The sequence below is a fragment of the Lepisma saccharinum genome, chromosome 3 (assembly GCF_977018435.1).
Source record: "Lepisma saccharinum chromosome 3, izLepSacc3.1, whole genome shotgun sequence".
Taxonomy (NCBI): Eukaryota; Metazoa; Arthropoda; class Insecta; order Zygentoma; family Lepismatidae; genus Lepisma; species Lepisma saccharinum.
Window position 1 is genome coordinate 90024814 of NC_139231.1, and position 144179 is coordinate 90168992.

Below are 144179 nucleotides of genomic sequence, written 5' to 3' on the forward strand. Positions count from 1 at the left end.
TCACAGAATGTATCCTGCAGCTTCTCGGGGAGGTCAAGGTCCACCTCGGCAAAAAACCCAAACTCGTCGCACTCTTTTTCGATGTCGTGGTATAAAGGATCAACCCACTCAAACTGTCCTGTTGGGAGTGGCTGCATCATGGAGTGCCCGTAAAGATTATTCACGTCAGTGTACATGATGTAGCTTGATGGTTGGGAGGGGTCGTAACCAGTGGCCATGTGGTGATTGTTGGCGTGTGCGAAGCGTTGCGACACTTGGACCATGCCGCCCCGGATAGCTCTCTCGATGAAAAGCATGATATCAATATCGGAGATAAGTGAAAGTTTAACTTTAGTCAGCAGGAGCATGGCCGACCATGCCAGTCCAGGAAGGCTGTAAAAATATACAGGGTCCAGGTTGTAAATGTTTATCGCAGTCGCCCGAAACGCCTGGAACACATCGGCAAGAAGCGTCACATCAAGCTTCAGGTATGCATCGTGGTAATCACCGAAAGTTCGGCAACCCAACTTGACCCACATAAACTGAGCATGCTTGTACTCCTCGTCGGTAATACCTGAACCTCTCAGCTGGCTGTAGAACTTATCCTGGGGAGGCAGCAACTCTTCTTCGAACTTGGAAGGGTCGGTGACGTATTCGTAGGGGTAGACCCCTTTACGCCTGATGAGTGCGACATCTAATTTCGGGAAACTTGATGTGGTAATGGCTAGTTGGTCGTCTCTGAGCTTCCCAGCAAGAGCATCGAGGCTTGCCTGGAGGAACCTCAGAGAGTCGAGGAACCGAAGCTCGATGCTGCTGCTTGAGTCGGGGATTGGTACCCACTTGCTGATGCTAATATAACGTTCCTCGTTCTGTGCCAGGACATTGATTCTCGCATTGTCGTACCCTAGATGTGTGACCAAGTGATGGAAATCATATCCCGAGCCATTGTGAAAAAAGACCGGTATGAAGCGCGGGTCCCTGCCTCTCAAGTTACATCTGTTGCACCACGGGCCAATGTAGCTTCCGGTCCCATAATGGTCATGGTGGTGGACCTTTTTGTTATCGTCAGTGAAGACCGAGTTGCAAACAGGACAATTTAGAGCTATTTCGTGCTGATGCTTGTCTTCCGGAGACAGAGGCAGCATGGGCTTGGGGGCCAACAGCACCTTCCCTATCTTGATGCCTTCCTGTTGCATTCTCACCAGGAAGTGTTTGACCGGGTCGGGACCGCGATACACATAGGGCTCGGAGGCAATATGTTGGTCTCGCCACACCACAACATAGGAGTAACTCGAGGCCTCGTGGATTTGGAAAGGAATGGTAGAGGATGTTTCGGGGTTGGGCTCGCAGTTAGACAGAGGTTGAAGAAAGGCCTCGAAGTCTGCTACAATATAGGCAGGATGCTTCACCATAGCACTGTGCATGCGAAAACACTCTACTGCACCAGGTTCGGGCAGGATAGTTCGTGCAGGCTTGTTGGTACTACAGTAGAACATGTGGCGAGCTAGCTTCTCAGCAGCAATGTTGCGTCCTCGAGAGTGTTTGAATTTATAATGGTTTTGGTTGTCGAAAGTGGACAGGCACCTGCGACACACCACGATGTGACCATTATGTCTATTTTTTTTGATTTGAAACAAGCCGAGAGAGGGAACGGATAAGGGTGTAATGGTGATGGGTCTCGTCCTTGATGAGCAGGAGGTTGATTTCTCGTACCTCGTTGTTGTTGCTCACGTTGCTCACCCGGATGGGGTGGACGATGTTTGCCTCGGTGAGACCGTAAACATTGATGGCTAATTGCAGGCCCAACAAGTCACGAGCACAAACCTCAAACTTGCGAATATGCGAGACTTCTACAGGGTAGGCAATCCCGGCCATTGCAACCTCCAGTTCCGACTCATACTGCTTGTAGTGGTTAACACGGTACGAGTGGTTTTTCCAGTGAACAGGGTGCAATGCTGCCAGCACCGACCAGAGGAAGCATTTGGTGTCTTTGTTCTGAATATTGAGAACAGCTTTCCTTGCTTCAACCTCGGGTGGCAGGGCAATATAGTTAGACCCTGCCAGTGGCAGGAATTTGTTAAGTTTCAGACGAAGTTCGTGGGGGTCGCCGCACAGCGAACCGCCCGAGCCTTCAGCCTGATGCTCCTCGTGCTTTGCCACATACTCCTCGACAAACTTGTCGTAGATGCTGTCGAGGTCAGTGACATCTGCCTGATCCAGTGTTTTTGCTTTTGTCGCATGGAAGAATTTATATATTTCATCAGACGGTTTCTTATACTTGCAGCATAGCACAGCATAGAATTTAGTGGAGTATGTAGCCAATGCATCGTTGAGGATGGATATTATCTTAGCTCGCTCGCTCTCCAGAAAACTACGCACATCGCAGAAGCTGTCTGATGTTATGTTAAAGTCTTCTAATAAATGCTCAAACGCAAATCGGTCTGCTTTCTTCGCCAGCTTGACGCGTTTGGCAGGTGGCGATGCATCGAGGGAGGTTACTTCTACCTTTCGCTTGGAAGGTTGCGGTAGAGATGTTCCAGTGCTCTTGCAAGTAAGCTGGTGTCGCTTGAAGTTGGCAATAGAAATATTTTTTCCACACTTAGAGCACAGTTTGGTTGCACATATTCGCTTTCCCGGCACACAAGTACGACAGTGCCTTTGAAAATGTTGACTTGACACAGCAATTTGGCACGTAGGGCAATTTTTTACAGAACGCATAATGCAGAGATTTTTTGGGGTATGTTATTTAATACCTAATGCTGTGCAATGCAAAATATAATTGTTCACTTTTTTTTAACTATTTTCTATGACCTTATTTGGGTTTTTCCGCCAAATTATATGCTTCTAGTCTCCTAAACAATACAATATACGTACAATATTGTCAACAGTATCATATTTGAGCAGGTCGCTTGTCACCTAAACACTACAGCTCACAGGTTGGTAAAATCTGACATGAAAGCAGATAATACGCTTAAGTCTTATTTATATATAATTTTCACGGGCGTACAATATTGTCAACAGTATCATATTTGAGCAGGTCGCTTGTCACCTAAACACTACAGCTCACAGGTTGGTAAAATCTGACATGAAAGCAGATAATACGCTTAAGTCTTATTTATATATAATTTTCACGGGCGTACAATATTGTCAACAGTATCATATTTGAGCAGGTCGCTTGTCACCTAAACACTACAGCTCACAGGTTGGTAAAATCTGACATGAAAGCAGATAATACGCTTAAGTCTTATTTATATATAATTTTCACGGACGTACAATATTGTCAACAGTATCATATTTGAGCAGGTCGCTTGTCACCTAAACACTACAGCTCACAGGTTGGTAAAATCTGACATGAAAGCAGATAATACGCTTAAGTCTTATTTATATATAATTTTCACGGGCGTACAATATTGTCAACAGTATCATATTTGAGCAGGTCGCTTGTCACCTAAACACTACAGCTCACAGGTTGGTAAAATCTGACATGAAAGCAGATAATACGCTTAAGTCTTATTTATATATAATTTTCACGGGCGTACAATATTGTCAACAGTATCATATTTGAGCAGGTCGCTTGTCACCTAAACACTACAGCTCACAGGTTGGCAAAATCTGACATGAAAGCAGATAATACGCTTAAGTCTTATTTATATATAATTTTCACGGGCGTACAATATTGTCAACAGTATCATATTTGAGCAGGTCGCTTGTCACCTAAACACTACAGCTCACAGGTTGGTAAAATCTGACATGAAAGCAGATAATACGCTTAAGTCTTATTTATATATAATTTTCACGAACGTACAATATTGTCAACAGTATCATATTTGAGCAGGTCGCTTGTCACCTAAACACTACAGCTCACAGGTTGGTAAAATCTGACATGAAAGCAGATAATACGCTTAAGTCTTATTTACATATAATTTTCACGGGCGTACAATATTGTTAAGAGCGTCAGTTTTTGTAGAGCTCTCTTTTTCCATCTTTCCTCTATACAGTGAAGCTGTAGAAGACACAATTAGCTAACCTAGCATACAACATACTTTCCTAATTAATATGGATATTGTCACACATTCCTCTTATTTTATACTGTTGTAAATGGAAAAGATTATGTACGGTAAATGTTTTGTACATTATAGGGAAAAAATGCAAAATATCCCCCAACTTTAATTCGATCCACCTCTGAATCGAATTTTTTACATATTTTCACGCCGCCATATGTTGTTCTATTTTGCTTCTTTTACTTGCCTTGCTTAATTAACTCTCGCTAATTAGCATTTTTTTGGAAGAAGTCAAATAGAACAACATATGGCGGTATGAGAAATATGCAAATTAAAGAATATTTTAGTAATATAAGGGCCCTAGCAATTAGCTTCGTCGACTAAGAGTACTCTTTTAAACGTCTTCAGCTAGATCGTATTACTAAGCGAGGACGTTTAAAATATTTGGGTGTTGAAAAAGTTTGACTTACTTTTTATTTCTATTGTTTGCTAATAGATGGCGCTAATAGTACCCCCTCCCTCCCTCTCCCCTCTTCTCCTCTGCTGTATGACAAATAGCACAAACATAAAATCAAGATTTTGGAGAGCAAAACATAAAATTTGCATGCATCTGATGTCGAACTAGGAACTTTTATCTTTCGGGGAGTCAACATTATTTTTTACTCAGTCGTCATATAACATGAACACACGCAAACATTCACATGTGCTTTTATTATTTTGTGTCTGGTAAGTACAAGTATATTCTTACATAAATTATTGTTTAATTTAATAAATTGTAAACTCGGAGCCTGCTATACTAACATTCCTTCTGTCTATTGAAAGCGAAAGTTGCGTGCATACGGAAATAACACAGAAAAAAAAAGCGGATGGAAGCAATTTAAAATCAGTGGAGCAAGGTTAGTATTACGAGAACGTAAAAACATGTGCTTTCATTCAACTTCGAAAAATAAGAATAAATGTGTGCATACAGAACACATATGCTTTCTTTTCACAGTTGTAAAATCATATAAATTGTACATGAAGTAAGTTACGGGAAGACTCTTTCTTTTATGTCTGTGTATATGTTGTACAATTAGGTACAAGTATTGTACAATTAGGTACAAATTGTTGTACAATTATTTTCCCCAGTTGTCCAGTTGGAGTTGGGGGCATAACACTGGTACTATTTGTAATCACAGTGTTTACTCATGTATTTTGTTTAATATTTTATTTCAAATTCACTGTCAGAAACTAGTGTTGCCAGTTCCTGGATGTAGGTTTACCTACTCTGTTGGTTGTCACTGTCAAGCTCCCAGTATTCGTACAGCATAAAAAGCCATAACCCCCCTCTCAAAATATATACATTGTATACGCCAAGATGCCCAATAGCCTAGCAACACATCATGAAAAAACATGCCAAGAGGACCCAGTGGGTTTATAAGTCAGTGCTGCCAACTCCTATTTGTAGGTTAGCTTAGCCTGTAAAATATCATATAGTGGAATTTTTGTAGAGTGGGTAGGCAACACCGACGAGCATCAAATAATGATTTCAAGCCTCAAATAATAATTTCGAGCCTCAAACAAAAAACATCCAATAGAGTTGCCAAATATAAAAAGGGGACAATAGGCCCCCCTCATAAAAGGCTACAGTAAAAACCCACAGTGTCGCCAACACTAGGCCCCCAACAGTATTGCCAAACATAAAAAATACATGGACCCCTCAGGTCCTTTAATAAAAATTTACAGTGAAAAACCCAGTAGGTTAACAACACTGTCAAAAAATCTACGGCAGTATTGCCAGATGTAAACAGAGGGCAATAGACCCCCCCCCCTCATAAAAGGCTACAGTGGGCCCACAGTGTTGCCAACTCTGCCCTCAAAATATACATCATAAAAGGCTACGACTAGCTCCACATGATGATTCGAGCTCCAAATGAGGGCTTTGAACTCTCTAATTGTCTCTACTTTTGTGCTACTTTTGGCTAATCGCGAAGATGGGGATGAGTGATGATATGATGAAATTGATGAATGGACCTTTACAAACACCCATACCGGAATTCGAACCTGGGACCTCTGGCGTTGTAGCGCGATGTGCTAACCACTCCACCACCGGGGCCGGCGCTTTACTGTGTGACCACTTAGCAATGAGGTGTAAGCTTGATTTTAAGTCCACTTTATGGCCAGATAAGGTAAATGGCACTGGACCATGCTTACACTCTTGTCACAAGGGAGAGATTAAGAAGACCTTTTTCCGGTAATGCAGGGAATTTAAAAATCGGAAAGAAAATCTTGGGCAAAAGGGGATTTGCAGACTGAACCAGGAACAGCCAGAAGTGTAAGTGGAAGGATCGCAGGTGGGCTTTGAATCCAAGGATAAAATCTGTTTGGCACAAGTTACACGAGTTCCAAATGTTTGCAAATTCTAGTCCCATTTCTGCAAGATAGTGTTCTCATTGCCGTCTCCCTGTTGTATATTTATGAGACTTGGAGAAAGGTATTTGGAAATTTATTTCCGACGTTTGTTTTGGAATTTGTACTAAACCACATGCCAGACATTTTGGGGAGGGAATTGAGTGTTGAACTCCAAACAATCCTTTAAGCACGACCAGTAGCATACGCAGGATTTCATCAAGGGGAGGTTATTTCTAAAACTTTCTCCAAATTCACATTACCATTGTTTTATTATACTTTAATTAAATAATTATGCTCATAATTAATTAATAATGCTTATAATTTATTAGTTGAATTACAACTACTAATAGTCCCCGCATAAATGTCCCCGATAATTAACATCTGGATTGTCTTGTTGTTCTTACCAACAAGGCATTTTTAAATAGTTAAAGCTTATTGTAGTTTGAATTCAGAAATTTAAACGTGCAGTGCCGCGGTAAACAATGGGAAGGCGGACAGGTGTCGATTCTTGAAGACCTAGCCTTTGTCTATACATTTGCCGCTTACAACGAACCAAGAACTTTATTTAGTTAATGCTCATTGTTCACACACAAAAATACATGTTCATTGGACATTGAACATTGTTGCAGCTGAGATACAAGACAACTTTTTTTCTTCTTAAAATCATAGTTGCTCTTATATTTTATTTTCAAGAATTCGTGCTTATTTTCAAGGCATTCACTCTGAAAGACGCGTGTGTTTGGAATGCTGTGATGTTCTCCGTGCTGCATGGGAATAATAATTCAAATTATTATTATTATTATTATTATTATTATTATTTGTAGTAGTAGTATTGTCGCAGATCTTTGACTGTGATAAATTGGCCATTTTTAATTTTTTGCACAGCATTTTTCATATTTCAAAAGCTCAAGGGGGGGGGGGGTTAAATCCCGTAACCCTCCCCTTGCGTACGGCACTGAGCACGACCAAGGGTACACCTGTGATTTAATATTCAAAAACTAAAATTTCTTTACAATTTTTGCATGTATCAGTTCGAGATACGAGGCAAGACGAGACCGAGACTTTCCCTTTGAGTATTAGACAAGACCGAGACTGAAACCTAAATCTCAAAACTAAAAACGCATTTGCAAAGTCAGAACGCATCGTTCACGAAGCTTAGCAGCCTCATCTCGTCTTATATTAGAGCTCGGCCATCGAAGCCTTTTCTTAATTTTCTCACATTTCGAAAAACCGCTATGATATTCCGAAATCTGAAAAATTACATCATCTTAGAATTCTTTCTAGAGCATTGTCGTGAATCCTCGTGTGGTTTGCTTTTGTATTCGCAATAGTTTAATAGGCTTATGTAGTCACGAAACTATTGCAAATATCTTAACAACAGCGAAAGCAAACTACACGAAGTTTCACGCGAATTCTCTGGAAGGAGTTCTAAGCAGATGTAATTTTTTAGTAATGTAGTTTTTTGAAAGGTGAGGAAATTCGAAACCGGCTTCGATGGCGTCGACCAAAGGTCCAATCGAGTCTTAACGGCCATTGCATAGTTAATCTAATTAATGTAATTTAATCATGTAGTTTTTGACATATGTAAGTGCACGTAATTACTACAGAACTCAAAATGCACGCAAGCATAAACGTGCAATTTTGGTTTCTTTCAACTGATCATGTCTGATCTTTGCAATTAATGCATTTTTCGTGCATCAAACGGAACAGAGTAGATGGTAAAAGTGCCGTTGGTGCATTACTGTGTGTTATTTGATGCACCAAGAAGTGCATCATTTGCAGTCCATGCAATTTAATGTGCAACAGGCAGGCCCGTAGCCAGAATTTTATTTCGGAGGGTGGGGGGTCATGTCTTACCAACACGGACGTTGCCAGAAATATTTGTAGGGGGGGTCAGGCCATAGATAAAATTTGATTAGTACAAATAAAAATGTAACCGGGTTCCTCTATTATATACTAAACTTTTTTCAATGTAAAGCAGTTTGTACTGTGGTTATATCTTTATTTCTGTTATTAACAATAAAAGTAACATTTAAATTAGATATTTGTAGGATTTCAGGGGGGGGGTTTCAGCCCCCTTAGACCTTCCCCTGGCTACATGCCTGGTTACAGCAGTAAACATTTGGCACATTTTGGGTTCTGTTTGTATTTATAGTCATTATCTATCTTTAAGTATTACAAAATACTGAGAATGAAATAAATAAAGCTTGGGTCCCGTTTTGCAAATTAACAGAATGTTAAAGTTTAAGGGTAAAATATTGTAAATGTTAGGGTAAATTGTAACACTGTAGAGGACTACCTTTCAGCGACCATGTTCTCAAATCCCTTAGCAGATTGCGTGTTTCAGCCATCTAATACACACACATACTTATTTCTGGATATCTAGCTGCACGCACAAGCTTCCGGCATCAGATGTATTTCTTCCTTTCCTGGAGAATATACATCAACGAGCCAACAAACTGGCTTGAAATCTTCCGTGGTGAGGCATGAGCTTATCAGAACGCATGCTAAAATCCCTTTGCAAGATGCAGATGTGATATACCTTTTGCTAAATATTAATATAATTAGGAATGCATTTATTCGACCTTGCAGACGGGAGTAGCCAAGATGGTAGAGTAGTAAGTGAAGAAGTAACATAATTTGGTAGATAGTGTATTACTTTGAAATACAAAAATAATTGTTCAGTACTCCTCAACAGAAACTCAACGAAATACCCGTTATGCGGGTAGTATGTTCGATTAGCGAGATATGAAAAACACACACACAGGCAGACAGATATTTATGTGGTTCAGCACAGTGTAGTGTCGTATATTCTCAAAGTTACTTTACTTCCTCTTTACAGGTTCCCGGCCTTCCTTGTGTAGGGGCTAGCGCAACTAAGGTAAGCTATGGATTTTTGTTTCTAATATTATACATTCTCTAATCTACTCCATCAATTTATATATGTGTCTATTGTAATTATAAGGAAACTGTACAGTCGCCTGCAATATAAATTGGACACACAGCTCCTGAAATACTCGCATCCCTGCAAGGCGTTGTGTGTGTTGCCTAACTCAACGGCGGTGGTGGAAGTTGCCATCGAAAGTTAGCTATTAAAATCCATTTGTATTGCCGGTGACTGTACATTCCTGCCTATAATTGCGCACTAATTTGTACCTAAAACAATAATTTGCATTTGATTGTCAAGTTTCCCAAACATGTACAATAACGGGCAGAGGGGCGCACCCACACAACAATATAATTTTCAAGTATCACTTGTCATGTGTGACTTGCAACTTGTCGGTTGTCATTGAAAGCTTCCGGAGTCTTACATAAATCCCTAAGTAAATATATGACTTCGCTTTTAGTCAGGAGACCATCAATGGATGGTACCGCCACCTCCCTCTCTCAAAACTAAAAGTTTAACTTTCACACTGTCCACACGTCTGTAACCCAGCCAATACATTTCGGCCATAGTGTGGTAGCATTTTCACTGCATAATATGTGCAGCTACAACTATGCTATTCATGTGGGATCGTCATTATGACCAAATCCCAAAGTGATCATAATGCTTGCAAATAATTACATCATGCATCACGTCAAAGGCAAGAGCGCTTCGGAGGCATAACATTTGAGCAGTAATGCACACTGCAAACCTTTCATCTCTGGTTTCTTTGGTTTCAAAGTTGTCACTTTTTTTTTGGTGCGTGGGGGAAGGGAGCGAGGGTTGTTGAGTTGGGCGGACATCACACGTTTAAAAGCAAGAATCCCTTGCTCGCACTTTGATATTCAATTATATCGCAGCTGCAACTGCTGTGGTGCATTATGAAACATAGACGGATGCTCCTTTTCATCTTTGTAGGGACAACTCTAGAGAGAGGGGGTTGAGGGTTGAACTCTATCAGCATGCAACTAAACAACCTGCTACTCATCAGACGAAAGTAACTTTGAAACGTGTCTAGATTTCCAGAGATAACAGAGAGAGAGAGAGAGAGAGAAAGAGAGAGAGATGAAAAATAACTAAAACTTCTAATTTGCAATATTGTGCACCTCAGGAAGTTAAGTTTGAAGGAAAAGCAGTACAAATCAGTGTTGCCATATGTACTTTTGCAAAAATCCGAAAGATTAAAGGACGAAAGGCATACAAGTTCATAGTTTTTATGTTATCGAGGAAACCATTTATTGTGATGGTGATGACGATAATGTGTATCTGAAAATCGAATCATCAGTGTTTTAGCAAGAAAACGAACATAGTATCACTCTTAAATTGTATAGGCATTTTTTAAAACAACGTTAAAAAGTAAATTCTTATAACTTTCAAACACCGTGTTTTGAACTTTTTAAAATATTTAAAAATATTTTAACTGGGTATTTTCAAATGAAATAGTTCTTTAACTATTTTTCAAGATACGATTGTGCTATTTAATTGCATTTTCCAAAAAAAAACGCTTTAGAGATTTGTTTGGTAGTGTTATTTAACAATGAAAGAAACTTTTTAAACGTTTCTACATCATATTTTGAAGGTTTAAAATGCTCTGTCCACTCAGCAGAAATAGTTTGGCAGAAAGAGACAGAGCCTCATAAAAACGTTATGGCGGAGAAAATCATCGCCAAAGTAGCGTGATTTTGGTGAACAGCTGTGCATCAAAAAATAATTTCTAATGTTTTCCAAAACATACGTAGGGTTTCAAAGATTACATACGTCGCTATTTTTTTCCAACTTTTCGCCACTCTAAGAAATATTCCAACATACCCGTTGAATTTGCCTGGTTCTTTATTTATTTAAAATGTCCAAGATTTTCTCTTATACATTATAGTAATCCTACACCGAACAAGCAAGCTGTTCAAAATATGGCGGTCTCCCAGATGGTGTAATGGTATTGTCGTCGCTTTATAATCAAAGGGTCCTGGCCTCGATACCCAGTGGATCCCACTTTAAACTGTTGGTCCAGCTACGATCAGCCCTTCCGCATAAAGTGGACTTAAAAACCAAATCAAACTAACAAAATAGGGGAATTTTCGTTAAATCATTGCACTGGCAACATTGACGCGAGTGGATATTATTGTGTTGATAGAAGAAAACATGTCAAAGGTGACATAACGTTGTGAAGAATTATTTACACAGATTCACACACACACACCTACACGTACGTACGTTCATTTTAACTTTGGAAACAGACAGAGCTAGACACAAACAGCGCCAGAGAGGGGTGGGAGATGGGTGTATGGGAGAAGTTGCTTGTAACAACACTTAGCGCCGTGCTGCGAAACTAGAGTTCTGTGGCTTTCATAACGAGGCAACAAGCAGTTCTCCTGCTATTGAAGTTGCAACGTAAAAGCACCGTACAAAGGACAAGCTTGCACACGGAGTTGTCCATAAGAAAGCCAATTTGCTCTTTGCGATCGTTTGAAGCTAAGCATCGTTCGTTGACGTCGCTTCAAAGGAATTCAAATCTCATTTGTACCGTTCAAGTTGTGGAAGCGCGCGTTACAAATATCAATACGACCCGTATGTATTTCGACAGTGTCAAGGACGATGTCATTATTAATATATTTTGTCTTAATCACCCCACTCTCTCACAAATTAATTTTGGCGACGCAAGACATTTAATGCACGGTGGACGTATTTTACGTGAAATTTTCTGGTAAATTACTTGGTGTCAATCTTTTTACCTTAATTTATTTCAAACTCAAATTATTCGATATCATTCAGTGACCTTCTGATACTGTATAAACGTAAAGTCGCTTAAATTACTTTCCGTTTACTTTACATTAAGGGGAGGAGGTACAGTTACGCACCAATTGTGCATTTATTTCAATATCGCCCAAATGAGCACTGCTACTAAAATAAAAACCCTGGGTGTATCAAGAGTATGAATTTCTCTCCATGTTGCAAGTCGAAGCATTTCTTTTTGTGTTGATTATTAAGCTGGATACGATGTTTGAAAAGTATGATGAATAGGAATTTTCGGAATCCCATGTATTCCTTATGGGGAATCAACTTCAACATCAAGTGACGGCTAATCAAATGGAAGTTTCGACTTTTCCGCTTGTCAAACACATCTTCAAACCACCCTCTTTCCGTTGATATCATTTTCTTTTCCATCGGAAGTTTGATATTCCCAAGAGAACAAATCAGATAATACTCCCCATAAGCCCAATGCATTTCTCCTTGCCTCCTACGGCCATCCTGGCAGTGTTGCCAAACCTGATGCGCACAAAAGAGCTAAATTTCACCTTAAATGTAGTTAAAACTGACTCTCAAGGAGCTAGATTTAAGAAGTGTTTCCTGGAGTAATGTTAGTTTGTCAAAATACTGGGGCGCTGCTATTGCCGTTAACTCTAAATTGATGACAATTTTATTCTTAGTTTTCACCATCTAGATCCGGCGAAATCACCCATCTCATGGTCGTATGAAATCGAAAGTAAAGGATTCCCTGATAACAATATTATGCCAATTTCACGTCAACACGACGCTATAAAAAAAAGTAGCTGGGAATATAAGAGGGGTGGGGCGACGCAGCCAATATAACAATATCACATCACGTGCAAAATGTACAATCATGGCAAAAGTTGGTCTATGTGGGCCGGAACCAGTGATGGCATCATAGTTGAGCACGGGGGCAGGCGTCCCAGTTCGCAGCCAAACGAGTGCACGAAAGAGCCAGACCTGGATCCAAGAGAGTTAAGTTGACAACACTGCCACGGGGAAGAGCTTGGGAATATCCCCGTGGAGACTTTCCTGCATCTCCATAACTTTCACCTTTGCTTTTTCTGTGTGTGTGCTCCTGTTTCTAAGTAAAACTGATAATGCAGGAGTGACAAAAAATATTAGGTATGATAAGGCCTGAGATTTCTGGAAAGAGTTAATGTAATGTAATTAAATTGTAGATATATTTTACAAGAAAAAATATTGTTTTTTGTGACTTACATCAAGTAAGTAAGTTACATCAACAATTATTATTATTATTATTATTATTATTATTATTATTATTATTGAAGTAGGGTTACATTTAAGCTTTCAGTCTAATATCTAACTATAAAAAGAAGCTTCTTGTACTACATGAATTAATATGTTAAGTAAACAGTTATGCAAATATGTATAGATATGCAGAATATGAAAATTATAAATGTATGTATTTTTAAAAAATATATATAATAAGTAGTGGTAATAATAATAGCAATAATAATAGCTGTGAATAATAATAATAATAATAATAATAAATTCTATGACTGCCCCCTCAAAAAATCCTGCGGGCGTCCTTGATAAGACTTCTATGCTTAATTTAGCCAAAGAATGCACACTTCACCATGACTCATGCATACTTTACATTAATCACTCGAATCCTGTATAAAGTGACGAATGTCTTGGAACCTCAAAATATTTAATTGACATGTCTTAAGAATGTGAATTCATACACTAAAATACTAAAATAAAATATAAGCCTTGTGGAGTTCCAAATTAGGCAAGGTTATTCATTTCCTGTTCTTACGTAATATTTTACACTGTTTTACGCACGCTACGTGTTTTTGACGTGTATTTTACTGTCAATAAGAAAAAAAACCTTGTTTGCGCATAAATACCCATCCCTGACTTAGAGCAAAAGTGACGCATAGGTCTACAGGCAAGGAATATTGGGCGTCCTTGGCGGAGTTGTCATCGAAGTGTGCTACGGGGGTCTCAAGTTGAAATCCTGGGTAAGACATGGATGTTGTCCGTAATGAAAACTCAGTGGAAAGTAAGAAATTAGAAAAAAAATACGATTGATGACGTTATCTGAAATATTGTTTCGAGACCACTTTATTCTCAGATAGGCTAACCGAGACTGGGCCTATAGTTTAAAGTAAAGCTGCATTGGGAATCGAACTCAGGATCCTTTGATTTCATGGCGACAACGTTACCACAACGCCAACGGGGTTGCCTCCGGTTTAAAGTGGGATCCTACCACTGTGCAATGTGGCTTCAACTTAAAATCGTCAAATATACATACTGCAAGTTATTTAAAAAAAAAATGACACTTCTCGCTTCCCTTCAGTCACACACCTTTACACAATTCATATGCACAGCACTGAATAATACAGTGCATTAATGACGTAAAAGACTAATACATTGACCTTTTTTGGAATGCAGAGAACATACTAATGTACTTAAGTAGGAGATCACGCAAAACGCACCGAAACTGAGAAGAATCAGGTTAAGAAAACAGTGAAATTCGCAACCGTCAAGTCTAGCGTACTTCTCTTGCCCTACAGTACCCCATCCTTCCCTGTGCTCAATCTGCATATGCCCTTCTGGTAAGCCAGGACCTCGGCTTTACTTGGTACGCCATTGAGGTTCTTGAAAGTGGGAACCAATCATGCAAATAAACCAATATGGCGAATCGAGAAGACAAGAAGGGTGGGAGAGCTTCATCTTTCACAAAATTTTACGACGTTTTCAATCTTGACAAAGTGGCGTCGATCGCGGAGCTATCTGCGGGACCGTGCCAGCCGCGTTACCCCCAAAAAAGTAGTGCTCCCAAGAACATCCAATTCCGGCAGGAACCGGAAAGGACGTTTCTCGCACTCCCAAAGCGGTTCCTGTCTCGCCTATTCCACCCTCGTTCCATAGAATGAAACAACCAGAGGCTACGTGCTCTCCATTTTATGCCTCAACAAACATTTCCCTATCGCCCCCTCCCGAAGTGCGCAGTGCCGGGGACCGCAACGTTTCCAACCGACCGACGCCGTGCTTACGCAGTAGGGGGCGCGGGTGGGTCGAGTATCCGCAAAAACCGCCAATAATATCTATAACTTCTCTTGTTAATGAACATCAGAGGCATTCATGTTAAAACACATGACGGATTCCGAAAGAGGAAAAGAGGGGTGGAGGGTGGGGTTATCCTGATTACCGGTGCACCGGATTACAGACATGTGCTGTCAAATGCATAATCACAAGGGGTAAAGCTTTCTCTCCCAACCCCTGCAATTTTGAGGCTCACCGTGATGATTGGAAGAGCAAAATATGACGTTGATCCTTTTTTTATCTTTGAAATGAATTATTAGAACTGGAGGCTGGTTAATCCGTCGGTTGATGCATCCGATGAAAGGAGTTTAGATTGTGATTAATGGTAATTAATCCTTTGCTAATGAACCCCGCCTTTTTGATGAGGAAATGAGAGTTGATATCTGAGTTAAATGTTAAAGAGAAGATAACGTTAATATCAGTAATTCTTATAGCTTCCTTTGCTCTCAATATTTAGTCGAAATGAGTGCTAGGACAAAAACAAATCTTCCTTCTTGATTAGAACTTACTATATACTATTATCTGTAAAATCGAATTCAATATCATACCCTTTTCACCTGAAAGACTCGAGTAGAATAATCTGGACAAATTCCCTCAAGTTACATAATATTCAGACAATGGTTTGAATAATAATACTAATAAGAATATCCTTCTTCTCTATCTTCTTCTTATTAAAAACAGGCCTTTGATAATTGAGGAGCTTATATCCAAAACGTATCGTGCTTATGAAGCAAATTTAAGCGGAAGAACATGTAAATGTCTTAAAATGTACACCATCCGAAAAAGAAATAACAGCAGGCAAATCGTCCACCGCTATTTTCGATCATTTTAATTCCATTATATGTTAATTTAAGAAATGAAATTTTGCTGATTCTGAAGTACATATTGTTCTCTGCATATTGACGTTTTTGTTTCAGAAAACCGAAGGAATGAACATGGGGGTGGACAATTCGCCTAGTATTAACTTTGCCGTCGGCTGTAGGACGTTTAGAGAAACAATATCCTTTTTCCTCAGAGGCGTGGATCTGGCTGTCGTCACTGTAGCAACACACGCTAGAAACTGAATTATGGAATCAGGAGCTAGGACTAACAGCCATTGATAGACTAGGGCCCGACAAGCGGCTTTTCATTGGTTGACACCTGGTCAGGCTATCGAGCCCCATTGCCGCTATTTGTTCGCCTATCAATTGAAATTAGAAGCTGCTAAATTCTGAGTGGTTCTCAGTTAGCGGTTGACCTCTGTATTAGAAATACGAAACTCGTAAAGTAAAGATAGGCAAAGTTCACCGTACTCACGTTGCCAGATAATTTATTTTGTGCGGGCTGAAGTGTGGACGAAATTATTTCAGATAGGATCTACTTGGGTGATCACTTCTTCCACTCTTTCTCACGCTTTCTTTAACTCTCTCCCTCTCTCTCTCTCTCTTTCATTTATCTCTCTCTTACTCCATTGTCTCTGTTTCTTTGTTTGTTTTCCTCATTTTCTCTATCCTTATGTTTTTTTTAATCCCCTCCTCTATCCCTATCTTATCTCTTTTCTTTTGAATTTGTATCCTTGTTCCTCTCCTTCTAAATTTATGCTTCTCTCTCTTTTCTAGCTTTGTTTCTTTGCCTCTGTCTTTCAATATTTATTTATCTTTTTATCCTATCTGTATTTACATCCTTCATTATTTATGTCTTTCCATTCTGTATTTCTCTGCACCAATCTTTCTTTCTGTCTTTCTCTTCTTTGTCACTTTTCTGCCTCTCTCTCTCTCTCTCTCTCTCTCTCTCTCTCTCTTTCTTTCTTTGCGTTTGTAGTTTTTTGTGTACGCTGAATTATAAATGTATCATGAATGTTTCGGGAGATTGGGCTGATATTATATCACGCTGGGCTAGAGCCCACCTAATAGTGACGGCTGTGTTTCACCTGATTCTATCTGTCTAACCTGGTTCGTATCGTTGGAGCTCCCACGTTTCAAAATGGTTATCGCACTCGCCTTTAGTGCGAGCGGTCTTGGGTTCGATTCCCGATGGAAGTTCCAAAATTCCGGTGTTGACCCTGCATCGTGAAGAAAATTGTGGAGCTACTTGAAATTTATTATGGCGGGATACGGTCTCGAAAGCCAGAAAACATCGGCGATGGGACACGATGCACTGGCCTTTATCAGACCTTACCCCTCCCTCATCGGACAGTTAACACTACGGAACTTAGTTGGGTGCCTCTATATTTTCACCTTTAACCACCAAACGCAACAAAAGCGACAAGTAACTTGCATATCCCACCAGCATATAAAACATCTCAGCTTACACAGTGAAACAGCATTCGGAACAATGTTAATAGCCACCCAATCGAATTACCTTCATTTATTTCCCCGGGTGTCCCATTCGAACGGAACAAGACATGGTAAATATCCGATAGGCATGCCGGAATGGGCACGCTTGTAATAGGACGAGAAACAGTACAATGTTCCTCCAAGGTTTACTGTTGTCCGCAACAATGGCCATCCAACGATCATACAACAATGAACATTACGTTGCACGAGTCTCTGGTTCCCCATAGTTACAATGCGTTTAACGACCTGTTACATTGTAATTCCAGACCTTGGATATCCCCCTAATCAAACATTTGTCATAGTATGTTTCTGAGCCTCTCCGTATGTTATAGGCGGATTGCATTTTATTTGTCATTTAAAATTTTAATTGCAGCAGTGCTGCAAACTATTAATCACTGAAGGACGGTTTACGTGCGTTTTTCCCTACTTTTGCCAAGGCGACAAGTAACCGACGGATTATGGAGTGATAATTGCCCTCCTTCAGTGTTGCCAAATCAGATTACTGCAAAAGAGCTAAATGCCACATTCAAAGAGCTAGATTTCTAAAGCTGAACAATGTTTCCATGCTTTTTTATTTTTTTTATTTTTTTTTTTATTTTTTTTTTATAATACATCATTCAGTATAGATCTTACTTCCCACCTGCCTGTCCCCTCTAACAGTCATTGCGCCATACTCGGAAATAATTTCGGGGACTCCGCGATGGCGCAGTGGTAGCGTCCTCGCCTTGTAATCAAGGGGTCCCGGGTTCGATACTCGGTGGAAGCACAAGTGGTTCGGATCCCACTTTAAACTGTAGGTCCAGTCCCGATTAGCCTTATTGTGCACAAAGTGGCCTTAAAACACCAAATCAATCAATCGGAAATAATTTCAAAACGCCCATGGACATTCCGAACTTTTGCTACTCTGTGCAACAGCGGGGATTATGTCATGTTCATAGAGCATGGAAGATAGGTTCGAACACTGTTTTTTCTAAGTTCTTTCATAAATACATAGATAACCGATTTTGCAGCAAGTCCAGTATCTTTCTCAACCACAGAGTAGTGCGTACAGATATACGCAGCAGATTGACTATTGTAAATCTTGAGGGGGGGGGGGAAGTTGAATATTGATGAAAGAATTTTCAGTAATTAGGGTAGACCGGAGGAAATCGGGTCACGGGAGAATTCGGAGGTTACGCTCTAATAACTAGAAGACAGAAAATAAAGAATTCGTTCCAGTTTCAATTTATGCTGCCATGTGCAGAGAGAAATGAACTTCATGTTACGAACCACGGAAGAGCGTCAATTGAAGATGATCTGCCTTCTTTGCAGGTGGCATTCTCTAACAGCTTCTGAAAAATAGTCAATATAACTACGTTTTAAACGTTCAATGTTAAGATTTTTAATGTATTTGTTACAGTAATACGTAAAGTTCAATGAATTGTCATATTTTATTTGCTTAAGTAAATAGGTACGATTATTGTACAGATCTGTCTATTTTGTATGATATATGTATGCACTGACTGCATTTGTTAAGCAATGTAATTTGGGCAATTCGGGTTTATTTTAGATTGGGTCATTAATTTTTTTTTCACTTCAGAATTAATTTCTTCATATTTTTCGTTCTGCATATATAAGTAGGCTATATTACTTGTCTACAGGAAGTATGGAGTATATATTAGTTCTGACCAATGGCAAGAGGGATGTGTTCACCCGATTGTTTTGTCAGTCTACTTTTAACACAAAATATTGTTTTAAATGAAAATATTTTATTAATATCTGGAGTGTTTTCGAATTAACTCCAATATCTCGCCGTTAATGTAGAGACAGTATACCTACCTTTAATGTTGCAAACATGAAAAATTCTTTGTGATGAAAAGTGTAAAATAAATAATTCGTGAATTGCAAAATGTGTAAGAATTATGTATTTTTCCAAGTAATTTTATTTTACGTTCAAAAGGGACGAAACAGAGTAATAAACAGAGAACCTTATCGATTCCAGTGAAGCAGAAGAAGAAGAGACAGAAGAGCAGGAGGAAGAAGAATAATCACTTTGTAACTTCTGCAAAAATGTCACACAGTGATAAAAGGAGTGACTTCATTCGCAGATTGCGGTATCACAAATGTTGCGTTAAAGCCTTTGGACGCAAATAGTTTGTATGTGGAATATATATGTGCAAACAATAAAATAACTGTGTGACTTTATTTACCCCAGCACTGATTCACCGGGGAAGATCGGGTTACAACAGATTTTTGTTCAAAATTTGCTTAATCGTTAGAAATTGAATTGAATTGATTTGAAGTTTTAACTCCACTTTATGCACAGAAAGCCTAATCGGGAATCGCCATACAGCTTAAAGTGGGATGCTACCACTACGCCATCGGGAAGGTTCTCGTTAGAAATTAATTAATTAAAGTTCTGTATTACATGATTGGATGCTTAAAAGTCTACTTTTTGTTTTCCTATAGTTCATACAAGAAAATATGATTTTCACCAAGATAAACAAAATGTTTTGAAAAAATGACTCGATTTTACCCGGTCTATACCATACGGATAACATTACATATTGCGTATTGTTTGTACAGCAGTTTTACTTTTTCCTCGTATTCTGTAAGAAAACAGTAAACCTGTTTTCGTAATTACTATTCACGTTTATATTTGCTAGGTTTCTGTGATATACTGTATTTGCATGGAAATTTTGCTAGTGTTTAGTACACATAAATCCTTAGTCGGGTAATGGTGCAAGAACTGCCTGCCTGCATTAAAAGTAGCTAGATTTGGAACTAGACTGGCTCCGAAAGATCTTAGTTGGCAACATTGCTCTCCATATGCAAGTAATTAATGAAGCGACGCTTGCAAGGGAAAATAATTAACGAAGATAAATATTTGTAATATCCCTGTTGTGATTGCAATGGTTCGGATTTTTAGGATTTCTGCATGTCGTACGATTACATTGCGTAAATCCTTTGCGCTCATGAAATTAAATCATTGAATTAGTGCTTCTTTTTTCGTTTTAACAACGATATGATGTTAATTGAAGTAGTATTATTTATATCTGCATCTAGCGACTGTGTTGACTTGCCACGAGTTTCGTCCAAATATCTTGTAATTAAACACAATGCCATCAGTGTCTTACGTCATTCTGGCTCTGGGTCAATCTATAATCCACCAGGTATCTAACTCGGGACCCTTTGCTTACAAGGCAACGACGTTACCACTGCTCCTTCGGGGAGACCTTAACAAATAGCCTACTCTGAGAACACATCAGAATTGGGATAAAGTACACAACAATGATCCAAGTATTCTTACTAGAGTACACAATTTCTAACTCTAATATTCGTTCTTGTGCTTTACAAGAAACATTGAAGAAAATAATAAATAATATTAATCCTGAACAACCTTTCTGCAGTTACAGTTGTGAAAATTTCAATAACCAAATAATACAACGTTGCTTCGGAATATACGCACTCGTATCTCTTCTCAACGTTCAGGCAAATATTCCTTTAGTAAGAAAGAATCTATAGGTTTGTCCATAATCACTAATTGCGTCACATGCTAGAATTGACGTTACAACACAAGTAGAGTATTATATTTCCATTCCTTTTCAATATGCGGAGGCGTAGCGTCAAAATCTTCCTGGTCAAATTAGTCTCTTAAATCTCCCATGACTCACACTCCTCACTTTGGAAACCCAGCTCCCTTTCTCCAAGCGACACTTGCTGAAAATGAAACACCATATTGCCATTGTGTTCAGTCCCGATTCCATTTTTCTGGAACTTGTGATTAATATTGAATACAACTGTCCAAACTTGATAATCATTGCATGTTCAGGCTTCGCCAGGAGAGACAAGAAGATACTGTGCGCCACAAACTCGGGGCCAATTTTCATTTAATAATAATAGTAGTAAAATCTGAAAACATGTTTATTTTAGTGTACAGTCACTGACAATAAAAATGGGACACCTAGAACCTCCAAGGAGTTATGTGTGTTGTCTAATTCTACGGCGATAAGTGGATTTTAATAGCAAATTTCAATGGCAACTTATTCCACTGACTTAGAGTTAGGCAACACACATAACGCCTTGCAGGGAAAAGAGTGTTTCAGGATCTATGTGTTCCATTTTTTTTGCCGGTAACTGTACATTGTAATCAAGCGACCTGCGTTGATATCCAGATTGAAGAGACATGCCACTTATACTTGAAACAATAGGTTTACTCCCAATTAACTCCTGTGGGGGGAAAGAGAGAGAGAGAGAGAGAGAGAGAGAGAGAGAGAGAGAGAGAGAGAGAGAGAGAGAGAGAGAGAGATGAGTCAGGTTGAGAGCTACAACAATGAGAGAAGGAGAGAGGCGGTTCAATAAGAGTAACGTACGTATGCACGTGTTCAAAATTAATATTTACTACATTACAGATCTCACCCCTCGTATGCAAGTTCCACACACCCACGTCTCCCCTCCTAGATACAAGGTTCTATCTAGCCTATGGATCGCATATTTACACGTACGGACGTAGGCAGGAAAAAATATTTGTGGGGGGGCACTCATAATTGTTCCCATGTGCGTCGCAAGAAATTTGAATAATAGAAATAATATCAATAATAACTATTAAAATTCCATAATAAACTAATTTATTCCAAGTGTATTATTATTATTATTATTATTGCTGTACTTATATCCTTGAGGATACTTTTCTACTCTATATATCAGAAGTGTGAATATGCAGCACAACTTTTTTTATTATTATTTTTGTACGTTTCATGCAGTGTGTACTGAAGTTCACAGTTATTATATTTTGTTATTAAATTTTAGATACCTTCAGGAAAAAGCTTTAAAAGTTAGAGAAATTCTGGTCATATAATGTATGCTGTTTGACCATTCACAAAACTTAATTTTTGGAATTTTGTAAACTGTGGAAACCAGTTATTCTTTGGATTAAATGGTAAAACATAACCTGGTGCCTGTATTGTAACATCAATTTTTCGATCTAACGCTGTTTTTCTTTGGTTATTCTCTTCGAATACTAACTAACTGGACTTTATTTCCGTTATTAACAATAAAACTAACAACTGTTCTGCAATTTTGTAACTTGCAATAATCGATATCAATTCGGGGGTAGGGGAGGAGATTCTATGGACCAGTTCGATCCCACTTTCCGACGCTCATATTGTTCCTATGCTTACCAAACAGCATTATATGAAACCACTATGGAATATACAAGTATGTGTATGTACAAATACTATATCGACCGCTGGGTGAAGGATAGTGAACGTAACGCGCTACGAAGCTTGATATCTTAGGTTTGAACTCTTATCAAGGGGGATTTAAACACATACCGAACAGGGAATTAAAAAGTTGGAACTGGAATTTTGTTAAAAAATAAAACATTCAAATGCAGATTTATTGTATAAAAAAATTACACGAATAACGAAACGTTTCCACCGTCTAACAGGGTGTTCTTCAGACAAAGATTCACAATAAATTGAAAAGGATCTTTGTTTAGCTTATATTTTTGTCTATACAATAAATTTGCCTTGGTCAGCATCTGAATGTTTTATTAACATGGAAACAAGTCTTAACAGTGTTATCACTGGGAAATTTTGGGGCAATCTGAAGGAAATTTTCAGTCTGATCCAGAAACAGCACTGGATAGAGGATAGCAGGAGTGAAAATGAAATGGTTGCAGGTGAGCTGCAAAAATTAAACCTGTTTCCTTCAAATTTCAGAATTCAAATTGTTTGAAAATTCTAGCTCGATCATTTCAGCATTGTCTCCCTGTTGTATTTTTGTGAAACTGCGAATACATTTTTGAAAATGTGTTACAAATTTTGGTTTCTGAACTTCTATTAATCCCACATGCCAGAAGTTTCGGGGGGTTTGAACCCTAAAAGACCCTCCCCCCTAAATACGGCAATGTTCAGACGTGCACTTACTCGACAAACACCTCGATCATCGCAAGTGAATCACGGCCTTCTGCAAATCGAGGAACTATGGCGAGAGCAAGTAATCACGAGAATGGACCACAGAACAGGAGGGGACTCGGGAAGACGTTCCCGGAGACCACGTGATCGCCTTTCCCTTTGCCGGAACCGATTGCATCCAGTTAATTAACTAATTGAGCATGCTTCATCCTAAGTGGCCGGCTGCGGGCCCTTGAGTAGCGACGTCGCAAGGCACAATTCGATTCTTCCAGTTCGTGTCTGTCAGGAGGGTGGCTTGGGCATGTCTTTCGGATTAATATGGGAGGGTTTCAGCTTAATACATCCATCATATCTGTGTCTAGTATCTTTGAAAGGGGATGAAGGAGACGGTGGTTTGTGAATGCGACCCCGTACGGTATCTGTTCTAAAGCCATGAAATGTATGATACTCAAGATGAACGAGCCAAAATCTGCATTTCAACCAGACATTAACCATAGATTGACTGCTTATTGTAACCTGGTATTCTTTGTTAGATTTGTGGACACTCACACACACATTGTGTATTGGTAGTTTTCATATTTCACGTCGTTTTTTGCCACTTTTACTTGATCATGATGAATTAAGGGATCATCACAAACCTATGCCAAGGACAAGCCTCGAATCGGTGCTTAACCACCGAGGTGGCTTTTCTCTATACAGATGCAATGAAGCAGATGTTTTTGCAGATAAAGCAATTTATTCTTTTAGCCTTTGAAGCACGGTGCGAATTAAAATATGTGACTGTAAGAGAAAGTAAAATAAAGTGTTCCCTGTGCTTTGCACCACGCCATGACTCTAACCTCCCTAAGTCGATGATAGAGTACACCCTGGACTGCATTTTGCAGACTAGCGAGGCCTTGGCGTCTGGACTCGCAGCCAGTATAATCCTCTGGGGCTCGTGTTGTGTCGTCCCTATATGTTTGCGACTGTCTGTTATACTCTATAACATGCATTATTATGCATGGTGAACTGGCAGCTATGGCCAATGTAATAGTCTGTGCATAGCAACTATGATGCACCTTATTTATGAATCTTCATGTATGATTTTATGTGTTAACATGTAAATCCACCTTGCTAAAGTTTAAATATACTTATTTATGAAGTTCCGCTCTTGACATGTGTGTATTTATGTCTATGTCTGGAAGATTAAGATATAACACTGACCTTTCATCCATTTAATTCCTCCACAATTCATCCTCATATTCGCGATTAGCCAAAACTGGCAGAAAAGCTAAGTAAAATAAACAAAATCAATCAATCAATCGATGAATGAAGTATGTCTGACAAGTATAATTTTTGCATCCCCTACTGCCCTTTCATAACTTTTTTGTAAGAGAAACATCCAAGATATGGAGATATATTTCATGCTTTGAGCTTTGTGCAGTGAGATATAAGAAAAAAGTGTTGGCGACCTAAGACGATAGACACAAAAGTTCGTGTAGGAATGCGTGGACGGTAGTAACGAAAGCGCATGTAGCCGAAACTAAATGAATGTGCGTCCAATTGTTGTTAACAGCGTGCTCCTGTATTACATTCCCACGAGAGCGTGAGAATTCGAGGTAGATCCTGGTAAGGAATCTTCCTTCGCAGCTGGAGATGAAGGAAATTGTTGATCTCAACCTTCTGAGCCACTTCCTTTAATATTCCATTTCTAGGACAAGAATGGACAAGTTTCCCTAGGTTTTGAATGGAATCTTTTCTAGTTCTATCATGACTGAAGTTCAAAAATGGATACATCCATTCTCGAACTAAAGTCCGTGTAAAGCTTACGGAGCATGTTTTGGTCACTATTATATCGATAACAAGTAGAAACGTTTCTATTTCTACCTAAACGCTGATAAAGGAATATTCTCGCGACCTATTGTTTAAATTTTTCAGATACTACATTCAATTCTCGGAAAATAAAAACATTAATTTTGAAATTTAAATTGTTTTCCACGTTTTCAGACATGACAACCCAGCTGTCAAACAGCGAGCCAGCAAGCTGAATTAGTAGCTCAGATCCTACTATATATCAGCTCCATAGGTATTCTTTGTGAGTATCCCTTTATCAATTTCATCTAATCATTACTCATTCCCATTGTCGCGATGAGCCAAATGCGACAGAAAAGCAACGCTAAATAATAATAACAATAAATCACACAAATATATACAAGTTTAAGAACGAGACATGATAATGATCTCTGCATCATCATCTCGTTTTTGGGGGACCATTCTATTGCGAGTTGTGGTGGTCACTTTCGTTCAACTTATCTCACCCCTCACCCTAACGGGTCAGTCGCGCTCCCTCATTCTCACGACTTCATGTGTTCGCAATTAGAACATGGACGTATTTCTCGCTTTTGTGTGCTCGCAATTAGGACAATTTAGGCGTTGATCGCAATGAAGACTGTTTGCAATTAGGACACAACCATTTGTTCGGTGCCTTCTTTTAAAACAGTTCCACATCTCTTTTGGCAGTAAGGGGTTTTCGAGACACTAAACAGACCATTGAGAGTCTGATTACGTCGATATACTGAAAGGGTGAAATGACCTTGGAGGGATTTCCAAAGTAGAAGACCACGATGAGTCAGTCACATTGGCTATTGTTGCAAGTCAAGCCAGCTGTCTCTCTTGACCACTACCCACCCGTATTTGGTTCTGAGACAGGTTTTACAGTTCCATGTGTTCGCAATTAGGACATGTAATTATTTCTCTTTCATGTGTTCCCAATTAGGACGATATCGAGACGCACAATATTTAGCTACCCCCCCCCACCCAGTTTAAATCAATTTTTACCGCAAATATCCTGCCTTCCCATTTTTAGTCATTCGACATAGGCTATATATCAGTGTAGTAGTTTCTCGAAACCAAAACAGAATAATCTGAATCTCGGATCAATAACTGGAAGAAGAAATTAGAAATATTTTCTCTTGCTTCATCGCAGTGGCACAAACAGGATTACTTTTTGGAGGGGAGAGGCTTCACACAGCCAAATATTTTGTTCGTGATTATTTGTATTTTTTACTCGAAACATTTTTTTTTAAAATTAGGTTATTTATGATACACATGTATAAATACTGTTTGGGGAAATTGATTAAAGGGAAGTAAGCAGTTGATGTGCCTTCAGCCCCCAAAGCCTGGCGCACGTAAGAGCCTCTGACATTACGCTTCTTTACTAATAGTGAGTTATATATTCAAGCAAACTCATCATTCCAGTTTTGGGAGTTGAACCGGACCTCTAGATTATCGATGGTGACCTAGCGTCACAAGGTCAATTGCAGTCTGCTGCGAGAAAATAGCAAAGGACTCCAGTCTTGAGAGAGAGATAATAAAACGGCGATGGGACTTCATTCACTGAAAATTTGTCACTAATGAAATGTCGATTGTAAGGACTGGAATCCCACCCAAGAGGTTGTTGCCGCACGGGCACGGTGTTTAATTTTGATGTTAATGGACCTGGATATAATTATTCATAGTATTAACGATGCCATTTCTTTTCGATTGACCACTCATATTTCTTTGAGACTTTTTCATGAAACAAGAACCATTTTGTTAATAGATCATCAGTGCTCGAAGAGCGTGTGTAAAGGGGGGGGGGGAGTGTAAACAACGCAGGGGGTGCTATCCCCAAGCTCAGAAAAAAATCTTATAGCATCCTCCTTAGCTAGGATAATTTGCATAAGCATCCTCCTCCACCTTTTGCATTGTCTTCACATTCATCCATGTAAAGATTCTTCCTTCTATCCCCTAACTCGAACAAGCAAACTCGCAGCTAGGAATTTTCACTTCGAGGACTGTATACGCCCGTGGCGGAACAAGGGCAACTGGGCCTAAGGACAAAAGGGATAAGATAATTGCTCCTGCATTCCACCTCCTGAGTTTTTGGGCTCTTTTGAAGTAAAACATAAGAGGTGTGGACAATGTGAGATATTTATCTCTGATCTTATTTCAATTTCATATTGAGGCTACGTTTACGATAAACTGCGTAGCTATAAAGGTACGATATGAGAGAATTTTCTTATCGATGACCATCTGTGAGTAAGTTAATTCTGTACTTCGGAGGAGACCCATAATGTCAAGTTCTCCTGGCCCCTCTGGTTGAGACAATACGTTACTGCTTATTATCGCAGGCTTTGTCATATGATATGTTACTGGGAACCAGATTTCTGTTTCGTAAATCCATTCTTTAAATAAGCGACACTATCTGTTGAATTTCTAGGATTATATAAAATTTCAGAAGTACAGAGAGAGAACATAGCAAGGCCCTTCCGCATTGCGGGGGATTCCGGGGCGGCCACTACGCCACTGGGTCGACCTCACTTTCACACACCCTCATCTCAGATGCTTTGCTGAGGATGAGGGTGAGGTTTGCTCTCGTGAGCAGTAGCGTATGCAGGATTTTATCAAGGTTTTTTTTTAAAAAAACTTTCTCCAAATTCACATTACCATTGCTTTATTATACTTTAATTAAATAATAATAATCACAATTAATAAATAATACTTATAATTAATTAATTAGCTGAATTAGTACTAATAATACTACTAATACCACTACTACTATTAAGTAGTAGAGATCTACATAAATATAGTATTTACGAAAGCAATAGAACAATATCACTTTCTAGTCATTCGATTTTTATCAAATTCTGGGAGCATTTTTTCGTTTCTCTGTTACGAAATAATTGTCTGGTCAACGAGGTGAGACATTTTAAGTGTGAAGAAAATCCATAAAAGCAAGAAAATATATTAAAATAAATTGAAATAATCAAAGTATGGAACTCATTCAAGGAGCTGCGGTGGTCTGGTCGGTAGACATCATCTGACAATCACGCGGTAGATCCGGGTTCGATTCCATGAATTGGTTGGAATTTTTCCGACTTCTTCCCCTCATAAATGTCCCCGATAATTCACATCTGGATTGTCTCTCTGTTCTTGTCAACAAAACATTTTACAATAGTTAAGCTTATTGTCGTAACGTTTGAATAATTGTCTAGTCAACAAGGTGAGACATTTTAAAAGAGAGACATTCAAACATGCTGCGGTAAACAATGGGAAGGAGGACTGGTGACTGTTCTTGTCCGCCTAGCCTTTGTCTATACATTAGCCGCTTACAACGAACCATTGTTCACACAAAAAAATACATGTTCATTGAACACTGGCGTACGTAGAAGGGTGGCTGATGGGGTTACAGCCCCTACCGAAATTTTGAGAAAATCAGAATTTTCAAATAAAAATGCGTTAAGATCTTTAAAAAATCAAAATGTGTAAATGCGAAACCTCTTTTAAAGTGAGTCCCGATTACCATTTTTCTCTTTGAATACAATTTTAATAGATTGAAAAGCTCCAAAAATACGAAATATTTTATTATGCATCCTGCCCTCCAAAACGAAGGCATGTGCTATCCACATTTACTATTCCGGCCCCTCCCCCCCAAAAAAAAATCCTGCGTACGCCAGTGTATTGAACATTGTTGTAACTGAGATACAAAACAAGTTTTCTCTCATAAATCATAGTTGCCCTCATATTTTATTTTCAAGAATACTTGCTAATTATTAAGGCTTTCTGTCTGAAAGACGCATGTGTTTGGAATGCTGTGCTTTTCTCCGTGCTGCATGGAAATAATAATTCAAATTATTATTATTATTATTATTATTATTAGTAGTAGTAGTAGTAGTAGTAGTAGTAATAGTATTGTCCCAGATCTTTGACTGTGGTAAATTGGGCATTTAATTTTTTTCCACAGCATTTTTCATAACATTTCACAAGCTCAAGGGGGAGGGTTTAAACCCCGTAACCTCCCCCCTTGCGTACGCCACTGCTCGTGAGGGTCTCCTCTGCAAGGTAACGACCACACCTCGGGTTGTCTCAGTACATTCCACTGCTTGGATATTCACTCAAAATTGCACAACATATCTCCAAACAACAGCAAATACCTCCCGGAATTTGCACAACTACCCCTAAATTGTTCAGAGAAACCAACTTATGGTAATTTTGAAGCTAACCTTTGCTCTCCTAAAACGACAATAGTTCTTGAGCGGGTATCTTGATGAACAGTGCAGAAGAAGAATGTTGGTCTCAAATATACTCGTTTCAAAAGTCGTGCTAGGGAAGAATCCAGTAGATGCTGACACAAAGAGGGGGTACAGGACATCTGTCACGTGTTATGACGTCATGCAGAATAAGATAGGGCCATTAGCGCTGTGTAAAGGAAATGTGATACGTCTTGATAGCTCGGCTTCCACCTTGGACCAGAAGTTTTTTTTTTGGGGGGGGGGGGTGCGGGGGGAGGAGGGATTACTTGCTTGTTGCACTAAATAGTCTCGTCAGCTCCCTTGGACCAGATAATGTTTCACCCCGGCTCAGGTTCCAAGGTGATAATTATGGCGTAGAAAACCAGAAAAGCCTGTTCGGAGACAAGGATGGCCAACCTACCACAGGCCGAGGAGTTAAAGATTCTCAACTTTTCCTTCCTTTTATCCTTTTCTGTAGGGAGCGGAGATAGCTAAAAGATTACAGCTGGAAACCCACTAGGCACTCATCACTGACATCTGATCACCTATCAGCTTACGAAATCTACGTATTGTATATTCTCTTTCTTTCATACTTAATGCAATGAGCGATTGTTATTTGGAATTATTGTCTCATTCCATATCTTCACAACCATACGAACTTTGCACCAAAGAAAGAGAAGGGACGGACAAATGCAAATCAGTATGGTGTTGTCACTCTGGTTGAACGAATAGAAATTCGACCAGAATTATTTTAATCTTTTAAGTGTTTCACCCTGACGTTTGTTTGCTGAATCTCTTTTTTCCCACCCGAAAACATTGCTCCTCCCCTGTAATTGTATATGTGTGTGTGTGTGTGCGCGCGTATTGTTGAATACAACATTACATTTGATTATGTATCTTTTCCCGATCAATTAAGGTATTAATTATGGATATGCATTTTCATGTTAAAATTTGTCGCATGCGTGTATGTGTTTGTGCCTGGGTGTACAGTATGGTGACCAACTTTCTGCCATGAATTTAAGGTAGATTTCCAATTTTTGACATTGAATTTACAGGAGATTTAGTCGCGACAAATTTTTCGCATTTTTAACAGCGAGGGGTCACTCCAGCAAATGATCATTGAATGGATAATATTAAACAAAGGAATTAACTTTCTTTATGTATAACTAGCTGATTGCCCGGCGTTGCCTGGGTATTTATTTATCCCAATCTTCTATTAGACAGGAAAATAATGAATTCTAACTATAGTGTAAAATGAACTTGGAGTGTCACTATTCCACTTAGCGACCCCGAAAACTATGGATTCCACACTAATATCGGTCGTTTTCGATTATTTTTACATGTCACCCCCTTCCCACTCCACCCCTAGGGGTGCCAGGGGTGTCTTGGAGTTGAACGGCATTTGAAGTGTCACTATTCATATTAGCGACCCCGAAAACTATGGATTGCACACTAATATCGGTTGTTTTACATGTCACCTCCTTCCCACCTCCTTCCCACCCCCATCCCTAGGGGTGCCAGAGGTGTCTTGGAATTGAACGGTATTGGGAGTATCACTATTCATCCTAGCGACCCCGAAAAGTATGGATTCCACACTAATATCGGTCGTTTTCGATTATTTCCGCATGTCATCCCCAATCCCCACCCCTAGGGGTGCCAGGGATGTCCCACACCCACATTATTTCTTTCAAGATTGCAAGTGATATGTGTACCAAGTTTGGTTGAAATCGCTCCAGGCGTTCGAGAGTTATGTCGGAACAAACACACACACAAACACATATATACACACATGCATCCATTTTAGAAGATACACGCGTCACAATATATTAAAACTTAACAAATTTGCATGTTTATTAGTCCTAACGTATATGTATTAAACATTAACCATGTTTATTAGTCCTAACCTATATGTATTTGTCCACTGATGCTGCAGAACCAAGCATCTAGCATCAATCAACTCATGAATGATAAGCCTTCATATTTTCCGACGAAGGAAGGCTAAACGTGCAAGATCTTGCAGTCGACTTGAAATTTTGTATGTCTCGCAAAACTCGTATTATATCACAATGAATTGAAATTTCATAATCTTGATTATTAATGAAATAATGCGGGAGAAATAGAATGCCATTACGGGAGTCGGGAAGATAAAAAAAAAATAGCTTTAATACGGAAGTTCCAGGGAAATATGCAAGAGTTATACTGAACGCAACTCCAACTGGCGGCTGGGAAACAGCGAATCAGCGATCAGTTGAATTTTCTTCGACTGAAATCGGGCATTTTCGAGTCACAAGGTACCGAACGTTGTTCGCGGGACGGAACAAATGAGCGTTTGGTCCACCACATGTTGCCAAACATACTGTAAAGCGCGCCAGAAATCAGCGGGGTGTTAATGGTACACCCAACGGCGAATTGTCCACCACCGTTTTCATTCAGTCTGAATTACACAATGTGATGATAATGAATTGAAATAAAGACGTCAATAAGCAAAGAACAATGCCTGCTTTGAAGCAACATAGTTTCATTTCTTAAAACAACGCAGGATGTAAAATAAAAAAGGAATGAAAATAGCGGTGGACAAATTGCCTACCAGTATCTTTGCCGTTAACTGTACAACGGCACACGTGGTCCTATACGAGGGAGTTTCACACGCAAACACACTACAAATACGCAAATAGACAACTGGCAAACACATAAGTACGTTTGGCAACGTTGCTTCGGGATAGCGATGTGACCCCTTCAGCTTTTACTTCGCAACTGAGTTTGTTGACGCCCATCGAGCCACACATCCCCGAAGACGATTGAGGGCCAGAAAGGGCCAGAAATAGCCGTCAAGGGCAGCCGCCAGTTGAGTTCCGTTCAGATTAGTCACCTTAGTGTTCAGAACGTGTGTCAATTCACACAAATATGTTGACTCCAGTTCATATTATTCCTAATGAAGTACTTTAGGAGCATCAAAATGCACACAGAAATGGATCAATGTGAACTTTTAGGAGTAGCTGTTCCATTTGACACCCCTAAAAATGGGATCAATTGGGAAAATCAGACAAGTTAATTTTGAATAAACTAAAATTACATGTTTAACTGTCTCATTGATTCTCAAAAAGTACAAGCCTTCGTGAAGTAAAGCTTTACAATGTATATGGTTCCAGTTGTTGCGAACCCTGAGCATGGCATGATTGCGTTTGACCTATCATAAACTATATAAGTTCCTCATAGTCGTGAATAACCCAAGAGGTAGAAAAGCAACTTAAAACACCCGAAATAGAAATACACAACGTGTGGAAAAATATGTACACACATAACTCGAAATGCATCAGCTCAAGGTTGATGCACTATTGGTGTATCAGTTCACAAAGTTAAACGTAATTTTGGTTTCTTGGAAATCATCGTGCCTCATCTCAATTCATGCATTTTTAGTTCATCGTACGGAACAGAAGTTGATAAAAGTAACGTTTGATGTATTTGCGTGTATTTTATTCCACTAAAAGCCGCCCCCCTTGGCGGAGTGGTTAGCACATCGCGCTACGACGCCAGCGGTCCCGGGTTCGAATTCCGGCCTGGGTGTGAATGTTTGTGAGTGTCCATTCATCAATTTCATCATTTTCGCAAATTAGACAAAAATTCGCACAAAAGTGTAGTAAAATAAAGTATATCAATAAACAATAGTCCACTAAAAGTGAAGCCCTTAAAATTATACTGGAGTCAACATATTCGTGTTAATTGACATATGTTGGTTTCTGCCTGCCAGAAAACATTGCAGCTACAATTTTTATTAAAATTATGGAAAAACATATCTTTTCATCTGAAATTTTGTATGACCTGGGCGCAACCGCTAAAATTTGCCCTTTGAGAACCCTTTGAAAATACAGCATCTCCTCCAATCGGTCCTTGCCAACTTAGAAGCCACCAGCCAGAGAAATTAATCCTTATTAAACATTGAAGGAGGAAGGAAGCAAGGTGGGGGAGCTTTTCCTTTCCCAACAACCCAAATGTTCTCTTTTAAACCTCCACTCTTTTGCTGTTTGTTTAGGTAGACCCCGAAGGACTTGGAAAGTCTTGGGTGTTTGGAAGCGTGGCCTTCGGGAACATCCCGAATTCTCCTTGTGATAATCCCCTTGTGGGTTCCAAACTTCCAGACTTTTGGGTCTTTGAATAGGGGTGGGAATGTAAACTCCGATTAGGAGCAATTCACTGGAAAAGTATATTGAAGTTTTTAGGCGAGAAAACACGTTTGAATAATAATAATGACAATCCTCGGGAAAGACTGTAAATGATGTTTCTTTTGCTATTTTTGAAGGATGCTAATCAGCAAAGAATGTACAAGGTACACTTGATTGATTGAATTGCTTTATTTTACTTCGCTTTTTGTGCCACTTTTGGCTAATTTGCGAAGATGGGGATAAGTGATGACATGATGAAATTGATGAATTGACACACAAACATCCATGCCCAGGCCGGGATTCGAACTCTGGACCCCTGGCGTCGTACCAGAACCAATAAAAGCTGCATGTACTACGTAAACTCCATGACTACTGATCAGTACATTGGTTACATACAAATTTCTAACGAATTGCTAACGAGAATCGTCTTTGTCATAATTAATTAGCATTTTAATCCGAACTCATTAACAAAACTTTATCTGTAGATATTGAATGTCTCAATTGGTGACAGGAACAGAAAAATGGGCAGACCAAAAGGGAAAATTTTCTATAATGAAGTTCATACTTTATGTATTTCTTGGTACACTAAAATACATGTTATTAACTATATTTAGTTCTGAGATATCTTAGGTTAAACATATGTCGATTGTTGACTGCCATTGACAGACAGAACATCAGATCAAGTTTCTTTATGTCACGATCGTTTTTATGCTTCTATCTTCATTAGCATCTAAGACTTATTTGACTTGAGAATTTATTTTTCTTCACTTCACTTTTCTTCCACTTTTGTCTTATCGCGAAGATAAAGATTAATAGTGATAAGATAAAATATATGAAAGGACAATCATAAACGTTCGAGGACAGCACACAAGACGAGCCCCACGGAGGACTATAATGGCCGGGAGTCCACACGCCAGAGCCTCGCTAGTCTGTAAAGAAATCGATAAGTATAAGTATAGATTTATTTCGATTGTTAACGAGAACAGGCAAAATGTAACGACCAATTTAGAAAATGTAGAACATTCACGGTTATTTCAATCCATCAAATTATAGTTTGAATGGTTTCGTAGATATCGAAGTAATAAAAATTTGTCGATTTTGACTTTTAGTACCTTGGCCGTCACAAACAGACAGAGACAGACGTTCCAATCAAAATAACTTACTAGTAGTACGTATTTCCTAAGACTTCAATCGCAAAAGATTTTAGATCTTCACATATGCTAGTTACAGCGATTGTTGCCTCTCATGGACAGATGGACCGACCGAGTCGGTTGATATTTATTGCATTGAGCTCTCATTTGGTAAATCTACGTATGAGTCCATTTTACCACCTTTTCGTGAATCAGATTGTCTATTTTTAACCTGGCGGGGAGTTGTAACCTCCCAAAACCTGTCCTAATGGGGATTTCTCTTAAGGTAGGTGAGTCAAAGGTGGCCATAGTTCCCAAGGTGGCCCACTTCATATTAGTATTTAACAAAGTTAACAAATGGCACTACATCAATGTACCCAATTCCCCTCTGGTGCACTATGCAGAATACAAACTGTCTTGGGATGCCAGCAGCCATTTTATGTAAGTTATTGTGTCAGGGATCGAGTAGATTAGTTGTTATTTTAAGGTAAGTAAGAAATATGTGTGTGTACGTCCTTGAAATTAACGATTGTTAATATTTTATACATATTTTCAAAGCTCGTTTAATTATCTTTTTGATCACATAGTTATATTATAAAAATGTCTTTTGTGTCAAAGGAACGATACCTATTTTTGTTGAAAAATAGTCAAGAGGCGAGTTCCTAACGAGGCCCATGGCGGGCTACCTTGGGAACAGGTTACACTCGCCTCTGGAATTTACACTTTTTCCACATTGAAATACGTTTTATTGTTAAAGATGACCTAATAATGTTAAATTTGTACAGATTTTCATGAATCACTAAATGTTATTAATATGTTGCGTTTATATGTTAAATACTTCAGTGATAAATTCTTTGCTGAAGTGCTTCTTTTAGTTATTACGAAGACAATTAGTAGGGTGGAAATAGCTAAACTTTTGCTCCAACCCGGAATTAAATACTACCGAAAATATTTTTCCAGGAATGTTCTCCAATGTTAGGACAACTCAAATCCAAAATTCCAAGAGATGGAAGCTTGGGAAAATTATTCTCGTACATGCGAGTGTCGGTCAATAAGTATCTGCACTTTTGTTGTAATTTTCTTTCGGTTTACGGGCATGTCAATGGAGTGTGTATTTATCATTGATTGAGTGTATATCACTCTGAAGAGAAGTTGAAGAATTTCACTCTTGGGTAACCGCGAAGATGAAGATGAGTGATATGATGAAATTGATGAAGAGACAAAGAATACCCATGCAGGATTCGAACCTGGGATCACATGGGCTGTGCTAATCCTCCGCCACGGAGGTCGGTTATGCATCGTTACTGTATATAATGCATGTCACCAATCACAAGTTTGAGACTAACAATTTCTCTAATAATTGTAAAAAAAATGAATAATCATGAATAAATATGTTTTCTTGAGCACAAGCAACATTTTCTACGAAACTATAAGCGGTGGGCCACCTTTGATACCCATGGACCACCTTGGGAACAGATGTGACGGTTTTGTAATTATTATATTTTTTTTTAAAAAAAAGAAAGAAGTTAGAAGCAATTTTGTACATGTTGTTAATTAGTTATAAGAGTTATTTCTTAAAATGTCATAAATTTATCACTTATTGGAGATTTGTAAATTGCCCTAGAAGCTTAACTATGGTCATCTTTGCCTCACCTACCTTATACAGCTCTCGGGAGTAAACGTGAAAAATTAGGCTAAGTGAAATTGTTATAAATATGTAAGGAACCCTGCATTTCTCTTATTTGTGGCCGCCTTTGTGTCCCTTATGATACTCGTGACGGGAAGTAATACCCGTGTCCAGTAAGGTCAGGACTCGAACCTTCGATAATTCACCGAGATCTCTACATCGTTGTTTAATCCAGTCAACCTATCATTCAGATATGGTATGTGATTATTGCACATCACTCCTGTTTAGGAGAAATAACGGAATCCACAGCCAGTTCGTACTTTGTATTTTTGTTATTTACCTTGCTTTTCTACCACTTTTGGCTGATGAAGAGTGACCATTAGATAAAAATGTTGTAGGGACACTCACTAAGAGCACCCACGACCAGCGTGGGACTCGAACTCTGGAAGTTCGGTGGAGAGATCTAAAGTAAACACATGCAGTTGGAAAAGTCAAGATTCTAACTCGTTATCCAGAAAACGACCTGACTTTACCACTATGAAAGCCGCATTGAGGAATGAGCATCGGAAATAAACACTCGATACACAGTTAGTGGGGGTCATCACCCCTCATTCTCATTGGCCTAAATGTCCTTTAAAAAAGCTCGAAATATTGAAAATAAGGTAAAATTTAGAACTGAACAACTGCTAAAAAAAAATAAGATTCCGGGACAATCCAGTAGTAACCAACCAATACTTGCTTTATCGCGTGTGCGCCAACCTCCCGCAAGAGCCTAAAGGAAGACACAAGATTGAAGCTGTTTGTTTTAGGCCGTCAGCTCATTCAAGATTCAACATGCAAATCGTATGAATAAATTAGATCAAGTCAGAAAAGGTTTACGTACCGAGGGGATGTGGGCGAAAGGGGTGAAGAAAATGGAATGCGTCTCAATCTCGGACAAAGTACACACGCTGGCAATCCCTCCATAGCAGAGCAAAGTGATTTGATTTGTTTTGACTTCTAGGCAGAAAGAGTATACCCGAGGCAACCCTAATGGTCAACAGAGGACACAGAAAGAATGGAACAGGGTACGGGCGTGTATTTGCCTTCCCTCTTAGCTTTCGTTCCGCCCTCCCCTGGTTTTCCACGTCGTGTAATTATTCTTGGGCTTCGTTTAACGTTGTTAATTACGCCGACAAATGAGCTATCTTTGAATGGCAGAGGTTTTAACAAAGAGGAAGTGGTTGTGAGTGTACAAATCGTTCATTGACGCCAAATTCTTGAGGCTTGTGAACGTGCGTATGGACAAATTACATCAAAGCCTCTGTTTTGGTTATTATCAGTTAGCAACTGATTAGTTTTTATTTGTGCTAACTGAAACCTCTTGAATGGAGAAATCATGTTCTAAGACCGTCAGTTTCCGAGACAAGAAACTTTCGCGTAGCCTCGTCTCTTTTAGTAAATTACGAACTTGTCCTCGGTTCTTCATTTATATCTACAGTCCGTCTGCCGTATTCGTGTGAATCTTTAGAAGTGAGCATGATTTGGCTGGACGAGTCCAGTGGTAAAGTAGGGGTAAAACGCATAAGGGAAGCAGATTACGTGAGAATTATCTGCTGCTGAGACAACATTGAAATTTCACACGTGGTAACGTCACCGGCAAAACACAAGAGTTGTAAAAGCCATCACAAACACTGAACAAACAACCGAGCACAAAAACCACCGAAATATCGATCTGAAACCTACAGCGTTGTTTCGCGCATGTTTCTGCCTACCTCCCCTGTCGCGCGTGGATTCGCCCATTTAGTCTAGTCTTCCGAGGTCGAACAATCCTCATTCTCACCTCGAAGCAATTCAAATACTGAAAAAAGTACCTAGTACAACAACATAGGTTTTTGCATAATAATCCATCTACATAAACATGAAAACCACCACCGCAGAAACTTATCGATTTAGACATGCGAGACGATAGTTTCTGTCAATAAGTCGGTCTCATCTCGACATGCCTAAAAGGGTCTGGTATTGTTCTCGCTCTCATAGGCGTCGCCAGAAATTTTTGTAGGGGGAGTCAGGCCATTGATGAAACTTGATTAGCAGAAATAACAGTAATAATGCCACGGTTATAATTGTTATTTTAAAATAATTATTATAAAGTAATAAAAATAAATTTGATTCAAAATTATTATTATTACTATTATTATTGTTGTTGTTATAAAAATTGTGAAACTTTGCTACTCGATCCATCACATCCAGCACAACTATTTTCCATTATTTTATAAATTCATACAGTTACTGTGCTGAAGTTCATAGTTACTGTTATTAACTTTTACACACCTCGTTCAAGAATTTAAATGTTATGGGCAAATTATATTCATAAAGTTTATTTTGTGTGATCTCTCATATAAAACTATATATTTTTTGAATTTTGGACATGTGAAACCATTCATTATTATGGTTTTGTTTACATTAACTTTGTTCTTACATTGAATGGAGAATATGTACACTCCTACTCAGATAAAAGTGGCAGCCATTTTATGTGAACAGGAGTGTGTAACACTGTAACTGATGAAATGTGTTATCAAACCTGGAAACTTTTTGATTACAAGGCGGCGCAAGAATCCGGAGTGCTGACGACGTTGTTGCACTCTGATTTGGGAAATACCTTGAACATCTCCCATCCCAGCTTCATCACTCAACATTCCTGCTGGACCACAACCTTTCTCCAAACCCCCGGAGCAAGCCTAACCGTCTCTCAACATCTCCAGTCTACGTCATCGCCTGGAGGCTTTCGAAAATTCCACCTTCTCTGTCTCCCGTCTTGATGAAGTCATTATCTTGCCAAGCTTTTCTCGATGGACGAGAGGGAAGTGGGGGAAAATGGGGGGTTCCGCCCCCCCTGAACTCCGCCCTTCCCCGTGAGGTGACGACAGGTGCTCGATGGAAACACTGTTTGGCAGACAGAGACAATGGGGGAACCTGCAATCTTGGGCATTAGAAACGGCTATTCGTATTTTTCTTCAACTTCTCAAACCTGCGCCTATCGCACGACGCCCGGCCTTGACTGCACGTTCTTCTATCTTTCACAGGGAGCGCAAGGGTTGCCAGGATATATATTTTTATCTGAATTCCTGAAAAAAATATTTTGCCTTATTTTTTAGGCAGATTATGGTCGGTTCAAAGGCAGGAGCTACCTACCAGACTACTATAATGTTCCAAAATGTAGTACATTAAGTAGGACGTAGTAAATAATACACATTACTATAATATGTTAGCAAATCATATAAAACTGACACATTTTCAGTTTTAAAAAAATGATTTTTAATGATTTCTAAAATACAAAATTACCAAACTTGTAATCAGTACTAAGCAATACACTTCTTATTACACGTGTTTTCAGTCCTTCTCAGAGGAGCCAATTTTGTGACTGTTTACGGCTTAAAACAAGATTGAGTAAAGGTAAGGGGATGGATGCACATTCAAATTACTGAATTTTTAGAAAAAAATAATTTGTGAAATATTTTCTTACACACATTACGCAGTGAAAAGTAGAGAAATGGTGCAAATATATACTGCGAATGGAAAATATGTAATATCTATTTCAAAACATATAAAAAAATGTGTAATAATACGAAAATAATTTATATCGTTCCTAACGTCGTACTTTGCCAACATTTATCGTTTTTACTTGGCTATATGCAAAGTTAAAAATGTGTATTTACATAAAAATGCGGGCCCTAGTGATATGCATCGCTCTTGAGGTGTAGAACGCGAGTAAACATGACGTACGAAATATCCTCATAACGATCTATATATTTTTGCCTGTTGTTGACATTTGCACAACTCTCTGTAGATACTACATTAAAGGGAAAAACGAGCTTTCAAGCATCATGCACTATAAATTTCAAGTAAAGCCTAGTGCATGACTTATGAGAAAGGTTGGATCGAAAGGGAAGGGGGAGACCAGTGGAGGCGCCAGAGGAGGGGCAGGAATATTTTCTGTAGGATGGAATTTAAAATTAATACCAGTCTCAGTACCATACAAAAATATACATTTTGGATAAAATAAGATGTTTAGTTTCATGGGGGCGGTAAGGGCGAGGGCTGGATAACTGAAAGGACCTTCGCCTCTGCCCCCCCCCCTCACTGCTGGAAAGAGCATCCACTTTTGTAATAGCGACAACTTCCACGTATTTAGAACTCCTAATCAAATGTTTTTTTTTAGAAAATAGATCGAGGTACGATCTGATTCTGCATTTGAGCGAGTAGTTGTATTTACGGTGGAACCAGCGCCGGAAAGGAAGAGCTCCTCTCATGCAGATTTGCTACACTTAAAACTTGCTCAACATGTTCATATGAGTTTTTTGCTCCAGTGTGGAACTCTGTCTAATCCAAGATTTTTGTGAAAATGCCCTCAAATATTTTTCGGAAAGGAAGAGCTTTTTCGGAAAGGAAGAGCTCCCTGAGAAAGGAAAATGTGCCCCTCTTGTTGCCCACACTTAAAACTAGGCCACCCACACCCATACATACCCACCCACACCCATACACACCTACACCCACCCACACCCACCCACACATATTCACTTCCGGTCCACTTCCGGTCCACTTCCGGTATACTTCCGGTCTACTTCCGGTCCACTTCCGGTCCACTTCCGGTCTACTTCCGGTCTACTTCCGGTCTACTTCCGGTCCACTTCCGGTCCACTTCCGGTCCACTTCCGGTTTAAGTTCAATTGGACACCAGGCCCATCTTGCATATCTAGTACTAAGACAATGCAATATGCAGAGACCCTCTAGAACTGCTCTGTGACCCTCTCATTTCTTACATCATAAACATATGATTTTTCCCCTATGAGAATAACACTACAAATAGTGTCATCAGGTAATGCCTCGTGGAATTCACAGATAATTTTAATGTTTGTCCTGTCATTCACCACAACCTGTTTTCTTTTTGAAGTGTTGATGACAAACATGGGTCTCTGTGCCTTGAATTCATCTGGTGTGTAATACATGTCAGTATTGCCAGTAGTGACCCTTTTGAAAGCCGAAAATGCCTCATATAATTTGAGGAAATCATTCTTGGACATGTCTAAATTGTAATTTTCTCTAGGAAAGACCTCATTTCTGCCATTTTTAAGATATATGTTCTTAATGTTGCAGTTATCGAATCTACTTGAATTTTTTTCCTGATTATTGTGTCTTCCAGTCTGAAACAATACCACCACAAAATCAGGCATGTCATATTGAATACTGGAGAATGAATTTGTAGCATCAAACTCATAATATGTACCAGTTGCGGGCTTCTGTACACATTGATATGTATAAAATTGTAAAGGTACTTGTGGATTTTTTATTATATCAGCTTTGTATTTAAGAGCATAACTGGCCTCATATTCAACAACCGGGATTCTTGACTCCATAGTCTGAATAATGCACTTGCCTTCATCAGGTAGGGTATTAGGCAGAGCTTCTCCTGTAGGGTTTAATGCACTGTACCTCATCAAAGCATTATTATCATTGGCAGCTCTTCTAAATGTAATTCTTAAACCACCCTTCCACATAATATCTTTGTAATCCGAGAAGAATCCTGGAAACAGGCGCATGGGGAACAGCACTGTGTGGTTCTTAGATAATATTTTATCACCAGCCTCAAATCCACCGATTCTGTAGTATGGAGCCTCGGTTTTGGATAATTTTAGTGTGGCCAAAGCCGTGGAGGTAATGCCGGGATAATCTATTCTGTTTATAACAACACCATGCTTTCTGATCTCAATTTCAGAGAACAGATGCGGCACAAAATTGTCTACCAATCTTATATTAGAATTTGCCGGGTAATCTGTACCATCGAGCTTTACAACATCAAATTTGATGTATAGATCTGCTCTGTGGGGGTGTATAAAGCCGTCCCCTACATCAAGATCAACCTCAATCTGTGTGTTGGGTTGATTTAAATTTGCAAATGTCCTCCTGTTTGGGGGGAATGATTGTAGCTCATAACTCTCAATATTTTCCATTGTATGTATTTTTATTTAAATGTTAATCTCTATGATAGCAGTTGTTGTGGCTCCAGCAAAATCAACTAATTCTTCTTTTTCATTAGTGACCATCAATTCAATATTATCTATTCTATTATGGCACACAGGAAAATATAATGTTGGGGATGGATTGTAGATGATGGGCTCCATGAATTCAGAATTAGGTTTGAATGTTGCAATGATGCCAGTTTGTTTGTGAGTGCCTATGCCATCTGATTTGGTGATCATACCCTCAGCCACATTACAGTGAATATTCAGAGTCTCTATGGCCAAGAATTTAGGTATATTCATAGCAGTGTGTTTGATGCCTGCTTCAAGTTTTGTGTTGTTCTCAAAGCCTAACAGCTCTCCTATAGTACCCAGTTCCACTGTTTCTGTGGCAGATACAATCTCTACTCTGTGAGTGACAGAATTTTGACTTAACACTACACCTCTGGGTAATTGAGCATTTAGAGTGGATAGATTATATTGCCCTGGAGTGATGACAATTTTTTGATCCCCAACTGCAATTTTGTTGTTGTGGCGTGTAATATTAGGGATCAGGTACATGCCGTAAAATGCTCTGAGAGCTATTGTTTTGGGATACACTATATCATCATGTAATTTGAGTTTCAATATTGAATTTTGGCTGGTGAGATGGAATACCCCCATGATGTTTTAAATACCACAAGACTTTTTGAAAATTTTCAATTGATGGTTTATTTATTTGAGACATGTATCTAAGAACAGATAAACACAAATGTCCGCAATTAACATCTTTGAAGTTTTGAACACGGGCATTATTGTAATAAAGATTGGGTGATTTTAAATATTTTATTAAATTTTCAGGTGGAACACCTCCAAATGAATCAAACACAAATGCCTCATTTTTTAAATATTTAAGATAACAAATCCAGTGAGTGCCCTGATTTTTGTACTCATCCAAATTAACAATGCCACACTCTTTGTTGAGTGGTTGTTCCGGTAAAGAATCAGACATGTACACACCTCTAAAATGTTTGATGCCCAGTGGCTTGATTAAAGCTTCAATATCTTGGTTTGTAAGCGGCTCTTGTTTTTTTTAAACTTATTCATGGCTCTCTTAACACCTTTGCCTTGTTTCTCAATGGCCAGGTTATGGCGCCTCTGCTCATCTAATTCTGCCTTATTTTTCTTGGCATCTATTACTGTTTTTGCTATGGCGGCTGATCCGCCGGCCAAGCTCCCAACTGCCCCGAGAGCAGCTAAGATGGCAGGGATGGTAAATATGAAACCCCCCACATGTGATTTTTTTCTTGATTGCTGTAATTTTTTTAATTGGGGGGTACTAAGTAACAATTTCATACCATGCCCCTTTGCAAGACAAGAGCTTTTTTTCTTGCGCTGCTTTTTGGTCAAGAGACTGTCAATAGTTTTAAGAGATTTGAGACCTGCATAAGGTATTTGATACATAACACCCTTGGCCTTCATTGTAGGTTTATTATATACATGTTCACAGCCCCCACCCCAGTTTTTGTTTGGTGCTCATAGCTATGGTGGTTCCCAATGCTGCTATTTTTTCACTCAAAGAAGCATCTTTGCTTACAAATCTGCCAAATGCAGCCTCTTCTAATTTCTTGTCTGCAACATGTCTCTTGTCAAGATCAGAATGTGTGTTGTATGCTATGTCATGGTCTCTACAAGCAGCATCTAGGGGATTAACACCAGGATCACCTCTGTTTAATCTATGCTCTAATTTTGTGCCTGGACCACAATACTGATAACCTGGAATGTGTAGTTCAAATGGCAGCTTGTTTATAATGTCATTAACCAACCCCCTACCCTCAGAAATATTCCAAAATTTAGGTGGTAGAGTATTAATAATTTTTATGAGATATCCAATCCCCTTAGTGTCATTCACTATAAAATTAGACAATTTGGTGCTTATCATGTCCATAATTCCAACCTTTTCATTGTAAAAATTGTGGTTCCCAGCATTTTCCTCCCCAGCTATTACCAGCAACCTATCTACAAGTTTCCTGACATCATCAACCCACACAAATTCTTTAGGCAGGGTGTTGTATTGTTTGATTCCACTGCCAGTCTTGATCTGTGACCATATGGGCTTGATTAAGTTGTTGTATTTTGCCCCACTGCTCGACTTGACTCTTTTTTGTGTGGGATCATTGTTCTGGTACAGAGCATCTGATTTTATTAATATTTCTTTGTAATCCTCATAATCCTGATCTGTATAGCTGCCAGGCCTTTTCCTAGTCATCAGTTCCCACAAACCAGGTGTTCCGGGGTACTTAACAAAAGCACCTTTTTCTCCGAGACGAGATTCTGAATATACAATTATATCATCTCCCATAAATGTTACTCTGAAATTGCCAATTCTATGTATGATGCTGCCATCAAGCTCCGTGTCGGCATATAAGCCAAACACCTCATCTTTATTGTCTTTAGGTGTGGTTAAATATTTTTGAGCAAGAAGACCCAATTCAATAGGATCCTGAGTAGCTTCAATTCTTCTAGGAGCAACAGGACTAGGTGTATGAATACTGGAAAGTGGGGTGAATGGATAATCTAATATGTTCCTGGCAGCTACAGGTACAAGCTCTGTGATCAAATCTTGATTCTGCTCTGTAACAGTTTTGATATTCTTACCTAAATTATTAATAGCATCAATTACAGGCTGTTCTGTTTGTTTGTGTTTTTCATAAATTCCTCGGTTCTCTGATTTCCATCCCTTAAATCTTTTTACAAGATAATCTCTTAACTTAAGATCATCAATGATTGGCCTTTTCATGGTTATTTATATATGTCTCAACGTCTAGAAAATCGTTGATTTTATTTCTGTATTTTCCAGTATTAGGTGTTCTTGTCATATCAATTGTGACAAACCCATAACTGTCCTGGTTCCAGCACCTGCTGCAAAATTTAGAAAAATCATTGTAGCTCAAGTCCCCACCTACATATTCATCATGTATGTGTTTGAGGTTGGTATGATCTTGATGAAACACACATATAAAATTGCTGTTGTCTCGGATCAGCTGCTTCGGTATTTTAGAAAAAGTCTGTGCCAGGTAGAAGCAATCAATGTTTTTGTGTCGGCCCTGTGTAAAGAAATTTCTAACCTCGTTTTGATTATCCAGTATAATGTCATCAAACACAACAACAGAATTATCGAGACATTCATGAAGTGGCTTAACATCTGGTTCAAAAGTGGCAATATCCAATCCATCATATAGCTTCATCAGCTGCTGATATTTTAATTGTTCCAAGCTCTTAGAAAAGACATACAAGTGCCTGTTTTTCCAGTCTAACCAGTTGGGTGCCAATAAAAAATTATCAACCATTAGTGTAGTTTTACCACAAGCAGATGGCCCAACAATAAGACACCTAATATTTTCAGGCAGCAACTTGCCATTTCTCTTAATCTGCTGTTCAGGTTCTGGCAGCCTTTTTATAACATCCCAGGTGCTCATATTATCACTTTGTCTGCATCGATCCAGCTGTGTTCTGGAAGTCCTAGCCATTTGACAAGTAACTTTTTGCCTTTTCTGCGGATGATTTTTTCTATGAGATATGTGTCAGGCTGTTTAGTTTTGCTGAGCTCTTGTTCATAGAACCTGCCTTTGAGAATTTCTCCTCGCTGATCTTTTATTATATATGTGTTAAGGGTCCCAGGTTTAACTTGAACCACTGTAAATAATTCTGTACTCCAGTTTCTTGTAAAGCCTCTTTTGAATAAGTGCTTATATTTGCTGATTCTTACTTGATCACCCACCCTGTATTTGGCTTTTCTTGTTGTTGGCTGGTATCTAGGATAATAAACAGTGCTGATCAATTTTTGCTCATCAGATGGAGTTACTTCAGAGGGTTTCATGTTGATTGTGGAATGGACCGAGTTGTTATATTTATGTAGAAGTTCTGGAAGAATATTAATCCATTTATAATTACCTTGGAGGGTAAATTGTTTATACATAAGATTTTTTAAGGTTCTGTTGAATCTCTCTACAATTGAGGCTTTGAGATCACTGTAACTCGAATAATGTTTTATTGCCTGGCTTTTAATAAATTGTTGGAACACAGAATTTTGCCATTATCTGTTTGCAAATAGCGCGGGGATCTTCCACTCTGATTGATGATTGTCCTGAAGGCTTCTGTAACACATTTTCCAGTCTTGGATTTGAGTGGCACAGCCCAGGCAAATTTTGAAAATGTGTCTATCACAGTGAGTAGATACTTGTAGCCCTTGTTTCAACTGTCCACTTGACAACTCAATCAAGTCGCTCTGCCATAAATCATCTATGCCCTTTGTGACTACTGGGAGTCTCTTAAAATTATGTCTGGCTTGTCTGTGTAATTCATGAACAATAATTTGTCTAGACATAATAAGTAAACAAGAATATTGCAACTATAGGGTGTTCAGCAGCTGATACTGCAGGATTTTCTAAATATAATTTATCCCCTATTTGTATTTTAAATTCCAGAGAGCCATCATCTTCAACATAAGATGTTTCTAATGTATTGGGATCTGTAAAATCCTCTAACTCTACACTGGTGATTTTCACTTTGTTATCAGCATTTGTTATTGATAATGTGGGGTAATGATGTGCCTGTGGTTGATGCCAATATTTGATCTTGATTGGTCTCAATGTGCCCCCAACAAAAAATTGGTAATAAAATTGTGCAGGGGACAGCATATATATTTTGCCACCCGGTGTAAATGGAGAATCATATTCTTTGTTGGGGATGCTGTACAATTCAAGAATTACTGTATGTTTTGGATTCTCGATTATGCCTGTTATTTCTTTTTCTGCTGTAAGCAATCTGCTTGTTACAGATTCAAGGTGCTCATTGATGGTCCTAACAACATCATCATGGCCTGGCTTGATCTTTATGTCCACAATAAGTTTCTTGTATTGTTGCACAATCTCTTGAAGCTGGGTGGCAAAAACAGACAGAGCATTTGCTTGATTGGATTCCATGGTCCCTAGCTGTTGCTTGATATTAGCTACAATTTGTTGCAAATTTTCAACAACTGCCAATTTTGAATTTTGAGCAGTAAGATCATGGACCTGTCTTCTGATATCCTCAAATAGGGCATGCAGTTCATTAATATGTTGATTGGTTGGTAGAGTGGCAACTGTCTGAGTGAGATGTTTGATCTCTGTTTGGATATTCTTGATATCTTCTGATTTCAATATCCTATTCACTGCCCTCTTAATATTTTTAAGTTCCTGTGATGTAGGAAGATTTGATACTGTATTTTGCAAAGACTCAAGTGCCAATTTCACATTGTTTAATTCAGAAGCATCAGCCACATTTTGCATAGCATTTTGGAGCAGGGCTATATCTGCCTGAGAGGGTGTTGATTGTTGTAAAATTTCAAGTTTCGTTTGGATATCATCTATCAAGTGATGAAAATGAGATAGCTCAGATTCAGTGTTGAGGTTTTCAAGCTTTGTGATCTGTTGCTGGACACTGACAAGTGTATCTACAATCCCAGGCAATCTGGATTCTAGTACATTTGCCAAATCACTTTGCACTGCTGCTATTGTACCTTCAAGATGGGTTATGGAACTTTGAATTTTTCCAAAATCTTCGTATGTTTCAAGTTGCAGCTTAATATTTGCTACACTCCGAGTTATTGCACTCAAAGCATCAGAAGATGGCAAGTTGTTCATAAAATTTTCAAGTGTCTCAATTTTTTCTTTAACCTCGGCTATGGCATTGTTCAAGGGGTCCAGATTAGGTATTTGGAGTGACTGAATCTGTTCTTTTAGAGTGGAAATCACTAGATCAAAATCTTCTTGTGACTTTATGCTTTTGACAATTGTTTGGAGCTGTGTCTGGACATTATTTATCTGCTCTTCCAATTGTTGTTTCAATTGCTCAGAGTTGGTGGCCTGGGTCTTAAATTTGGCTTGAAGAGCTGCAACAGCTTCTTCCAAACTTTGAAAATTATCCAATGTTGCCAGATCAGTATATTTCTGAAGCAGCACTTTGAGTTCAGAATCAATTTTAAGAAGAGGGTCCATGCATTGTGATTGTAAATTTGTAATCTCTAGTTGAAGACTGGCATTCAGTGTAGTTTGCAAAGCTTGTAAATCACTTCTTAATTTCTTGACTCTGACATCAAGCATCAGAATCTCATCACTGTGATCTTCATGTCTTGTGTGGCCAAAAATATCATTAGGCATTTTCTTTTAGTGGTTATTTATTATTAAATATCTTATTCTTAATTCTATAAAAAAGGGTATAAGCTTGTCATATGACCCCGGGACCTCAATATACAAGCAGTCACCAGCAGAAACAGTATATACAGTGCCAGAAATCATGTTTGAGTGCTTAATTCTATAAATATTTCTCCCTATTGAAATCTTGACATCGCCCTCAGGAGTTGTAATAAATTGCAATTGCCCACCTACAGGTAATTGGTAATGATTTAAATTATTGTTAAATATGTACAATGTTTTGCCTGTTTCATCATCAACATCTGTAAGTATGCTGTTCAGATGAATAATTAACAAGCCACTCAGTTTAGACAGCATGTCAGGAGAGGGTTGTGGTGTCGGCAGCTCCATAATAGCCTGTTTTTTGAACCCAAATAAGTTCATAGGCATGTTTATTTATTTCAAATCATGCTCTGTAATTGGGCATTGATTACCATTTTTCAAATCACAATGACCCCAAGGTAAAGTATGTATGCCACATGATAAAATGCATCTCTTATCATCATGTGGGTCCAGAGCCACTTTTCTTACAATATTTGAAGTCAACAAGTGATCCACACTCTGAATTCTATTTTCTGATGTTTTGATTGAACTCTGGGATTTGATGCAATTTTCATAATCTTCAAATACAAGCTCTTTTTCAACAGTGACTTTGCCAATGCCCTTGGCTTTTTTGACAACAGCACTACATGTTTTAAAAGTGTACATCTTGGCACTTAACCCAGCAAATTTCACAATAACATCACCAAGTGTCTCATCTTTTAACTTGCCGGGCACCTTTTTGTTGTGGTGGTGTTGAATCTTTGTATGTTCACTGGTATCAAAGTATTGAAACAATTCAGGCTGTGCCATATCTTTATAAACATCTTCTGTTTTAATATCAAGAATAAAACTATCCGTGTCCATGTACATCAATTTTATATTATCACCATAAAAAGGTTTCAACACATCATAATACAATGTTAACATGCGTAATTTGGACGATTCCAATATCGCAGCCCCTACATAAATAGGTTTATCAAACTTAATCTTTGTTTTCTTCATGTTGAAAAGTGCCATGTGCTCATCATAAATTCTTCTGTAATTGAAGTTGGGCTTTGCAACCAATTTTTTGCTCAGGCTGGGGTCAGTAATTATTTTAACATTGGTATGTTTTCTGACATTTTCAATTGTTTTGCCATACACTGAATTCACCATCAATTTAAACAAGCCCTTATCAAATTGGCTCTTTGCAGATGTTCGAAGCTCTGTGTTTGTATCAATATATGGTTTCAACCATTTTGAGTGCCTGAACCTCAAAACTTTGCCAAGTTTGGTCACTTGAACACCATGTTTCATCAGGAACTGGAGGTTTTTGTAATATATGACATAGCCCTGTTTTGGCTCCAATGTCATCATGAGCTTCTTCTGTTTAGAGCCAGGTGAGCACTGAACCTCGGGAATTGGGGGCAGATCAGAAAATTTATTGTGTAAATCATCAGGAATTGTCAGATAAACCTCTAAGAAGAGGCCATAGTCACTGTCATCAAAGTCCTGAAGATCTTCAATATTGAAATCTTCAACCCATTCAAGCCCTGAATATGGCAATTTTTGCATCATGGCATAACCATAGAGGCTGTTTGCATCTACATACAGTATAAAATTTGATGGCAGTGCTGGATCATAATCAGGAATATGCTTGTTATTTGCTCTGGCATATCTCTGAGAACATTGCACCATCCCCCCTCTTATACCTTTCTCCATAAACAGATACGTATCTTGATCGTGGATCAGATCCAATTGCATGTTGGTGTTCAAAAACGTTGCAGCCCATGCTAAGCCCGGGGCACTGTAAAAATACACTGGGTCCAGTCTATAATTTTGCATGGAAGATTTTCTGAATGCCTGTATTATATCAGCTACGAGGGTCGTATCAAGTTTCAAATATGCCTTGTGATAATCACGAAATGTCTTGCATTTTAAATCGTTCCACACCAACTGGGCATGGTGATAATCTTCATCACTGATTCCAGATCCTCTGATTTTGCTGTAAAACTCTTCTTGCGGTGGCAGAGAACACTCATCAAATTTAGAAAAATCTGTAACATAGTCATATGGGTATACACCCTTCCGCCTAATTAATTTCAGGTCCTGATTTGGAAACGAGGCACGTGTGATTTTGAATCGATCATCAGGTAATTGATTTGCCAGTGTAGGCAGGCTAGCAGGTAAAAATCTGCAAGAATCAAGAAATCTTAATTGAATAGAAACACCATTAACTTTAATTATCTTGCTAATAGATATATATTTTTCATCATTTTCAGCTAAAATATTTAAATTCTGCTTGTCAAACCCCTCGTACCTGATCAAATGATGAAAATCATAATTGGATGCACCATGGCAAAATATGGGGATAAATCTTGGTCTCTTGATCTGAATATTGCAGCTTTTACACAGGGCCATTAAGAATTTACCATCTGTATGAGAATGGTGATGTACCTTGATATTTGTATCTGAAAATTCACAATCACATACCGGGCATTTTTCTGCATTGTTGAAATCTTCAATCTGTTTATGTGCAAATTCTTTGACGGTATTTGGTCCCATGTATAAATATTCTTTACTAACCACACCACCCTGTACAACCATATAATAAAAACTGGAAGGTTCATGTAGCTGGTATGGTGTAATTGAGGATTCTTCAGGATCTGGATTGCAGAATGCAAGAGATTTGAGGTTCGATTCAAAATCATAGACAATAAATACTGGGTGTTCCAACAAGGCTTCAAACTTTTTGAATTTGCAATTTTCACTTGGATTAGGCATCACCATATGAACAGGTTTATGGTTGCCACAGTATTTCAGATGCTCAATTAACTTGTTTTTAGCAATTTCTGCACTCTCTTCACGAACCCCTTTCACCATTTTTTGACCATCAAATACAGTTAAACATCTTCTGCACAACTTAAATATTTTTTTATATTTGTCTAGTTGTGTTCTCACTAAAGCTTCAAGATTATGTATCAGAGTGTAATGATAAATGCTATCCCCTTCAATTAAGAGCAGATCAATCGGAATAGCAGATTCATCATCAATTGTACTGATTCTGAGAGGTTCTATCGGGCAATTGCCAGTGGAACAAATAAATACATTAATAGATAATTGTTTGCCATTGATGTGCCTGGCCTTTTTTTCAAATTTATCAATATTCTGAACAGACATTGGATATTCCAAACCCTCCATTGCGTCGTCAAAAAGATGTTCATGTTGCTTGTAATAAGTTATTCTCTGAGGATCCCTTGAAGCTGGAAACAAAGCAGCTAATATACACCACAAAAAGCATTTCTGGTCGGCATTTTTTATATTAACCACGGCTTGTTTGTTTTTGATATTGGCAGGTAATGGCACATATGTAGATCCTTGTAATGGGCTGAATTCAGAAATATTAACATATAACTTGTGTGATGAGCCGCATAGGCTCCATCCTGACTCTTTTGCCGCAAATTCAGAGTGTTTAATATTCAATTGATCCATTAACCTGCTTATTATTTTGTCTGAATTTGTATTTGAATATACAGGTACAGTTTCTGTTATGTGGGGCTGTGTAAATTTTGTGCCATTTGGTTTCTTATATTGTACAAACAATTTGAGGGACAGCTTATAAGAGCCATTTTGTGCATTAAGAATTGCCTGGAGATCAGAATTTATACTGTTCAAAAAATTCTCAATGCCACATCTTGGCTCTGATACAAAGCGATAATCCCTAAGTTGGGCATTAAAACTGCTGTGGATAGGTTCATAGCGTGGCTGTTTTGCCGCTCTGGCATTAAGAGGTGCTTCGTGTTTTCTTTTCAGACTAGATGTAGATGGTTGTGTTGATGATTGTGCAGAGCAAGTATCTTTATGTGTATATGTGAAGTATTGCATGCTATATTTTCTATTGCATTTGGGGCAAATTTCTGTGGGAGTTCTGTATTTGTCCGGGTTACAAATCTTTTGGTGTCTGGCCCAATTAGAGCTAAATATATTTTTATTGCACTGATTACAATATTTTTGATTTGGCATTTTTGTTGTTGTTTATTATATACAATTTCTTGGGATTCAAATCAAAACTCTATGCTGGATAAAAATATCAGTTGGGTTCAACACTGTGGTGTGTGTGTATGTGTGTATGTGTGTATGTGTATATACACTTAATATTTTTGGCTTTGGTATTTATATACAATTTCTTGGGATTCAAATCAAAACTTTATGCTGGATAAAAATATCAGTTGGGTTCAACACTGTGGTGTGTGTATATGTGTGTATGTGTCTATACACTTAATATTTTTGGCTTTGGTATTTATATAAAATTTCCTGGGAATCAAATCAAAACTTTATGCTGGATAAAAAAAACAGAAATAGGCCACAACTTGGCCACAAGTGGACCGGAAGTGGACCGGAAGTGGACCGGAAGTGGACCGGAAGTAGACCGGAAGTGGACCGGAAGTGGACCGGAAGTGGACCGGAAGTGGACCGGAAGTGAATATGTGTGGGTGGGTGTGGGTGGGTGTAGGTGTGTATGGGTGTGGGTGGGTATGTATGGGTGTGGGTGGCCTAGTTTTAAGTGTGGGCAACAAGAGGGGCACATTTTCCTTTCTCAGGGAGCTCTTCCTTTCCGAAAAAGCTCTTCCTTTCCGAAAAATATTTGAGGGCATTTTCACAAAAATCTTGGATTAGACAGAGTTCCACACTAGAGCAAAAAACTCATATGAACATGTTGAGCAAGTTTTAAGTGTAGCAAAGCTGCTGGAGGAGAGCTCTTCCTTTCCTGCGCTGGTTCCACCGTAAATACAACTACTTGAGCGAAATATGCAATTTGTTTCAAGATGGCGGATTTATTACATATCATAACAACACTTTAGAAATCCCACGGCGTGGATGATGCGAGTTATATAAATCTTTAATTTTCTTAGGAGCTCAGGTTACGAGAAAGAAGAAGATTATGCTCATGGATAATTTCGTTTCCGGGCCTCTGTACACTGCTTAGAGCAAGCTCGTACTTACGATATCCAGGATTTATACTATTTCACGGCGGACTGAAGTCCACTCGACATATCACGAAGAAACTACACAGGATTTATGTAGTTATTTGTAGCTCCATTGAGGTATTTGAACATTTTCCTGGGGGAAGGGGATTGATTGATTTATTTTACTTAGCTTTTCTGCCATTTTAGGCTAATCGCGAGGGTAGGAAGAGTGATGGTATGATGTAACTATACGCACGGCCATGAAATTAGGCGGGTGGCAGAAGTTCGCGCTGAGCCACTTCGGAGCACAACCTCGTGTGTTTGGAGGTTTAAGAGAGATAAAGATCTTGTTATAGATTGATTTGCTTTATTTTTATTATTTTTATTATTTGCTGTGCCACTTTTGGTTAATTTGCGAAGATGGGCATGAGTGATGAAATGATGAAATTATGTATGACACTCGCAAACGTCCATGTCCAGGACGGGATTCGAACCCGGATCCCCTTGGCGTAGTAGCGCGATGTTCTAACCACTCCGCCAAGTTGGCCTGCTCTTGTTGTAGAGTTGGTCTTTGTAATTCATGTGATACAAACTGACAGTATTTGCTCGAAAGGTCAGGGTTGACACAAAAGTTCCCCGGAGAGAAGTCTGCTCAGCCGCCTATTTTAATGGCCGTGAGTATAATTATAATGGAGGAATATTCACAGAGAACACCCATGCCCAAAGAGCGATTCGAACCCAGGACCCCTGGCACCGAGGCGCGCTATGCTAACCACTCCGCTACGGAGGTTGGCGGGTGATTTTAATAATTGCTCTTCAATCACCAGGAGATTATTTAAATTATATACAGCCCTCCCCCCACCCCTCTCAAGTGAGAAGTCCCCTGTATGGCTCTCCCATAATTTAGTTGAACCCGGCAACACTGGAAGCTCCTTCTTGCACTTTTCCACCCCTTCCCTAGGGCTTGTCGTGAGCCAAGTCATGGTGCAAAGGGCACTCCTCCGACACGTAGCTCGATCGCCTTCTCCTGTTCGAAGCAGGTAATAACAAACGTGATCAGTCATCATCAGAAGGAACAGTTGTGAAGCAAGAAATGATCAAGGGAAAAAGGAACGATAAGGTCTTGATTTCTTACTTTCCAGTTTCGAGAAGGCTGATACCGTGGAAAAGGACATTGGAAGCATCATTCTTGCATTCTATTATTCAGTGGAGATTGAAGATATTTAGTGAAAGTTTTTGACGTCTGGGAGAGTTGGGAGAACATTACCGAAAATGGGAACGGATTCCAAAGCCTATTTTGTTCATTCACCTAGCATCGTATATCTGTACGTATTGATCAGGGTAGCAATAAATAATACTACCTCTACTACTACTACTACTACTAATAATAATAAAAGTAAATATCTGAGCCCGTTAAATGGTCGACTTTCGATCTCGCCACCGAAATTCCCAGGTTCTCTCATCGTTGCGATTAAACAAAAATGGTAGAAAAGTGACGCTACATATCAAATATACAAATTCAACATTTTCTGACTTCCTCTCTCTTTAACTCTCTAGCATTCTTAAAGCCGAAGGTTTATGGCTGCAGCAGCACAAGCCTTCCATCTGTCCGTTTCCTGGGCAAGATCAATTCAATCTTTTCCTTTCCATTAGCTCCATCTCAACGCTATCCACCCATCTTCGTCTTCGCCTTCCTACAGGTCTCTTACCATCAGGTTTCACAATAAGAATCTTTTAAAGTCTTCTTTCCTCTCCCATTCGTGCCACATGACCTGCCCATCTAAGTCTTCTTGATTTAATTATTCTAATAATATCTGGACATGGAAATGTTCTGAAGTTCGAAAAATATTATTTTCTTCATTATTTGAAGTTAAGAGTCAAAGTTTCAATATTGAGTGAAGGAGATAACACATACACACACACACAAACGGAGAATGAGAAAGATGGGGATGAAAAGAAATAATATAAAATGGAAGGAATAAGGAAAAGGGAGAGAGGAAGAGAGAGTGGCAGAAAACAGAGAGAAGAGAGAGAGAGAGAGAGAGAGAGAGAGAGAGAGAGAGAGAGAGAGAGAGAGAGAGAGAAAGACAAAGGGGAGGGAGAAGTAGAGATGAGAAGGAATATACCAGGTGTCCCAGAAGTCTTACCCTGATTACAAACTTTATTCATATCCGCTATATGCAATGTAGAGATGTGAAAGTGGTGCCAAAATGTTGGAAAACTAACCAAGTTTATTTGTTGCAGGTTTCAGTAATGTGGCTGTAGTGTAGCAGTGTCAGTGCCAAGGAATCCGGAATTAATGCTCTTGACATCGGGTGGCATCTTTCCATACAATGTTTCTTGGACTTGACAGGATTTGGGAATGAAGATAAATTCCATTTTTTAAATACCAACTTATTGATGGCAGATATTCTAGACGAAAGAATTCTGTACATTTGAAAGTTCCTCTGCACTGTTATTGGTGACTGGGTCTCGTGATACCAGAGGACATGATGAGCTTTTTCCTGATTTATGAACATTTCCGGTTTTCTGGGCACTGACACTGCTACACTACAGCCACGTTACTCAAACCTGCAAAAAAAATAACTTGGTTTTCCAACATTTTGGCACCACTTTCACATCTCTACCTTGCATATAACAGATATGAATAAAGTTTGTAATCAGGGAAAGACTTCTGGGACACCCTGTATAAAGTAGAACAGGGAAGGCAGGAGAAGATAGATAGAGAGAGCGAGTAGGGGGAACAGGGTGACAGAAAGACTAAGTTGATTTTCCCTCCTCATCATTGCCATTAGACTGTGGAGTACTTGTAGGCCTATTATGCTAACTCTGTGAAAACGACTCCCTCCGATGCCGCAACCATTCTCACGAGTATTCTTTATGTTTCGATGACCACCATGACTTCTTCATCCCTTTCTGAACAGGAACATACCCAAGTGACAGACCGTTTTCTGGCCTCACTCAATTATTTAAAGCATGCTCAATCGTGTTACGTACCGTTCCGGAAAAGCGGCTTATAAAGCAAGTGCCTGACGAGACCTACGACGCACTTCGACATCGGAATCTCCATAGTCTCTTTCCTCCTCAAAAACATTTGTCCAGAGCATCGTGGGAGACAACTGAGCATCAGACGAACGTGAGATCCTTCAGAATTTATCTAACGACAAAGAGCATTCCCATACTGTTGTTCCCTTCTGACCTGACGATTCCACATATTCTACTCCATTCTGTGATAAGACCTTCGTGTACAGTATCTCTACAAATAATAGAAGGATTGAGAATTTGGAATGTGGGGTGCGGATAACCTTCGGAGCTTATTATGATGAGTGCAATACGTACCTTATAGAAAACACACTGTTGCTTATGTACAGAGTGTCCCAAAATAGTGTTTACACTCTTTGAACGTCAATAACAGGAGCACTAATAACAGCAAGCACGATGTTTCTGTTGGTGAAAGTCAGATGTTCAAAATTACCACCATTGGCAGTAATACATTATATGCACACGCACACACCCCCAGCCCCCTTCACATACACACACACACATACATACACACACACACACACATATATATATATATATATATATATATATATATATATATATATATATATAAATGCATATAATATATTATAATATATATGTATATATATTATACGACGGGACGGATTTTAATGTGCAGCTCCTTTCCAAAAAATAGATATAGCTGTTTTTATACCGATCGTTAAAGATATGTCTCTTAGGATATGAAATGAAGTGAAATGAACACATTTTGTTGCACCTTTTCGTGATATTAGCACATTTATCCTCTTTTTACCCCCTCTTTGATCCTTCAGCACCTTATTCCTTCCTTTTTTTCATGTCGTTAAAAAATTGAACAGAAAAACAAATGATTTTCATTCTTCATGAGCAGCTACATAAAATCCTATAGTCTCATTTTGTAGAGCAGAACGAGAGCTATAAAATGGTATGATATAAATTGTACCATGTTTACCATAAATTATATTATTTGCTACAGGGTTGAATAAAGAATGTTAATGTAACTGGTTTAGGCCTGGTTAATGGCATTTTATCAGCACCTTCTTGAAAACATTTTCAGAACTGTTTTTTTCCTTTACCGACCACAATTTTGCACCTTAAAATCCGTTCACTAATTAAAATCATTATTATGGTTTGCAGCACGTTAATTTCTTTTTGCATCTTATTGTAACGAACAGTAATTCTTTGTCCTATACACATAAAAAGGAGTACAGCATGGTCGTATAATCGAATATAGGATAAGATCAGGAATGTTGTAACCAATTAATATGGCTCACACAAACATAGAAATTGTTCGTGACTGCTTTTTAAAGAAATTGTTTTTAAATGTTAAAAGGCAGGTATTAATATTACACTGATACTAATTGGGACTGAACCTACAGTTTGAGCCGGGCCATCCTCACCAAAAATCAAATTATCCAATGTAATACACCCCCTCCCCTTTCGCTCTTTATGCTACAGATAATTTCCATTGTTCTGTTAAGCTTTAGGTCATCAAATTAGTTGAGGAACCTCTGAACCGCCACCCCAACTGTTATATATGCGTTTAAAAAATCAACTTGAAGTCCAATTTATGCACAGATATGATAATCGGGTCTAGATCCACAGTTTTCAGGGGATCCGAACCATAGTGAGCCTCCACCAGATATCGAAACCGGGATATTTGGTACGGGTTGGATAAGAAAAGTACATTTGTTGTCCACCATCTTGAAACGTTTCAACCGGTTTTACTGAAACGCAATACGAAATAAGCCATCAATGCCATCCAGAAAGTACAAAAAAAATCAGCTCAGTAGCTCAAAATTTACTGTAACTAGCATGGTTAAATTTCTGAAACTTCAAAAATGTACTGTAATCAGTGTTTTGAAAATATCAAACCATTTGTAGTAAACTCTATTTTCCCTGAAACATGTTGACCAATTTCGCCCAAAAGCAATAACAGACAAGTCGCCAGGCTAGCTAGCTGCTTCACTTCTTGACATGGCCCTAGCATGAAAGTAGTGGTATAAACATTTTACAATGTCATCCAAAGCGAGCATTAACCCACGTAATACTGCCCAGAACTCTCTCAGAACGTTACTATAAATACCGAACACACTTGACGATCGCTTACTTTCAGATTAAGGAATTCCATTTTTTCCTCTCCATAACACACGACTTTCATGTTACATACTCTAAATGCTAAGTTTATTTCTTGGACGCACGTTTCCGAAGTTCCACTACTCCCAAAATAGTCCCATCCTTCCATTTTTTTTATTCACTGCATTCATATGGAATCCTTGAATCGGCAGCTACGGGGAACTTTCTGAGATGCTAACTTCTGAGGTACAATCTTATAACTGCCATTGTGAAAGTTTTTCACGTTTCTTCGGTATTTCCTTTTATGGAAAAGGAGAACACAGACATAATGAAGGGGGAACTACAGAAAAATATCCTCCTCCACCCGCATACATTCGGAAGTACGTAGTGTTGCCCACGAGACGAGACGAGACGAGACTTTGGTCTGTCTCGTCTCGAAAATATTCGTTTGTCCCGTCTCGTGTCTCGTCTCGAAGGGTTCTGTCTCGTCTCGTCCCGTCTCGTTTTGTCTCATCTCGTCTCGTAAAAGTAATGCAGGATATTATGCCAACAAAAGTTATAACTGGGAGACATCACAAAATATTATTCTCGAAAATGGGTTAAACCTGTAATCACTTTGCTCACTGCAGTTATAGTGAGAATAAATATTATTACTTAATCATAAGAACATGAGTATATCAAATAAAGTTTGTTGATTATCAATAGCTAGATAATGTAAGAATCTGCCTTGCTTTTCTAGCTCCCATCCACTCTTTATCCATCGTACACGCAGGGAGCTTTCAGACGGAAGGAAAACGCGACAGGCGACAAGCCACACAGGGGTTTACACTGAAGTGACAAGCGACAGGATCCCCTTCCGTTTCGTCTATGATAAAAGTATTCACCCCACTGGCATTACCAACAGATTGAGGCGATTCTACGCTCGATATTAAGTAAACGACCCAATTTGAGCGACACGCAAGCGACAAGAGACACGTGGTGCTTCGGTTCGGAAGGTTACGTTTATTGAGGGTTCGTATCCAAGCGAAACATGTTGCTTGTCGCTTCCCTCCTGTGGCTTGTTCAATGTGACAAGCAAACAAAGAAGTATCACAGTGAAGCAACGAACGACAGGGACACTTCAGTTTATAAGCAAGCATGCATCGCGCATGCGCGGATAACAATCCTCGTGTCGCTTGTCGCTTGGGTGTGAATTATACGTGTCGTTTCGGTGTGAAATTTCCACAAGATAGCTTTCAGGTTGAAGCGACAGGCGACAAGCGACACAGGGTTTTCGCACCAAAGCAACAAGCGACACGCGCCTTTAGGGAGATTTCAGACCGGAGCGACAAGCGACTCGCGACACATGTTGCTTTGGAACAAGCCAATCAACAGCAACGTTTCACAGCGTAGGAGCATGGCAGGCCGCACAAACCTGCGTTCGATTGGTGAAATACTGAAGCGAAAAGTGTTACGGGTTGCGTGTCGCTTCGATGTGAAATCTCTCTTAGTCTATAAGCAAGCTTTCACTGTGAATTCACTACCAACAGACAGAGGCAACACAATGCACGCTATTAAAAAACGGCCAGTCCGAACGACACGCAAGCGACAAACCAACACGTGCCGCTTGCCGGTCTAGTCGCTGCCGTTCATTTCCAAGCGACACTTGTTGCTGTCACATGTCGCTTATTACTCCTATGACTTCAGGCAATTTTATGTTCGTTACGTCAAAGCAGAGTATCTAATTGCACTAGCTTTTTACTAGGTTTTTAGAGCCGCGGTGGTGTAGTCGTTAGGGCGTCTGACAGCCAGGCGGGAGACCCGGGTTCGATTCCCGGAGTGGGTGAATAAAGGTCTGAATTACTCCGCATTGTCCCCGCATAAAGCAGCTCCGGGGCTCAACAGCCTCATATCAATGGGTGCATGGGGGCAATCCTGGAGGGCAAAAGCGGCCGGGGTGTGATGCTGATCACTTCGCCTCCAAAATGACCTTTCCCCCACATCCCGTAAATGTGCCTTCATGACACTGTGTTATATGCACTTGTTACTTTACCTTTACCTAGGTTTTTAGTGCGAAATCTTTGGAGTTTGCAACCAGCACTCGAGGCTGATGTGGATTTTGAGAAGAGGGGTCGGTCGCAAATGAAAGAAGGGTCTGTTTGGGCGAGAAATTTTATGACGATTGTCGCCAGTATGGCTGGAACAGGGCCGTAGTAAACAATGGCAGTGACTATCTACAGATCGTTTTGCGCAAGGATGAATGGAAGAGAGCTTCTGGGGTAGCAGATAGTTGCCACATTTAAGGTATTCTGAGGAAATGTCAATAGAAAGATACAGGGATTTTGCAAGTTAAGATAGCTGGGACACGAGGCTAAAGTCTCGGCAAATTCGTTACGGACAACGTGTGACGAATTAGGATTTTTCGAGGGGGAATCTTACAGATCTTTATTCATGTAATAGAAGGTGTTTTGGGTTTCCAAAGAAAATGCTTTATTCCGAATAAAAAAAATATTTGCAATTGATTAGTTATTTTGTTTATATTTTTTCGAGACTTTCGAGACGAGACGAGACTTTTCAGGAGCCGTCTCGTCCCGTCTCGTGTCTCGTCTCGAAAACGAAACAAGACAGGTGGTCAGTCTCGTCCCGTCTCGAATTTTAAAAAGCCAATCCCGTCTCGTGTCTCGTCTCGTTTTCGAGACGAGACGGGACATGTCTCGTCTCGTGGGCAACACTAGAAGTATGTGCTATTGTCCCGGTGCCTTAAATGATACCGGAATGTCAGTTTCGCGAAATATTCCCCCGTATATCCTTGTTCTTTATTCTTTATTTCTAATTTCCATTTTTCTTACATGATGGTATGATTTAATATCATACCAAAGTAGTTGTATTTACGGTGGAACCAGCGCCGGAAAGGAAGAGCTCCTCTCATGCAGATTTGCTACACTTAAAACTTGCTCAACATGTTCATATGAGTTTTTTGCTCTAGTGTGGAACTCTGTCTAATCCAAGATTTTTGTGAAAATGCCCTCAAATATTTTTCGGAAAGGAAGAGCTTTTTCGGAAAGGAAGAGCTCCCTGAGAAAGGAAAATGTGCCCCTCTTGTTGCCCACACTTAAAACTAGGCCACCCACACCCATACATACCCACCCACACCCATACACACCTACACCCACCCACACCCACCCACACATATTCACTTCCGGTCCACTTCCGGTCCACTTCCGGTCCACTTCCGGTCTACTTCCGGTCTACTTCCGGTCCACTTCCGGTCCACTTCCGGTTTAAGTTCAATTGGACACCAGGCCCATCTTGCATATCTAGTACTAAGACAATGCAATATGCAGAGACCCTCTAGAACTGCTCTGTGACCCTCTCATTTCTTACATCATAAACATATGATTTTTCCCCTATGAGAATAACACTACAAATAGTGTCATCAGGTAATGCCTCGTGGAATTCACAGATAATTTTAATGTTTGTCCTGTCATTCACCACAACCTGTTTTCTTTTTGAAGTGTTGATGACAAACATGGGTCTCTGTGCCTTGAATTCATCTGGTGTGTAATACATGTCAGTATTGCCAGTAGTGACCCTTTTGAAAGCCGAAAATGCCTCATATAATTTGAGGAAATCATTCTTGGACATGTCTAAATTGTAATTTTCTCTAGGAAAGACCTCATTTCTGCCATTTTTAAGATATATGTTCTTAATGTTGCAGTTATCGAATCTACTTGAATTTTTTTCCTGATTATTGTGTCTTCCAGTCTGAAACAATACCACCACAAAATCAGGCATGTCATATTGAATACTGGAGAATGAATTTGTAGCATCAAACTCATAATATGTACCAGTTGCGGGCTTCTGTATACATTGATATGTATAAAATTGTAAAGGTACTTGTGGATTTTTTATTATATCAGCTTTGTATTTAAGAGCATAACTGGCCTCATATTCAACAACCGGGATTCTTAACTCCATAGTCTGAATAATGCACTTGCCCTCATCAGGTAGGGTATTAGGCAGAGCTTCTCCTGTAGGGTTTAATGCACTGTACCTCATCAAAGCATTATTATTATTGGCAGCTCTTCTAAATGTAATTCTTAACCCACCCTTCCACATAATTTCTTTGTAATCCGAGAAGAATCCTGGCAACAGGCGCATAGGGAACAGCACTGTGTGGTTCTTAGATAATATTTTATCACCAGCCTCAAATCCACCTATTTGGTAGTAAGAAGCCTCGGTCTTGGATAATTTTAGTGTGGCCAAAGCAGTAGATGTAATACCAGGGTAGTCTACTCTATTTATAACAACACCATGTTTTCTAATCTCGATTTCAGAGAACAGATGGGGCACAAAATTGTCTACCAGTCTTATATTTGAGTTAGCTGGATAATCTGTACCATCGAGTTTTACAACATCAAATTTGATATATAAGTCTGCTCTGTGAGGATGTATAAAGCCATCCCCTACATCAAGGTCAACCTCAATCTCTGTGTTGGGTTGATTTAAATTTGCAAATGTCCTCCTGTTTGGGGGGAATGATTGTAGCTCATAACTCTCAATATTTTCCATTGTATGTATTTTTATTTAAATGTTAATTTCTATGATAGCAGTTGTTGTGCCTCCAGCAAAATCAACTAATTCTTCTTTTTCATTAGTGACCATCAATTCAATGTTATCTATTCTATTATGACACACAGGAAAATATAATGTTGGGGATGGATTGTAGATGATGGGCTCCATAAATTCAGAATTAGGTTTGAATGTTGCAATGATGCCTGTTTGTTTGTGAGTGCCTATGGTATTTGATTTGGTGATCATACCCTCGGCCACATTACAGTGAATATTCAGAGTCTCTATGGCTAAGAATTTGGGTATATTCATAGCAGTGTGTTTAATGCCTGGTTCAAGTTTTGTGTTGTTCTCAAAGCCTAACAGCTCTCCTATAGTAGCCAGATCCACTGTTTCTGTAGCAGATACAATCTCTACTCTGTGAGTGACAGAATTTTGACTTAACACTACACCTCTGGGTAATTGAGCATTTAGAGTGGACAGATTATATTGCCCTGGAGTGATGACAATTTTTTGATCCCCTACTGCAATTGTGTTGTTGTGGCGTGTAATATTTGGGATCAGGTACATGCCATAAAATGCTCTGAGAGCTATTGTTTTGGGATACACTATGTCATCATGCAATTTGAGTTTCAATATTGAATTTTGGCTGGTGAGATGGAATACCCCCATGATGTTTCAGATACCACAAGGCTTTTTGAAAATTTTCAGTTGATGGTTTATTTATTTGAGACATATATCTGAGAACAGATAAACACAAATGTCCGCAATTAACATCTTTGAAGTTTTGAACACGGGCATTATTGTAATAAAGATTAGCTGATTTTAGATATTTTATTAAATTTTCAGGTGGAACACCTCCAAATGAATCAAACACAAATGCCTCATTGTTTAAATATTTAAGATAACAGATCCAGTGAGTGCCCTGATTTTTGTACTCATCCAAATTAACAATGCCACACTCTTTGTTGAGTGGTTGTTCTGGTAAAGAATCAGACATGTACACACCTCTAAAATGTTTGATGCCCAGTGGCTTGATTAAAGCTTCAATATCTTGGTTTGTAAGCGGCTCTTGTTTTTTTTAAACTTATTCATGGCTCTCTTAACACCTTTGCCTTTTTTCTCCATGGCCAAGTTATGGCGCCTCTGCTCATCTAATTCTGCCCTATTCTTCTTGGCATCTATTACTGTTTTTGCTATGGCAGCTGATCCCCCGGCCAAGCTCCCAACAGCCCCGAGAGCAGCTAAGATGGCCGGGATGGTAAATATGAAACCCCCCACATGTGATTTTTTTCTAGATTGCTGTAATTTTTTTAATTGGGGGGTACTAAGCAACAATTTCATACCATGTCCCTTTGCAAGACAAGAGCTTTTTTTCTTGAACTGCTTTTTGGTCAAAAGACTGTCAATAGTTTTAAGAGATTTGAGACCTGCATAAGGTATTTGATACATAACACCCTTGGCCTTCATTGTAGGTTTATTATATACATATTCACAACCCCCACCCCAGTTTTTGTTTGGTGCTCATAGCTATGGTGGTTCCCAATGCTGCTATTTTTTCACTCAAAGAAGCATCTTTGCTTACAAATCTACCAAATGCAGCCTCTTCTAATTTCTTGTCTGCAACATGTCTCTTGTCAAGATCAGTATGTGTGTTGTATGCTATGTCATGGTCTCTACAAGCAGCATCTAGGGGATTTACACCAGGATCCCCTCTGTTTAATCTATGGTCCAATTTTGTGCCTGGACCACAATACTGATAACCTGGAATGTGTAGTTCAAATGGCAGCTTGTTTATAATGTCATTAACAAGGCCCCGACCTTCAGAAATATTCCAAAATTTAGGTGGTAGAGTGTTAATAATTTTTATGAGATATCCAATCCCCTTAGTGTCATTCACTATAAAATTAGACAATTTGGTGCTTATCATGTCCATAATTCCAACTTTTTCATTGTAAAAATTGTGGTTCCCAGCATTTTCCTCCCCAGCTATTACCAATAGCCTATCTACAAGTTTCCTGACATCATCAACCCACACAAATTCTTTAGGCAGGGTGTTGTATTGTTTGATTCCACTGCCAGTCTTAATTTGTGACCATATGGGCTTGATTAAATTGTTGTATTATGCTCCACTGCTCGACTTGACTCTTTTTTGTGTGGGATCATTGTTCTGGTACAGAGCATCTGATTTTATTAATATTTCTTTGTAATCCTCATAATCCTGATCTGTATAGCTGCCAGGCCTTTTCCTAGTCATCAGTTCCCACAATCCAGGTGTGCCGGGGTACTTAACAAAAGCACCTTTTTCTCCGAGACGAGATTCTGAATATACAATTATATCATCTCCCATAAATGTTACTCTGAAATTGCCAATTCTATGTATGATGCTACCATCAAGCTCTGTGTCAGCATATAAGCCAAAGACCTCATCTTTGTTGTCTTTAGGTGTGGTTAAATATTTTTGAGCAAGAAGACCCAATTCAATAGGATCCTGAGTAGCTTCAATTCTTCTAGGAGCAACAGGACTAGGTGTATGAATACTGGAAAGTGGGGTGAATGGATAATCTAATATGTTCCTAGCAGCTACAGGTACAAGCTCTGTGATCAAATTTTGATTTTGCTCTGTAACAGTTTTGATATTCTTACCTAAATTATTAATAGCATCAATTACAGGCTGTTCTGTTTGTTTGTGTTTTTCATAAATTCCACGGTTCTCTGATTTCCATCCCTTAAATCTTTTTACAAGATAATCTCTTAACTTAAGATCGTCAATAATTGGCCTTTTCATGTTTATTTATTTATGTCTCAACGTCTAGAAAATCGTTGATTTTATTTCTGTATTTGCCAGTATTAGGTGTTCTTGTCATATCAATTGTGACAAACCCATAGCTGTCCTGGTTCCAGCACCTGCTGCAAAACTTGGAAAAAATATTGTAGCTCAAGTCCCCACCTACATATTCATCGTGTATGTGTTTGAGGTTGGTATGGTCTTGATGAAATACACATATAAAATTGCTGTTGTCCCGGATCAGCTGCTTGGGTATTTTTGAAAAAGTCTGTGCCAGGTAGAAGCAATCAATATTTTTGTGCCGGCCCTGTGTAAAAAAATTTCTAACCTTGTTTTGATTATCCAATATAATGTCATCAAACACAACAACAGAATTATCGAGACAGTCATGAAGTGGCTTAACATCTGGTTCAAAAATGGCAATATCCAATCCATCATATAGCTTCATCAGCTGCTGATATTTTAATTGTTCCAAGCTCTTAGAGAAAACATACAAGTGCCTGTTTTTCCAGTCTAGCCAGTTGGGTGCCAATAAAAAATTATCAACCATTAGTGTAGTTTTACCACAAGCAGATGGCCCAACAATAAGACACCTAATATTTTCAGGCAGCAACTTGCCATTTCTTTTATTCTGCTGTTCAGGTTCTGGCAGCCTTTTTATAACATCCCAGGTGCTCATATTATCACTTTGTCTGCATCGATCCAGCTGTGTTCTGGAAGTCCCAGCCATTTGACAAGTAACTTGTTGCCTTTTCTGCGGATGATTTTTTCTATGAGATATGTGTCAGGCTGTTTAGTTTTGCTGAGCTCTTGTTCATAGAACCTGCCTTTGAGAATTTCTCCTCGGTGATCCTTTATTATATGTGTGTTAAGGGTCCCGGGTTTAACTTGAACCACTGTAAATAATTCTGTACTCCAGTTTCTTGTAAAACCTCTCTTGAATAAGTGCTTATATTTGCTTATTCTTACTTGATCACCCACCCTGTATTTGGCCCTTCTTGTTGTTGGCTGGTATCTAGGATAATAAACAGTCCTGATCAATTTTTGCTCATCAGATGAAGTTACTTCAGAGGGTTTCATGTTGATTGTGGAATGGACCGAGTTGTTATATTTATGTAGAAGTTCTGGAAGAATATTAATCCATTTATAATTACCTTGAAGTGTAAATTGTTTATACATAAGATTTTTTAAGGTTCTGTTGAATCTCTCTACAATTGAGGCTTTGAGGTCACTGTAACTCGAGTAATGTTGTATTGCCTGGCTTTTAATAAATTGTTGGAACACAGAATTATAAAATTCTTTGCCATTATCTGTTTGCAAATAGCGCGGGGATCTTCCACTCTGATTGATGATTGTCCTGATGGCTTCTGTAACACATTTTCCAGTCTTGGATTTGAGTGGCACAGCCCAGGCAAATTTTGAAAATGTGTCTATTACAGTGAGTAGATACTTGTAGCCCTTGTTGATTTTGTCTAAGTTTTTCAACTGTCCACTTGACAACTCAATCAAGTCGCTCTGCCATAAATCATCTATGCCTTTTGTGACTACTGGGAGTCTCTTAAAATTATGTCTGGCCTGTCTGTGTAATTCATCAACAACTAGACATAATATGAAAACAAGAATATTGCAACTATAGGGTGTTCAGCAGCTGATACTGCAGGATTTTCTAAATATAATTTGTCTCCTATTTGTATATGAAATTCCAGAGAGCCATCATCTTCAACATAAGATGTTTCTAATGTATTGGGATCTGTAAAATCCTCTAATTCTACACTGGTGATTTTTGGTTTGTTATCAGCATTTGTTATTGATAAGGTGGGGTAGTGGTGTGCCTGTGGTTGATGCCAATATTTGATCTTGATTGGTCTCAATATGCCCCCAACAAAAAATTGGTAATAAAATTGTGCAGGGGACAGCATATATATTTTACCACCTGGTGTAAATGGAGAATCATATTCTTTGTTGGGGATGCTGTACAATTCAAGAATTACTGTATGTTTTGGATTCTCGATTATGCCTGTTATTTCTTTTTCTGCTGTGAGCAATCTGCTTGTTACAGATTCAAGGTGCTCATTGATGGTCCTAACAACATCATCATGGCCTGGCTTGATTTTTATGTCCACAATAAGTTTCTTGTATTGTTGCACAATCTCTTGAAGCTGGGTGGCAAAAACAGACAGAGCATTTGCTTGATTGGATTCCATGGTCCCTAGCTGTTGCTTGATATTAGCTACAATTTGTTGCAAATTTTCAACAATTGCCAATTTTGAATTTTGAGCAGTAAGATCATGGACCTGTCTTCTGATATCCTCAAACAGGGCATGCAATTCATTAATATGTTGATTGGTTGGTAGAGTGGCCACTGTCTGAGTAAGTTGTTTGATCTCTGTCTGAATATTCTTGATATCTTCTGATTTCAATATGCGATTCACTGCCCTCTTAATATTTTTAAGTTCCTGTGATGTGGGCAGATTTGATACTGTATTTTGTAAAAATTCAAGTGCCAATTTTACATTGTTTAATTCAGAAGCATCAGCCACATTTTGCATAGCATTTTGGAGCAGGGCTATATCTGCCTGAGAGGGTGTTGATTGTTGTAAAATTTCAAGTTTTGTTTGGATATCATCGATCAAGTGATGAAAATGAGATAGTTCAGATTCAGTGTTGAGGTTTTCAAGCTTTGTGATTTGTTGCTGGACACTTACAAGTGTATCTACAATCCCAGGCAATCTGGATTCTAGTACATTTGCCAAATCACTTTGCACTGCTGCTATTGTACCTTCAAGATGAGTTATGGAACTTTGAATTTTTCCAAAATCTTCGTATGTTTCAAGTTGCAACTTAATGTTGGCAACACTCCGAGTTATTGCATTCAAAGCATCAGAAGATGGCAAGTTGTTCATAAAATTTTCAAGTGTCTCAATTTGTTCTTTAACCTCGGCTATGGCATTGTTCAGAGGATCCAGATTAGGTATTTGGAGTGACTGAATCTGTTCTTTTAGAGTGGAAATCACTAGATCAAAATCTTCTTGTGACTTTATGCTTTTGACAATTGTTTGGAGCTGTGTCTGGACATTATTTATCTGCTCTTCCAATTGCTGTTTCAATTGCTCAGAGTTGGTGGCCTGGGTCTTAAATTTGGCTTGAAGAGCTGCTACAGCTTCTTCTAAACTTTGAAAATTATCCAATGTCGCCAGATCAGTATATTTCTGAAGCAATAATTTGAGTTCTGAATCAATTTTAAGAAGAGGGTCCATGCATTGTGATTGCAAATTTGTAATTTCTAATTGAAGACTGGCATTGAGTGTGGTTTGTAAAGCTTGTAAATCACTTCTTAATTTCTTGACTCTGACATCAAGCATCAGAATCTCTTCACTGTGATCTTCATGCCTTGTATGGCCAAATATATCATTAGGCATTTTTGTTTTAGTGGTTATTTATTATAGAGTATCTGATTCTTAATTCTATAAAAAAGGGTATAAGCTTGTCATATGATCCAGGGACTTCAATATATAAGCAGTCACCAGCAGAAACAGTATATACAGTGCCAGAAACCATGTTTGAGTGCTTAATTCTATAAATATTTCTCCCTATTGAAATCTTGACATTGCCCTCAGGGGTTGTAATACACCTACAGGTAATTGGTAATGATTTAAATTATTGTTAAATATGTACAATGTTTTACCTGTTTTATCATCAACATCTGTAAGTATGCTGTTCAGATGAATAATTAACAAGCCACTCAGTTTAGACAGCATATCAGAAGAGGCTTGTGGTGTTGGCAGCTCCATAATAGCCTGTTTTTTGAACCCAAATAAGTTCATAGGCATGTTTATTTATTTCAAATCATGCTCTGTGTTTGGGCACTGATTCCCATTTTTCAAATCACAATGACCCCATGGTAGAGTATGTATGCCACATGATAAAATGCATCTCTTATCATCATGTGGGTCCAGAGCCACTTTTCTTACAATATTGCTAGTCAAAAAGTGATCCACACTCTGAATTCTGGATTCTGATGTTTTGATTAAATTCTGGGATTTGATGCAATTTTTATAATCTTCAAATTCAAGCTCTTGGTCTACAGTTACTCTGCCAATGCCCTTGGCTTTTTTGGCAACAGCGCCACTACATGTTTCAAAACTATACATCTTGGCACTTAACCCAGCAAATTTCACAATAACATCACCAAGTGTCTCATCTTTTAACTTGCCAGGCACCTTTTTGTTGTGGTGTTGAATTATTGTATGTTCACTGGTATCAAAATATTCAAGCAATTCAGGCTGTGACATATCTTGATAAACATCTTCTGTTTTAATATCAAGAATAAAACTATCCGTGTCCATGTACATCAGTTTTACACGATCCTTATAAAAAGGTTTCAGCACATCATAATACAATGTTAACATATGTAATTTGGACAATTCCAATATCGCAGCCCCTACATAAATAGGTTTATCAAACTTAATCTTTGTTTTCTTCATGTTGCAAAGTGCCATGTGCTCATCATAAATTCTTCTATAATTGAAATTAGGCTTTGCAACCAATTTTTTGCTCAGGCTGGGGTCAGTAATTATTTTAACATCAGTATGTTTTCTGACATTTTCAATTGTTTTGCCATACACAGAATTAACCATCAATTTAAACAAGCCCTTATCAAATTGGCTCTTTGCAGATGTTCGAAGCTCTGTGTTTGTATCAATATATGGTTTCAACCATTCTGAGTGCCTGAATCTCAAAACTTTTCCAACTTTGGTCACTTGAACACCATGATGCATCGGGAACTGGAGGTTTTTGTAATATGTGACATAGCCTTGTTTTGGCTCCAGTGTCATCATGAGCTTCTTCTGTTTAGAACCAGGTGAGCACTGAACCTCGGGAATTGGGGGCAGATCAGAAAATTTGTTGTGTAAATCATCAGGAATTGTCAGATCAACCTCTAAGAAGAGGCCATATTCACTGTCATCAAAGTCCTGAAGATCCTCAATATTGAAATCTTCAACCCATTCAAGCCCTGAATATGGCAGTTTTTGCATCATGGCATGACCATAGAGGCTGTTTGCATCTACATACACTATATAATTTGATGGCCGTGCTGGATCATAATCAGGCATATATATGTTATTTGCTCTGGCATATCTCTGGGAACATTGTACCATCCCCCCTCTTATACCTTTCTCCATAATCAAGTACTTATCTTGATCGTGGATCAGATCCAATTGCATTTTAGTGTTCAAAAACGTTGCAGACCATGCTAGGCTCGGGGCACTGAAAAAATATATTGGATCCAGTCTATAATTTTGCATGGAAGATTTTCTGAATGCCTGTATTATATCAGCTAAGAGGGTCACATCAAGTTTCAAATATGCCATGTGATAATCACCAAATGTCTGGCATTTTAAATTGTTCCACATCAATTGGGCATGGCGATAATCATCATCAGTGATTCCAGATCCTCTGATTTTGCTGTAAAACTCTTCTTGTGGTGGCAGAGAACACTCATCAAATTTAGAAAAATCTGTAACATAGTCATATGGATATACACCCTTCCGCCTAATTAATTTCAGGTCCTGATTTGGAAACGAGGCACGTGTGATTTTGAATCGATCATCAGGTAATTGATTTGCCAGTGTAGGCAGGCTAGCAGGTAAAAATCTGCAAGAATCAAGAAATCTTATGTGAATAGGAACACCATTAACTTTAATTATTTTGCTAATGGCAATATATTTTTCATCATTTTCAGCTAAAATATTCAAATTCTGCTTGTCAAACCCCTCATATCTGATCAGATGATGGAAATCATAATTGGATGCTCCATGGCAAAATATGGGGATAAATCTTGGTCTCTTGATCTTAATATTACAGCTTTTACACAGGGCCATTAAGAATTTACCATCTGTATGAGAATGGTGATGAACCTTGATATTTGTATCTGAAAATTCAGAATCACATACCGGGCATTTTTCTGCATTGTTGAAATCTTCAATCTGTTTCTCTGTTAAAGGCAACATGGGTTTTGATTTTAATAAGATGTTAGATGCTACGTCACGGCACTCATTTTCTATTCTATGTGCAAATATTTTGATGGCATCTGGTCCCATGTATGAATATTCTTTACTAGCTACACCATCCCGTATAACTATATAACAAAAGCTGGAAGGTTCATGTAGCTGGTATGGTGTAATTGAAGATTCTTCAGGATCTGGATTGCAGAATGCAAGAGATTTGAGATTTGATTCAAAATCACAGACAATATATGCTGGGTGTTCCAACAAGGCTTCAAACTTTTTGAATTTGCAATTTTCACTTGGATTGGGCATCACCATATGAACAGGTTTATGATTGCCACAGTATTTCAGATGCTCAATTAACTTGTTTTTGGCAATTTCTGCACTCTCTTCACGAACCCCTTTCACCATTTTTTGACCATCAAATACAGTTAAGCATCTTCTGCACAACTTAAATATTCTATTAGATTTGTCTAGTTGTGTTCTGACTATAGCTTCAAGATTATGTATCAGAGTGTAATGATATGTACCATCCCCTTCAATTAAGAGCAAATCAATCGGAATAGCAGATTCATTATCAATTGTACTGATTCTGAGAGGTTCTATCGAGCAATTGCCAGTGGAACAAATAAATACATTAATAGATAATTGTTTGCCATTGATGTGCCTGGCCCTTTTTTCAAATTTATCAATATTCTGGACAGACATTGGATATTCCAAACCCTCCATTGCATCGTCAAAAAGATGTTCATGTTGCTTGTAATAAGTTATTCTCTGAGGATCCCTTGAAGCTGGAAACAAAGCAGCTAATATACACCACAAAAAGCATTTCTGGTCATTATTTTTTATATTAACCACGGCTGTTTTGTTTTTGATATTGGCAGGTAATGGCACATATGTAGATCCTTGTAATGGGCTGAATTCAGAAATATTAACATATAACTTGTGTGATGAGCCGCATAGGCTCCATCCTGACTCTTTTGCTGCAAATTCAGAGTGTTTAATGTTCAGTTGATCTATCAAATTGCCTATTATTGTGTCTGAATTTGTATTTGAATATACCGGTACAGTTTCTGTTATGTGGGGCTGTGTAAATTTTGTGCCATTTGGCTTCTTATATTGTGTATACAATTTGAGGGAGAGCTTATAAGAGCCATTTTGTGCATTAAGAATTGCCTGCAGATCAGGATTTATACTGTTCAAAAAATTCTCAATACCACATCTTGGCTCTGATACAAAGCGATAATCTCTTAATTGGCTATTAAAACTGCTATGGATAGGTTCATAGCGTGGCTGCTTTGCTGCTCTGGCATTAACAGGTGCTTCATGCTTTCTTTTCAGACCAGATGTGGATGGTTGTGTTGATGATTGTGCAGAGCAAGTACCTTTATGTGTATATGTGAAGTATTGCATGCTGTATTTTCTATTGCATTTGGGGCAAATTATTGTGGGAGTTCTGTATTTGTCCGGGTTACAAATCTTTTGGTGTCTGGCCCAATTAGAGCTAAATATATTTTTATTGCACTGATTACAATATTTTTGATTTGGCATTTTTGTTGTTGTTTATTATATACAATTTCTTGGGATTCAAATCAAAACTTTATGCTGGATAAAAATATCAGTTGGGTTCAACACTGTGGTGTGTGTGTATGTGTGTATGTGTCTATACACTTAATATTTTTGGCTTTGGTATTTATATACAATTTCTTGGGATTCAAATCAAAACTTTATGCTGGATAAAAATATCAGTTGGGTTCAACACTGTGGTGTGTGTATATGTGTGTATGTGTCTATACACTTAATATTTTTGGCTTTGGTATTTATATAAAATTTCCTGGGAATCAAATCAAAACTTTATGCTGGATAAAAAAAAAACAGAAATAGGCCACAACTTGGCCACAAGTGGACCGGAAGTGGACCGGAAGTGGACCGGAAGTGGACCGGAAGTGGACCGGAAGTGGACCGGAAGTGAATATGTGTGGGTGGGTGTGGGTGGGTGTAGGTGTGTATGGGTGTGGGTGGGTATGTATGGGTGTGGGTGGCCTAGTTTTAAGTGTGGGCAACAAGAGGGGCACATTTTCCTTTCTCAGGGAGCTCTTCCTTTCCGAAAAAGCTCTTCCTTTCCGAAAAATATTTGAGGGCATTTTCACAAAAATCTTGGATTAGACAGAGTTCCACACTAGAGCAAAAAACTCATATGAACATGTTGAGCAAGTTTTAAGTGTAGCAAATCTGCATGAGAGGAGCTCTTCCTTTCCGGCGCTGGTTCCACCGTAAATACAACTACTTACCAAAAAAAGGACCAATGATTATCGGAGACCAGAATAATCATTGGTTTACATATAACAGCGTTAGTAGGGTTAAAATGTTATTGTGTTAGATCTACAATTATTGATTTTAAGATCTTAAAGTTAAAAATAAAAAGGAGAAGATGGGGTGCGCCACGCTCCGGCCGTCTATGTCCCAGAGGGTTGTTCTCAGTCTTCCATTACATGCTGAATGAACCCCAGAGCCGCTCCATGTGCAAGAGCGTAGCGGGAAAGATCTCCACATGAAATCACCATACAGTGTACCTGGTACAGTTCTCGCCACTGGTTGTCTGTCGTCTGTTGGTAGACCTTACCAACGACTTTGCCACATCCACGGGTTTTGAAAGGTCCAAGAACCAATCAATTCTAAAGGGTTCTATTGGGTTCCGCAACAGGACCGGAACATTTTCTTCTCGCACAATTTAAATTCGGTCCAAGTTGCGTAATGTTTCATTTCAATACGGAACTTGGATCAGAAAAAAAGGTTCCTGGACCTATCTGAAATACTTTTCAGATAAAAAAGGTTCTTTACCGTCCACAAACCGATTTACACTTGCTGATTTTCTCTCCTGGACCGGAATTAAATTTATTTAAAATTCCTGGGGCTTTAACAATCCTGGGGAAGACAACCGATAATTGGGAAGGAAGTTTATATCACGTGCGGAGAGACAAATGATTTGGCCCCCAAGGGCTCGAATTGCTTTCACTTTCGAAGGACTCGTGCAACGATATGGTCAGTCGCCATGTTTTCGCGAAACGTACATTTGGCAACAACGACCCGCAGTACTGACCTATAGTTGCAGGAATCAATCCCGAGTCTCTTGCGCGACATTCAGACGACCTACCGACTATTTTTAAACTTTCATATCTTATATCTGTACTCATTTTACTCTTGAATTTTCAACAGGACAGCCAAACGCAAATAACCATTTATTCAAACCCTGTACTTTTGCCTGTGGAGGTTCTCCCTTTTTACATACTTACATTAGTGCTTATTTTACGTCACCTTTATGCGTCTCTAGGATGTGTGTTGGCGAGCTCCTGCGTAGCCAAATGGTTAGCGCTCTCACCTTTGGTGCGAACGGTGCCGGGTTCGATTCCCGATGCAATCCCAAAAGCTTCGCAAAAATTGTCGTAAGGACAATTGGGGAGCTACTTGAAAATAAGATGTAACGGCGTCATGTCGTGAAAGCCGAAAAGCAGCGGCTATGGGACTCGATGCACTGACCACCCGCCACCCTGGGCCTTAGAGGGCTGTTGCACCATGGTGTTTAGTTTTAGTTAGGACGTATGTTGATTACATGCAATTAATAAAGAGGTATTTACCAAAGAACATCCATACCAAGTTCGGAATTCGAACCTGGAACCTTGGGTACGATCGTGAGTTTCACTGATTAGGACCTAACAAATATATATTTTACAGATATTTCCAGCTTATTAACCGAGCAACTTTTAAGACGTAATTAGTAACATTAATTAGAGTTAATAAAGTGTAAGTCACCTGCTCTGATAAGTTACATGTGAATTCCCAGCGGCGTAACATAGAAAACTTTCACACAGAGAGTTTAAACTTTTGACAAGTAATTAAAAATAACCGATTGCAATAGAAAACGCAAACGACACACTCATTTTCGTAGTTAACAATTTTTTTCGTAATTAACTTTCGTACCTAAAGCAAGCGTTGCGGACAAACACTGTTGCCAGTTGCATTCGCTTCTCAATTTACTCTCCCAAATGCGAAAACACTTTATTTTTCATATTTCCTTGTTGCTGGGGGAAAAATGAATATTTTTAATTAATATTTGTCGGTATAAATGTTTACTCTGTCTTCCCCCCCCCTACTCCACCAGGTTGGTTCTGAATTGAAATTCGTTTACATGTTTTCGAACGGTGAGCGAGACTTTGTTTGTTTTGTGTTGATTTCCGTGTCCCTTGCTCCTGTGCGGACAGGACAACGATGTCGCCTCACAATGAAGGGTTATCTGGTTGGTTCTGTTCCCTGTGCGGGCCACATTTCATGACTTTTGACTAGTAGAAATGAATGAAATGAATGATTTGATTTATTTTACTTCGCGCTTCTGTCATTTTTTGTTAATTGTGAAGATGAAGTTGAATAGTGATAAGATGAAGTAGACGAAGGGACAATCACAAACATATACGAGTATGGACAGAATACAACACAAGTTTCATAGAGAGGTATAAACAGTCAATATTGAAAAAAAGAGAGTGTTCCACATGGAGAAAGAAAGAAGATGAGAAAAGTAAGAGGGGGGAGAAACTAAACACACACACACACACACACAGGAGCGAGAAAGAGAGAGAGAGAGAAAGAGAGAGAGATAGAAAAAGTGAAAGAAACATACAGAGAATTTGTATTTTTATTTTGTATTTTCTTATTTTACGTCTCTCTTTCGCCCTTTTCAATAATAGCGGATGAAAGATAATTACAGGAAATTGATGAAGAGATCCTAACAAAGAAACACCCACGTCCACGCCAGGACTCGTACCTGGTAGCGTATGTGAGGAGACTGGAGATCGGCAATCAACGGGCTGGGCCAATGAGGTGACTGACTTCACAAAGAGAAACATAGAAAGGCGATCAGATAAAGGAAAAGAGAGAGAGAGAGAGAGAGAGAGAGAGAGAGAAGGGAGACAGAATTTGAAATGTTGGTGTGATTTGCTTTGGTTTAATTTATTTTACGTCGCTTTTCTTATACTTTTGGTTAATCGAGATTACTGGTTATAAAAAGTGAGATAGTTGAAGGACTAATAACAAACTCGTATGGGCGAGGATTATCTGGGCTGTGAATCCGGGCGCCAGAGCCTCGTTATCCTGCAAGAATGTATTCCAAGATGACATTTGGATATCTTCAGAAAGTGTCATCTCTTACACCCCAGACAGAGAGAAAGAGTGTGAGAGAGAGAAAGAGATACAGATTGAAAGAGAGGGTAAGAGATAGAAACAGTAAAAGAAATAAACAGAGAGGACCACATAAAAAAAACGGCAGAAAGAATGATGATCAGACAATGTACGAGAAAAAGGAAAAGAGAGAGAGAGAGAGAGACGAAGAAATACAGAGAAAAGTAATAAAAAGACGTACAAGACGGATCAAAACAAAGTGAGACAGGGATGGAGAGTGGCACATCTCTTAGTACGTATTGCACAGAGCGCAACCTTTCCTAAGAAGAGAAAAAGAATTAAATAATTATGAGTTTTTATCAAGCAGTAAGTGAAGCAAGCAGCTGAAAATTCGCGACGATTCGAATCGATTTTCCGCGACTACAAAGCAGGAAGGCTCGGCGCTCGGGTTAATATTGATAAGGTGCTCTCAGAACAACTTGCTTCGCTCCCTACTATCTTATTCCCTTTCCCCCAGTTTTCTTCCGAATCTGATAAACCATTTCTTATGCACGACTGTTTCCGCCTTACGCCCGTTCACTGTCTGGCTGGAGGTGTACGAAAATAACACGACGGATATGTTTTGCACTGTCATAGCGAGTCGTTCACGTTCGTATCGCAGCCAGGGTTCGCGGATTCGAGTCCTGGCCTGGGCATGGTTGTTTGTGAGTGTCCATTCATCAATTTCATCATATCATCAATCATCCTCATCTTCGCAAATTAGCCAAAAGTGGCACAAGAAGCGAAGTAAAATAAAGCAATTCAATCAATCAATCAATGAAACGTTAGTATCGTATTGTGTGCTTATCTTGTTATCTTTTCTAGTACAAAAATTTCGCTGACGTTTGAAGTTTATTCAAGGATAGCTAATCGGAACTGTGCCTGCAGCTTAAAATCGAATTTTAGACTGACCTGACGCATAGTCATGTTCATTACAACATTCAGTGACATCACCCAAGAATTTTGTTTTGGTGAGCTCAAGGGTGGACAAAATAGGTCAGATGGACTTTCTTTTCCTTCGGTGGTCACAGCTACAAAGATTTTTCTGTCCGTTTCTTCTATTTCTTTCTTTGTTCCTCCGCTTCTGTTCTCTCATTCTATGTCTAGTTATCTGTCTCTTTTCCTATGTTCCTTCTTCTCCGGTTCTGTCAATTTTTCTCTTTTTCCTTCGGTTCTCTTCCTTCTTTCCTCTGATTCCCTTTGTCTTTTTCTCTTTCTTTTTTCCTCCTGTTATATATCTCATTTTCTCTTTCTTTTTCTACTTCCGGTTCTCTGTCTCATTTTTATTTTTCCTCCGCTTCTATACTCTCTTTCTACCTCCGGCTTTCTGTCCCTTTCTTTCTTCGGTTCTCTTCTCTCTTTCTTTCTCTGTGTTTTCTTCCTCCGACTTCCTCTCTCTCTCTTTCTTCCTCTGGTTCAATTCTCTATGTTTTCTCTTTCATTGTTTCCCGGTTTCTCCTTCTCTCTTTCTTTCACTCACTCCATCTCTGTCTTTCGTTGCTCATCTCTTTCTCTCTTTCTCTTTAATTATTCTTCTGGATTCCGATTTCTCTTTTCCTCCCTCTCTTTCTCTTGTTTCTCCATCTCTTTTTCATTTCTCTTTCTCTCTATCAACTGTGCGTGTGATTCAAATTTCCCCTCTAATCTGCTTGAGTGGAGAATAGGTTGCGCTAAGACAAATCCACGGTGGACTAGAGCCAACACCTCTGGTGCTCGTTACTATACCTCCAGGGATGCAAGAGGCTAAAAGGGCAGCTGTCTTCCATGAATTGTTGCTTTAAGCCCACTTTATGCACAGATAGGTAAATCGGGCCTGGACCTACATATTAAAGTGCGATCCGAACCACTTTGCAATGTGCCTCCACCGGGTGTCGAACCCGGGACCCCTTGATTACATGGTATATGCATTCTTCCAAAAAACAAGTCTCTGAGGCAGGATCTCTTAATTGCAAGGCATTGGATCAACAATTTGAACTGAAATCCGGACCATTGTTCAATGTACCTCCACAGGGGATTGAACCATGGACCTCTTGACTACAAGGTGACATTTTTACCACTACTCCATAGGCGAGACCCATCGTAGACAGTGGCGTGGACTTTTAGGTGGTCGCGACGATGAGAATTAATGATGATTAGATGACATTAATGGATGGGCTTAAAGAACACCCGGCCTAGGCAGGAAATCGAACCTGGAACCTTTATTGGAGATATCGTGACCTTGCCAGGACATTCAGAACAAAGATACTGAAAAAGAAAGAATAAAGTTGCCAAATCAGTGGTCAATTCGTTCTTCCCACACGACCGATATTAGTCACCCGAACCTTAGTTCTGTAGGCGGTGCCGTGATATTCGACCCCAAACCAACACCGTAATCTTGCTGCCTGTTTATTGCGCGAAATTGGGCGATACAGTTTCACGGAGCCATAATCACGGCAATTTTATCAGTAATGACGGCAATTGGAGACCAATAACGATCACTCCCGCGGCGTTATTCCCACGCAGCGTAAGGAAATGGGGACGCCAAAACTTCGCGGATGATGATCAAGAATTGGCTCATTCCACGCCGCCTCTCCCAGCTAACATCCTGGGCCATTTTTCACAGAAATTGCTCCTGCACGACAAAAAAGAGAAGTAGACACCTGAAGTAAAATGTGATGTCTTCATCATCAATACCTAGCTCCTCCTTCCCCCTCCACTTCCCTCGCCGCAACGGAAGAACAATCAAGGTCGCTTGGCAGGTGTTACACACAGACTCCGCCAGGTGACTCGTGCCTCTGTTGTGTTCTGCTACCTACCGAGTACATTGTTTGACGGCATCTTCTGAAAATGGGTCTCGCAGCTGGCGTGCAGAGATCTGAGCTCAAGTTTTTTTTGGGTTCCCGATGTGGATGACTGAATAGCATTGGGTGGTCCATTGGCGTGGACTTCTGGATAGTGCAAGTGCTATCGTCTGCCATACGCTATTCACAGACTGTTTACCATTTGAAATAGCCGAAAATTGCATATCTATAGCCATTCCGCTAAGAATTAGCTTTCTTAGCAGTTTTTTCTTTAAAAAACACAGATTTTGTCCCAGTAATTCGTGAGCAAAAAGTACTAACAATGACATTTCATACAAAGTTTCAAGACTAATTTATTATCAGATACGTTCATGGAGAATTTTGGGGAGTGCCTTTCACCCCCAAAATAAGCATTTATATATTTAGAGAGAGAAAAATTAAAACAGACAAGAGAGAACAAGGGAGGAGGGAGAAGAGTTTAGCGCAAGAGCGAGAAAGAGAGAGAGAGAAAATGAGTTGATCGAAGGATAAATAAGAGAATAGGGGAAAATTGATAAAAACGAGGTAAAAGAGAACACTAAGGAAGGGAGTGGAAAAAAATAGGAATTTGAAGACAATGGAAAGGGACGAGAATAATAAGTGAGAATATGAAAGAAGGAATAAGAGAACATAGAGAGAAAAAGATTCGACGGAGAAACAGAAAAATATGACATAAAAAGGCAGATAAGAAACAACACGAAAAACAGAAGAGAGAAAATACAGAACGAGTGGGTGGAGAGAGGAGAGAGAGAAAACACGAAAGAAAAGGAAGAAAGGAGAGAGATTATAGAAGGCAGGCAGACAAGAGAAAAGAGGAAAAGAGAAGAAGGTAAGAAATGAGGACACGATCGGGAGGAGGTAGAAAATCGGTAGATTGGTAGAGAGAGATCGTAGAGGGGAAGACAAGAATGAAAGAAAGCAGTGAATGCCAAGAAAAAGTGAGAGAGAGAAGCCGACACAGAGAGAAAAAGAAAGGACAGAAGCTAGTGAGCGAGAAACAGACAGAGAGAGAGAGGGGGGAGAGAGAGGGAAGAGAGAGAGAGAGAGAGAGGGGAGAGAGAGAATAATATTCTCTGCAGCTCGAAGTCCTGAAAATGTCTGGTTATAATTCCTTCTAAGAAAAACCATACTAGGCAAGGAAAGCACATGTTCGTAGAGAAAAACAGCTACATCGTCGGCAATAGAATATGCTTCTGCTATATGCCTCAACGCAGGAAGTCCGGGGCTTCTTTCCTCAAAAAATCCCGTAATCAAGGCACACGCGGCCATGTTGTCAATATTGACTTAAAGAAGAAGGTCTGCCGTAGGCGATAAGAAGAACCCGAAAGGGGAGGCTGGGTTAAATTCCAATTTCTCTATAAACATACTAAATCTCGGGGACAAAACGGACCGCGGAGCCGACTGAAATAACAGGAAGACAGAGCTGCTTCGTGTCAGCCACAAAACAAATGTTTTGATTGCGGGACAAGGCCCTGTCGGCGTTATCACGTCGGGCAGAGACAATGCAGCTTCGGAGACTCAACGCTGTATCTCGTTGGTTTTGTGTTCAAATCTTATCTGCTGTGTACTTCTACGTCACGTCACAAGAGAGCCGCGTGGAGCTTTTTCGTACGGAAAGACTTGGCAAAGGGTTTGGGGACCACTTTCGCTCGGTCGTACTCGCGCGACTCCCCCATGCCTCGAGCGTTTACAATGGAATATCATTTTTAATCGCAGACACATACATGTAAAATATCCGTCATGGCAGTTTCAGCCCACAATCGTCTGTTACATTTTCATACATCACTGTAGTGGTAAGATAAACTAAACTACCTTTTAACGTGCAGATGATGGCTGTGTTCACTTAAGTTTCAATTTTACTGCGTCTTCCGCCTCACTATCCATATTTCAGGACCCACTACCACAGATAAATTACGGTTATACGTGTACACCCAACTGCGAGAGAAACAGTAGGCGAATTGTCCACCACCATTTTCATTCTGTCTGTATTACAAAATGTGATGACAATGAATTGAAGTAATGGCGTCAATAAGCAGAAAACTATGCTTGCTTCGAACCAACATAGTTTCATTCCTTAAAACAACACAGGATGTAGAAAAAAAAGTAATGAAAATGGAGGTGGACAATTTGCCTACCGTTATCTTTGCCGTTGACTGTACTACTGGGCTTCGAGCGTATACCGCTCGTTTTGCCTGTACGAGCGTTATTCGCTCGAGAGAAGCAGCTCTGATCTCCGTACGTAATCTAGCGTCGTCCGTGCGAAATTTTTGGCGCACGAGCGTAATGCTATTCCTGCAACAAGCATTTCCCACGTCAGACAGTAAATTTTCAAAAAAATATTTTAATTACTAAGTATTGAATTTATAAAAGGCATGCAAGAAAGCAATAAAGCGTGTAAAGAAGACAAAATAAGACGAACTAAAAGGCCGATTCACCCCCCCCCCCCGGTTGGGTTCCAGCCCCCCTTCTACCATAATACAAATATGAAATCTTACTTACTTTGTAGCGCAACAGTCCTCCGAAGACCAAGATCTGCCAAACAGCTTCTCGTTGGATAACGCATGGTCAGTGCGTCGAGTCCCATCGCCGCTGTTTTTCTGGTTTCCTAAACCAGAACCTGCTGTTACTTATCTTCAGATAGATCTTCAATTGTCCTCATGATGCGGAGTCAATACCGACATTTTGGAGTTCCCTCCGAGGATTGAACCCAGGACAGTTCGCACCAAAGGCGAGAGCTCTAACCTGCGAAAAAATTTAAGGCGAACATGAGATGCTAATCTAAATTCCTTTGCTGAAACAGTGATTGAAATGCGAAAATTTTAAATTTTAAATTCTAAAAATTGTATAACTCCTTATCCTTACCTTGACAAGGAACTGGAAATGCATCAAGCCACCCTCCGTGTTGGAGTGGATAGCATAACGCGCTACGACGCCAAGGGTCCCAGGCTCGAATCCAGGTCTGGAAATGGGTGTTCTTTGTGAGTGTTCTTCCATGAATTTCATCATATCGTTACTCATCCTCATCTTCGTGATTAGCCAAAAGTGCCAGAGAAGCGAATGAAAATAAATCAAATCAATCAATCGAAATGCATAAATTAAAGTTGATGCGCTTTTGGTGTATCAGTTCACAAAGGTAAACCTAATTTTCGGTTCTATGAAATAATCCTGTCTGATGTGAATTGATGCATTTTAGTACTTCACACGGAACAGCACGGATAAAAGTACTCTGATGCATTTCTGTGTATTTTGATACACCAAAAGTGCACCAGTAGCAGCTTATTGACTTTTATTGTTATTGGAGTCAACATATTTTTGGGTTCTGTGTGTAGTGTTATAGGTGGTCATACAATCATTGACTTATTCTGACAGAATAATATGCTGCATAGATTACAATGTTTACATATTATCCTTCCATAAGACAAACGCAAAACCAAATTGTGTAGAATCTTTCCATCCATAGTATCTCTCCCTCACGCAGAAATCCAGCCAGATCGAGAGAACCCTAGGGAGAGAGAAGAGAGAGGGACTGTGTGTATAGGCACCGTTCAATATGACAGGAGGATATATCATCCCGCATCCCCTTATTGATTGATGGTCAGAAGGAAAGATATCGGATTTACAATGTACTCTGTCTGCTTATTCTTGACGGGGCTTGAGGAACAGAGGTTAGGAACTCGGGTCAACAAAGTTGAGGCTTGACTTCTCCGCTCAGACGGTAAACATAAAAGGAAAGGCCGAAGAAACAAAAAGAGAACAAATAGCGTAACTACACTACAGATGTACAAATCCAGTTTTCTTTTTCCGGATATGGAAACGGCGGACGGCAACTCTTACGCTGTAAGGAGAGCTCCACCTTACATTTTTAATTCGATTTGTACATTTTTATAGAGACACTGTCCACATGCGCTAAAGTTTGCTCCTGCGCATAAAGTTAGCCATGGTGGCCCATCTTGAACTTAGCTATAGAGGAGGTGGTGTTACCACCACCACGAACCAACCGTCTTTACATCACAGGGGTCAGGTAACCGCTGATGATGGTCTGAGTGAGCTCAAGAGTAGGGGTGGTCAGAATGGGATTCTGCAATATTCAGGTTCTGGGTAATAATTGATCCCGTTACCCGAAATCCCGGTACCCGATCCGAGTACTTCGTTCTTACCGGTTCCAGATATTTTCGAGACTAGATAATCCGGATCCAAATTTATTTGACCATCACTACTCCCTTAAGCAGGAGCAACAACTGAAAAATTCTCACCTGAGAGTACTAAAACAGGGAATCGAACTCGGGTATCCAGCGTTCAGTTCCTAAAACCTTGCAGACATCTCCTAGCCCTTATTCTAAGAAGACACAGTTGAAAGAAGAGAGAGAGAGAGAGAAAGAGAGATAGAGAGACAGAGAGAGGAAGGGAATGGGAGAGAAAAATGCGCCAATCACGAACGACTTAATCTTCTTTTCCTGGCCAGTGGCCAGAAAAACATTAGCTCAGGGTTTTCTCGTTCGCCGACCGAAAACAACCACGGCTTCCGAGGATGGAGCGTTAAATTATTGGATTATCTCTGTATATTTCTCTATTGATTTATTTTCTCCCGACAGGAATCTGGGACCATGTCTTGCTCTCCGTAACTCGTTCCGGTAATCTCTTTTCACGCCGGAAAAGATTTCCTTCATCTTCTCAATTTGAGAAGGAGGGTTGGTTCATCCTCACTTGAGAGGAGTGTTTATCCTAGTGGTGGACTACGTAGATATTACGCTGTAAAGGGGGAAGTACGTGGTAGAAGAGAAGTGTGCGATAGGCGAGAATAAAGGTATTGGAGAGTGTGCGTAGGAGTGTGAGGTACAAGAGTACTCTCTAGGCGAAAATTCAAGTAGAGGATAGTGTGCGGTTGGAGAGGGTATGCCCTAGGCGAGAATTTAGGTAGAGGAGAGTGTGCGGTAGAAGAGAGTACTCACTAGACTAGATTAAAGGTAGCGAAGAGTGCGCGTAGGAGTGTGCGGTAGAAGAGAGTGGCCACCAGGCGGAATTAAGGTATGGGCGGGTTGGGGGAGTATAAGGTAATAGAGAGTACGCACTAGGCTAGAATAAAGGTAGCAGAGAGTGCGCATACGATTATAAAGTAAGAAGAATTACGCTATAGAAGAAAGGGAGGCTGCTCATACATAAATTCAAATCGAAAATTATTTCTGGCATGAGGCTTTACTTGTCTTCGAAAATTCCAAAAGAGATATAGTAGTTGGACATACTATATCTTGGAATAAACTGGAAAATTGTGTAACAAAGTGAGCGACAAATTCACCCTAGTTCATTATTCTGCACCACTTAGTCCCTTAGCTCAGTTCCCCACAGAGTTTCTCCATAAACCGAAAACTCCCCACAGGAACTCTTAACGTCCAACCCAGGACCATATTCAAGCTCGCATCCATCCGTAAATCTCTGCTAAATCCTGACAAGTTCTGCTCCAGTGTTTGCTCTCCTCGTTGGGTTCTCTCCCAGCAAGCAGTGACCATACGCCGCAGTCAAAATGTGGACTCATCCACGAAGACAAACGTTGGACGGCGGACGACAAAAGAAAACGTTTCCGCCGTGTCCCTTCAACACAAATACTGTGACGAAATTTCAAACGTTCGCTTGTATTTGTACATTCTTGCGTATGTATCTTGTACTCTTCCTGGTAATATTACGTTAGCTTTTTTAAGGAATGATCACAATTGCAATATTCATAAATCACTTTAAATTTTTCAAACAGGTTAATTTATGTTATGAATATTACAATAAGATTATTTCGATGATACCTCTCACTGTCCTGCATTTACAGGAGGGAGTGAAAAACTCTGAAGTGTCCAATCAGCAAATGAGCTGCTGACTTCATCTGAACTGTATCTATCGCTCTGTTGCTCACGCGTTAAACTGTTGGTAGGTTCAATGTATAGACCCCTATAAGCAACTAACCACCTAAGGCTTCAATTTTCAGTGTCGATACAACAAATGTTACTACAAGAAAACCCAGATTGGATTCCTGTGCTGGGTGACCTCAAGCAGAATTATAAAGGGTGTTCCATTAATTTGGAACGATTTGAAATGTGAAATAAGATTAAGTGTTTAATGTTTTTTTTCTTTTTCTTTCAGATTTTAACAACTTCAGCCTTTGCCAATTTCAGCCATGGAAAGATTAACAATCGAGCAACGTGGTAAAGTTATCGAAGCGTATTACGAAAATGGACGTTCAAACAGAAATGCATTTCGGGCACTTCGCGATTTTTTTGGTGAACATAATCGACCAACCGATAGTGCAATTGGCAAAATTGTTCGTAAATTCAAACAAACTGGGTCGGTGACAGATGTCCAGACACCTCTATTCGTCATCGCGCGCAGAAATTGAACATCTTCACAACAAGGCTACATCGAATTTTGACAAAGGATCTGTTTCTACGCGCTTACAAAATTCAATTGACACAAGAATTGAAGCCTGCTGACCATTTGAAGCGCCGTACATTCGTCAATTGGATGCACGAGCAAAAACAAGCTGATGATGATTTTTCGCAAAAAATCATCTTTAGTGATGAAGCCCATTTTCATCTTGGTGGGTTCGTTAATAAGCAGAATTGTCGCATTTGGGCTGATGAAAATTCAAGGAACATTGTTGAAAAGCCACTGCATCCACAAAAGATCACTGTTTGGTGTGCATTTTTTGCTAGCGGAATCATTGGCCCGTATTTCTTCGAAAATGATGCCGGGAATTCTGTAATGGTCACAGGCGAGGGATACCGTGACATGATAACCAACTTTTAATGGCCTGAATTGAATGCTATGGATGTCGAAGATTTGTGGTTCCAACAGGACGGCGCCACAAGCCACACAGCCAATGCAACAATGACTTTATTGAATGAGAAGTTCCCAGGTCGCATCATCTCTCGAAACAGCGATGTCAATTGGCCACCACGATCGTGCGACTTAACCCCATTAGAATTCTTCCTTTGGGGTTATCTCAAAAGTAAGGTCTATGCCAACAAGCCAACAACAATTCAACAGCTGAAGGATGAGATAATAAGGCATATTGGTGAGATCGACGAGCAACTATGCAGAGACGTCATCAAAAATTGTGACCATCGAGTGGACGTGTTGGCCGATATTGTTTTTCACACATAATTGCCATGCCTCTAATAACATGATTCAAAAGTGAAATCAATAAAGTTTCACCAATAACACCGTTTTATTTACTGCTAACTTTGATCCGTCTTAATGGAACACCCTTTTACATCCGTCTTTGTTCCTGAAGTAGAAGGCTCTAGTTTCAAATAATATCTAACCAATAAGTATCACTGAATGACCGGAACGTAACAATCATTTGAGATTTCGTTTAATTAACATGCTACCATCTGTTAGGAGTTTTCTGAACTACTAGAAGTATACTCAGACAAGGTGGCCTAGCACGTTAATTGGTTGACTTTCAATCTTCCCCACCGAAGTTCCCGGATGCAAACCTCCGGCTTGTGCATGGCTATCCTTTGTGGGTGTCTTTCATGAAATTCATTTATAATCATCATCATCATCTACAGATTTATCAAAAGTTGAAGAGAAGAGCGACGCTAAATAACAAAAATACAGAGCCTACATATAAATACTTGTCTTATAACGATACCATTGGCTTTCAATCTTATCGTTACATCACAAAAGTGTTCCTGACGTAGTTCTCGCTCAAGCTTGAAACATTTGTGGATGTTTGACCATGAAGCTAGATAGCAATTACGTTTGCAGACGTTGTCTTCTTCCCGCATATAATGATTTATTTGGTTTATTTACTTAGCATTTCTGCCACATTTGGATAATCTCGAAGGTGACGGACGAGTGTGTACCCACGCCGGTATTCGAACCCGGGACCCCTGCCGTTTAGCGTGCTGCACCAACCAGTCCGCCGCGGAAACAGGCTCCTGCGCATAAGAATGCGCGGGTGATATGATATGGCCCTCTGCGCATGCAGAAGAACACGGAACTCATATTGTGACGTCATAATTTAGACTCGCTCAAATGTGCACTTTGTCCATAACTTAGTTGTACCTCCATGGTGCCTGCAAAGCAGGCAGATCCTTAAACAAACACCGATATTATACGTGTAAACTAGTGACGTTTATTGAATATGTACAATCACCGACATTAAAAATGGGACACTTAGATCCTGAGACACTCTCTACCCTACAAGGTGTTATGTGTGTTGCCTAACTCTACAGCGATATAAGAGTTTTAATAGACAATTTCCAATGGCAGCTTCTACCATCACCGTAGAGTTAGGTAACACACACAACACCTTACAGGGAAGAGAGTATTTCAGGATCTAGGTGTCTCATTATTATTGCCGGTGACTGTACGTTATCTCAATCACAGCACTTTGTTCCGAAATCTGTACTTAACTAACTTTCAACTTTTAAAACCCTAAGAAGCAATCTAATGATCAAAACTGAGAGGGGCCTCCCCCATGGCGCAGTGGTAGCGTCGTCGCCTTGTAATAAAGGGGTCCCCGGTTCGATACCTGGTGGAGGCACATAGTGGTTCAGATCCGACTTTAAACTGTAGATCCAGTCCAGATTAGCCTTACTGTGCATAAAGTGGACTTAAAACACCAATACAACCAATCAACCAAAACTGAGAGGTTCTTTCAGCATGCGTTTTCAAGCAATTTTGCAATTGTTTGGGAGGTCGCAGTTTCAAACGTCTGTCGTTGATACGTCTGTACAAATTAACCCCTACCTTCCTTGGGAAAAGAATCCCGTAAGAAGATTTAATCAACAAATAATTTTCGTACTATATTGCGGGCTTTTGTTTAATGGTGGTGTACTGTAATAGAAACATAAAGCATGTTAAATCACGTGATGGAACAATGAAATCAAGTGGAGGGTTCTATTTTGTCAACCGTGTTCGCCCCAATGAAAGCTGTTCAATTCCATTTGTTGAAGGGGGAAGGGAGGGTAACGCGATTTTTTCACAAACCACAACGTGATTTTTCTGCTACACGACAACGCACGGCCGCACTTAATCGCGAACGCAGGCTACTACCAACAATCTCGGCAACAAGCGCTAAAATGCGGCCATTATGGCGGGAAACAATGGGCAGCAACAAAGGGCATTCATTGGATTTTGTGTAACGGTCCACCGTAATATTGTTGCTACCGAACCAAGAGGTATTCACCGGCTCTGCAAACTAACGCGAAGAGCGAGTCTGCCGGATCGCTCGAATACCTACACCGGCAAATATTCGCTCGCGGGTATTTCGGATGGCCAGCGAACCAATTCGCATTCCTATGTTATCAATACTGCGCGATAGCATTAGTTACAATTGCAGCTGTGTGTTTGCTGGAAGGAAATGGAATGAGGCTCGTGCCCAATTATTCAAGGCACGCTCAGCGAGCCTGGAGAGCTTATTTCGCCGTGTTATGAACATACGTCGTGTGTTAAGCAGAGTTAATAATGCAGAATATTAGTTTTCTCTTCAGTGACTAAATTGCAACAAATATCCTCTTGTAACACACACAAACACACACACACACACACACACACACACACACACACACACACACACACACACATATGTACAGTCACGGACACTTCTACGTTGTAGCGATTCCATTGAAATAAATTAGGCCATCACAGCCCAGAAGTGTCCGTGACTGTACATATACATATAGGGTCTATGTACATGTATATACTGTATAATATGATGCGTGTGTGTGTTCGTCTCTTTTGACGTTCACTTTATGCACAAAGGGTCTAATCGGGACTTGGCCTACAGTTTAAAGTGGGATCCAATCAACTATATGCCTACATTGGGTCAATTAAATCCAGGGTCCCTTGATGTGTAGTGTGTGTATGTGTGTCTGTCTGTCGTCCAATCTATCTTTCACTTTCTTTCTTCCTGTTCTCCCTCTCTCTTTGTGTGTGTGTGTCTTTCCACCTTTCTATCTCCCTCATTTTCCTGTTTCTTTTTCTACTTTTACTTCTTTAGTTCTCTTTTCTACGTTCCTGTTCCTCCCTCCCTCTCTCTCCCACTCACTCCTTCTTTCTCCATTCTCTTCCTCTCTTTCTCTATCTATTTTTATCACCTTCTTTCTCTGTTTCTACAAATCTCTACATTGTATTTCCCTTCTTCCTTCCTCTGTACCATCTCTTTCTGCAAATTTCCTCACATGTCTCTCTCTCCTTTTCTCTGTGTATATTTCTTTACCACAAAAGTGAAATTTTCTCATGGTTGGCCAGGAAGGTGAGCCAAAACGGCGAGCTACAGCCACTCTTGCCAACCCAGCGGCCACACTACCGATGAGTATAGCTATAATTTCTATTAGTGCTTTTTCTTTATCATTCCACAATCATGAAATTTAAATTTATTTTACTTGTACTTAGAGTTGCAAAAAAGCCGGCTTTATTGAATGGACGGTTTTTTCTATAAAAAAACGGATTTTTTGGCTTTTTGGCTTTTTACCAATTACAGCTAACATATTTCACTTGAAGTTACTGTTATGAGTTTACAGGTTTGTAGTGACATATTTTACAACTTGGTAAAAAAATACATGATGTAGCTTCCAAGAGACATATTGGCGAATCGCAGTGGACACATATTGCATAATGGTTCAGATACAATTTTAACCCTAGCTTACCGAGGTGAAGAGGGGGCTTGCAGGCCCACAACATGTATATTTTTTTAACTTTTCAACTGTTTGAAAACAAATTACATTCTTCTCTATGATGTTTCCAATATTTCTATATTACTTTTGCTCATAAAAACGTAAATGTGATGTAAATAGGAGGCAAAATGCACTTGGTGTGCATATCAGGTGCCATCTTTGAATGTGTCTCATTCTAGACACTCATGCCAGTGACAGTGTATAATTGGTTCGTAATGATGGTAATTATTGTAATTAATATATTTAATAAACAACCGCACTTCTGCAAACGAAAAAGCATTAATAAAAAAGATTATGGATTTTGTGAGTTTTAGTGAATATATATATATATATATATATATATATATATATATATATATATATATATATATATATATATATGAGACACTCATGCAATAATTGGTTATTATTTTTTATTAATGATAGTAATTTTGTATTATAATTAATAAATAACTGCACATATATAATCAGGAAAGGAAGCAGTGACTCAATAATAAAATGTTTTCTTGAATTTTAGTGATAAAAAAAAGTGTGGACCTATGAGCCGCCCTCCGGTATGTAAGTTTCTTATATGGCACGGGTAAGAACTAAACATGTAGTCCTGATGAGCACATCCGACCATGAAATGGACTTAAAACAAGCTCTTACATGTTTGGGTCTCAATATAAATGTTTGTCATAAAATATGAAACAAATGTTAATATCAAAATATTCGATGTTTCGGTACAATTAAAAATCTTTACTGTTCACAACACTATGCAGAAGCATACGTATTACGCGAATTTGTGTATATATCCTGTTTAACAGAGCTTTGAGATGGAAGCGACGCGCGGCTCTTGGAAACCAACCCTTAGAAGTACATGCAACCTTTCGTACCGAAGCAACATAAGCTGCAAGTGTCGCTTGTCGCTTGGCCTGTACCGTTTTCTCAGGGAACTTTCAGACCGAAGCAACAAGTGACATGTGTCACTTGGAAGCAGACCCTCAGTAATCCATTCAACCTTTTGAACTGAAGCACAACAACAAGCTAAACATGTCACTTGCATGTTGCTCGGACTATACTGATTTCTCAGTGGCGTGCATCGTGCCGCTTTGGTCTGTTATTCTTCCATGCACGGTGAATGTTTTGCTCTATACTGAATGAGACTGTGTCGCTTGTCATTTGTGACTGCAGTCTGAAAGCTGCACGAAACATGTAACCTCGGTCTTGTTTGTGCATGCGTGGTGGATGTTTGCCTAGACTAAAGGGGCCCTTGTCTCTTCAATGGGACACACTCTACTGTCATGGGTTGCTTCGTTCTGAATGTTCTCTATACTTATCAAAATTGTTAGCTACTTCATCAGAGATTAATATCTAATTTAGCTTGTAAATCACAAGAGAACAAATTGCAAGTATTTTTGATGGGAAAAGGCCGGCTTTTTGATGGAAGGTTCCTTTTATAATCATGAAGGACCCCCTGGAGTGGAATAAAGTAATGCTGTTATCTTGTAAGATGAAGAGGTCTGAGGTTGAATCCTCTGTGCTTCGGATCTCATTTCAAACTTCGGGTCCAGTCCACATATCTGTAATAGATTATATTTCGCCATTTGCGCCATTTTATTTGCTTCTATTTCAGTTTTAGTGCCAGTGTTTTTTAACCGCTGGGTCGCAAACGGTCCGTTGCACCCAGGGGTTGACGACTATTTTTTTAAATTAATTTTATATTTGACAGCAAGTCTATAATTGAACTATGATTATGCCACACTTGATATGTTAATATTAATTAAGGTTGCATATTAAGTTTCATATAAACTTTAAAGATCAGAAATGTCTTTATGAGTGAAATTGTTGGGATCAGGACATTGACTTATAAGAAATAAATTTACTGGGCTCTGATCTCACAAAGGTTGAGAACCACTGCAACAAGCAGCCAAAATACATCACTAGTTGCTCCATGACCAGGTTTAGCAGCCATTTAACCAAATTATACATGCTGTACTGGAAAGCCAGAATACAATATATATTTTACTGAACACAAAATTTAATGTAAAGAGATTTGATACTAGTTTTTGAAAAGGTAGAGAAGTATTTCCTTTTTTGCTTCATGTACATGTTCGTATAACAAAATTCAAACATTGAAAATCATATCATACTATTAGGTTCTATTAAAAACACATACAAAACTACTCTAGTTATGTGAATCTGTTTATATTACATAGATATATTTAATAAGCCTACCAAAATATGAAGGTAACACTCGGAAAGAACCGCCCATTCAAAAAAGCCAGCTTTCTTGAAAACACTTTATATGAATAGCTACGAATTTCATATTGTAAATTGTATTTTATATTTAGAAATGAGTGTCTATTTTATAGTAGGGAGATAAACGAAAACCATGGAACAGGAAAAATACTGCCAACTCCTGTATTTTCATTGACACTTTCGTGAAAAAACCCAAAAAACCCAACCAAAAAAGCCGCGGAAAAACCTGTTTTTTTTTTTTAATTTTTAAATGCCGGTTTTTTCCCGACCTCTTCCAACTCTACTCAATGACTTCAGAGATGACAGTAGTGGTATTGATGATATTATAAACTCACGAAAGGAAGAGCCCCCTCTCAAGCAGATTTGCTATACTTAAAACTTGCTCAATATGAGCATATGAGTTTTTTGCTCTAGTGTAGCACCCTGCCTAACCCAAGGATTTTGTAAAAATGCCCTCGGGAATTTTTCAGAAAAGAAGAGCTCCCTCAGATTGATTTGCGCATACTTACAAAAGTTGCATCAGCCAGATTTTCGTCCATAAATTTGTCAAAAATTGATATATTTTTGGCTACACCAGAAATTAAGCAAAAACCCATACATACACACACATATTTACTTCTGGTTTAAGTTTAATTGGATACCAGGTTCAATTTGCTTATCTAATATTAAAACAATGCAATATGCAGAGCCCCTCTAGAATTGCTCCGTGACACTCTCATTTCTTATATTATATGTTTACATGTTTCCCCCTCTGTGTCAGTGTGTACAATTCCCGAGACGGTAGTATTGATTTTTGTTTTGCATGTTTCTCCTCAGCGCCAGTACTTACAGAAATTCCCGAGTATTGCATCAGCCAGTATTGTGAGAGTGACTGAGGAGAACAGATGTGTTGATACAGTGCTTCTCATACTTACAGGCCTGTTTGGTTTAAATATTCATATTGAACAATATAAAATCTGATATTTGTTGTAATCCACTCATATTTAGAGTCAAGCTTATATTTGTCCCATGTCCTGCATGTTTGTGCAGGTATTTGTGCTGGGTCAGTGTGAATGAATATTTATTCTTTTTTTCTACTTGTAAGCTATTGGCTTTACAACCTGTCATAATAAGCATAGAGATTAGATTTAAAACCCAGGAAATTTTATATAAATACCAAAGCCAAAAATATTAACACACATACACACCTACACACCTACACACATATACACACACACAAAGCACACAGCTGAACCCAACTGATATTTTTTATTCAGTATAAAGTTTTGAATTGAAACCCAGGAAATTGTATATAATAAACAACAGCAAAAATGCCGAATCAAAAATATTGTAATCAGTGCAATAAAAATATATTTAGCTCTAATTGGGCCAGACACCAAAAGATTTGTAACCCGGACAAATACAGAACTCCCACAAAAATTTGCCCCAAATGCCATAAAAAATACAGCATGCAATACTTCACATATACACATAAAGATACTTGCTCTGCACAGTCATCAGCATTGCCCCCGCAACCATCTACATCTGGTCTGAAAAGAAGGCATGAAGCACCTCTTAATGCCAGAGCAGCAAAGCAGCCACGCTATGAACCTATCCACAGCAGTTTTAATGGCCAATTAAGGGATTATCGGTTTGTATCAGAGCCAAGATGTGGCATTGAGAATTTTTTGAACAGTATAAATTCTGATCTGCAGGCAATTCTAAATGCACAAAATGGCTCTTATAAACTGTCCCTTAAATTGTTTGTACAATATAAGAAACCAAATGGTACAAAATTTACACAGCCCCACATAACAGAAACTGTACCGGTATATTCAAATGCAAATTCGGACAAAATAATAAGCAGTTTGATGGATCAACTGAATATCAAACACTCTGAATTTGCGGCAAAAGAGTCCGGATGGAGCCTATGCGGTTCATCACACAAGTTATATGTTAATATTTCTGAATTCAGCCCATTGCAAGGATCTACATATCTGCCATTACCTGATAATATCAAAAACAGAAGAGCCGTGGTCAATATTGAAAATACCGACCAGAAATGCTTTTTGTGGTGTATATTAGCTGCTTTGTATCCAGTTTCAAGGAATCCTCAGAGAATAAGTTATTACAAACAGCATGAACATGATTTTGACGATGCAATGGAGGGTTTAGAATATCCAATGCATGTTCAGAATATTGATAAATTTGAAAAAAAGGCCAGGCACATCAATGGCAAACAATTATCTATTAATGTATTTACTTGTTCCACTGGCAATTGCTTGATAGATCCTCTCAGAATCAGTACACTTGATGATGAATCTGCAATTCCGATTGATCTGCTCTTAATTGAAAAGGATGGTACATATCATTACACTCTGATACATAATCTTGAAGCTTTAGTCAGAACACAACTAGACAAAACTAATAGAATATTTAAGTTGTACAGAAGATGTTTAACTGTATTTCATGGTCAAAAAATGGTGAAGGGGGTTCGGGAAGAAAATGCAGAAATTGCCAAAAACAAATTAATTGAGCATCTGAAATACTGTGGGAACCATAAACCTGTTCATATGGTGATGCCCAATCCAAGTGAAAATTGCAAATTCAAAAAGTTTGAAGCCTTGTTGGAACACCCCGCATATATTGTCTGTGATTTCGAATCAAACCTCAAATCTCTTGCATTCTGCAATCCAGATTCTGAAGAATCTTCAATTACACCATACCAGCTACATGAACCTTCCAGCTTTTGTTATACAGTTATACGGGATGGTGTAGCTAGTAAGCCACACTTATACTTGGGACCAGATGCCATCAAAATATTTGCACATAGAATAGAAAATGAGTGCCGTGACATAGCATCTAACATCTTATTAAAATCAAAACCCATGTTGCCTTTAACAGAGAAGCAGATTGAAGATTTCAACAATGCAGAAAAATGCCCAGTATGTGATTCTGAATTTTCAGATACAAATATCAAGGTTCATCACCATTCTCATACAGATGGTAAATTCTTAATGGCCCTGTGTAATAGCTGCAATATTCAGATCAAGAGACCAAAATTTGTCCCCATATTTTGCCATGGAGCATCCAATTATGATTTCCATCATCTGGTCAGGTACGAGGGGTTTGACAAGCAGAATTTAAATATTTTAGCTGAAAATGATGAGAAATATATATCTATTAGCAAGATAATTAAAGTTGATGGTGTTCCTATTCACATAAGATTTCTTGATTCTTACAGATTTTTATCTGCTAGCCTGGCCACACTGGCCACTCAATTATCTGATGATCAATTCAAAATCACACGTGCATTGTTTCCAAATCAGGACCTGAAATTAATTAGGCGGAAAGGTGTATATCCATATGACTATGTTACAGATTTTTCTAAATTTGATGAGTGTTCTCTGCCACCACAAGAAGAGTTTTACAGCAAAATCAGAGCATCTGGAATCACTGATGAAGATTATCACCATGCCCAATTGATGTGGAACAATTTAAAATGCAAGACATTTCGTGATTATCACATGGCATATTTGAAACTTGATGTCACCCTCTTAGCTGATATATTGCAGGCATTCAGAAAATCTTCCATGCAAAATTATAAGCTGGATCCAATGTATTTTTACAGTGCCCCGGGCCTAGCATGGTCTGCAACGTTTTTGAACACTAACATGCATTTCGATCTGATCCACGATCAAGATACGTATCTGTTTATGGAGAAATGTATAAGAGGAGGGATGGTGCAATGTTCCCAGAGATATGCCAGAGCAAATAACAAATATATGCCTGATTATGATCCAGCACGGCCATCAAATTATATAGTGTATGTAGATGCAAACAGCCTCTATGGTCACGCCATGATGGATAAATTGCCATATGCAGGGCTTGAATGGGTTGAAGATTTCAAGATTGAAGATCTTAAGAATTTTGATGACAGTGACTATGGCCTCTTCATAGAGGTTGATCTGACAATTCCTGAAGATTTGCACAATAAATTTTCTGATCTGCCCCCAATTCCCGAGGTTCAGTGCTCACCTGGCTCTAAACAGAAGAAGCTCATGATGACTCTGGAGCCGAAACAGGGATATGTCACATATTACAAAAACCTCCAGTTCCTGATGAAACATGGTGTTCAAGTGACCAAAGTTGGCAAAGTCTTAAGGTTCAGGCACTCAGAATGGTTGAAACCATACATTGATACAAATACAGAGCTTCGAACATCTGCAAAGAGCCAATTTGATAAGGGCTTGTTTAAATTGATGGTGAATTCTGTGTATGGCAAAACTATTGAAAATGTCAGAAAACATACCGATGTTAAAATAATTACTGACCCCAGCCTGAGCAAAAAATTGGTTGCAAAGCCCAACTTCAATTATAGAAGAATTTATGATGAGCACATGGCACTTTTCAACATGAAAAAAACAAAGATTAAGTTTGATAAACCTATTTATGTAGGGGCTGCAATATTGGATTTGTCCAAATTACATATGTTAATATTGTATTATGATGTGCTGAAACCTTTTTATGGTGATCGTGTAAAATTATTGTACATGGATGCGGATAGTTTTATTCTTGATATTCAAACAGAAGATGTTTATCAAGATATGTTACAGTCTGAATTGTTTCAATATTTTGATACCAGTGAACATACAAAAATTCAACACCACCACAACAAAAAGGTGCCTGGCAAGTTAAAAGATGAGACACTTGGTGATGTTATTGTGGAATTTGCTGGGTTAAGTGCCAAGGTGTACAGTTTTAAAACATGTAGTGGTGTTGCTGCCAAAAAGGCCAAGGGTATTGGCAGAGTGACTGTAGACAAAGATCTTGAATTTGAAGATTATAAAAATTGCCTCAAATCCCAGAATTTAATCAAAACATCAGAATCCAGAATCCAGAGTGTGGATCACTTGCTGACTAGCAATATTGTAAGAAAAGTGGCCCTGGACCCACATGATGATAAAAGATGCATTTTATCATGTGGCATACATACTCTACCATGGGGGCATTGTGATTTGAAAAATGGTAATCAATGCCCAATTACAGAGCATGATTTGAAATAAATAAACATGCCTATGAACTTATTTGGGTTCAAAAAACAGGCTATTATGGAGCTGCCAACACCACAACCCTCTTCTGATATGCTGTCTAAACTGAGTGGCTTGTTAATTATTCATCTGAAGAGCATACTTACAGATGTTGATGATGAAACAGGCAAAATATTGTACATATTTAACAATAATTTAAATCATTACCAATTACCTGTAGGTGGGCAATTGCAATTTATTACAACCCCTGAGGGTGATGTCAAGATTTCAGTAGGGAGAAATATTTATAGAATTAAGCACTCAAACATGATTTCTGGCACTGTTTATACTGTTTCTGCTGGTGACTGCTTATATATTGAGGTCCCTGGATCTTATGACAAGCTTATACCTTTTTTTATAGAATTAAGAATCAGATACTCTATAATAAATAACCATTAAAACAAAAATGCCTAATGATATATTTGGCCATACAAGACATGAAGATCACAGTGATGAGATTCTGATGCTTGATGTCAGAGTCAAGAAATTAAGAAGTGATTTACAAGCTTTACAAACCACACTGAATGCCAGTCTTCAATTAGAAATTACAAATTTACAATCACAATGCATGGACCCTCTTCTTAAAATTGACTCAGAACTCAAAGTGCTGCTTCAAAAATATACTGATCTGGCCACATTAGATAATTTTCAAAGTTTAGAAGAAGCTGTAGCAGCTCTTCAAGCCAAATTTAAGACCCAGGCCACCAATTCTGAGCAATTGAAACAACAATTGGAAGAGCAGATAAATAATGTCCAGACACAGCTCCAAACAATTGTCAAAAGCATAAAATCACAGGAAGATTTTGATCTAGTGATTTCCACTCTAAAAGAACAGATTCAGTCACTCCAGATACCTAATCTGGATCCTCTGCACAATGCCATAGCCGAGGTTAAAGAAAAAATTGAGACACTTGAAAATTTTATGAATAATTTGCCATCTTCTGATGCTTTGAATGCAATAACTCGGAGTGTAGCAAATATTAAGCTGCAACTTGAAACATATGAAGATTTTGGAAAAATTCAAAGTACCATAACCCATCTTGAAGGTACAATAGCAGCAGTGCAAAGTGATTTGGCAAATGTACAAGAAACTCTAGAATCTCGCCTGCCTGGGATTGTAGACACCCTTGTCAGTGTCCAGCAACAAATCACAAAGCTTGAAAACCTCAACACTGAATCTGAGCTATCTCATTTTCATCACTTGATAGATGATATCCAAACAAAGCTTGAAATTTTACAACAATCAACACCCACTCAGGCAGATATAGCCCTGCTCCAAAATGCCATGCAAAATGTGGCTGATGCTTCTGAATTAAACAATGTGAAATTGGCACTTGAATTTTTACAAAATACAGTATCAAATCTTCCTACATCACAGGAACTTAAAAATATTAAGAGAGCTGTGAATAGGATATTGAAATCAGAAGATATCAAGAATATCCAGACAGAGATCAAACATCTCACTCAGACAGTTGCCACTCTACCAACCAATCAACATATTAATGAACTGCATGCCCTGTTTGAGGATATCAGAAGACAGGTCCATGATCTTACTGCTCAAAATTCAAAATTGGCAGTTGTTGAAAATTTGCAACAAATTGTAGCTAATATCAAGCAACAGCTAGGGACCATGGAATCCAATCAAGCAAATGCCCTGTCTGTTTTTGCCACCCAGCTTCAAGAGATTGTGCAACAATACAAGAAACTTATTGTGGACATAAAAATCAAGCCAGGCCATGATGATGTTGTTAGGACCATCAATGAGCATCTTGAATCTGTAACAAGCAGATTGCTTACAGCAGAAAAGGAAATAACAGGCATAATCGAGAATCCAAAACATACAGTAATTCTTGAATTGTACAGCATCCCCAACAAAGAATATGATTCACCATTTACACCAGGTGGCAAAATATATATGCTGTCCCCTGCACAATTTTATTATCAGTTTTTTGTTGGGGGCACATTGAGACCAATCAAGATCAAATATTGGCATCAGCCACAGGCACACCACTACCCCACCTTATCAATAACAAATGCTGAGAACAAAGTGAAAATCACCAGTGTAGAGTTAGAGGATTTTACAGACCCCAATACATTAGAAACAGCCTATACTGAAGATGATGGCTCTTTGGAATTTAAAATACAAATAGGGGACAAATTATATTTAGAAAATCCTGTAGTATCAGCTGCTGAATACCCCATAGTTGCAATATTCTTGTTTTCATATTATGTCTAGACAAATTATTGTTGATGAATTACACAGACAGGCCAGACATCATTTTAAGAGACTCCCAGTAGTTACAAAGGGCATAGATGATTTATGGCAGAGCGACTTGATTGAGTTGTCAAGTGGACAGTTGAAAAACTTAGACAAAATCAAGGGCTACAAGTATCTACTCACTGTAATAGACACATTTTCAAAATTTGCCTGGGCTGTGCCACTCAAATCCAAGACTGGAACATGTGTTACAGAAGCCATCAGAACAATCATCAATCAGAGTGGAAGATCACAGCGCTATTTGCAAACAGATAATGGCAAAGAATTTTATAATTCAGTGTTTCAACAATTTATTAAAAGCCAATCAATAAAACATTACTCGAGTTACAGTGATCTCAAAGCCTCAATTGTAGAGAGATTCAACAGAACCCTAAAAAATCTTATGTATAAACAATTTACACTTCAAGGTAATTATAAATGGATTAATATTCTTCCAGAACTTCTACATAAATATAACAACTCGGTCCATTCCACAATCAACATGAAACCCTCTGAAGTAACTTCATTTGATGAGCAAAAATTGATCAGGACTGTTTATTATCCTAGATACCAGCCAACAACAAGAAGGGCCAAATACAGGGTGGGTGATCAAGTAAGAATCAGCAAATATAAGCACTTATTCAAAAGAGGCTTTACAAGAAACTGGAGTACTGAATTATTTACAGTGGTTCAAGTTAAACCCGGGACCCTTAACACATATATAATAAAAGATCACCGAGGAGAAATTCTCAAAGGCAGGTTCTATGAACAAGAGCTCAGCAAAACTAAACAGCCTGACACATATCTCATAGAAAAAATCATCCGCAGAAAAGGCAACAAGTTATTTGTCAAATGGCTGGGTCATCCGGAAAACAGCTGGATCGATGCAGACAAAGTGATAATATGAGCACCTGGGATGTTATAAAAAGGCTGCCAGAACCTGAACAGCAGAATAAGAGAAATGGCAACTTGCTGCCTGAAAATATTAGGTGTCTTATTGTCGGGCCATCTGCTTGTGGCAAAACTACACTAATGGTTGATAATTTTTTATTGGCACCCAACTGGTTAGACTGGAAAAACAGGCACTTGTATATCTTCTCTAAGAGCTTGGAACAATTAAAATATCAGCAGCTGATGAAGCTATATGATGGATTGGATATTGCCACTTTTGTACCAGATGTTAAGCCACTTCATGAATGTCTCGATAATTCTGTTGTTGTGTTTGATGACATTATACTGGATAATCAAAACAAGGTTAGAAATTTCTTTACACAGGGCCGACACAAAAACATTGATTGCTTCTACCTGGCACAGACTTTTTCTAAAATACCGAAGCAACTGATCCGAGACAACAGCAATTTTATATGTGTGTTTCATCAAGATCATACCAACCTCAAACACATACATGATGAATATGTAGGTGGGGACTTGAGCTACAATGATTTTTCCAAGATTTGCAGCAGGTGCTGGAACCAGGACAGTTATGGGTTTGTCACAATTGATATGACAAGAACACCTAGTAGTGGCAAATACAGAAATAAAATCAACAATTTTCTAGACATTGAAATATAAATAAATAACCATGAAAAGGCCAATCATTGATGATCTTAAATTAAGAGATTATCTTGTAAAAAGATTTAAGGGATGGAAATCAGAGAACCGGGGAATTTATGAAAAACACAAACAAACAGAACAGCCTGTAATTGATGCTATTAATAATTTAGGTAAGAATATCAAAACTGTTACAGAGCAAAATCAAGATTTGATCACAGAGCTTGTGCCTGTAGCTGCTAGGAACATATTAGATTATCCATTCACCCCACTTTCCAGTATTCATACACCTAGTCCTATTGCTCCTAGAAGAATTGAAGCTACTCAGGATCCTATTGAATTGGGTCTTCTTGCTCAAAAATATTTAACCACACCTAAAGACAACAAAGATGAGGTGTTTGGCTTATATGCTGACACAGAGCTTGATGGGAGCATCATACATAGAATTGGCAATTTCAGAGTAACATTTATGGGAGATGATCTGATTGTATATTCAGAATCTCGTCTCGGAGAAAAAGGTGCTTTTGTTAAGTACCCCGGAACACCTGGATTGTGGGAACTGATGACTAGGAAAAGGCCTGGCAGCTATACAGATCAAGATTATGAATATTACAAAGAAATATTAATAAAATCAGATGCTCTATACCAGAACAATGATCCCACACAAAAAAGAGTCAAGTCTAGCAGTGGGGCAAAATACAATAATTTAATCAAGCCCATATGGTCACAGATCAAGACTGGCAGTGGAATCAAACAATACAACACCCTGCCTAAAGAATTTGTGTGGGTTGATGATGTCAGGAAACTTGTAGATAGGTTGCTGGTGATAGCTGGGGAGGAAAATGCTGGCAACCACAATTTTTACAATGAAAAGGTTGGAATTATGGACATGATAAGCACAAAATTGTCTAATTTTATAGTGAATGACACTAAGGGGATTGGATATCTCATAAAAATTATTAATACTCTACCCCCTAAATTTTGGAATATTTCTGAGGGCCGGGGGTTGGTTAATGACATTATAAACAAGCTGCCATTTGAACTACACATTCCAGGCTATCAGTATTGTGGTCCCGGTACAAAATTGGACCATAGATTAAACAGAGGGGATCCTGGTGTAAATCCCCTAGATGCTGCTTGTAGAGACCATGACATAGCATACAACACACATACTGATCTTGACAAGAGACATGTTGCAGACAAGAAATTAGAAGAGGCTGCATTTGGTAGATTTGTAAGCAAAGATGCTTCTTTGAGTGAAAAAATAGCAGCATTGGGAACCACCATAGCTATGAACACCAAACAAAAACTGGGGTGGGGGTTGTGAATATGTATATAATAAACCTAGGATGAAGGCCAAGGGTGTTATGTATCAAATACCTTATGCAGGTCTCAAATCTCTTAAAACTATTGACAGTCTCTTGACCAAAAAGCAGCGCAAGAAAAAAAATTCTTGTCTTGCAAAGGGCCATGGTATGAAATTGTTGCTTAGTACCCCCCAATTAAAAAAATTACAGCAATCAAGAAAAAAATCACATGTGGGGGGATTTATATTTACCATCCCTGCCATCTTAGCTGCTCTCGGGGCTGTTGGGAGCTTGGCCGGGGGATCAGCTGCCATAGCAAAAACAGTAATAGATGCCAAGAAAAATAGGGCAGAATTAGATGAGCAGAGGCGCCATAACCTGGCCATGGAGAAACAAGGCAAAGGTGTTAAGAGAGCCATGAATAAGTTTAAAAAAAACAAGAGCCGCTTACAAACCAAGATATTGAAGCTTTAATCAAGCCACTGGGCATCAAACATTTTAGAGGTGTGTACATGTCTGATTCTTTACCGGAACAACCACTCAACAAAGAGTGTGGCATTGTTAATTTGGATAAGTACAAAAATCAGGGCACTCACTGGATCTGTTATCTTAAATATTTAAACAATGAGGCATTTGTGTTTGATTCATTTGGAGGTGTTCCACCTGAAAATTTAGTAAAATATCTAAAATCACCTAATCTTTATTACAATAATGCCCGTGTTCAAAACTTCAAAGATGTTAATTGTGGACATTTGTGTTTATCTGTTCTTAGATATATGTCTCAAATAAATAAACCATCAATTGAAGATTTTCAAAAGGCCTTGTGGTATCTGAAACATCATGGGGGTATTCCATCTCACCAGCCAAAATTCAATATTGAAACTCAAATTGCATGATGACATAGTGTATCCCAAAACAATAGCTCTCAGAGCATTTTACGGCATGTACTTGATACCTAATATTACACACCACAACAACAAAATTGCAGTAGGGGATCAAAAAATTGTCATCACTCCAGGGCAGTATAATCTGTCCACTATAAATGCTCAATTACCCAGAGGTGTAGTGTTAAGTCAAAATTCTGTCACTCACAGAGTAGAGATTGTATCTGCAACAGAAACAGTGGATCTGGGTACTATAGGAGAGCTGTTAGGCTTTGAGAACAACACAAAACTTGAAGCGGCCATCAAACACACTGCTATGAATATACCTAAATTCTTAGCCATAGAGACTCTGAATATTCACTGTAATGTGGCTGAGGGTATGATCACCAAATCAAATGGCATAGGCACTCACAAACAAACCGGCATCATTGCAACATTCAAACCTAATTCCGAATTTATGGAGCCAATCATCTACAATCCATCCCCAACATTATATTTTCCTGTGTGCCATAATAGAATAGATTATATTGAATTGATGGTCACTAATGAAAAAGAAGAATTAGTTGATTTTGCTGGAGCCACAACAACTGCTATCATAGAGATTAACATTTAAATAAAAATACATACAATGGAAAATATTGAGAGTTATGAGCTACAATCATTCCCCCCAAACAGGAGGACATTTGCAAATTTAAATCAACCCAACACAGAGATTGAGGTTGATCTTGATGTAGGGGATGGCTTTATACACCCCCACAGAGCAGATCTATACATCAAATTTGATGTTGTAAAGCTCGATGGAACAGATTATCCGGCAAATTCAAATATAAGATTGGTAGACAATTTTGTGCCGCATCTGTTCTCTGAAATTGAGATCAGAAAGCATGGCGTTGTTATAAACAGAGTGGATTATCCCGGCATTACCTCCACAGCTTTGGCCACTCTAAAATTATCCAAAACCGAAGCTTCTTACTACAAAATCGGTGGATTTGAGGCTGGTGATAAGATATTATCTAAAAATCATACAGTGCTGTTCCCCATGCGCCTGTTGCCAGGATTCTTCTCGGATTACAAAGATATTATGTGGAAGGGCGGGTTAAGAATCACATTTAGAAGAGCTGCAAATGATAATAATGCTTTGATGAGGTACAGCACATTAAACTCTACAGGGGAAGCTCTGCCTAATACCTTACCAGATGCAGGCAAATGCATTATTCAGACTATGGAGCTAAGAATCCCAGTTGTTGAATATGAGGCCAGTTATGCTCTTAAATACAAAGCTGATATAATAAAAAATCCACACATTCCTCTGCAATTTTACACATATCAATCTGTACAGAAGCCCGCATCTGGCACATATTATGAGTTTGATGCTACAAATTCATTCTCCAGCATACAATACGACATGCCGGATTTTGTGGTGGTTCTGTTTCAGACTGGGAGACACAACAATCAGGAAAAAAATTCAAGTAAATTTGATAACTGCAACATCAAGAACATATATCTTAAAAATGGCAGAAATGAGGTATTTCCTAGAGAAAATTATAATTTAGACATGTCCAAGGATGATTTCCTCAAATTATATGAGGCATTTTCTTCCTTCAAACGTGTCACTACTGGCAGTACTGACATGTATTACACACCAGATGAATTCAAAGCACGGAGACCCATGTTTGTAATCAACACTTCAAAAAGAAAACAAGTTGTGGTGAATGACAGGACAAACATTAAAATTATCTGTGAATTCCATGAGGCATTACCTGATGACACCATATGTAGTGTTATTCTCATAGGTGAAAAATCATATGTTTATGATGTAAGAAATGAGAGGGTCACAGAGCAATTCTAGAGGCCCGATTCAAACACAGAGGCCCTTTGGATATAAAACAATACTTTACCGTCAGAAAATATATTACCTACCCATTTTATAGCACCTCTGCTCATGGCAGAAAAGCTTTTATATATATTACCTACCCAAATAACACAGCACATCTGCCAAAAAGCCTAAATTGCAATTATTCTGTTGCGACAAGACCAAACCAGTTTGCATGACAATATCCGAGAAGGCAATACTAGGAATTTCCTCAATATGATAGATGGTAAGTAATTTTCCTGAAAAAAGCATAGTGTAGATAAGAATTTCTCTTTGAGTTCCATGACAAATGACATGTAATTTCCCTCGGAAAAGGCACAGTATAGGTAATGTCAACAGATATAATCTCCCAGGTATTTACTAATGACGATGAATAATATGTTATTTCTCTCTGAAAAGACACAATATAGATTATATCTGTTGACATACAACTCTCGGGCATTTACTAATGGGACTGATCAAAAGATTATAAAACATGGAAGCATGTTTGTTCGCTCCTTTCCCATTGTATTGGTCGGGCAATTGTTTACGCACAACTCGGGAAGCAAAAATCAATACATAACAAGGTTATGGCTAGACTAGAAGGGCTCTGCATATAGATAAAAAAATTGAACCTGGTATCCAATTGAACTTAAACCTGAAGTAAATATGTATAGGTGGGTATGGATACAAGTTTATAGACAAAAATCTGGCTGATGCAATTTTTGTAAATATGAGCAAATCTGCTTGATGGGGGTTGATACTTTCCGAAGAGCATTTTTACAAAACTCTTGGGTTAGGCAGGGTGCTACACTTGAGCAAAAAACTCATATGCTCATGTTGAGCAAGTTTTAAGTATAGCAAATCTGCATGAGAAGAGCTCTTCTTTTCTGAAAAATTCCCGAGGGCATTTTTACAAAATCCTTGGGTTAGGCAGGGTGCTACACTAGAGCAAAAAACTCATATGCTCATGTTGAGCAAGTTTTAAGTATAGCAAATCTGCTTGAGAGGGGGCTCTTCCTTTCGTGAGTTTATAATATCATCAATACCACTACTGATGACTTTTAGCTCATGCTGTTAGCAGCACTACAAACAATTAGTTATTTAGTTCTGACACCTTTCCGATAGCGCAGCGGCTAATAATTTCAAATTGCAATCAAGGCGTTAAGAGTTAAATTCTCGGAGCGGTTGGGATTTCTACAGCAATTTCAGTATTTCTGAACTTAAAAAAGCATAAAATCGACTTGAATTAACTCGTTACTGTCAATTCACTTGCCACAAATTTGAATTTTTCTATTTGTGTAATTTCCTTGTTTTACTGAAAGAAAATTAAGCGTGTCCATAAATGGAAAGTACCTTTGTTCTGTGGCAACTAAATCCTTTTCTATAAATCCACTTTTCTATAAATCGAAATGTTCCATTTTACTTGATTTCATGTCCTAAAATACATATCTGAAAAAAAACTATTTTTGGAAAGGTGCTGCACCTTAAAATCCGTTCCCCAGCTATGATATTTCTAATTCCGAAAACTAATACGTCTGTTTTAGAATACCTTCTGTAGCATTCAAGCGAATTTTTGTGTGGATTGCTTTCACCAAAGTTTCAAAGTCAACTCTATGATCACATAGGCTAACGGGGACTGGACCTACAGTTTAAGGTGGCCCAGTCCGTATTGTGCAATGTGCCTCAACATGAGATTGAAACCGAAGCCCCTTAATCACAAGGCGACTACGTTACCCATCGACTAGACCCTGGTTTCATTTCGCTGTTGCATAGTCTGTAATAGTTTCGTGGCACTGGAAGCCCATTTTCTATCGCACATATCTAAGCAACAGCGAAAGCAAACCAAACGACATTTCACTCGAAAACTAGAAGGAATTCCAAACACAAGTTGTTCAAAATTTGCAATGTTACAGCGGTGGGTGTTTGAAAGGAAAATGATTTTGTTGCTGCAGGCCAAGATCCACAGCGACGTTAATGATTTCAAAACCTGCACCTGAAATATATTTGTAAAGACTTACTGGTTTAACCTTAGTCTTCGTAATGCAATTAATTATTGGTGTTCATCTTGGTTTATTTGTAATAATGATGTTGACAGCTGAGGGTTAATAGTTTGTACAGCATGTTTTCCTTGCTTCTTTTCACGCGGCACCTTAGAACATAGCTTCATTTCATGCACTTCATAAAAGCAGTCAAATACAAAAGGAACCTCTCAGAAGACTTCATTTCTTCCCCCTTTTGACCGCTTTGACGAGAGAGAACGCACGGCCTGTCACCATTGAAACCCTACAGGTGAAAAATGTTTCGTTTCCTTTCCGCCATATGACTCCTGATTCTCATTTGTTTCGACATGTTGGCGTCCTGCCCGAAACAACAGACTGTAGACGAGCGCCGTGCCAAGACAGCCATTTTGAAAGCAATCACAGGTGCTGCTGCCACCGGAACACATCTCCAATTGTCGCTCTCTTCGAAAGAGGGCGTTTCTTTATGACTGAGAAGATTAGACAAACTACCTGATAATTGAAGCTTACCTCTTCAAGCAATCCTTTATCTTAGCAAGCTAGCATTTAGAACTATGTATCGATAACTGTTATTAGTATAGTGAAGAACAAAAGTACGCATAAATCAGCCACTGTGCTTAAAAACATGTCAAAGACAGTCAGTCCCTTTCCTAAGTTATCTTGTCCACTTATAAAACCTAGAATGTATAGTACAATGCACTTTCTTGACCCTGCAACATAGGCGTGCGCACGGTGGGTGTCACTAATGTGTCCCCAAAAAATAATAAAAGAAAAAATACAGTGGAAACTACCATTAGTATAGTGTAAATAATATTCGTGTTAAAGAGCAAGGGATTTCTTTTCAGATTTTGATTACATCTGAAAGCTGGAGAACTCTACCGTTTAAAATGATATGTAACATATGGTATTAACTATTAGGTAAACAAGTACAATATTATATTTTGTGAAGTAATGCGCATTAGAGAACCTACAGATTTATTTAAGAAGAGGGATTCAGTTGATATTACCTGTAGGGATATAGCCTTGTATTGTATTACATTCGTTAAGCATGGTCATTCTGTACCAATATTGATTTTCGATTGTTTACTTCCATTATATTAATACAATAATTATCGTCACAATGCAGGAAAATCTATGCTAAAGTGATAACGAGTACTCAGAGATTATAATGTTAAAATTTCATCTTCATATGCCTAATAGTTTCTGTGAAAAGGTGCGATTAGGCTAGCATTGTCCAGATAGACAATAGAAACTCCTCTTAAGGCACCCCAAATAAATTAGTCTGCGCACTCCGATTGCTCCACAAATATTTTGGAATCAACTGTAACTTTAAAGATTTCTGTAATTATGTCCAGTTATAATGCCATCTTATGGCGGAAATAGAAATAAAATATGTAAGAATAACAAAAAGGAAGTAATAAACAGCTGAAGTGGAAATTAGGACTTGATTTTCTAACAATAAGTAATGGAGTTGGAAGTCACTATGCAGGTCCCTAAGAATAAATAAGCAATTGAGGTCGAAATGAAGACGCAGATCACTAACAATAAGTAAGCAATCCGGACGAAAAACATGATGCAGATCCTCAACAATAAGTAAGCAAGCATGCAAGCAAAGTGGAAGGCAGAATCCTGTTCCCTGACAATAAGTAAGCAATCGAGTTGGAAATCACTATCCAGGTCCCTAAGAATAAATAAGCAGTTGAGATAGAAGATGCAGATCTTTAACAATAAGTAAGCAGTAAAAAGGTAAAGTACTTCCATGTGCTTAGCACCACGCCATGAAGGCGGATAGTGGGTGTGAGGTTAACGCCTCACATTTTCTTGATCCGGTCGTGAGGGTGAGTGATGTGATCAGCATCACGCCCCTGACCGCCTTTATCCCCCAGGGTTTCCCACAGGTATCCATGTCATTCGACGCTGGGTGGGCGGCGGGGCCGCTGACTGTAACGCGTCTGACTACCATGCTAAAGGTCCCGGGTTCGATCCCCGGCCGGTTCAAATCCGGGAACTTTTCTAATATTGGAATAAGTAAGCACTTGAAGAGGAAATCAGGATACAGGTTTCTGATAATCATTTACCTATCGATTTCGAAGGTTCCTTCACTTGAAGCGTGAATTTGTTCCAGTGAGTATTCTCGAACGAATTGTACTCGTAGTTACCTTTAAAGATGGCCACGTACGCTTGGTTCCAGTTGGTTGGGTCTCTTTTTTACAATGCCTCGCTTCTCATTTTCTCCCTTTGAGTCAACGCTAGCATCTTTTCTGTCTTGTCTATTATTATCAAGGCTGTAACTCCGTTAAATATACATTTCCAGTCATGTGACTTTAAGCCATTTTATTCCCTTGAATAAATGCTAATGCATTGTCCCCAGATTGCATTTTACTCTGTCTATTGTAAATTTGAGTGTGTATGGTAATTTTAAAATAAGAAAAACGTCATCGTGGATAAAATACACTGCTGCACATTCCACGAATTCGTATTATATTCCGATGCGTTGGCAATGTGTCTGTTACAAGAGCACTTGTGGGAAGAACAAGAGGAAATTGAAGCTCGCGAAAACTGAATTTTGCATCAAGTGGGTGAAAATCTCCCACAATCGGCTCCGGGAATGGCTGAAGAAGGACAGCTTCCGGCTTCCGTGGCTCCGGGTAGGACAGCCGCCGGAAATGTACCCAGAGTCTTATCAAAACCCCTCCCCGAGGGCTTAGTCCTGCAGAATTTGCTCTCCAGAAAGGAGAGATTCAGAATCAATGTTGTCAGCTGTCAAGTTTCGAAAGTCACTAGATTTTTTTCAATAATTCCACGCTTACCTGGAGCGGAGAGCGAAGCTGGCGTTTATAGGGTGATTGAAAAGTTGTGCAACTTTAACTCTTGATCGTTACTAAGATGAATACCATGAGAAATATAGTCACACCGACATTTTTTCTTAATTCGTCGTTTTCTAGGTTTACACCATCCAGGAACGTCTAGAAATTAAAGTAGAGCGTATTTTCTCTCCAAAATTATCAAATCTGCGCACCAACATTTTCACAGTGATATAATTCGAAACTTGGAACAGCGTGATTTGAAAGAGTCAAAGCCTGCCTCCCTGGTGTAGTGGTCTGCGCGAAGTGCAATGAATCCAGAGGTCTCAGGTTCAAACTATTATGATGGTAAATACAGATCGTGAAATGCCCGGGTCTCGAGAATCCGGATTGGAGTACATTTTGAACTCTGTGTCTCGGATTCGAAACTTTGTGACCATTCCTAGTTCGAACCTTAACTAAGGCCTGGATATATTACCGTGTTCCATTGCCCATCCAATCCTCATCGTCGCGATTAACACAAAAGGCGATAAAGCGACGTAAGTCAACCGAAATATAAATTAAGAACGCAACAGAAATACTGTGATTACGGACACAAAAGAAAGTGTTATTTCAGCGGAATATATAGTATGTTGGAAACACTGGAAATCTAAAAAGTTATCTCAAATGCGTGTAAACCAAACGTTCATTCATAGCATATTCCAACGCAAAATCATGAATCAATATTTGGCTTGTAATTGTGGGCTTTGGAAATTCATGATTAAACAAGAACGCCATTTTTCGTCTAAATATATTGTCGGTACAAATGGTGAACTTCTTATAAAGAAACAATAGTAATGAGTATATTTCTGCCAATTGAAAGTTGAGGCTGTGAAGGGGTACCCAGTACCACACCCATGGACAAAACAGAACAACACAGGAACCCACGGCAAATGATTATCTCTATTTCGTTGTTCCCGACGTCAGAGCCCCGTTGGTTCACAGAAATGAAATTTCCACTGAGCTGTTTCTCCAACGGTTAAGGAACTCGCGAATCCTTAATGAAGAGCCAACACCACGAACTTTATTAAGGATAAAAATCTTTCTTTCTGTCTTGCGATGATACAATTTATCATCCTTAAATGGTCTCTTCCATTGCATCGGCGAAAAGTGATGAATGCCGGTGGTACACGGATATTTCGGTGCCGCTACCGTCGGGATTAAGAGGTAGAAACAACCAAATACTAATGGAACAATCACTACGATCCGCCTCCAGCTAGCTAGTCGATAGGGTTGGGATCATGATACTAAGAGACAGGGTAGGCTCATGCGCATCGCCGGGGGTTCCCCGGGACCGCTGTGACGTCAACTGGTGAGCAACTCGAGATTTCGCCCGCTACATCTGGCAGTGAATCTTTGTCTCTCGCTAACAAATAGACGTTTCTTTCTTTAGTGAGAGTTTTCTTCAAAATGGCTTGTGCCGTGTTCCGATGTAATAACTACAACCGTAAGACTAAAGAAGGAGCTGCTAGGTATTTTAGATTTCCGAGAGATGTAAATGTACGAAAACAGTGGATTTGACTTTGTAGAAGCGTGTGTACTTCACACATATATGTATACCTAGGTAAAATGTGGAGCATGGTGAATTCCATTTTAGACGCGAATATAGAGTTTTTAATGCAAAATTTGCCTAAATAATTTTTATTTATTTATTTATTTATTATTATTTAGCTTTTATAATTTATGACTATTTCAAAACAGGTTTCAAGACCAGATAACAATTCCAAAACATATAAAGTTCTGGAGCTTATTCTGAGCTCATTTTGAATTTAATGGGATGGAAAATCAGGAGTTTGTAATATGAAAATTGCGAGCAAAGTTACATGTATTCATTTTAATGCACGTTGCTATATAAAAGGGGTGAGGAGCAATCCCCCTCCTCTAACTTGATTCATTCCAAATCAGGAATAATCATTTCCCACCCACTGAATATGAAAATCATATTTTTAAAGATATCGTACTTTTAGAACCCCATAGCTATATATAAAATATCATTAACCTTTAAACAGCCAATGGGTCATATATGACCCATAGAAAGTATAGGCGAAAACAGCCAATGGGTCATATATGACCCATGGTGCCGATTACAACATTCACTTGCTTTTAGGACCTTCATACTTGTATGTGAGGTTGTAAACGCTGACAGATGTTGAGATAAGACTTTGAAATGTCATGTGGAAGAAAACCCACCCCCCTCCCTCCCTTTCTCTAATATGCAAATTAGCTATTTTTTTGCCAAAATGCAGGATTGTACATATTGCGTCATATTTCAACCCGTATGAGGACTAGGCACTTGAAACAAGTTTCACTTTGTTGCAAAAGGTCTATTCTTTGGAAACAATGCAAAAGTTTGCGTCCTTTTTCCAAAATAACGGGAGAAGAGGGGGCGAACTCCAGATTTTTTTTCATTGAAATTTCGGGACTTGGCCCCTGCCAACCCCGTATTTCTTACTTGAGCTTTCTGAATTGTACACGGTCGCGTGCTCCGATGTTTTTGCTTTCAAACAATAGTTATCCGAAGTAGATTGCTCAAATAGTCTCAGAGATATAACGTTTTTCTGAAATAAGTGTAAAAATTTAAAAATCGCACACACAGGCCGCGGCGAGATGGGGGTTACTTCCGAAAACCGGCTCTGCTCTTTAAAGGTTAAACTAATTTTTGACAGATATGTACCGTATGCAGTGTCCTTTAGAAGCCATGTATGCGGTATTTTCTCAGACTTCCAGAAGGTGTTTTACATGTACTTTTCTATCAAATACGAAAACTTTGACGTATGTTAACAGCACTTTTCGAACGCTTGTTGACAGCTACAATGTTGTCTTGCCTTTTTTTAAAAAATACTGAATCGAGATGATTCCCGATCGACTCGCAACAGATCTAACTTTGAAGTATTTGTAAAACATTTGACATAGTAATTATTTGTAATGTAATTAGCTGTACCTCATGTTGTTCTTCAAACGCTGAAAGTACTATCATTGCATATGCTAAACCGAAATCCTTCATATCTCAGAGCAAGCAAAGTTAGAGGAAAACCGTACGCTCGAAATATTTTTTTCAATGGTTGGTGGACAATATGAAGAGCCGGTTTAAAAAGGTAGGTTTATTTTCGGGTGTAGTCGTATTAAATGCAGATACATATGTGTGTTTTATGGTGACATGTTAATTCCTCCTTTATATCAAAAAGTGAACTTTAATGTAAGCGAAAGCATGTACGCGTCACCAGTCGAAGATTTTCGCATCTACAAAGAAAATTCAATAGACATTCCCACCTCACTCAAAGACCTTGTGAATCCAATCCAAATTGTACCAATATCGACAGCTGAGGGTGAAAGCGGGTCAGTGCCATGAACTTTACCTTAACTGATTAGAGAAATCATTTAGAAGTTTAAACCTGCTTTTTCTTTCAATACTTGTAGACCCCCAGTGCATTGTTTTAATGCAGAAAAATTTGCAACAAAATGGATCAAGTAGCAAGCATTACAGAGTCCTTGACAAGCCAACTGGCAAATCATCGAACCTGCAGTGTCTCATTAATTTCGTGCATTCAACTGAATAATGTAATTTTCTTACAGTTTGACTTTAGAATTTAACTTGAAATGGTGTTATGTTTGTGTTGCATTCAATATCGAAATTAGATTTTAAGCCATTTATGTCCAATTCTAAGCATATCTAATTCATAGGTAATGTCTCCTTCTGATAAAATCACAAATCGCACCCTGTTTTAATGTCTAGGAATTATCGCTGATCCATTTCAACTAGGAATGATATCGAGATGAGACAAAAATCTCTTAATAGTATATAGGTTTAAGTACAGTTTTCCGAACACCCTCTGACGAAGTTATAAAAGTAATCGGTGAGGTATATTGTACCCCCGAAATTGGTATGTCGTGTCGCGTCTCGAAAACAAGACGAGGCAGGAATTGTGGAATATTTCGTTTGGAAAATTCCATTTGAAAAATTCAAAATGAAAGAAGGTCAGTCATATTCTCTTCTGATATATCTTCGAATCGACGCGATCACTTGTTTACAAAACATGTACCCCTCTTATACGAAGGGAATTCGTCTGCAGCGTGATTTTCTGAAAGTAAACTTTAGCTCACTCCCTCGTTCCACACACATTTTAAATAATTTTCATCTCCTTAAAAAGATTTCCAAACACACAGATCAATGAACTAACTGTAGTAGCAAGAACAATGTAGTACATGTAGAATAAGTTTACAACGGTTTGAATTCCTGTGGTAAGGAAAATAATGCTTACAATTTACACTTTTTATATTGAGCAATTAGAAAATACTAGGTTCTTTTAACAGTAGCATCTTGTATCTCAGGGGGGTACAAGAGGTACAACTAGAATCTATTTAGGGGGTACAGTACCCCCTTCAAAAATTTAGGGGGTTACAATGTACCCCTGTACCCCCCCCCCCCCAGTGTGGTACTGTAATGTTGTTTGTGTACTTTATAAAATTTGTGTTGAACAAAAAAAATGCAGTACAAACTTACATTATAAATAATGTAACTAAACATTTGGCGTTTTGTAAATATCATTTACAAAAAAAAAAACACTATATAAAATTTTATATTTATTTATATTCTTCATTCTTCCATTAAGGAAAATTTTCAATTTAGATTTTTGTTGTTTCTTTGATACTGTTTCTACCCGACGAACTGTATCTTGGATGACTACCGTGACTACCTCCCTATGTACTATATTTAACCTATTTTTTACTACTTTTCACAAACACTGATATGGGTATATTAAACTAACTGAAATTAGTACAATGACACTGAAGGATCTTAGAATGTGTTTTAACACGTTACATTTCAGGAATTTAAATATGTAGGCTTCATTTTAAATTTACGTATCATCAGACAATATATCATTTAGTAAACGCAAGTAGTGTGTAGCGAGTTACAAAAGTTCGAATACCGGGTAAAGCATTTCTGTTACTTGCCTTTGCGAAATATAGAAGAAAAAAGCAACAGCCATGGTGAAAATGCGAAAATATTATCACATTGTCCAAACACTTACAAGGATCAATGCAACATGTGTTAACTTGAGATACAGATGAAAAAGAGACTAAATTAGCTACAGGTTTTCTTCCGTATGCTCCTCCCCTACGCTCTATTCATTCCTACTATACTTTTACTGACTTTGTAAACAAAGAAATACCAGTCTTTTTAAGCAGTAAATAAGCTTTTAAACCTTCCCCGGAAAACTTCATTCAATGAAAAAGAACCCCTGCTATGTATTTTCAACCCGCCGGCTGCGACATTTGCTCACCAGATGACGTAATGCGCTGGAAGGGACGAAAGTCGTCCGCCGGATGAGCCAACCTACTAGTCTTAGAACCATGGTTGGGATACCACTATAGGTTTTCATTGCATAATTAAAAAAATAAATAGTGAATAAAATGGGAAACAATTATATTTAAATTTGATATGTATTGAAGCACATAAACAAAAATTATGATTACATGGATTAATACTTATCGAGCGTCAAGAAAGATTGAATCTGGGAGGAAACGTTGGGTGCCATGAAAGACGAAATGCACGGAAATCATTATTTGGAAATTCCGAATTTATAGTTCGTATATTATAGTTCGTCTAACTTTCAGAATTGAAAAAGGGATATTTGTGAAATCACTTGGGCTGGTGCGCACTGATCTGTTATTTTCCTCTTACCCACGCCACTGGTTCCTGGGCGACACTGCTCTGGTGCAGCTCCTATCGTTGGAGTCCTTGGTCCTTGGTTGGAACTGTTCTGGTGACGTCATATTCTGCACTCGTGTAAGTGTTTTCACACAGTATCAAATTCGAGTCTGTCGCAATGTCAGTGCCACATCAACACGACTCTTTCACATCGAGGTTGAAACTGAACTCTCTGTACCGAACTCATTACGCTGGTCCACACGTCTGTGTTACGTAGAGGCGAAATCGAACTGTTCCTCAGCGAGTGCGAAATAGAACTGATAACTGATCTCGCTGGTGCTCGACACGTTCGTCTTCCATTGATACATACTTAAATCAAACTGTTCCCACAACATTCTGAAAGGTTAAGCTATGCCGAAATTGAATTTACTTTAAGAATTCTCATTGGTGAACATTTTGAGGAAAACGTTACAAGAAGCAGAGGACAGTTTACAGTGGTGTGAAACCCCCTATGACTTCAGGCAATATATTCCCGTTACACCAAAGCAAAGTATCTAACCATATTATTATATTAATATTTTTCTAGTGCTAAATCTTTTGAGTTTTGCAACAAGTACTGGAAGGCGTAGACCAGATGATCGGGTCTTATCAAAGTTGTTTTTTTGTGAGGAAATGAATTTTATAACTTATGTCGCCAGAATGATTGGGAAAAGACACATAGTTGACAATAGCAGTGGCTGCCTCTGGGTCATTAGTGGAAAGATGAATAGAAGAGAGAGGTAGGGTTAGCAGATAGTTGCCAGATTTAAGATATTTGCAAGAAATTTTAGTATAAAGACAAAGGGATTTCAGAAGTAAAGATGGTTGTGATGTGAGGCTACACTCGGGGCGAAAAAGTTATGGGCTATGTGTGGCGAATTAGGGTTTGCAAGGCAGAAACTTGCAACAATACTGGCAAAATGTTGCTGCGAAATCGAAGAAATGTTGGAAAATCGAGAAATAAGATGAAATGATAGAATTGTTAAAGATATGAGAAAATAATTAGAAATGAAATGTAGATATGAGCAGTGATTGAAGAGAACTGTTCCAGTCTATCTTGCTCCACTTATCTCTCTGTCTCTACTCCTCCATCTCTCTCTCTCTCTTTTCTCTGATTCTTAATCTCTTTCTTTCAGTTTCTTTCTCTCCCTTTTGTTCTTTCTCTTTTTCCCTCTGTGTCTGTCTCTCAAGCTTTTCCTTGCGTTCTTTCTGTCTCTTACTCTCTCTCTCTCTCTCCTTTCTCCATGTTTCTGTCTTTTCCATGTCTTTTTGTTTCGCAATCATTCTTTCTACTCTTCATCCCCGTGTCTCTCACTCTCTCTCTCTCTCTCTCTCTCTCTCTGTCCATTTCTCTCTTCTTTTCTCTCTCTCATCTATGACTCTACAAACCTTGATGACCCTTCTTCACAATAGGTTTCAAATATTCCTTCAGCCTCTATTCTTCATAGTCCTTCAATTTCCTATTTTAACACCCATACTTGTCAGCCTCAACCTTTCTTTCCTCTATGATATAGTTTTTCATTTGTTATTACTTTTAAGAGCTCAATCTTCTCGAGTAACAAAATATAATGTTTCGCGTAAGCTACTTAAAATGATACTCGACAATATTTCCAAAGCCCGATAGTAACATCGTAATTGAATGAGTCTTTTAAAGAGGTTAACCATTGGATTTATCGAACTTGGATTCAAGTCTCGTACCCGAATCTTCCACTCACTTCGCTTTAGAGGGAAGAATACAGGATTAATGTATAAACAAGACGAGAGATGGCGCGCGGGTGCATTTCAAGTAATAACGCAGCAAGCCTGGGAAGCGAGCATTTACGGGCTGTCGTAAACTGGCCTTAAGTGTGCTGAGTATGAAGGGGCCCAGGGGAAGATGGGTTGTTTGATGGCCCCGACAGATTGTTCGGAAAAGGGAGGGGAGGGCAAAAGGATCCCATGGAAAAGTTTGATCGATGCAAGGGGATGTGCAACCCTTTCGGATTCTTATATCCTGTAACAAGATGCAGGGGGAAGTTTTGTATCTGAAATTGGATTTCCGTCCCGAAATATAGAGGAGGTTCCTTAAGCAGAGTTAGTTTCCGGAATTCTTTACTTCTCTTCTCGGTCGTGCTTTTGGATAGGGATGTGAAATTTGGGCAAAATATGGTATTTACTTTCTGATCGATTTGCTGTTCATGACTGTGAAATATTCAACACTGTAAGAACGCATAACCCTTAAATTCCAATACAGTTTTGTTGTGTTGTAATGATAGAAAATCCATATAATTCTACCGTGCACAGAATGTAATAAATATTTCGTTTTGATCATCCTCTTCAGACCGAGTTAAATGCCATCAAGACGGCAGGAACCTCAATTTATACAATCCACTCATTCTACCAGATGGCGCGTGTGCTGCTTTGCCGCTCGCTGGCCGAATCTGGAAGGGTTAACTCAAGAGAGAAGAGTGTCGAGGACCCAGTCTAGTGATTTGGATCTTTGGGGAATCATTTTAGCTTGCTTTTACTCTGAGTAAACAAAAAAAGTAAGTAAAAGGTTAAATGCTTACTGGTTGGTGTAATCGTATTTCTATTCAGGATATCGTATAAATTAACCTATTGTCCATCAGAAAAGTGACGTGTTTTTGTTCCATTATTACTCATCGCCCATTATTACTCATCGCCATTGATGACTTACCTATCGTTAGGGGACATACAGGCGATAATCGGCAGTCAATGGTGGACAAATTTTCTAATTTTTCAGGCTAGTTTCAAATGTTCAATTCATAATATTAGATATTTGAACACGAAGTTCAAAATTTATCCATTCTCCAAGGATTTGCAAATAATACGACAGTATATTTTATTTTTATTTTCGATGAACTCAGAAACATTTATGTCACTCCATCCAATCCAGAGATCTGGCTAATGGAAAATCGAAAAATCCAGTTTTGAACAATACTTGTTTCTTTATGTTCTTTTCTCTCTTCATGTTTCTTTATGTTCTTTTCTCTCTTCTTCTGTTTTCCATTCTGGCACCAGAGTCATTGGTGACCCTCTTTCGTCTTCCGCAGTACGTTTCCGATACCCTGTCAGCCTGGCCATTCATACTTCTGTCTCGATTTCTATTCAATCTTTTCCTCTGCAACCGAGGCGGCATTCTACCTTGAAATATACCTTTGAAAATATAACTAACATGAGACGAAGGTCACTGATGCTTACTAATAAATAATTGGATCGTCCAGTTTGAAAGAAACACATAATGAACGTATAGCATCAAAGCGTACCGGTACAAAAAATAGATAAATAGCTCAACATCCGGTTCGCGGTTAATGTACTGCATAGGCTAAGTCATTTAGAGATCCTATTCAGTGGTACCAGTGCAAGGTTCAAGAGCTTGAGTTCTCGTGCTAGGCAATCATCATAATCGTTGCATGACCTGAGCATATAAACCGCTCACCAACTGACAATGCGTATAACGAGGCAGAACGACAAGGATGGCCGCAATAATGATAATCTTTTATTATCTGGGAAAAGAATGAAGAATCGGATTTCCGAACAATGCTTCAAAAGTAAGATGTTATGCAGAATACAAAAGGTTTGCCTGTAAAATGAGATAATAATTATGGGTTTATGGCTTTCTGTGACTTACCCAGTGGATAATGACCTCCGCGTTCGCAAGGACGTATCCCAATTTCTCTCCGAAAAAATATCGGTTTCTTCAACAGCTGGATACTGAATGTGCTGGGCAAAGTCAAGTAAGGGGTATAGTTTGTAAACAACACTTTCTGCAAAGAAGGTCTAGAAGATGAGAGGCTTCTCCTTCCAGGATGCTTCACAAAAAAGTAATATGGGGCATGCATATTTTTTTGAAGTTAAATAAATTGAAAGTGCAATCTGAAAGAAGTTAGTGACGTCCCAAGAGGGTTAAGTTTAATTTGATATTACTTAACAGTATTGGAATTAACAACAAGAAAAAATGCTGTATAGGCCTATTATTACCAGAGCATTAGCCAGGGTAGGACGAGTGGGGCGGTTTCCCCCTACTGCTAGCAAAAGAAGGCACTTTGTAGTGAAAGTTGAGGTCCTATCCACACGGTGAAGAATTTCCGTAACTCTGCGCTGATGACACCGTAAAAATCGACTTGTGCTTCACCGCAGGTTTATTTTATGGTATTTTCACCGTAAATATAAGAAACTTAAAAAAGCGAAAGTTTGCAATTACCGTGCAAGTCAACAAACAGTGTAGAACTGTTGTAAAATGTTCATTACAGATAGATATTAAAAAATCAGCAGGTTTGTAGATGTTAGAGAGCACTGCATGGAAACAAAAGAGAAATGCAAACGTTAGGACAATGAATGTACTGTGGTTATGACGTCGCTTATTGTTGTATTTGTAGTGTTCTTTTCTTTTTACGGTGGAAATACTGCAAACTGTGAAATTTCGGTCATTATTTTACAGTGTAGCTTTAACTCTGTTATTTAAAATATGGTGAAAAATTATTGTTATTATTATTCATTTCTACTACACAAACTTCAAACTTTCATTGCAGTTAGAGTAAAGACTGTCAGGAGACGTTGAGATCCATATGATGTTTGTGATCGAGTAAATTTTGGGGAGTATATAACCCCTCCCGACCTTACTGTGCCAAGCTTTCAAATGTACAAACAAGGCAGTTCGATTCATGTGCCCAGTTAGCTTCATTGATCTATCTGAAAGCAACAACTAGTGATTGGCCCATCTATCCCCCCCTCTATTTCGTGCATGCTATTTATTGCGACGTTCACTCAAACAGTATTTAACCAGAAATGCTAAGTATGGCGTGCAAGAAGTGAAATATCCAATTGTTTTCCTGCTGATCGCGTGTACTGCAGCCGGGGTGTTGAAGGATCAGTGCTGACATCTGTAATCCCGCTGAAAGTACTGAACATTGATGCGTGCCGCTGTGTAGTTAAAGCTACAACAAGCGTGCACGCCACAATTGTCACGTGATCAACTTTCTTAGAACAAGGAGGAGCCGATGAGCTCATAACCACCAAACTTCCTCGTGTACCGAGACGAGGGCAGCAGAATTCGCATCTGGACATTATTTTAGCAACCAAAAAAAATAAAAAAGCCAATCAGAGCGCCAGGCGTCATGTATCGTGTCAACTCCCACTAATTTTTATAGGAGGGCATGTTGTGTGCAAAACTCATAATTCTCACGCAGGAATGTCAGTATTAAGAAATATTTTTTTTCTAAGAGAACATTATCCATACATATGCGTATATCTTCTGGTGCTAGATTTTACAGTGGTTTCCTACTTTCAAAGCATAATTTCTTCCTCAGAGGGCTTGTCTACATCACATTAAACTGAATTTTCATTATCAAGACTTCTTTCTTCCTGTAGAGTTTATTAACTATGTTTTAATTCTTATTTAAACTAAGTCTCATTCTCTAACTCTTCATGATTTTCACACTTGAAATGGTTTTCACTGCCATCTATCCCTAAAGAATTTACCTTAAGTTCAATGACAATAAATTATCTGGTAGTTACCTTAAATTTTATGATTGATTGATTTGGTTTAGTTTAATTCGCTTTCCTGCCACTTTTGACTAATTGTCATGATGAAGATGAGAGATGATATGATGAAATTGATGAACGGACACTCACAAAGAACACCCATGCCCAGGCCGGGATTCGAACCCGGGACCCCTGGCTTCGTAGCTGGATGTGCTAACCCCTCCGCCACGGAGGTCGGCTTCACATTTTATGATTTATTTAACTATCACGTTGATACATGCTAGTTCTTATTTTACGTCGTTTTCGTTCCAGTTTTAGCTAATCCCAAGGATTAAATAATGAAGCGACACCTTCCTGCCTTCTTTCCTCATAAAGTGATGATGCGTGTGACTTCTGGCTCCTTTTAACTATAGGCCGTCATTTCCTCAATCCAGTTTATTATTGTCCTTATGGATCTTTTCGTTGTATTTTAGTACAAGTGAATAAAACAAAAGAAAAACTCGATTTTTCACACAGGCTCAATTTATGGTCATTTTCATTTTGGCTATACATTTAACCTTGCACTTTTAAATACAAACATAATCCCCGCAGATGGAAAATTCTGGATAAGTTCCTGCCCTCCATATCCCAACATATGCCTAGGGTGTGTTACAATGTGCTTTGCCTTTCTTCATAGGCCCGACCCTGTGGCCGAGTGGTTAGCACATCGCGCTGCGACGCCAAGGGTCCCGGGTTCGAATCCCGGTCGGGCTTGGTTGTTTGTGAATGTCCATTCATCAATTTCATCATTTCATCACTCATCCCCATCTTCGCAAATTAGCCAAGAGGCACAAAACGCGAAGTAAAATAAACTCAATCAATCAATCAATCAATCAAAACTTTCTTCATAGGCACTCACAGGCTCTGACAGTCGAAATAGGAAGTTTTAGGCACATACCAATTTACATACAATGATTGTTGAACCTTGAAACAAATTCCTGCATTGAAAACCTACGAATCTATTCAGAGGCATAAAATAGGCATTTAGGTCAAAATGCGGGCTCTGCCATCATTTCATCCTCATCGTCGTGACTAACCTAGAATGGTGAGCAAGCAGCGTAAAAGATAGTCGATATGTGTGTCCGAATTTCGAGAAGTTACTGAAATTAAAGAAAGAGGTATACAAATTGTACTTTCTCTAGTAGCTATTTGAACAGAACATGTGGCAACACTTACAAGAACATGAATCCATCCACAACATAGCAAATCCACAGAAAAGCATAGAGAAGAATGTAGCTGCAAAGACATCCAAATTTCGTGTGGGAAAGGACCTATTCCGACCACTTGTTCACCTCTTGTCGCTTATGAAATTTAGCTAGGAGAAGGTGAGGGAGGTAATGGTCCGAGAAAAATTCCCTCCACCTCCCGTTTCTCGAAGATTCTCTATCTTTTTCTCCTCTATCTTTCCTTTCCGTTCTACCGGACGTGACGTAGTGAAGGTAGCTCATAAAGAAGTAATCTTATTTGCCGGTTCCTTCGCACTGAAGACCCCATAAGGTTTTTCTGAAGATCCCGAGGCATACGGAATGAGGACAAGGATTATAAGGGCCTAACGCAGGGAATATTTTATGGGATAGGTCTTACCACAATTGCCTAACGTTGTCCGTCTTGTAGGATTTGCTAAAGGCTATCATATCCACATTTATATTCTATTAATTTCTACATATTGTACTGCCACAGAACCAATTTTCCTCGATCCCATCTGCAAATACTGAGATGTAAGCGAAGCCCAGGGATCAGGGGCGTATAGCATTTGGATGGGGGAAGGGGGACTGTATTGGAAAGTTTTGGGAGGAAATGGTGCAATATACTGTATTATGTACCTGTCGCTGTGTATAGCATTTGTAACTATTATATTTATAAAATACTATTCTTGCCAGAATGTTACAGAACGCTTAAACTCCAAGAGCAGGACATTTATAATTTTCATATCTTTTTTCACATAATATGTAGGGCTTCCCCGATGGCGCAGTGGTAGCTTCGTCGCCTTGTAATCAAGAGGTCCTGGGTTCGATAAACCCGGTGGACGCACATAGTGGTTCGGATTCCACTTTAAACTGTAGGTCCAGTCCCGATTAGCCTTACTGTGCATAAAGTGGACTTAAAACACCAACCCAATCAATCAATCAAATCACAGAATATGTGAACACATGTGAAATTTGCGAGAAACACGAAAATGTCACGTACAATATTACATTTCAGGACAGCATGCCACTGTATTCACTTGTAAGCAATTCGGTCATTGATTATTTTGATTGAATTGATTTATTTTACTTCGCATTTCTGCCAATTTTTAATAATCGCGAAGATAAGGATGAGTGATGATACAATGAAATTGATGAAGGGACACACACAAACACCCATGCTCAGGCCGGGTTTCGAACCCAGGACCCCTGGCTTCGTAGCGCGCTGTGCTAACCAGTCCGCCACGGAGGCTAATGATAACAATTTTTCGGTGCTATAGCGGTTCTGTAAATTTAGGTCTTTAGACATAGGACATGGAGGCAATGTCGCAAACATTCTCGATGTAGGCTAAAGTGAAGATGTTTTGTTCAAAACCATGCCATGGTTGCCCCCCCCGGTACCCATTGATTAGAGGCTGAGCAGGGACATTGTCTATGAGGAGCCTGTGCAGACGCAATTTTTTTGCCTATTCTTCATTTCAGCGTGCAAAACAAACAAACAAACAAACAAAAACAACACGTTTGAAGCACAAGAAAGTGTTTACATGGTTGTGTCCTAATTGCGAACAGTCCTAATTGCGAACACATAAAAGTTAGGAAATACTTCCATCTAATTGCGCACACATGTAAGTGAAAAACCTGTTTTCAAAAACTGATGAGTAGAGCCCGGAAGTTCAGGCATTTATTTTCGTTAAAATAGGCAGGCAAAAAGGCATTTATAATGTGGAAAATAGGCACAAAAAATGAAAAAAGGCACATTTGGAAGTCGCTTACTTTGATCTATAATTTCTGGCAACATGTTAAAATCTACATTGGGAAGAGCATTTCAATTTTCTCCGTCTTGATTGCACATAACTACAAGGTGTTTTTTAAAGTTCTCAACATTCATTGATAGTCTGTCAGAGAGAATGTTTTTCATAATAGAAAATGATCTTTCTACTTCGACAGAAGTTATTGGAGCATACATAAAACAAGCTAATGTAGCTGGACTCATTTTGGTAACAGCATTTTCACCTTCTAGAATATCACAAATTGTTTAAATTGTTTGAAGTCCTCATTTGCACTCACTACCCGTTTGCACTTTTCCGCAACAGCTGACCTTCCATCATCTTCTGCATAGATTCCTCGTAGATTTTCATGGATGCTATAATTGTAATTGTCTCTGGCAATGCAAAAAAATAATGTGCAAAAATAAACTTGAATAGCACAGGAGTTTTTTCACTTCACGAATTGAAGCCGCTTCATTTTCTGGAAGAGCATCTATCACCTCACTGATTTTTTTTAAGGTTGTTATCATAATATATAGCTGCTGATATCCAGGCTCCCCATCTGGTCAAAACTGGTTGTGGAGGTAAACTAAGCTCAGATGCAACTTCCTTAAATTTTCGGGTTCGAGAGGTAGATTTCAGAAATATCTTCTTTGTGTTCGAAATCAACCTGTCCACTTCAGCAGTCAATCATGCACAAGGAAATGTTAACCGAAAGGCAATATCCTAATTGAGCATGAAATACATTTTTCTCACACTTTTCTGCTTCAGCAATGTTGAAACATGCATGAGTTCAATATTACTTAAATAAGGCGAAAATTATTCACATAATAAACGGAAGAAAAATAAATGCCAACAACGTTTTTTGGGAGAAAAATAATTTATATACACATTTTTTTTTTAAAAAAAAATGATCAAATTTCGTTGAAAAAGGCAAAAAAAGGCATTATAATTAAAAATAGGCAGTGGGGTCCCAAATAGGCAAAATAGAAAAGTCTTCTAAAACATTCGAAACAACATAAGAAACGTATATCCGGAAAAAATTTATCAATATATGCAGTAGATAAAAAGAGGCATTTTGCCAAACTTCCGGGCTCTACTGATGAGGGTAGTGACCCAGAGAGACAGCTTATCATAGTCTTTTGCTTTGTAAATCCTCCATAGTCAATTCACCCTTTCAGTCTTTCGAACTTTTATTCGTGGTTTAATTTCTGGAAAACCCTTTAGTGCCAACAGAGATGTGGACCTGCTTCAACAGGATTTATAGTGCAGTGGAGAGATTGAACCACAAAATCAACAGTGAGCTAGGTACACCAGATCCTAGAAAGTAATGCCTTATACAAAGCTTAAAGCTGAAGCAGAAAGGTCTAATGACATGATTCTTAGGATGGAAATAAATCTGAAAGGTATAAAACGGAAGATTTTTTCATTTTACGAAAAAGTGGCGAGAATCACTAATAGCAATGAGGGGATTGATGGTATTCATAATTTTTTAAGTACAGTGTCATATGTTAAATTTGAATTTGAAATTAATAATTATGCTCTTTTCAGTTAGGAAGTGTGCAGTATGTAGTCGTACATAGAAAATAGGCCACACTCTTTTTATTAAATTATATATATTTCGGCAACTGCTTTAATCATGTCAAATTTTCTGTGTTCCAACAAGGAGCTGACCAGTCTCAAATTCCCTTAAAAAAATCGTTAAAAAGACACAGGAAGTGGGAGAGAAAGTTGTAGGTCCCAAGGCAGAAACTGTGTTCGCAATTAGGACACTGCCCTTCGAGGTTAATCCTGTTTAGGCAGCAAGTGTTCGCAATTAGGACTGTTCGCAACTAGGACTGTTCGCAATTAGGACGACACCGTTTACATTGTGCCGCACCACACAAAACTACACATGAAGCGACCTAGAGTCATCGTATTGTTACTCTTTGACAGATTGATTCATGCATCCCCAGTCAAAGTCTCGGATCTTGAGATATGTCCCGTGTTTGGACAGTCCTTTTTCATCCTTTTAAACCAGACAGGGACACTTGGGATCGAAAGATGGCGCTGGCATTCCTCTTCTGCGTGTCTCGGACAAAGCTCTCGAAAGGTGTTTAAGCGGCGAACGGATTTTGTAGTCTCTCTCTCTCTGTCCCCCCACGTGGAGATGTGAATCTTTTGAGGTCACGCTGACATCCCAAGCTGCTGATGGATTTAACAGATTACTCCGCAAAGCTGAACAGAAAACACAATAGGAGACAAGAAGAAAGAGAAGACGAAGAAATAATAAAAAAAAGGATGGTTGGGTTTTTCAATACCTTCCCCCCCTTCCAACCAAATCGTTGACGAAGTATCTTCCAAACTGATAACGATCGAAGTAGACAGCAAGAAAAACAAGCAGGAAAAAAGGAGACAGTTTTTTGTTTTACTTCTAAAAAAATATATATTTTTTGCCTGTTTCTACCTGTAGGCAGTTGGGAATGTCTTGGACATGATAAGTTCACATGACGTCGATGTCAAAATTGATTTTACTAGCCACTCTAGGTGCTGTTATGGTTAAAGCGATGCACGTTAGGTTCCAGGGTTCAAATCTATCACCTATATCTTAACTTTTTATAGATTTAAGGTGTAAATTATTTCAGCAAATGACTTTTTCGAACATTTGTCACATTTTGAAAAACCTATACGAAATACAAATGTTGAAAAAGTGCATCATTTTGGCATTTCTTCCAGAACATTGAAGTTAATTTTCGCTCTTGTCTATATATATGGAATCGCTAGGCTATAGTAACATAACATAAACATAACAAGAAGCGCTGTAGCCCTTGACGGCCAGAGCCTATCTACCGCCTGCCAGCCTCATTCCCACATGCCTCAGCGGAGGTGGACGATCAACCAACCAGTTACAGGGTGACGTGTGGTCAACACGACAAACACCCAGTTGGTGTTGTTGGTTTCCGTGACCGGGTTACGCTACTCATTCGTAGCTCCCCAATTTCCTCAGGATGGTGGATGACCACCGTTCCTATACACAGTCCGAATTATCAGGAGAAAGTTGTCACGGTCCCCCCCTCCCCCCACCCAGGAGACTCAAACCAGCGCACGTCCCGTAGCCAGAGTCCAAAGCCTGACGCTTTAGACCAATCCACTATTGGCAATTGTAAACCGATGCTGCCTGATTACATATTATATTAAAGATAAAATTTTATTTTTCGATCGTCCGTAGTGTTGAAACGAGACGTCAGACAGAAAACTTCATTAGAAAAGTTGTTTGTTTTAATGAACTCTGTATACTTTGGAAGTTTGTGGCGTGACACTCTACTTTATATTATACATTTCGAGACTCAAAGCGAGACCGAAGCTTGCCTTCGAGGACGAGACGGATGCTTATAGATCGAGACGAGACCGAGAACGATACGGGCATTTACATCTCGGGACGAGATCGAGACACTGCTACGTCTTGTCTCGTGTCGACAGCCTAGTAATGAGTCTTGGATATCAAGATGCAAAGTTGAAATACGTAAGTGTCTTTTAGTAGCACAGGGTAAGCCATTTCTAAGAAATGACAGAAATAAATCTATTTCTACATCTACACGTGTTTGCAAAGATCGGACGTGGTTTTTCGGCATGAATAATATTTATGGAGGAAGAATCATTTCTGGGAAATCATCAAAAGATCTAATATACCTTCTCCTGCCCCATCTCCGCTCTTTTAATAGTCGCATTGGAAATGAAGAGACACGCAAAATTGTTTGAACAAGCGATATTGAAACATCAAAAGGAACTAATCCAGCGAGGAATCTTTACCCGCAAGAAGAAGTGTGGAGGGTAAATCGCGCTTAAGGAATTAACTGCTTTGCCGTCAAAGGAAGACTATTCAGTAAGGTGGTCCGTCAAAGAAATCTAAAGGATATCAACTTACAACGTTCAAAGGTCGTTCGGTCCTTTTTCTAGAGTGAACGGTTCTGTGAGATAGGGAAAAGAGGCCAATATACATATATTCACTTCAATTTAAAGATGCTTACTTTTTATTATTTTTTAACATCTTTATCCAAAACCTTCCTGGAAAACCAAGGTAATTCTTCACTTCTACCGCCGACCATCGTGATGGAGTGGTTAACACAGCACGCCTCGAGGCCAGGGGCCCCGGATTCGAACACCAAACTTGGAATTGGTGTTCTTTGTGAGTGCCCTTTCATCAATTTCATCGTATTTGCCAAAAAGTGGCAGATAAGTGACGTTAAAAAACAAAAATCAAATTACATTTTTCACTTCTGCCAGAGACAGTGGTGGAGAGATTTCGTAAGTAACTTTATCATACAGAGGTATAAAGGGCGACTATTTGCGAAGACGCTAAAATGTCAACCTTGGTTCCACATAGTGCACCCTGGACTGCATGTTTCAGACTAGCGAGGCTCTGGCGTCTGGACTCCTCTGTGGGGCTCGTGTTGTGTCGTCCATAAATGTTTGTGCTCGTCCCTTCATTCATCTTGTCACCATTCATCCTCATCTTCGCGATTGGCCAAAAGTGACAGAAAAGTGAAGCAAAATAAATCAATAAATAAATCACTTTGTCATATACTTAGGACATTTAACTGTTTACACAAGTACATGGCTACTATAAATGATCCATTCGATTTCAAATCACTGTATTTTCCAAAGTATTGCACATACATGAATGATACATGAAAATAAATGTAAACTCACAAAGGTTTCCTCACATTCTACAAATGTTCTATGTGTGTCTCTCTGGCCACACGACACACATCCAAGTGGTAGTCGAGTTCCACCCATACATTTTGTAGCAATCCCCTGTGAATGGTCATAAGAGAAGCATTGATGCGTTCCCTTAGGCCTACCAGTGTTCTTGGCAGTGGAGGTACGTAACACGCTGCACTGCAACAATAACAGATTAACATCTCGCATATTCCAACACACAAAAACTCTTTCTCGGTTTGTGGCCATTTTGTACAGGCACTGCACTCGTGCTGCCAACTGGTGTGTCACGATGCAAACTTAGTGGGTTTACAGTTATTTTCACGTATCATTCATATCTGTATATGCAATAGTTTGGAAAACACAGTGTTTTGAAATCGAATTAATCATTTATAGTAGCCCTGCATTACGTTTGTTCTCTGATGGTGCATTTTCCCCATTAACTTTTCATGCACAAGTTTTAAATAAAACAACAAAGCAAGTTTCATAGTGGTAAATAAATCCTCCAGTTCTGAATTCAACAAAGTAAGGCACGTAAAAGTTGCGAAGTATCGTTGCAGTTACTGATGCAATTTCGGGAACTCGTCACTACCGAAAAATTAATTAATTAATAAAAAATAAAAAATTAATTCAGGGTTCGAATTTGGGATCTCTGACTTCGTAGCAGAGCCGTACACTGACGGTAGGCGAAAATCTTGTAATAGCACTTGTAATAAAGTACTCTGTTTCTTTGCTTCTCTATCTCTTTCCTACTTTCGATCTCTCTCCTTCTTGTTCTGTAGTTCTCTCTATTTTCTTCTTTCTTTCTTTCGATCTTTTCTGTTTTTCTTATTTCTTTCTTTCGATCTTTTCTGTTTTCTTATATCTTTCTCTCGATCTTTTGTGTTCTTATTATTTCTTTCTTTTGATCTTTTCTGTTTCTCCTTCTTTCTTTTTTTGATCTTTTCTGTTTATCTTCTTTCTTTCTTTAGATCTTTTCTGTTTTCTTCTTTCTTTCTTTCGATCTTTTGTGTTCTTATTATTTCTTTCTTTTGATCTTGTCTGTTTTCTTATATCTTTCTCTCGATCTTTTCTGTTTTAATTTTTTCCTTTTTTCGATCTTTTCCGTTTTTCTTCTTTCTTTCTTTCGATCTTTTCTGTTTTCTTCTTTCTTTCTTTCGATCTTTTCTGTTCTTCTTATTTCTTTTCTTCGGTTTTTCTATCTCTCTCCCTCTCCCTTTCTTTCTTTCTTTCGATTTCTCTTTCCTTCTTCTTTCTCGTCTACCATTTTCTCTCAGCGTCTGTCATCTTTTTAACCCCTTTCTCTCACTTATCTGTGTCTGTGTGCGTGCGTAAGTCTAGCTTTACTATAAATGACTTTAAAAATTTGTCTTAGTCTATTTGGGTGGGCAGAAAGGTGGACCAAGACTATTTTGGGTAGTGTAGAGCCCCTTTCGCCCACACAATGGCGACACTTGCTCTAAAGAAATGAATTGTGCGATAAAAAATTTAACAATAGAACTGGTCGAATAAATGAACAGGGGGAAAATAACGACATATTTTTGTTTATTATTGTTTATGCTCATCATGTGACTTATAAAGTATGCGACCCCACACCAAAACAAAGCTATAAATATGCAATAAACAGGCCCGTTTCGTTGTTGAATCAAACCATGGAACGACTTTAAATAAATGTATCGAAAAAATGATATAAGGTTCCATCACGTACACATGTTAATAAATATGCATGTATTGTGCATGTGACATGTGTCATGCTGAACTTCCAACTTCAGCGAACCATGTGGTGTGGGAATTGCGTCTCCAATCCCAGAAATCAATGTGAAAATTAAAAGCGTCTAGCCCAATGCTGGCAGCCAATGCGTGTGAGCGATTAAAGCCTCTCCCCCTTTTTTTTTTACATTAACTCCCCCTTCCCTACTTTCCTCCTGCAGTCGCATTGTAAATTTCAAACCATATGACTCGGGATAAGCGAAAAGTGCTTCGGGACAAAACCCACGCCACATGGGCTGCTAAATAAAATGCAAAGTTAGTTAAGGTGACGAGGGTAGAAGGGGGGGATATTCAAACATATTACGTTTGATCATTCGCGATTGATTTTTCTTCTCTCAAGTCCGCTCCCCTTCATTTCCATAACCCCTATCACTTCATTGGTTATAGGATATTACACGATGGAAAATAACCGTGGGCAGAAGTCCGAGAAATCACGAAAGCAGGAAACAGGACAAAATAAATCAACAACATAGAAATGAACATCAAGGAAATAACGGCTAAATAGGTTTAAAGAAGAAAGAAGTCTGCAATATATAGAAATATATGCGAAGGCAATAACGACGAAAAGAATTAAAATAGAAAGAAATCTCGAACATAGGAATGAGCACGAAGGAAATAACTGCGAAAAGGAATTAGAAAGAAGGAAATTTACAAAAAAAAGGAGAAATGGCGTAATGAATTACGAAAAAAAGGAAACTGCAACAAAGGAATGAACTTGAAAGGAGCAACAGCGAATAGGATTAAGAAAGAAAGAAATCTACAAACAAAGGAATGAGCGCGAAAGAAGAAACGATGAAAAGGATTAAGAAACAAAGGAATCTAAAAGCAGAGGAATGAGCGCGAAAGAAATAACGTCGAAAATAATTGAGAAACAAAGGAATTTCCAAGAAAGTAATAAACACAAAAGGAGTAACGGCGAAAAGGATTAAGAAACAAAGAAATCTACAACATATGAATGAGAATGAATGGAGGAGAAGCGAATAGGATTAAGTTCTATACTAACCGCTGAATGTTTACAATTTACAGAAATCCATATTTTTTTCTCCGCTATCTTCAGCATGAAACATTATAGAGAAAAAATGCACGGAGAAAACATCGACCCTTTTTCTACTTGCAGATGATTTTACGACGAGAAAAAAAAAGTTTCTGAAAATAAAAACAAGGGCAAGGACCGTGCACATATATTATCATTTGCATGTCAAAAGTGAGAAAAGATGACGCTGAATTTTGATTTCGCAAAAATTCTGCGTCTCCATATTCCCCATCTGCTCCAAAAGTGGGGGTAGTGGAAGTGGGGGGACTCTTTTCCCATCGAACGCTAATGAAACCACCGAGGGAGACCAACCACCCTTCTCCCTCGACCCCACACCCTTGAAACCATACCAACTGACAGCTCCCATTTTGGAATTTGACATTCGGTGGGTGCAAGTTAATTAGTGATTTCTGGCAACCGTACGGTGGCGTTGGAAAACGGGAGGGGATGGGACGTGCTGGGAGATATGGAATGACGAGTGCGCCACCTATACTCGATAGCTGAACTCTCAACTTTCCTGTCACCTCCCACTTTTTCCAATGCTCTCTCTCTCTCTCCCCCAAAGTAACAACCGTTGTAGGTGAAGTAAAGTACCAACCTTCGATCCGAAAAGACTATGAAGTTTGTCTTAACAAATAAAACAGTAGGACCAGACGCCGTACTGGAATTAATATGAAAGGAAACGTTCTACTGAAGAGCAACAAAAAATTTGAGCAGAAATTTGGTTTTGAAAAGTAACAAGGTTACTTGCTACGCTATTTATTACTTAGAATATATGATTATTTCGTAATCAACATTTTCTCTTTCCACCCACGAATACATGTTTCCATTCATCTATTCATATTTTCTTAAATAAAAAATGTATCCTTTCAATACATTACTGCAATTCTTCTTTCCCATCATCTATAATTTTACTCTTATCAGATTAATTTTTATGCGTTTTCTACATGGGGTTCATTTACGTTATTTACGTAAATTTCTTATTCCTTAATTTACTTCTATTTTCCACTTTCTCCCTTCTACTTGCGAAATTATTTTTCGCTCAAAGATGTTTCTCTTCTTGCTAATGATTTTTACTTTTTCATTCGCTCGTCAATAACGATTTTTTTCTTTTTTTAAACAGTAAGTGATGCATTTTTCACTCGTGAACATTTTTTTCACCCACGATTTTTCCTTTTCCATGCATAGATTCTGTAAAATCGAGACGATACCGAGACTTTTGGTCTCGTTCAAGTCATTGGCATGATATTTGAAAAAAGTACATAAGCCAACATTATCATGTGTCTTCTTCAGACATACAAAGAGAAGATCTTCCTGGCTGCATATATATATATATATATATATATATATATATATATATATATATATATATATATAATATGCAGCCGCGGTGGTATAGTCGGCAGGGCGTCTGAGTGCCACTCGAGAGACCCGGCTTCGATTCCTGGGGTGGTTGCTCAAAGGTCAGAATTTTTCCGGCCTTGTTCCCGCATAAAAGAGCTTTTCTGGGACTCATCCGGCCTCAAATCAATGGGTACCTGGGGGCAACCCTGGGGGACAAGGCGGCCGAAGCGTGGTGCGATCACATCACCTCCAAAATGGCTGCGATTGAGAATGTGTGGGGCCCTACCCCCACATCCCCTAAATTTGCCTTCATCGCACGGTGTACATGGGGAACTTTACCTTTTACCTGCATAAGTCGTGTTTTGCTTACAGTAATCACAAAGTCAATCTATTCGCGTGGCAACTTTGAACCTGCGCAGCGTAGATACACATATTCATTGGTTTGTTTCTAGTGCCGAAATCAGGGGTCCAAAACAAAACGTTATTATCAAAAGTTACATTACAGTATAACCCAGTGAAGTGATGCAAATGTTGATTAAGCTACACATTTCCAGAATCAACATGAGAAGATGGATGTGTAAATATCGAGCCGAGAACGAGACATATAATTTTTACTCGAGACCAAGGAAGTGACAAGTCTCGTATCGTCTCGGTACCAGTACCATTCCTAAGTGTGAGAGAACCAGGGAAGGTAGATGAAAAGTAGATTTCAATGTTCGTAGATTCGAGGGAGAAAACCCCTTGAATAATAAGTACTCCGAAACCAGATTTGTATTCGACGCGTTCGTACACAATCCCAAGCAAACCTTGCAGAAGATATACTGAGAATGACCGACAAACAAAGACTTCTTCATTTTCTTTCAGTCGGTGTCAAACCTCTTAAAATGAAACCTAGAAAAAGAGAAAGAGATAGAAACCGAAACCGCATGAAAAGCAGAGAAATAGATGCTGAACATCTCGAGGAAAAGTCCACAAGGCCAAGGCGAGTAAAAGTGTTTTTTTCTCTTTTTAAAAGAGGGAATCGAGCGCAAAAGAGACGGGGAGATCTAAGCGTTTTTTTCATTGTTGAAAGTAACAATGGTTCTTGGCCTTCGAGTCGCTTCTCCCGTGCAGATTAACTTCTATCGCGAGAAAACTTTTCCCCCTGGTGGAAGAAGGCAGAAGCATTCTTGTCTTCCCTTCCAATCCTTCGCCCTCCTGTTCTTAGGAACCCAAAATGAAGGAAAGAAAAGACAAGAGGCTTTGCCATGGTAGCTGAAGTGTGAAGACGATTAATTGGTTTATTTCCTTCTTGTTTTGTCCTGGTCCACGTCTTGAGGTAGTTTCTATACAAAAATAAGGTCTCCCACCCTGGCAAGTGGGTCTGGTTCATTAGCATTGCTTCTCCTGAAATACGATCCTTGTCTGTCCTTCGCGGGAGGGGTCTCTATCTTACCAACGCACCCTCCCTTAAGATTGCTAATTGAATAAACAGGAACTTTGGTGCTGCATTAAAAGTTTCGGACATTCAAATCAACTTTATTCTCAGCAAATTGAGAGTTGAGATCAGAGGGTGGGATATCGCAGAAGGTGATGGGAACTTGCTAATGAAGGAATGACTGTTGGGTGCTAACTTCATTAAGGAAGAGAGAGATTTGCCGTGCGTGAGATAAAGGTTTTTTTGCTTTGGGAGGGAATATGGGGTGCCGTCAATTGCTGGATTCAGGTATGACAACCATTCCGTTTTCGGAGCGAGAGGGGGAGGGAGATAAATGTATATTATTATCGTACATACACTGTAAAAAGTTGACAGTAAAAAAAAACGGTCTAAGGCCGTCAATTCTCGCTGCCATCCAGATACCGTAAAAATTACGGTGACCGTAAATTTCTTTTTACAGATACCTGTATATTAAACGGAAATATACCGTAATTTAACAAGTTTGTTTTTTAAAAAATACGACATATTGCCGTAATTTAAACAATAATTAGCTGTATTTAGATGGAATACTTTTTTGCATAATGTAAAAAATTATACTTTTTTGGCCAGACTTAATGTCAAAAAGTTATTTTCACATTACATATTGATGATTGATTTTGTTCTGGCATAGGTATTAAATTTCCAATTTCACTGCCAATGTATGTGCTTAAAACACTCCTTGGCAGCACAGTTCATAGTTTTCCACGATACTAAGGCATTTAGAGAGAATTTTACATTTGCACAACACACAATTGATTTACGTACCCTTGCAGAGGTCGACAGTAGTTAGAAAGTAAAAATTACCTGTTTAACTGGGGGGGGGGGAAATACTGAACTATTAGTGCCCCCTTCTGGCTTCTGTAGTGGACTGGTGAGCTAACTTCCATAAAGCTAGATGTGCCAGGTATGAAACCCAGTTCATACATGAGTATCATTGTATTTATTATACCCATTCCATCATTTATAATCATTATCACATTTAACCCAATATGCAGAAAGAAACAAAAATACCAAAATAATAATTACAACTTATTAATTAAATAGCATTTCTATGGCATCCACCAACTCCATAACCAGCAATGACATACATTTTCATTGGAGAAAATTAACATGTTCTTGAAGGCAATGTTTTAATTATTTTATTGGATACTTCTAGGCCCCCTGATGGCACAATGAAATTATTCTTACCTTGTGATCGAGTCCTGGGTTCAATACCCTGGTGGAGGCATAATGCAATGGTTTGGATTCCACTTCAAAACTGTAGGTCCAGCCCCAATTAGCCTATCTGAACATAAAGTGGACTTGAAACTATACCTCTCCATTTACTACAATATGTATGTGTGCGCGAATGCATTGTAAGGATATGATACATTCACAAAGAGAAACAGTTATGAGGAAATGGTGAAATATGTTTACAATCCTTCCAAGCAAAAAACAAATTCTCGGTGTTTTCAGATATTCAGGAACCCTGTGAATAACATAATAGAAAGCAGAATGGAAAACATAGCCCTCAAACCTTAAAATTTCAATGTTTTAGCATTTATGGAAATACATTTCCATACTGAGACTACATTGTTAGTACAATAATTATTATTACTTAAATTAGGAAATATTACAAAAATATCTGTAATTGAACTGGAACAAAATAATTTCACTTCAAGTTCCTCACAATGCAACAAGTAAATCACAAATTGTACTCATAAACACACACAATACTATAAGAAGCCGAAGTTTTTCTGTAGGCAAATGATGAACAGATTCTCTCCCCTTGACCACATGAATTCTACAAAAGTCTGAGAAGTTCCTAGATCTGACTTTATTCTCATCTTCAGGGTAAAGGTAAAGAAGTAATTCTAGCCTGAAGATAGTGGCATTATTCTCAAAAGCTCAGAAACAGTTACAGAACCCACTTGATCGATAGCCCAAGAGAATCAATTCAACATAAAAAATTAATAAATAAATAAGTAAAATAAGATAAAAAAAACTGGCTTTTACTGGCATTACTACCAATCTTTCATCCCTGCTATTGGTGCAATACTCTGAAATACTTTTCAGTTTTAAAAATGGAATTTTCAAATGAGATAATAATAATTCAAATAATATAAATAATTTATTCAAATCAACCAAGTATATAATTATAATTTACTTTTTATTTATTTTCACTTTACACTTGTTTCTTTGCATTTTGTCAAATAATTACTACATTGCACTTGTGCTTTTTTCTTCTTAACTTAGGACCCTTCTGCTGGATTAAATCACCTGGGGAGAAGAAATATACCATTAAGGAATTTGATACAAAACCAAATGCAATTGCAACAGCATAAATTTAAAATTTCATTAATTCTCAAGTAACAGAATAACATTGTCAAAGGTGTTCAGTGGCGCGTAAGCTCAGTAGTGGTTTCCCACTGATACACTTCCCTCAAAAAATTAATACATATGTGGAAAGGTGGCAGAAATAGTCACCATTCCATGAAGGCACATGGTTCCACATTCTCTACTGGCTACAGTGGAGATGATGTGATCAGTACCATGTTTCAGCTGCCTCACCCCCTCCCTTCCCAGTTACCCATAGAGTAATTTGAAAAAGTAACTATACTAACTTAGCTACTAAGCCAGCCCTGGTTTATTTCAGTCCGTAGAGCAATGACATGGTACGATGCCAAAGAACTTGGTTTGTGTCCTGGTCAAGCCTGAATTTTCTTTGCAAACATTTCTGCGCAGTACATCTCCTATGTGAACCATGACAATCCAGTTAGTTGGGTGTCTTTACTGCCATGAGACAATTGAAGTCTGCATTATGTCAGTTCAAAACAAGAAGAGAACTTCTTATGTACGTTTTTGCAAGTTTTCATTTTCAGTGTCATTGCGAGTATTATTAAAGTGGTTAACAGAAAACAAAACTAAAATTCAAAAAACAATGAAACAAGAAATGGAGATACAATAACATGCTGTACTGTAGCCTGCATGTTGAAATGCAATCATGAAAATATGTATTCCATATTTGTTTTTATTTGTAAAATGCCACATATCATCATCATCAGTATTCCACCACGTTTTCCACATTTTTAGAGAAGTTTGCAGATTTCATCCATATATTTAATAGAAACATAATCCATAGTTAATGGAAACATGGTCTCCACTTAACGTTTCATGAAATTTAGTGTATAGCTGTGGTAAATTATGGTATCATATCTGGTGGGGCCCAACTTCCACATTGCGCTGTGCCTTCATGTCATGGTGCATGAGGGGCTTTACCTTACTTCCGTTCCGTGTGTGCCAAATCATATGGTAAACCCAGTACTGCATTCAGTGTTTAAACCATTCATCTTTTAGATCTAAGAGACAATACTAACATGAGAAATGACCAATATTATGATTAAATAATAAATGGTACAGTGGGATGCACAAGTATTGGGTCAGCAAATTGTCCATAACAATTTTCATTCATATTTCTCTTGCTTCTTTCGTGTTTTTAGGGACTGACCTTTTATGTATGCAAGTGCTGGTGTAGAAATTTTCAGCAACTTGTTTGACATTTTGTTTCATTTTTTTAAGCTCTCATTTCGTAAAACAAGGGCAATAAACATGGCGATAGACAATTTACTTTGCAATTCTTATGCATCTCATTGTACAACAAACCACATCCATGCTGACAAGAAGACTCAAACTCTGAATGTTTGGTGATTAAAGTATGGGTCTAGCACTAAAACCACATTGCCACTGACCCAACCACCTGTTTTATGCACTGAATTGATGTGAATATTTCAGAAGAATTAAAAATATTTTAAATACAAACTTGGAGCTTTTTAATTATTATGTGAAAGTTTGTGCAGTGTTCCATTCACACATGATACAACATACCTTTTGACAAACTCCAATGTGTTGCATGCTTGAAGTGGATACTGATATAGCATTCGGGAAGCCAAGCATTCTATCAATTCTTGCTCAATTGAAAGCATAATTTCCATGCATTCTATTAGGGACGATCCTGTAATAACAATAATAAATTTAAGAAACTCATTCAAAATATCAAATATATGAACAAACAAAAAAACAACAACTTGCATTCAGTACACGGAAGGGTTATTTCAACCTTATCTGACCTTAAATAGTTACAGGAGTTTGTATGATAAATTGGCAGCATTTTAAAAAAAAAGTAGGCCCTGTGTGTTAGTATCAATTCAAGTAATTATTCAATTGCATGACCCACTCTTTCCACATACAGCCATTCACATGGAAAGTAAAGGTAAGGGGATTGAATAATAGTTGTCAGAACACAAAATTGAAAATTTTCAGTAATCGTTACCATAATTTATTTTATTTATCTTTCAAGCTAACTTCCAACCATTGAGTGAGTAACATTTCAAATTTCTTACAAAAACTTATTGGATCCATTTCTAATGGAAGGAGGGGTGGGTATTTTGTTGCTTCAGGTTCTAGTTGAAAACATGAAAAGCAACTTACTTGTGGATCTTGTCCGAAAGAGGTTCCAATGCAGTTTCTAGGACCTCCCACAGAAATTTCACAGCTCACTACCCATTGGCACAATTCTTGGCATATCTTTTACTTTCCAGACTTAAAATCAGAATTTCTCATAATAACCTGTAATTAAATGAATTTTGAGCATGAAAACCATAAATTATTAACAATTTTGTACAGTTTTAAACTTAATGATAACAATTAAACCATATATTACCTAAATCTAGTGTATTACACTTATATTGTGTCATTCTTTTGATTACTGGAACTTTAAATCCAAGTTTTGTCCAAAATTGTAATTCTTGCGAGAGAAAAAGAATTTTAAATCAGTCATAAGATACCTAATTACAGTTAAATATGCATGAATGCTAATTGTTGCAGTCATAAACAGCTTAAACTTGAAGGGAAATACAAAACAACACCAAGAACTAACATCTTTCATGTCAGTACCACTCAGTTTTTATGTAAAAGTGTCATTCTTGGAAAATGCCGCAAAACCGAAGGAATTTTGAATTATTACAAAAATTTTGCTTTTACTTCACATTATTTGCTTAGAACTACCAGAAGGATTTTAAGTGGATGCTCAATATGTTATGGAACATCCAAATAGTTAATATTAGTGAAAATCAGTGTTGCCATCTAATTTTTTTTTAGAAAATTCCTCAGTGTTCCGCAGATAAAAATTTCTAAGTTTCAATTTTGTTTTCACATACAAAGTTAAATATAACACCTCCAACTTGTGTAAATGTACACTATTATAATTACTCATACATTTGTATTTTTTTAACCATTCACTTGACTTTTTGTCAAAGCTATGTAATTCTACTTACCTAAATACAAAATTTTGAATAAAATGAACAATATTGGGAGACCAGTTCTTCATTTATAACTCTCCCATGGGATTAAATACTTCTCAAAGATAACCTTAGCTAGATCAAAATATCTTTACTCTGATGGGGTCTAGAACCCAATATTGAATTTTACTATAATTTTGGGACTTTCAGATAAATTTCGGCTAATTTGCATGATTTTTTTTTTTCAGTAGAGGATAGGTGAAGGAAGGGGACAATTGAAGCACACTGTGTCATTTTTTTCCCGTAAAGCTTTTATACCCTTCCCTGGAATTATTTATGTGTGGAGGTTCAGGATTAAAAGTATCATTCAGTCACTACTGATGAAATCCATAAAATTTCAGCCAGTACTTTTAGGCTGTTATGCCAGATGAATAGTTAGGTACCACCAAGTGAAAGTTTTTGCATTTTTTATAAACATTAAGTTGTTTATGTAGCTTTTCTGCTGTTTTTAGCTCAGGGAAATGAGTTATGGTGAAGTAAAGTACCTAGTTTCCTTAGCCTGAAGCAGGAAAGCTCGAAGGCTTCGTGCAAGTGCACCCAAAATATTAATAATAAAAGTCAATAATTGAAAATAAATATTAATTTTACATTTTAAATATATTATAAAATAAGGTAAATCAAACACGAAGGACTGAAAACTCACAAAACCAAAATAGAAGTGTAACTATTGTTAGTAGTGCTAAGTTTGGTGACGTTATCATTTGCACGTATTTTAAGCTATTTGAATGTGCATATACCAATTTTGACCAATAAAAAGTTGCGAAAGTACTCCGAGATAGGAGGTTTTTAATTTACGTGATTTACGTTTGGGATCAAATATCGCGGTTGTTTGTGCTTTCCGCGCTTTGAAGCACATTCTATGTTACATAAAACATCAAAACCTGTCAAGTAAGAAAAAATTGTACCTCAGAGTATGTGTTACTAAACATTTCTACCATCCGGAACTCGGCTATTGCAAGTTTATGCTTTCAAAAATTTCTGAGTACTACTTGTAAACAACAGACACGCACTTCATATATCGTTTGTATACTACCTAATGAAAGTGACCGGTATTTGCAATGTGGTACATGTGATAAAGACATCGATGAATTTATATCTTCCACTACACAGGCAAATTGAATAAATGCACGTGGTTATTGGCTTCGTTGCATAGTACAGCAGTACAATAATAATAATATAGCACTAACAAACTGTGTTACAATGAATTTTCTTCCATTGTGTTAAAAAAGAAAAACATTATACGTACCTTAAGTTATGTAGATTTACTTTCCACGTAGGCATTCGAAGCACAACCATCGATAAAGAAGCACAACACAGCAACAAAAACATACGCTTCGGCCATGTTGGCCTGTGAAAGTTGACGAGCGACACAAATGTGCATGCGTGGCTTGGTCTAAAACGGTATGGAAGTATTTTCCGAATCCACGGTCGAGTCCGTAAAATTTTTACGGTAGGATGTAGTAAATTTCACGGTAACTTCTAACAGTGTAGAAATGAGACTGGCCCAAGGTTTTATAAAGAAAATATTTTCACTACAAATATTATAAATATTATATACAGTGAAAAACTACTGGTGGTAAAGTGACTCACGCCAGGGGTCCCCGTTTCTAACATGGATGTTCTTTGTCAGTGTCCTTTCATCGATTTCATATCACTCAATCACATAGTCGCGATTACCCAAAAGTGGCAGAAAAGTGTCACTAAATAACAAAAATACAAGTTCAAACCTACAAAGTGACACACACAGTGGTCGCAGGAGGCCCACCGCGCCACAAATTTCTTCAAACTTTTACCTTCAGTAGTGTTAAAACAACAGGTAAATGGTTGTAATCAACAATAATGAGGTTAAACGTTTTGACCAAAATATGGTGTGGACCTCCTGCGATAACTGTCTGTCGCTCTACGACTTTTCATTTCTTTTTCTTTTTTCGTTTTTTCAGGATACGATATCCAAGTTTCGAATTTCTTGAAATTTTTATGCCACACTCTCCATCTTCCTAAAATTTTTCTGGTGTATCTATTGCGAATCAGGACCTTACAGAACCTCTTAATTCATCACAGCTAGCAACGGAGTTGTGCAACAGGACGAAACACATTCCTCCTACTTCGTCTTCACCCCCACACAGGTTCCAAGGCCAAAACCGTGTGAACTCGGTGATTACAACTACAATGGAGCGCAGCACTGCCATCTACACATATTTTCACACATGCATGAGTGAGTTTCGGCAATCCTTTTATATCCTTATCTCCCAACTGTCGGTAGAAGACCACCAACGTTGCGTCTCTCCCACGCAAAGCTGCAAACGCCAAGGATGTGAAGCCTTATGTGAAGTTTCACATTTGGGAAGGACATATCAGACGACTCCATTGCCTCATATTTATGGCTAATTCGCCTCCCCTCTCCTGTCTCCCACCTTCTTTCACCGTCCCTTTGATTAAGTCATTTTGTTCCTATCTGACTCCTCGTATGCAATTAACTCCAAAGGCGTCTTGCTTCGTGGCGCGTAGTAATGGCTAATGCCTTCCTGGTATTATTGGCCTGTTAAGGCTTTATTTAATATTCACGTCAGTAGCGCATCACAGAATTTCAGAAATGGGGAGGCTATGCAATTTTCTTTCACTTTAAGGTGAGGAGTTACAATTACGCACCATGCGTGCATTAATTTCAATATGTCGGAATTGGCACTGCTACTAAAAAGAACCTGGGCGTATGAAAGAGTGTGAATTTCTCCCCATGTTTCAAGTGGAAGTGTTTTCTTATGTCGATTATTAAGCTAGACACAACACTTGAAAAATATGATGAGCGAGTATTTTCAGAGTTCCATGGATTTCTTATGGAGAAATAAAACTCGACAACATCAATTTCAAGTGGCAGCTAATCAAATGGAATTTTCGACTTTTCCGCTGGTCAAAATCATCATCATTCTGTCGTGTTCTCGTTGATATCCTTTTCTATGCCATCGGAAGATTGATATTCCCAAGACAACAAATCAACATTACTCCCATAAGCACAATGCATTTCTCCTTGCCTCATACAATATTATGTCATCTCCACGACGCTATAAGGAAGGAGGTAAGAGGGGTGGGGCGAAGCAGCCAATATAACAATATCACTCCACTTGCAAAATGCCATATACTCATGACAAAAGTTGGTCTATGTAAGCCGGAGCCAGTGATGGCATCATATTGGGGCATGAGGTCGGGCGTCTCAGTTCACAGCCAAACGAGTGCACGGGAGAGCCAGATCTGGCTCCAAAAGAACTAAGTTGTCAACACTGGATCGGAGGGAAGAGCCTCGCGGAAACTGTTCCGCATGCCCTTAAAAAAAATAGAAGTCTGGCCTTAGGCCCCACGAACCGCTCCATGAGCATGCCATTGATTTTCGTAAATGTATATTGAACAATTGCCGAATGGTCAATTTCTACACACTTTTTAAGTAGAAACGACGCAGAAGTTAACAACACAATTTGATCAAGTTTATCTTTAGTTGCAAGAAACGGTGTTGATTACGGCTATTTACTGTCTGTGTTGTTTGAACACCACCGAAGTTAAAACGTTGACCAAACTGTAGTGTGGACTTGTTGGGACCACTTTCTATGTTGTTTTAACACTTTTTCTCAGTTCCCGGACGTCGTATTTAACAGAGGGTACATAAATGATATTGCTATAGTAAAGTGAAATTACAATTTCAAACTAATTTT